The 110,479-nt window shown below is 34.4% G+C and overlaps 10 protein-coding genes, 2 long non-coding RNA genes, 1 other non-coding gene and 1 pseudogene across 21 annotated transcripts; 7 read left to right on the forward strand and 7 right to left on the reverse strand.

The window, feature by feature from the left end:
- Positions 1–901: 901 nt before the first annotated feature.
- Positions 902–5,313, reverse strand: LOC147407715 (inner membrane localized protein). The gene is made up of 5 exons (XM_086436429.1): positions 5,133–5,313; positions 4,128–4,260; positions 1,896–1,995; positions 1,403–1,489; positions 902–1,313 (listed from the first exon to the last, which is right to left on the reverse strand). Exons 1-5 carry the CDS (start codon positions 5,191–5,193, stop codon positions 1,173–1,175), a joined length of 522 nt encoding a protein of 173 aa, XP_086292555.1. The 5' UTR covers positions 5,194–5,313; the 3' UTR covers positions 902–1,172.
- Positions 4,365–5,126, reverse strand: LOC147407716 (uncharacterized). Its single transcript, XR_015176862.1, has 2 exons — positions 4,512–5,126; positions 4,365–4,423 (listed from the first exon to the last, which is right to left on the reverse strand). It is a non-coding gene; the product is annotated as an uncharacterized LOC147407716 (long non-coding RNA).
- A 4,615-nt stretch (positions 5,314–9,928) lies between the features above and the next one.
- LOC147407717 (MLO protein homolog 1-like) lies at positions 9,929–14,318 on the forward strand. Its single transcript, XM_086436431.1, has 14 exons — positions 9,929–10,051; positions 10,163–10,220; positions 11,157–11,404; positions 11,678–11,794; positions 11,880–11,940; positions 12,053–12,138; positions 12,222–12,296; positions 12,584–12,672; positions 12,849–12,898; positions 12,987–13,027; positions 13,121–13,294; positions 13,486–13,521; positions 13,678–13,806; positions 13,901–14,318. Exons 1-14 carry the CDS (start codon positions 9,929–9,931, stop codon positions 14,258–14,260), a joined length of 1,647 nt encoding a protein of 548 aa, XP_086292557.1. The 3' UTR covers positions 14,261–14,318.
- A 1,778-nt stretch (positions 14,319–16,096) lies between these two features.
- LOC147407718 (MLO-like protein 9) lies at positions 16,097–23,018 on the forward strand. The gene is made up of 15 exons (XM_086436430.1): positions 16,097–16,474; positions 17,221–17,278; positions 17,451–17,686; positions 20,093–20,209; positions 20,313–20,373; positions 20,464–20,552; positions 20,768–20,842; positions 20,938–21,026; positions 21,159–21,208; positions 21,308–21,348; positions 21,443–21,616; positions 21,922–21,957; positions 22,097–22,164; positions 22,341–22,401; positions 22,491–23,018. Exons 1-15 carry the CDS (start codon positions 16,346–16,348, stop codon positions 22,872–22,874), a joined length of 1,668 nt encoding a protein of 555 aa, XP_086292556.1. The 5' UTR covers positions 16,097–16,345; the 3' UTR covers positions 22,875–23,018.
- A 5,785-nt stretch (positions 23,019–28,803) lies between these two features.
- Positions 28,804–29,631, forward strand: LOC147407719 (RING-H2 finger protein ATL80 pseudogene; annotated as a pseudogene).
- A 9,371-nt stretch (positions 29,632–39,002) lies between these two features.
- LOC147407720 (RNA demethylase ALKBH9B-like) lies at positions 39,003–41,206 on the forward strand. Its single transcript, XM_086436432.1, has 6 exons — positions 39,003–39,183; positions 39,388–39,612; positions 39,706–39,791; positions 40,033–40,343; positions 40,466–40,537; positions 40,643–41,206. Exons 1-6 carry the CDS (start codon positions 39,096–39,098, stop codon positions 41,070–41,072), a joined length of 1,212 nt encoding a protein of 403 aa, XP_086292558.1. The 5' UTR covers positions 39,003–39,095; the 3' UTR covers positions 41,073–41,206.
- Positions 41,207–42,595: 1,389 nt separating this feature from the next.
- MCD1 (multiple chloroplast division site 1) lies at positions 42,596–47,802 on the forward strand. Of its 2 annotated transcripts, none has more exons than XM_086436441.1 (5): positions 42,596–42,767; positions 42,908–43,114; positions 45,706–45,872; positions 46,077–46,464; positions 47,237–47,802. In XM_086436441.1, the coding sequence occupies exons 1-5, from the start codon at positions 42,690–42,692 to the stop codon at positions 47,438–47,440; spliced, it is 1,044 nt and encodes a 347-aa protein (XP_086292567.1). In that variant the 5' UTR covers positions 42,596–42,689; the 3' UTR covers positions 47,441–47,802. The 2 variants fall into 2 exon arrangements, with proteins under 2 accessions (XP_086292567.1, XP_086292566.1); XM_086436440.1 differs by having other exon boundaries at positions 42,597–42,767; positions 42,863–43,114.
- A 1,213-nt stretch (positions 47,803–49,015) lies between these two features.
- On the reverse strand, positions 49,016–54,448 carry LOC147407722 (GTP binding protein). The gene is made up of 6 exons (XM_086436437.1): positions 54,189–54,448; positions 51,519–51,579; positions 51,293–51,428; positions 50,844–51,171; positions 49,831–49,956; positions 49,016–49,738 (listed from the first exon to the last, which is right to left on the reverse strand). Exons 1-6 carry the CDS (start codon positions 54,292–54,294, stop codon positions 49,257–49,259), a joined length of 1,239 nt encoding a protein of 412 aa, XP_086292563.1. The 5' UTR covers positions 54,295–54,448; the 3' UTR covers positions 49,016–49,256.
- A 1,800-nt stretch (positions 54,449–56,248) lies between these two features.
- LOC147407723 (monosaccharide-sensing protein 2-like) lies at positions 56,249–65,469 on the reverse strand. Of its 4 annotated transcripts, XM_086436434.1 has the most exons (8): positions 65,191–65,469; positions 64,732–64,922; positions 64,482–64,630; positions 64,126–64,246; positions 63,301–63,867; positions 58,619–59,565; positions 58,107–58,294; positions 56,249–57,016 (listed from the first exon to the last, which is right to left on the reverse strand). In XM_086436434.1, exons 4-8 carry the CDS (start codon positions 64,202–64,204, stop codon positions 56,578–56,580), a joined length of 2,220 nt encoding a protein of 739 aa, XP_086292560.1. In that variant the 5' UTR covers positions 64,205–64,246; positions 64,482–64,630; positions 64,732–64,922; positions 65,191–65,469; the 3' UTR covers positions 56,249–56,577. The 4 variants fall into 4 exon arrangements, with proteins under 4 accessions (XP_086292560.1, XP_086292559.1, XP_086292562.1 ...); XM_086436433.1 differs by lacking the exon at positions 65,191–65,469 and having other exon boundaries at positions 64,732–65,184; XM_086436436.1 differs by lacking the exon at positions 65,191–65,469 and having other exon boundaries at positions 64,571–64,630.
- A 9,079-nt stretch (positions 65,470–74,548) lies between these two features.
- LOC147407724 (uncharacterized) lies at positions 74,549–76,862 on the reverse strand. 3 transcript variants are annotated; one of them, XR_015176864.1, is made up of 6 exons: positions 76,262–76,862; positions 76,136–76,184; positions 76,005–76,024; positions 75,508–75,573; positions 74,863–74,939; positions 74,549–74,747 (listed from the first exon to the last, which is right to left on the reverse strand). It is a non-coding gene; the product is annotated as an uncharacterized LOC147407724 (long non-coding RNA). The 3 variants fall into 3 exon arrangements; XR_015176865.1 differs by lacking the exons at positions 76,005–76,024; positions 76,136–76,184; XR_015176863.1 differs by having other exon boundaries at positions 75,817–76,862.
- Positions 76,863–82,393: 5,531 nt separating this feature from the next.
- LOC147407725 (transcription factor DIVARICATA-like) lies at positions 82,394–85,393 on the forward strand. The gene is made up of 2 exons (XM_086432855.1): positions 82,394–82,845; positions 84,514–85,393. Exons 1-2 carry the CDS (start codon positions 82,448–82,450, stop codon positions 85,094–85,096), a joined length of 981 nt encoding a protein of 326 aa, XP_086288981.1. The 5' UTR covers positions 82,394–82,447; the 3' UTR covers positions 85,097–85,393.
- A 5,579-nt stretch (positions 85,394–90,972) lies between these two features.
- Positions 90,973–92,891, forward strand: LOC147407726 (uncharacterized). Its single transcript, XM_086432628.1, has 8 exons — positions 90,973–91,073; positions 91,152–91,383; positions 91,470–91,547; positions 91,642–91,692; positions 91,774–91,872; positions 91,965–92,021; positions 92,618–92,695; positions 92,841–92,891. The coding sequence occupies exons 1-8, from the start codon at positions 91,036–91,038 to the stop codon at positions 92,889–92,891; spliced, it is 684 nt and encodes a 227-aa protein (XP_086288754.1). The 5' UTR covers positions 90,973–91,035.
- A 2,866-nt stretch (positions 92,892–95,757) lies between these two features.
- On the reverse strand, positions 95,758–95,829 carry TRNAM-CAU (transfer RNA methionine (anticodon CAU)). The gene has a single exon. It is a non-coding gene; the product is annotated as a tRNA-Met (tRNA).
- A 1,028-nt stretch (positions 95,830–96,857) lies between these two features.
- LOC147407728 (eukaryotic translation initiation factor 6-2-like) lies at positions 96,858–104,126 on the reverse strand. 3 transcript variants are annotated; one of them, XM_086436443.1, is made up of 8 exons: positions 104,056–104,126; positions 103,405–103,463; positions 103,207–103,303; positions 103,018–103,103; positions 102,891–102,935; positions 99,160–99,290; positions 97,427–97,537; positions 96,858–97,330 (listed from the first exon to the last, which is right to left on the reverse strand). In XM_086436443.1, exons 1-8 carry the CDS (start codon positions 104,115–104,117, stop codon positions 97,073–97,075), a joined length of 849 nt encoding a protein of 282 aa, XP_086292569.1. In that variant the 5' UTR covers positions 104,118–104,126; the 3' UTR covers positions 96,858–97,072. The 3 variants fall into 3 exon arrangements, with proteins under 3 accessions (XP_086292569.1, XP_086292570.1, XP_086292571.1); XM_086436444.1 differs by having other exon boundaries at positions 103,982–104,078; XM_086436445.1 differs by lacking the exon at positions 104,056–104,126 and adding an exon at positions 103,982–104,000 and having other exon boundaries at positions 103,405–103,492.
- Between the last annotated feature and the right edge of the window lie 6,353 nt (positions 104,127–110,479).

A 110,479-nucleotide genomic window follows, 5' to 3' on the forward strand; every position in this document is an offset into this window, starting at 1 on the left:
CCTTCATATCGCACATCGTGACGTGAAAGTGTAAATGTAACTAAGATATGAGGTACAATCTTGGGGTCACTCAAATTAAAGAGAAAATTGTACTGTCCAACGGTGGTGTTGCATGATTGTTATTTCGATCTAAATGTTGGCATCCAAATGATCTTAGTAGAAACGATGTTGAAGATGGGTAATTTTTCTCATTCTCACTCTGCCCACCACAACCACAACCAGAGTTGGATGGGAGCTTAAAGAATGTTCTTTCAGTCCCCATCCACTCTTTTTTCTCAGCCAAACTCGTATGCACTCACCACCTTTGTCCTTTCAAGAAATATATTGATGAGAAATTGTGTTGAAAAGGAGAAATAACACCTCTTCAAGCAGGTGCCAACAAGCTTAGCCGGTAAAGTCTATCAGTGATGATACCACCATAGACATTATTTCGATTCCTGCCAGCACTGAGTTACTGAAGAACCAAAAAACAAAAAAAACCCATTTCTTCAAGAATTGATTATGCCATAATTATTAATTTTAAAAGAATCATCATCATGGAAACCTTTTACCAAAGAATTCAACTTGTAAAGGATTGGGTTGAGGTCGGGTTAATCCAAACCGAGCTCAACCACGGCAAGCCAGGTAGAGTTTGTCTGCTCAAGTTGATCAGATTTTCTGGCAGTTTTTCAGATGGATAAGAGGAGAGCTGCCGTTAAGGGTTAATTTGCACTAAAGATCACACGTAATTGTTACAATTGCCAGGTTTTGGTATCCGGATACATTCATATATTAACAGCATGATCATGTAATCGATACAATTGCCAGGCATTCCCACTGAGGTTCACCATGCAAGAGATTCCATGTTCAATTAAACTATCATCATCATCATCATCTACACCTTATCAAATATAATAGCAGCTAAAGGAAAATATATCACATTAATAAAGAAAAAGCCTTCCAATTAAGGCAACCACTAAAGTTGGGATATCACATTGTATCAAATTGGTTTTCAGGAGGAAAGTATTTCATGCCATCAAATCTCTCTGTGACAACATCAAGGACATGTATACCAAAATCCATACAAGGAACTGCAAAATACTGAAAACAGTTACCAGAACTTCAAACAATTATTTCATAATTTGGTGGCAAAGGAGAACCAACCATATCATATTAGCCAAGTGGGAACCTTTTCATATGGCAGCTTCAATCTCATCAGAGGCAGGGGTTGATGCCGCACCATTTGGAGGATCTTCTGCACGGAGTTGGGAAGAAACATCATCAATGGCTGAGTTCAGCTGTTCAATCTTCTCCGCCAGAATCTTCCGCGTCTTCTGTTGTTAATCACATCATCCATGTTGTGAGTGCAATTATAAATAAATTTGTTTGAAACTAGTGATAAATCTTAAGAGTAGCTTCTCACCTCCAAAGCTTTTTCTTCATCATATATAAATTTTGGAAGCTTCCTCATCAAATCTTTTCTGTCAGTTCCAGTTAGTGCCTTGCTGATCTGTCAGGTCCAGCCAATGCCTCAAGATGTAAGGAGTAAGCCTCACATCCGTGAATTTTTAAATAAATAACATAATACATAAAATAATTGTCATGATCAATAAAAGAATTAGGGTCACTACCACATATTTCCAAATTTCTAGTTCAAATCCATAGAATAAAATTTTAAGTTTTAATTCCATAGTCTAACGGTAATGTAAAATATTACTATCATCTATTTCAACTAGAAAGATATGTTTAATATTTTATTGTGAAGTACAACTAAATATTGTTTTTCAATAACTTTCTCTGAATAATACTAAAAGGACATAAAACCCTCTTTGCGTAGTTTTACCTACCACAGATCCATAAAACAATGCAGCAAGCCTATTTATAACAGATACCAAAAATGGACAAATGGTGCTTACTTGAGGAGCATATACACAACCTAGTGTTCCAACTACGATTCCTCCCAATATAAAGCCACCGACAAAGATACTTGCACTATTAGATCTTCCAGCATCCCCACTGTACTTGCACAAAAAAGCAATTCTAATTGAAAAAACACAGCATAATATCCATATGAGAGAAAGATGAGCTAGTGGATGTTACATTGAGCATTGAAATATATTAGCATTTATACAACCAATAATGTATACGCTCTATAACAACAAACAGGTAATAAGTGACTATATGAAAATCGAGGCAACAGAAGAAATGTTAAATGGATCTTGATATGTACAATAAGTGATCTGCAAATGGTATTGAAACAATAAAGAAATGCCAAAATTAACTAAAACTAAGAAGTTTTTCTCTTAAAGAAGTCCAACAAATTTGGGGAAAAAACAGGACAGAAAAAGAAAAGGTGACACAATTTTGAAGACAGTTCTGAAAATGTATAACATACTAAACAGTTCTAACCTATAACTCTGCCAAAGAAATAGAATTCATTCGCAAGTCTTCAAACAGGGTGAAAAGACTGTTTCACGCTTTCCTCAAAGCCTTATCCCAAAGATTTTGATCAGCTAAACAAATCCTATTCCTCCATTCCACTATGTTCAGAGACATGTTTTCCATTATTGAAATTAGTGCTCGTATCTGCCTTCATTATCTCCATCCATGTCCTTTTAGATCTTCCTTTCGCTCTTTTAGAACCTTCGATTACTGTTGACTTTCTCTTATTTTATCACCTAATAGAACTACTCTTAACATTTTCTTAAATGTGTTCATTTCTAATTTTATTTTTCAGAGTTTTTCCATTTATCCATCTCAACATCTTCTTCTCAACTGTGCTCAATTTATTAACATGATGCATCTTGAATCTTGACCACCCAATATTCAGCTCCTTGAAGCATAGCTGCTCTTATTGCCGTCTTTATTAAAAAATTCTTTTAATTTGATTGTTTTGTATCCGTCACATAACACTCTAGAAGCACACCTCCACTTTAACCATCCAACTCTCAATCTATAGACAACATCTTCAACCTTGTGTAATAGACCCAAGAAAATGGAAGTCGTCGCTTCGGAGGTATTTCTAGACCAACAATTTTTGCTGGACATTCCTCCACCTAGGTGTTAATACTAGATGTACACCCCACATATTAGGTCTTGGTTTTACTTTCTCTAAAGCATTTGAACTCCAACACCTCCCTCCATGATTTTTTTTTCTCTCTCTAGTCTCATCAACTAATACTACATCATCAACAAATAACATTCACCTAGGTACATACTCTTCAATGTAAGTAAATCCTTCATCTATAACTAGAGCAAACAAATACAGATTCAAAATTGATCCTTGATGCAAACCAACTATTTTTTATTTATTTATAGGTAAATGCTTGATTAGTGGTTAGTGACAGGTAATATGGTTAGTGGTTAGCATAAGAAGTATGTGTTCAAGAGGGTTAGAACCTAGGATGTGGGAACAACTCTCCACACATCTTACCACTTAGCTAAGTGACACTTTATTTAATTGGGAACTCATTTGTTTCCTTTCTATTTGCCCCTTACATGAGTCTAGTCCTGCATACATGTCCTCGTATCTATTCAGGAATCCTTTCTTTCCCAATTATTTTATCTTACACATGTCATATGTTTTCTCTAAGTCTAAAAGACTATTTCACTCCTAAGGCTAAAAATAGCATACATTAATCACGTATGGATAATTTCCAATGTATGATTAATATAATAAGCAATAGGAGATGACAATCTTTAAATGAGTACAAGAACGAAGTTTATGAACAATGAAATGAAACCATCACGTGATCACTTAATTGTACAGAAAGCCCTAATATGAAGTTTTAAATTCATGAAAACCAAAATATCAAGAAGCAAAGGTGGCATAGAACTGAATTGAGTGCCTATCAATGTTAAGAAGCAAAGGTGGTAAAGGATCACTGAATTTGTACAGAAAGCCCTAATATGAGGTTCTAAATTCATGAAAATCAAAATATCAAGAAGCAAAGGTGGCATAGAACTGAATTGAGTGCCTACCAATGTTAAACTTGCAAGTGCATATCCCTACATATATATATATATATACATTGCAAGTACATCAGACATAAACTCAAATATATCCTCTGACTGAGCACTTAAGTGAAAAAAAATCAAACAAAGACTGGAAAATTAGAAGAATTACTAAGTAATTAGTAAAATAATACCTATACTCAGCTTGAACTGCCAGTGATCTCTTATAAGTTGGAAGTTTCGCTTTCCTTTGGCGAATAGGACTGAGAGACAAGTTACCGCAGCCAATGTTCACAAGACATCGGTCTATTGGCTTCACAGAGAAACCTTGCGAGAAAAATTTAGAAATGATTAGACAAGCTAATGGACCTACAATGAAAATTCATGACTACAAATAGAGCTACTCACAAACAGTCATAAATGCTTTGGAGGTGCATACAAATTAAGTTAGCTATCCATTCATGAATAAGTGCTCCAAAATCCGATAATTCTAAGCAGAGAAGGATTTTAGTTACGAGTAACGAACGACAGAGCTCTAAAATCGAAATACTAATCAGTAATTACTGGAACTCACTTACATGGTTGAATTGCTTGGGACACAGTTCAAGAACTTCTGCCAAACAGATCGAGCCTTTATCACTCGAATTCATCATAAAACACTACATATACAGTTGGATAACCATTATCCATGTACAATCTTAATTAAGTACATAATATTTTTTACCTCTCTGACAATTTTGACCATGGACGCAATCAAGAAACCATTTTCGATCCAAAACTCTAATCATCCGGTGAAATTTCCACAGCACCGCTCCTAACTTTCATCTTAATAATGCATAAAATTGATTTTTTTAAACAAAACTAATGAATAACTAGACCACATTCACAGATTAACACCATAAACTTGAAATCGGAACCGAAACTAAAAGAATCACGGGTCTATAATTGTTATAACTATAAATTCGAGAGAGATTCATTCGCATATTACTTGATTTTCAAATAATAGAATCTTAAAAAAAAAAAACGACCTAAACTAGAGTAGATTGAATTAGAAAATAGATCAAAACAAGATGGAATCAAATCTAAGAATAAGCATAAATTATACGAAAGCGGAACCAAGAAAACAGATCGCAAAGCAGATTATAGAACCTAACAACAAAAATGAAATTTTTTTTTTTTTTTTAAAAGAGGAAATTTACCAGATAATAATTGGATTTGAGGGTTTCTAGTAGAGACTAACGAATTCGCAAGAGCAGCCATCGTTTAGGGATTTCGGAGAAAGCAAATAGAGTTAGAGAGAAAGAGAGACTGAGGGTTCTGCGTCATCAGATGTGAATCAATGAAGTAGAGATGTTCTCATCGTCGATGATACCAATGCTTCAATCTAGGGGGTGTCAAAAATAAACCGTGGGCTGGCGGTCCGACCCATCCCGGACCGGATAGATTGGGAATACAACCGGTTCAGACCTGGGCCTTGGTATTAGAAGCCTACCCTTGCCCGACCTGATTGAATCCCTAAAACCGGCCAGTAAGTATGGTTTTTAAACTCGTCCGAGATCGAGACGTATTGTCCGAGTTAACTCGATATCAGAACTGAACAAGACCAACTCACAAAGTCATTTTTTGATCGAAATTTGTGAGTCACAAAGCAATTTATTGATTTGTCTCACGAGACGTCTCAAACGTATTGGAAAACTCGTTCGAGACGACTCGGTATCGGAGTTGAACGAGATGAGACGAAATACCAATTTTAAAAATCATGCCAGTAAGGCCATGTTCTATTCATATGCATAACATTTTTGGGGATAAAAAAATCCACATTGGCATTTCTATGAATGTTTTTTTTTTGTTTTGTTTTGAAAATGACTTTTAAAATCAAATTTATTAAAACACGACCAACAAGTCTCTACTTACAAAATATGGACCATTCAATACCTTATTTTTCAAACATTTTTCTTCAAAAGGACGTTTTAAAACTTCTGTCCAATTATTATAAATAAAATATTGAAGATACCTTTTCTAATTAGAATCCAAATCGTGTGCACGTGACATATATTGAGGTGTGATAGGAGGTTTTCATTTTTCCACTCTGGGTGCATAGGATCCAGACTCTTTTAATTAAAATACCTAAACTAGTAGTCCAAAGAGTTATTCTAAACTGATTTCATTACATTGTTTTGATGTGGCAAAAGTGTCCGAGCTTCTCTTTATGACTCAGGGTGCCATATGTCATCCCATTTCTATACAATAGGTACGCTATTTACATGGCATGTGTTTAGTTGGAGTTTGAAACACATTGAGCTCCTAATCAAGCCATTTTTTAGTTGAATGCAATCTAATGTGTTTGCTCTCCAATAAATACATGTCACGTAGATACTGTTGGTTGCTCTAGAAACGGGATACCATTTTGGATAATAAACCTCTTTGTATTGCAACCTTGGATTATGTCTAACCTCCCTTTAAACCTAGTTTTGGTAATGGAGAACAAGGGGGCTAAGAAATCATTCCATCCAAGATGTTGGCTTCATTACTAGAAGGGTCCTTAGGCTTTAATGTATTTATGTTCTTTCCATGAGCATGCTTCACATCATTGAACATCTCGGCAACAGTACCTGTTGCTAAAGAGAGAGATGAAAGAGAACCGTATAAACATTTGAATGATATTTTGAGTAATTTAGTGAATATTTAAGGATAGATTAACTTATTAAGAGTATTTCGAGTATTTTTGGATAATAATTATATATATTGAAAGTTACAAAAAGTCCTTTCATCGATCAAGTTTGAAAAACAAGACCTTGAATGGTCCATATTTTAAAAATGGAGACCAATTGGTTCTTGTGTTTCCAAAATTTGGTTGTAATAGTCATTTTCCCAAAAAGTTTTGCTTAGAGTCTCACAATAATGACATGAGTATGCATGTGTCGAATGGCATCCCCAATTTACAAAATTGGCCTCATTAAGCTTGACACGGCATACAAGGGAGAGAGTCTATGAGCACACTGACAAAAAAAATTGTGAACAAAATTTTTTCTACTTATAAACCACAACATTGAGAGAGTTGAGTATGGTGTACCTGAACATGGCATTTGAACTACTTATATAACGTTCCTCATAGACACACGACTAGAGTTTGCCCTTTGAACCACTTGTACAACATTTCTTATAGACACAACAACAAGGCATGGGCATACTCTATAGGGTTAAGGGGCTAGAAGCAACAAGCAAGTTAAATCTTTAGAGATCCGTATGATAGCACATGAAAAATGAACAGAGAAATGTTTTTTTCCGTGGAAAAAAACACTTTTTAAAAGAATAATTGCATATTTTTGGAATTCATTTCCAAGCTCGGCAATTAATTTTCCCCACCCCTTAACGATATTATCTCATGATCCATACCTCTGTCCCCAAAACTACAAACTAATTCTCTTTTTGACAGTTTCTAAGTTACAAATCAAAGGAGGTCGAGGGGCTTTTTTTTTCTTCGTGAAATTCACTTTTCCATGACCATTTCCTCAACTAATTGACATTCCTTTGAAAACGACTTCTAATTCCCTCCAATATATTTAAAGAGTGAGCCGTGATAATCTGATTCCCCACGTGGCAAACTCAATCAACTACCTGAGTGTGACAAGCTCGGAAACCGTTGATATGTACTCCTCGGTATACACGGTCCTTCAAGGGTCATTTTTTATGGGGAATTGAAATTGTGTATATCGAGGAGCATAGAGCTATGATTCCAAACTCGTCACGTCAGGGTAGCCAATTGAGTTTGCAACGTGGGTAGTCAGCTTATCACGATTCTTAAAGGGTAGGACATTCTTATGGTCTCCTTAGATAGAGACCAATTTCAAAATTCTTATCGAAACCCAAATGCACAAACTAGACTTTTGAAATAAATTAAGGATCAAGTCAAGGCAATAAGAGAACATTTACAATGTTCGCCATGAGAGTTAGTAATGAAGACAAGAGATCCCCCGATTTTGTCGATGTGTGACCAATCTCGTCACAAGAAGACATAAAGTAAGTAGCACCCATGCGAGAGCAATGCTGATATACGTTACTATGATGTAATAGCCACAGTACTATTATATTAAACATCTACATGGGCCCACAGTGGTTAGATCAGTTTTCTTGATGACATACAGTATGCCATTCATCAAGATCCCATTATAAGATTGGTGATGTGGCATGCTGAATCCATGAATGTTTGGATTTAAGTTTTTTCAACTCAAACTGCTTGAATCACCAATCTGAATTATTTTGCATGGAGACTTCAACAAGGGAGTTCTACCTTTGCCTCTTCGAGTCCAAGCCTAATAAGAATACTAGACATCTCACAACAATAACTTATGCCATTGGATTTAAGCAATTTTATATGGGCATTAATAAAAGACAATTGATGGGATATACGGTTCAAAACCTAGTATTATTTCAAGTAGTCGGCGAATGTTTCGTCATTTCATGGGCCAGTAGGCCTGAAGGAGTGCCCATATCGACATTTTGTTAAAAAATAATATTTATTAGAGATACCCCCTGTTTTTTTTTTCAAATTTATAACATGCCCCTTAACTTGACTCCTCAAATGATCTAAATGCTATCATCTTCAATCTTGTTTTCAACCTTAGAATTCAACCTTTAAACCTCAAGAACAAGAGAAATTTTTTGGAGAATTGGAAGAATGGATTTTTGGATAGGAAAATTAAGGGTTTCTGCAAGACATTATTGAAGTTGGATTGAAGAAGTGGTTTAATAGGTTAAAAATAACTCACCCTAGAAGTTAACAACTTGATGATGCCTAATTATTAGGGTAAACTAATCTTTAATCCTTAATCCTAAGATTCTCTCTCCTTCAACTTTCAAATCACTAGAATAATATAAACTTTATGGAGAAGGTTTTTATCGGACACGTTGAATATGATGGATTGAATGAGTCAAAATAGTTTACCTAAAAATTAACGACTTCAAAATAACAGATTTTCTATTAGAAAAATCAAGGGGTTTAAGCTATAGGTTAAAGACAAGGCCTTTTAGGTCATCATGCGTCAGGAGGGCATGTCATCATTATGAAAACATAGGAGATATCTCAAATATTGATCAAAATTGGACGCTCATATCTAAATCACCCTTAATTTAATTAAATGATTCTCTCATTTGTCCCGAGTTGTTTGTTTGGTACAACCCCTCCTTGACCTCATTTTTTTTTCTATTAGCTCCTAACATAGTTTGAATACTTAGTCAATCCTAGTTTAATTCATCCGAATCATAATTATAAAACCCATTTTATATTTGATCCAAAAATAAGATTTTGTAATTATATATAACATCTACTAATCTAGCATGTAATTAACAGAAAAATAAACTTAATTATTTGTAAAATCTAGAGAAATTTACGTAAACATGCACAACTTAAGATAAAATTTCGGTTCTAGTACATTGTTCACTTTAATTCCCAAAACATGTTTTCCAGTAAGATCGTTACTTTTATAATCAACGATCTCGTTGTTAAATTATCAACGGGATCACAAGTAATTTTTAAGTCGATTGCTGTTAATTTATTGGCAAGATTGCTGATTAAAAAAAAAAAATGGAATCAGAATTTCGCCGTATTCCAAGGAAATAGTAATTTACCCATAAATTTATACTAAAAACATCTCAAATCGGTTCAAGAGGGGTTGACTCAGCTGGTTTAAACACATATCAAACAATGGGTCTTACAGCCGGCCAAATACTTAATAAAATTTTGTCTTGAAATTGTTTGAGAATAAAGGAGAATAGTTTCTACGTAGCCGACCCATTATTGTTCTGTTAGAGCAGATACAAACACTACACTTGTGACAATTTAATGGCGTGTGATGGTCCCAATAACGCGTAATATCTAGCCTTTTTTAAGTAGCATTTTTTGCATGAAAGCTTTGTTCATCATCTCAATCCCAATTTCTTTAATTCTTGAAGAGTAGAGTGTTTGATTGATGTTATTAGAGATTTGATACTGAAGATGGCGCCTACAGCAGGAGATAGAACCTTGAAGGAGACTCCAACATGGGCTGTGGCTCTTGTTTGTGCTGTATTTGTCATCATATCTGTCATTATAGAACATGGGATTCATTCTCTTGCAAAGGTAACTAATACACACCACACTATATATTTATTTATTAGTCTCATAAATGGTACATAATGTATCTTCTTTTCTACATCTAAATTATTATTATTATTTTTTCTCAATTTGCAGTGGTTCCAAAAACGCAATAAGAAGGCCATGAGTGAAGCTCTCGAGAAAATTAAAGCAGGTACTAATTCCATTTACAATCTGTGTAAAAACTTGGAAGCGAGTAGCCCACTTCAAAGAATTGATGCAACTGTCTCCTTTGTACGACACATGGCTCCTCAATGGTCAATATTTGAGATACCCATTATTTTAAAACTTATATGGTCTTGCTGATGATTGATCTAAAAATATTTGATTTTTCTTTCCAATTAAAATCAATCATCTTTGACCTCGTGAATAAGATGATGACGACCACTTTGATGATGGCACTAAGATCACTTTCATTATTCTGTAAGAGAAGACCGAGGTCAAGGTGCATATCTTAGACCTCAATGTCCTTGGGAAGACTTTTATACAATGACCTAAATACCCTTGTCTTCAACCACTTGGGTAGTCAACCTCTTCTTGATCAATTCCCCATCTTCAACTTTGTCAGTAAAATCCTACCTTGTGAATGTTAGAAGTTAATTTGAAGGATATATATAATCTTAAGGTTGAAAATAAGGGTAAAAAATTGTACCTTAAAACTTGAAGATGATGGATTTGGGAAGAGAATGAATGATCAAGGGACTTTCACTAGAGTTTGAAGATGAGGGTGTTTAATTAATCTTTTAGAGTAGACTAAGGTCACCAGTACCCTTGATCAAAATTGCTTTGGAACCTCCGGTAGGATATGATTTATCGATGAATGCTATGTTAATAAGCAACTAAATAGTGTTTTTCTTTTAAAAAAATAATTAAATAGAATTGACTAATTTTTATGAGGATCAGCTTTCTGTTTCCAAGCCGTGGGCCCAGGCCAGATCATGGACTGGCCCATTTGCAACTATATTCATGAACCATGTATGAATGAATAAATGAATAAATGAAAAATTGATCTTCCAAATTTTGTTATTTATTATTTATCAAAAAAAAATGTTGTTTATTTTTTAATTTTCCATTTTATTTTGATATGCAGAGTTAATGTTACTAGGCTTCATATCACTACTACTCACTGTTGGTACAAAACCCATATCTAAGATATGTGTACCTGTTAAAGTTGGAGACACCATGCTTCCATGTAAAAAGGAAGCTTATGATGAAGATAGCAAAAAGGGTGGTGGTGATGATGGAGATGACAGAAGAAAATTACTATGGTTGGCCCAAGATATGGTATGGCGTCGATCATTAGCTGCCGCCACTGGAGGGGACTATTGCACCCAACATGTAAGTAATGCCTTGAGTATTCCGAGTTAAGAAACTCGGGTTTGAGTGCCCCATCTCAGAATATAGTGGTTAAGTCATATGGTGCACTCCAATGGATCATATAGATGCCACCCAAATGGCCGCCTAGAAAGTGTGCAGATTGGTGATCGTTAGGGTCCTTATCATTTAGTTTAATTGCATATATGCAACCATATTACAATTTGATTATTATAATCTCATATGTTCTTTTTCTTTTTCTAGCACTAACTTATGATTGTTTATTGTTCGTGTTAGAACAAAGTCCCATTGGTTTCACAGTCAGGGGTGCATCAATTACACATATTTATCTTTGTCCTCGCTGTTTTCCACGTTCTTTACAGTGTCATCACCATAGCTCTTGGACAAGCAAAAGTAAGCAAACCTTCTAACATTTTAACCTATACCCTTATCTCAAATCCATATTTTGTGTGCTAAATCGTTTGGATGTCGTCACCAGATGAAGAAATGGAAGTCATGGGAATTGGAGACTACTTCCTTGGAATATCAATTCACGAATGGTATCTTTCTCATTTGGATTGTAAAATAAAGTACAAATTTCACCAAAATCATGCAATTTTGTTGTTGTTGTTGTTCTAGTGATCTAACTGAGTTCGATCTTTGCCCTTTTAGATCCTGCAAGATTTAGGTTTACTCATCAAACTTCCTTCGTGAGGCGTCACACTGGATTCTCTAGAACACCAGGGCTAAGATGGATTGTAAGATTCATTCTTATTTGTTTTGTTGATCCCATGGAGTGATTTAAGAAAATTCTCAAACTTTTCACTCCCAAAATTGGCAGGTTGCTTTCTTTAGGCAGTTTTTTGGTTCGGTAACAAAGGTGGACTATTTAACAATGCGCCATGGATTTATCAATGTAAGATTCATCTCCGTTGTGTCTAATACACATATGTCGCGTGCATGGCCATGATCAAGATCTGACACTGATTGGTGTGACCACGTTATGGGGCAGGTTTTAGTTGACTATGTGTTGACACGTAGCAACTTTGATTGTTAAAATTTTATTTACGACTAATTGGATTGTAAACTATAAAACTGGATCATTCATGTCCATGTTTTGACAAAATTGTATAGTTTGCTTCCTTTTAACTTTATTATAACCATAGAAATTGCTTGACTTCAAAAAACATATATAAAATGCAGGCTCACTTGGCTCCCAACAGCAAATTTGATTTCCATAAGTACATTAAGAGATCAATGGAAGATGATTTCAAAGTAGTTGTGGGTATCAGGTCTCTCACTCTCCCCTCTCTTTCTTTGTGTGTGTGTGTGTGTGTGTGTGTGTGTAGAAATGGGTCAACTGAGCCAAGAACCTGACATGACAAAAAATGGGGTTTTCTTCTTTCATGTTGACTTATTAGAACCCTGCTTTTGCCAAACATAGCTAACAATGAATGTTCATCAACAGTATTCCGCTCTGGATTTTCGCGGTCATCTTTTTGCTTCTAAATGTCTACAGTAAGAAATCTCTCTTCTTCTTTTTTTTGTTGGAATTTTTGTGAGCAATTCATGATTCCTCTTTCATGGTTCTAATCCAATTGTGCAGAATGGTACACTCTGACGTGGATCTCTTTCGCACCACTCATAGTAAGCCATGCCAACTAAATCATTTTTCATTCGAACAAAAACATTATAAAACTTGATATGGAGCTTAAATATATGGACCTCCTGCTTTTACAGATACTTCTTCTAGTTGGAACGAAGCTCGAACTCATTATAATGGAGATGGCTCATCAAATGCAAGATCGAACCACTGTAGTCAAAGGAGCTCCAGTTGTAGAGCCAAGTAACAAGCTCTTCTGGTTTAATCGACCCGAATGGATTCTCTTCTTGATACAATTCACCTTATTCCAGGTAAACTGCTTCAACTTATTACGATTTTGTCAAATTCTTTGCATTATACCTTTAATGGGTGTTTTCTTATAAAGATTAAGTTGCAGAACTTAAAATTCATTACCAAACACCTCTTATTTTATAAATAGCTTGTTAAAAACCCTCTTAATTATATTTTTTTGAGCTAATGAAAGATGCTTTTGAATGTGCAGAACGCGTTCCAGATGTCATACTTTTTATGGACATGGGTAAATTAAAAAAATCCTAATCATTTGTATCATAATTTTCATAATAAATCAACTTTTATGGATCTCTAAACTCTGCATCTTATTATTTCCTTAATGATTAACATTGTTAGTCCTACGGATGGATTTCGTTGTAACAAATAGAATATTTCAATGCAGTATGAGTTTGGGCTCTCAAATTGCCTTCACGAAAACTTGCCAGCCATTTTGACAAGGGTTATCCTTGGAGTAGCCCTTCAGTTCTTATGTAGCTATATCACATTTCCACTCTACGCCTTAGTAACACAAGTGAGTTTATTCTTCTAAGACAATATGTTTACTACATATAGTAATGGCATAAGTATTATTTACTATATATGTTTGTGTTGTAAATGATCCACAGATGGGATCACATATGAAGAAATCAATATTTGAAGAACATACAACAAAAGCTATTAAAAAATGGCGGAAAGCAGCGATGGATAGAAAGAAATTAAGGAAAGCTGGGGGTGATGTTTCATCTGGAATCATGAGTGGAGAGAACACTCCTAGTGTTGGTTCATCACCCATACATTTACTTCACAAGTACAAATCCAACCCAATAGACATCGAAAGTGTTGTTAGTTCCCCGAGGTATTACCAATCGGAAACAGATCTGTCGGAGACCGAGCTTTCTACTCATGACCATCAATCAAGAAGACAAGATCATCCAAATGGAGATGGAGATGTTCGTAGTGGTGATTTTTCCTTTGTTAAACCTTAATAGGAAATTGGACTTGTTAGTTTCTTATGGCATCTTATAATAGGAGTAAATTAAATGATGTTTGCATAGCAAATAGGTATTTTAAGTATAACATTACTGTGCAGATTTGTTCTATTAATTTGGTAGCCACTATGGGATTGATTAGTTGTCATAGGTGTTTGGGTTTCACTTTGATTGTTTTAATGCTAGACATAAAGGTGGGTTCAGAACGACTAAGCACAAAGGTGATAAAAATAAAAGTCAATACATCTCTTTCACTGGTATGCTCGAGATGTCACTAGGTCCAGGCAATTGAATATTTTTCAATTGAAGTCGAATCAATTTGAACTAGTTTGGGAGGGATTGAATAGGCAGCTCTGATCCAATCCCAAAATTTGACTTTTTAAACCATGCCTAGGACTCTGTTTCCTGTCCATTGACAAACACTGCAAAAAAAATCAGTTTTATTTGTGAAATTTAACGGTTCGAAAAGAGCATATTCATCATGGAGTTCCTCAACAGCACCAAGAATTGATACCAAATGCATGAAGAAGAATGGAGGAATCACAACAAGAACCGATTATTTAATATATTTTTTTTAATCAAAAGAACCATGAAGAACAAAATTTCAAATTCATTAGTATTGTTCTGTTTTATAATTCTTAAATTTTATTTTATCACCAAGGAACATTTAAATGACTAGCTGGTACCAGCTAGTTTAGTTGGTAAAGTCTACGTGTGATGACACCATAGAATTGGGTTCAAAAACAAAAAACATCATACACAACCCAAAACCCAGTTGACTAGGCCAATATTTTCATAATATCGAACAAATCATCTTGGATCTTGGATGAGTTGAAGTGTTGACTGTCTCAACCAATCACCTTCCAGATTTTAAACTACCTTGAGGACAACATGGCACACCTTTTATGGTTTTTGAGGAGAAATGCACGAATTCAATTAGGCGTTATAGCTAGGTCAATCAAATGATGAACCTAAACTTGGATCAATGGGCTCAAAGTCATGCTTCATGGGTACTTATGGGCAATAGATCATTACAAGGATTATCTTGGGCAGTTAGTTAAGTATGATTAGATCATTTAACATGAAATCTACATGGATGACACGAATGGGAATGCACATAGAGAGTAGGTATAACTAAGCTCACGTAATAAACATTTTGGTTAAGGCTGGACATACAGACATACCTGTATTTTATAGGCTTGAGAATTATGAGTCCGAATCTACTCTAAGCGCAAAACTTCAAGGCCCTAGAATACGCTTTTTTAAGGCTACTTTACAAGGTCAGCCTAACCTCAACAATACTCGTTGAAAAACTAATGTAGGGGTTTGCTCCCTCCAGTCATATGTTCAAAATTGAGTGATCTCCTAACTTACTCTACTGCATGCTGGAAACTTCTGCATGGTCGGCTCGGTTCATACAAAACTAGGTAGCCTTCTAACGTACTCTATTGCAACGTTGGAAAATTTTCGTGTGGTTGGGCCATGCAACCGTAGGGCCTGGTCCCATCTCAAAGAGTGCGGGAATTACGTCCAATACTAAAAAATAAAAAATAAAAAGGGATCATTAATTGTGGACTATAAGACAAGGAGATGAAAAGACACCATGATGTGATCTCTCTCTTGCCCTCTATGATACCACTACTCTTTACTAATTGTTCTCCTGCTATTGTTGAATGTTGACCAAATTTAAAACAAAACCCCTATTATTACTCTCATTTGCAAGTTTAACAATGGCAGATTCGAAATTTCATCCCTCAATCAGGGTATTTGGTAAGATACCTCAATTGCTAACTGCCGCTTATTTTTCATGTACCACCTTGGTTTTCAACCGTTACAAAGAAAACCTTCAAACCGTTTTTCAAAAATCACTTTTCCAGAGAAATACTTTGGTTCTTGATGATCCCCTGAAATCACGTCTACCCTTCTAGCCTCTCTCTCTCTCAATTGAAAATCATCAACAAATGCACGTTATTTCGATGATTTCTTGGAGAACCATATTAATAATAGAGAGGACTTGTTGGGAAGATTGTTTTTATTGGGGTTTCTCTGATACAGTTTTGAGGCTGTGTTTGAGGTTTGATAATGGCAGAAGAGGAAAGCTCCCATTCTAGGGAGCTAGACCAGACACCCACATGGGCTGTTTCTATCGTTTGTGCTGTTATTATTATACTTTCTATTCTATTAGAGAAGGTTCTTCATCGGGTTGGAGAGGTAACGATGAACAGATCTATTTTTCATATATATATATATATATTTTTTGAGTGCTGTTGTGTTTTTTCATCTATTTTTGTTTTCTTTGACATTGTTTTGGGGAGAAATTCGATGTCTTTATTTTCATTTAGGTTTAGAATTTTTGACATAAATTTGGTGGGTTGGAAAGAATTTTGTTTACATTTTCATTTTTATTATTTGGTTACTTACTTGGGTTTTGGGGGGTAAATTTGGTTGGTTGAATATATTTTTTTTAATTGTTGGTTTAGGACTTGGTTTTATTGAAGAATGTGAGCGAATGAGATTGGATTTTTTTGAATTTTCTGGATTTTTTTCTCATCTTTTCTTCTTCTTCCTCTTTCTTTATTTATTTATTTATTAATGTTATGGAAAAATAGCTGAGAATTTATTTTTGATTCCCTTTTGGGTCTTAATTTGTTTTGGGGGTAAAGGTGAAGTCGGATTTCTTTTTGGTGGCTGGGTTATTTTAAGGTGGACTAGTTTGGGTTCTCCTTTCGAAATTTATGCATTTCGTGTTTTAGTTTGGGTCTAGTTGACTTGGGTTCGGTGAAAAATGGTCTCATTTTTGTTTGTTTCCATCTCAATTTCATTGAAACAAAAAATGGGTTGAAATTTATTTCTTCAGGATTATATGTTTTCTTTGGGTTCAATAGGCTTTGAGGTGTTGTTTCTTGGTCTGACTGACCTACTTTTGGATTATGGTTCATATGTTGTTTTGATTTCAGTATTTTACCGAAAGACGCAAGAAGGCTCTCTTCGAAGCTCTTGAGAAGATTAAGGGAGGTAACAACACAGCTTGTGATTCTCAATGATAGCATCCATGCATAGAGAGGACAAAAAAAACCCAATAAGATTTTCAACATATTGATTTCTTTCTTCACTTTATTAATTTTTCTTCTTTTGTAGCGTTCGTGGTGTGACAAACTAGTCAGCGTTTTTTCCATTTCTTTTGCAGAGCTGATGATTCTAGGTTTCATTTCCTTACTCCTAACATTTGGACAGAACTATATTGCTAGAATTTGTGTTCCTTTGGAGGTAGCGGATACAATGTTGCCATGCCCTAATAGAGAAAACCATGAGGCAGAGACCACAGACGAGGCAGAACATGGGACCGAGGAACATCATAGGAGGCTATTATGGAATGAGCGTAGATTCTTATCCGCTGATTCAGATTCTCCATCATGCAAGACAGTAAGTGCATCTTGTGTGACATCCGTGTTTAGTTATTAATTTGAGTTGCTTGATTTAGACTACAACTCAATAAGGTTATGATGTGTTGAGTGTATATTTTTCTCTACTCTCGGGTGTGTCATACCTAAGTTAAGCCCCATGATCCTCCTATATTCATGGTTCTCCCCCTCCTAAAGATCTGACTTTTGGAGTAGTTGGTTGGTTAGCATGGCATCAGAGCACTAGGTTTGTATAGGTCATGGGTTCAATTCTTTCCACCCTCATGGGTGAGGGGGAGTGTTGAGTATATATTTTCCTCCAATCTCGGGTGTGTCAAACACCAGTTAAGCCCCGTGACCTCCTATATTCATAGTTCTCCCACTCTCTAAAAGATCGGTCTTTTGGAGTAGTTGGTTGGTTAACATGATGAAGCATATACAAGCACAAATACTTTTGTTTTTTTTGTGCAATGAGAATGAATGTAGAAATACAATGCCAGAAACTGTTTACCTAGTTTTGCAAATCTCAACTTAGGGTTCACCTCAATAACTTTGGATTAAGGGGTAGAAGTATAGCATTATGAAATGAATTTCAACTTGAAATTATTTCAATGTTTCCCATATATTGGGAATAAAGGAAAAACTAGTTTTCACTTAGGGTATGTTTGATTGCACATGGAAAATAGGGTGGAAAATCAATTTCCATGGAAAATGACATTTTTCCAGTGTTTGATTGCACATGGAAATGGAAATTCATTTTCCACCCCATTCAAAAAGTCCACTAAATCATGGATTTCACTTTCCCACCCATATGGGTGGGAAAGTGAAATCCACACATATTTTCCATCCTCAATTCTTCCCTACCACCACCACCATTACACTAACCTCGCCGTCCCCGTCGGCTCCGTCTCCGACCACCTTCTCTCTCTCTTCTTTTTCTTCTTCTCCTTCTCCATCCCTCACCTCCTCCGCCACCACCATCACCATGTTCTCTCCTCCATCTTCCTCACTTACCTCCATTGTCGCCATCGTCGCCGCCTCCACTGTCGTTGTCGCTACCTCCACCGTCACCATAGCCGCCACCGTCACCGTCGCCGCCGCCACCTTCTTCGCCACCGTCGCCACATCCTTCCCCCTCCCTCTTCCTCGCCATCTTCTTCTTCCTCTCCCCCTCCTCTGTTCTTTTTTCTCATATTTTTTCCATGATTTTATCCAAGTGAAATCAAACAATGGAATTTGATTTTCCAACCCTACCTAGTTTCCACAACTAATTTTCCATGGATTTCAAATTCCATGGAAAGTGACTTTCCATGCAATCAAACATACCCTTAAAGTAGTGGAACAAGTGTACAATTGGTTTTAGATCAAGGTGAGGAATGGAAAACCTACTCAAGCTTGAGGCGCAAGTTGTAGATCAAATTTGGGTGCTTGTTGCATTAGAACTCAAGGAGATTAAGTCTTACCATTATCACATCATCATCATTATTATTACTTTTTTATTACTACTTCTACTATTATTATTATTGATTGATACTTCTACGATTATTATTGTTACTATTTATATGAACAAAAATAAAGTTCTTAAAAGTAGAAAGAATAAGAGAATTTATACTGGGAATTGTAAAAGTTAAACTGAAAAAGAGACAGAAATGTATCTGTTAGCGCAGTCAAGTAGTCTCCATAGATAAAACCCCATGTCTCAGTAGAATAAAAGAATCAATTTCCCATGAAAATTTGTGAAACTGTTCTCTAACCAAAAGCAATACCCCCAAACATGCTTGATTTTTAATGGAAACTGAGAAGTAGTGAATGTCCTCTTCATCCATTGTAAGATGGCTAAAAGAATTTGGCATTTCTGTTTTAAACTTTCGGGCCATATTGGGTCTTTTCGGACGTTATGTACATGGTTTCAGTTCTCACAATGGATTTCAATTGGTTTTTGGTGTTCACCACCATATTCTTTGAAATTCCTCTTTGCATGGTCTAATGAAACTGAGTTTCTTTATCTCTTCAAGGCTTAAGATATGCTAAGAGTCTCAACTTGTAAGAAGTTTTAGTTCAAGGAGATTCCTTTAAATTCCATTTGTGCTTTTCCAAATAAAAGGTCTGCATGAAGAATATAACATATTAAATAATCCGGGATTTGGGATCCACCATGAACTTCTGGCTCTCATACGGGCCAAGATTGGCAAATCTTTTGGCACCAAATAGCGTGTTCTTGAAGATGATTTGTATTGTAAAGTGTTTACAAGTTTTGACAATTATGTTGTCTCATGGTTTCCTCCTTAGTTTATTAACCTTTTTAATTACTCTTCTAGTCACCAATTTTGAATAATTTATATCTTACTTTTCATCTACATTGTGGCTTACATACTATACTTCCAATCCAATCTCTCCCAGTTATAACTAATGTGATTCTTCTCAACAGGGGTATGAGCCGCTTATATCTTTACATGGATTACATCAATTGCACATCTTCATATTCTTTTTAGCAGTCTTTCACGTAGTATATAGCGCCATAACAATGATGCTTGGAAGATTAAAGGTTTGTGGAACTAATTGTATTATTTCTATGGTTTTAGCCGTTTTTCACCATAGTCATAACTATGGTGTATTTTACTTTGTTGTTTGTTTACGAAGCACTTCAGATTCGTGGATGGAAGGAGTGGGAGAGGGAGACTTCATCCCATGGCTATGAATTCTCCAATGGTAATCTTTTAGCATGAAAAAAAAAAAAAATCTTACATCACTTGACATTGTAATCTTCAAAAGCTGAACAGGGTTTATCTCCTAATGCAGATCCTTCAAGATTCAGGCTTACTCATGAGACATCCTTTGTGAAATCACACACAAGTTTTTGGACTAGAATTCCTTTCTTCTTTTATATTGTAAGAATAATTTAGTCCGGTCTACCCATTTCATTTTTATTTCTTCTCTTTCATAATTACTGGAATATGTTAACTAGAACGAAAAGAAGTCTTATTATAAATTATCTCTCCCATCGAGAATGAAGAAAATCTTCAAGTTTCCATCTCAAAATTTCCTTAATTTTGAAGATTTTTTATATCGCTGTGGCATTTCTTGAAATATCCATCTTTTGCAGGTTTGCTTCTTTCGGCAATTTTTCAGGTCTGTTCGTAAGTCTGACTACCTGACCATGCGCCATGGATTCATCACTGTGAGTTAGTCCAATTGAAAAATTTTCAGCTTTCCCTTTTTCTATTTTTTATTTGAAGTTGTAAATTGTAATTTGTTGATTGTTTCATTCTATAGGTACATTTAGCCCCGGGAAGTAAGTTTGATTTCCAAAAATATATTAAAAGGTCATTAGAAGATGACTTCAAGGTAGTCGTGGGAATCAGGTATAATAATGTTATTTATAGTTTTCTTTAGACATATTGGTTAAATAGTTTTAAGATTATTCCCGGGCTGAGTGGCTTTATGTGGCCAGTACATTGTTTTCTTCTAATCTGTTTCTTTCATGGTATCGGCAGTCCTGTGTTATGGGCTTCGTTCGTGGTCTTCTTGCTTATAAACGTTGATGGTGAGATAGCTCTCTTAAACATTCCATTCCAGGTAAAAAATATTATGAACTTTTATATAAGATTCAATCTTGCTCACTGTGTAATTTTGTTCATTGTAGGGTGGCAAGCATTGTTTTGGGAATCTATTGTTCCTCTACTTGTAAGCAATAGTTTGTACCAAATCAAGAATTTTTTACTAGTAATTCACTTCAAATAAGAAGAAAAAATACCTGACCATTGAATGGGTTGAACAGGTAATCTTATCGGTTGGGACGAAGCTTCAAACTATTATTACACAAATGGCTCTTGAAATCCAAGAGAGACATGCAGTTGTTCAAGGAATACCTCTTGTGCAAGTCAGCGATAATCATTTTTGGTTTGGGTGGCCTCAGTTAGTTCTTCATCTCATCCATTTCACTTTGTTTCAGGTATTGTCTATTTATCTACTTTTATAGTTGAAAAGATCTAAGATAATCATTGTAAAGAACATTAAGAAAATAAATAAAAAATAAAAAACATTTTGGTCGAGGTGGGTAGAACTTGCATTTAAGTGGGTCCCACCTAGGTCTGGGAGATGTCCGAGGCCTGAAATCATTCCATTTGGGTTTACCTTCTTCACCAATTGTATCATACTTTTAAGTCTTGATGCAACTAACAGCTTCTCTTTGAATAATTTTTCTATATTATACTATGAGATGTCCTTACGAGCCGATTGTCTTAACTTTGTGTGCAGAATGCATTCCAAATAACATATTTCTTGTGGATTTGGGTAAGAAAAAAAATGTTCTTTTTCTCTCATCAAACTTATGTTTTCATGATCATGAAAAAAATGTTGATTGATTATTCCTAGTTTATGAAATTTATATCTCAAGTAAAAGACTAATGCAAATACGCCTCCCCCTCTGCAGTATGAGTTCGGGTTGAGATCTTGCTTCCATCAGAATTTCACTCTTATAATTATAAGAGTCTGTCTAGGGTATGTGTTACTACTTTCCATGAATTTTGTTTCCTAAATGACAGAAACAGCCACTTCAAGTTACATTATCAGTAGAGTTAGGACTCAACGCTTAATTCTTATCGAGATGATTTAATATTTATATTTTGATGGTTTAGTATTCTATTTATTAACTGAATTTTATTTGGGTGGTACAGTGTGCTAGTCCAATTTATGTGTAGCTACATTACACTTCCGCTCTATGCCCTCGTAACTCAGGTATGACAGTATATACTGATACACTTATACAAATAACGGCACTAAAATAATAAAAAAATTTAAGATTGTTGTAATGGTGGGAATCGCAGATGGGATCTACGATGAAGAAAACTATCTTCGACGAACAAACATCAAAGGCCCTTAAGAAATGGCATATGAAGGCCGTGAAGAAGAAGAACGAAGTAACTACTAGGACCCTTGGTGGGAGCCCAGGTTCATCACCAGTGCACTCCCCTGCACACCAAGTCAAAACTAATGGGAATTCAGCACGGTCATCCACCTCAAGTAAGAAATACTCAGACCATGACATGTCGGATGTTGAACTCGATGCACCACCTTCAGCATCAATGGTCACCCTGCTCACTAACATGGAACAAGGAGTGATAGAATCTCGAACAAGAGAGCAAAATGAACACAATGAGGGGCCCAGACATCAATCCGTTAATGAAGATCTGATCTCATTTGGGAACTGATTGAACTATGATGATGGTGGTGATGCTGCTTCTGATTGGTTGTTTCATTTTTTTTTTTTTTTGAATTACAGTATATACACGGCTGACACATGTTTGCTTAAATTTGAGTAGTTTGATAGGACCATCTTCACCTGCCTTTATTCATCCGTTCAATTTTCCTATCTTGATTGGAGAAGATTGCAAACCAAGGATACAAGTGAGCCATTGATACCAAAATTACCCCCAAGACTCCTTTTTTACAGTCTCGATTTTTTATTTTTTGTTGTGTTATGAACTTGAAACAAAAAATAGAAAAAAAACTAATATAATTCAAGACTGATTAGTTGCATATCACCTAGTACCAATTGCACTATATCATCTAAAAATAGAATTCCATCTCATTGATGGAGCTGCATATCCTACTTTTTATGCTCTTGTGAGATCATGATAGATCTGGAGAGCTGTTATTGCCACACCAACTTTTTCCAACACCATTGCAAGTGTGCACTAATTCTTTGGCGATTTACATATGAATTGGGGTGGCATTAGCAAAAGTTGGTGTGATAATTAAATATCCCTAGATCTGGTCTAATAAGTCACTTTTTTCGTAAAATTCAAAAAAAATAGCGGGATGTGACAGTTATGATGGACTTCATAGACAGACGATGATCACCAGCAAACACGATAGGATTTTTGGCCATACATGAACATTTCACACTATATCAACGTCACAGTTCTTTTCTATTATTACTATTATTATTTCTTTTTGATTTCCCGCAGAAGCTAAAATCCAAAAGCTATGACATCTATGATTGTGCTAAGAGAAATTATATTGCTACTCCTACTTTTTATTATAACAATCCAATAGAGCTAAATAATTTTTCTAGGATGACGATAAACCCTTTTCTCTTTTTAATAACTAGACACTAGACATACCCCTAACTCCTCTATGATGAATATTTTTCAAACTAACGATATGACCCATTGACTTAGCTCTTTTCTATTGACTAATGCTAATGACCTAAATACCCTCCTCTTCAACTTCTAGTTATGAAAATCCTCGATTTTTCTTCTCAAAACTAGTCATCTTCAAGTTTTTTAACATCTTGGGTAAATTCATTTTAACATATTCAACCTTATCTTCAATCCATTACTTTGTAACGTATTCACATTTCACACTTGGGTAACTTTTCTCAAAATTATGATCTGTACAGGCAGAATAAAATATTAAAAAAAAGGTCGACGATGAAGATAATTTTTATAAATGTTCAGTGTGCAAACATTAGAATGGGACGGTGGTGGTGAAGAGAGATGGGAGAAAAAGATAATTTTTAAAATGGAAAAATATGGCATATTCTCTTCATTTTGGTAAAATATGAAGAGCACATTGACTTATTAATTAAAATCTAAATAAAAACAGTATATAATAATTAATATTATTAAGGTTAGATTGCAAATATTGCCCCCCACTTCTGAAGATAGTGATGGTGGTAGTGGTGGAAGTCGTAGAGATGTAGAGATGAGGTGGTGGTGGGTTCTACCACTCTGACAAAGTACACAAATCTTGTTAAAAATATTAATGAGGACTAGAAAACCATCTTGTATTATTGTCTGTTTTGGTTCAACAACACATAGTAAACCCAACCCTGAAAAAATTCCTTTAAAATACTCTCCCATGCACATGCCCACCCTTCCTACTTGTTCTTTTCTTATTATCTACTCCCTTGTCTTCTTTGTCCACCACGTGGCACTCTTTGTGGGACCCACTGATCTCTATCTCCCTCTCTCTCTCTCTCTATCACTCTCTTGGCATATATGTTCACTACACCCATCAGCCTGATTGTGATCTCTAGCCATCCATTGATCGACCAGTGTGGAATTTTGTCCCCACCTCACGTGATGCATGAGTACCACTATTATCAGTTACTACTTATAAAGAATGTCACACCAAACTTCCCTTCCTTGACAAACTTGATTCTCTCTTACATGCTTTCTCTCCATTTCTCTTTGCTTAAACTTAGTTGGAGCCAAATTTACTAGATACCTAATAAACACAAAAAGTTTCATATTTGTTCTCTTTCAAATTATTTTAGAGCCCACTAATCCAATAGGCTGGATTTTCTAGTGGACAACATCCAATTTGAATTTTTCTTTTTTCAAATAGAAAATTATATTGTCACACCAACTTTTACTAACAACACACCAATCCTTTAAGGTCGTTACTTATGGATTGGTGTGTTACTAGCCACTCTCATTTTTATTCCCTTAAATTAAATAAATTTTCTTCTTTGTTGATTTTTAATTATGGATTTGATGTGCGATAAGTGGGAATGCATCAAGACCATCATATGAAAGTCTTAGGGATTTGAGCCCTAGCATGTTGTGGGAACATCCATGGTCCCAACCAGGGGCAAAAATTGGAGGGAGGTGAGGGTGTAAGGGCAAATGGAGAGAGAGGTGAGGGCGTGGGGACAAATGGAGCATGTAATTAGTTAAAATTATAGGGGTGTCTCAAAGTTATGTGGGGGCAATTACCCCCACAAGCTCCTTACTAGTTCCGCCCCTGGTCCCAACAAAGGTAATATTTCCAAAAACTGATTAGCGATGTTGAAAAACCGAGAATATAATTATGATAAGAGAAGTGGGCATCTACCTGAATGATGAAAAAAAGTTAGGAGTACTTATCTACCATCGGAGCCTTTCCTTTTATGTACAATTGGAATCAAAATATCAATTGAGGAAAACGTTGGAATCATGTGTGTTATTGACGGAAAGGATAATAGAAACAATTGTCATGATCTAAGAAAATTTAGAAGCAAGATAATGATCAAATAATTACATTAATAATGTGAAAAGTAATAAAAATAAATACCATAAACTTATAAATATAATCATTTTGTCTTTCATTAGATTTTTATGCGACGTCAATATAATTTAAATTTGGCATCAATGTTTCTTTGACAAATTACGGTGTTCTGAACAATTTATATAGAATTTTAATATGATTGGCACTAATGTGCCAAATTAATACAAACAAACATTTTCAGATGAGATCATCAATGTTTTATATTTATGAAAAAATGCAAAATCATAGCTCCAACCCTAATAATGTCTTAATTACTTTTTTTTTTTTTTTTTTTTGAACAGAGTCCATGTGATCACAAAACTTCAGAATCTTAGGTCATGTCACTGTCCCATATTCATGCCTAAGGTAACCTAACCAACAATTAATGTAAGAATAGGGGTTATGTTACTTACTATCAACCTCCATAGGTCATGCCCTCATCATCGATTGTGACCTACACTTTATCTTAAACCTTCGTGTATCTTTGGAGTCAACTTTCTTCCCTCTATAAATGCTAACCTAACAAACAATTAATGTAGGTAGATACGTTTCATAGTTATCAAGCAAAGAATTAAGGGAAAATCACTTAAAAGGACCTTCATGGAGGGACTTCTTTCTAAATAATCTTTAAATTTTGAAAAGTCACTTAATAGTTTATTTAGTAAATTTCTTTTCTTAGCAGTTCTTTTGGACCTCATCTCATATACTTCTCACAACTGAATGTCCTAACTGTTTGAACTTATTATTTTCATAAATAAAAAGTTAATTGAGTCTCAAAGATTTCATATTGTCAGAAAAGATTTAAAAAAAAAGAAGAAGTCATTTTTAAGGAGTTTTTCGAAAATTTTGAAAATCTATGTAAAAAATCAAGATTTTTTCACTTTTTTTTTCTTAGTTTTTGAATGAAAATCAATCAAGAATGATTCTTTTGGGTTGAAATCATCTAAACAAATTGTTACCTCAAAGTTTTAGTCTATCTTTCCATGTATTTTAGTTGAACAAAACTCAAAAATTGAAAATGGGTGGGTTTTACATTGTTGAGTTCATTACTTTTTTAAAGAAAATGTGATGAACACGACCATAAATAGTGGTGAGTTCGATACTAAAAACTATGAACTCGATAGTAAATAAAAAGTGTTGAGTTCGACAATATTTAAAAGTGATGAACTCAACAATAAATAAAAAAGTGGTGAGTTCGCCAATAATGAGGGACCATTTATAAAAGAAAAGTTTACTAAATGTCCCGCCAAGCTACCATTGAAAATTTAGGGATTATTTAGAAGGAAGTTCCTTCGCGAGGGTCCTTTAAGTAATTTCCCCAAGAATTAATATCTTATGAACTCAAATAATAAAAAAGTATGTAAGACATGAAAATAAGAGATATCTTACTATTCAAGAATCTCAGATTCATTTGAAAAATTAGCATTACAAAATCAATAGAAAAAAAAATGACTAAAATTTTAAGAGAGATTAATAGAAAACATGCGTGAGGGATTATCTCATCAATCAGATCTTTTGTTGTTGAGTACTTATGTGGTACCTAACAAAGTTATTACTATACTTAAATTAGATTCACAATAATCTACTTAACTGAATTTACAAAAAAATAAAAATAAAAAATTATTCTATTTTTCGTTTATTTGTTACTCTCTGCTTCCCTTATGTTACCCACACATCTTTCTTTTTTCCTTGATTTCTGGTGATCGTGATAATTTTTTTTTACAATTCACGCCCATCAATTATGTGTGCATGATATTCTTAATTTATCACCTTTGGATCCTACTTTATTTTTTTTAAATAATTGAGTATCCCTGTAGACAAGGGACCAGGCATGTATCTAGGCTTTGCCTAGTCCATGGTCATGGTATTATCCAAGGACTAGTCTTGGGATACATGCAACACTTGCACATCACACACATTTGGTAAGTAAGGCTGTGCCCTCGTAAGTGGTCTCTGAGGAGTTAATGCTCATATTAGGTATTGAACTCACAACCTATAGACATTAACGATTATCGGTCCAAAATTATCATTGAGTCAACACTTAGGGGTTATCTTTAGATTGACAACCTGATCCTTATATAAAGACAAATATTAATATAGTCTCATATATCCTTGGAGATTGATACTTATTCCCCCTTACGTAATTGAAAGCTTGACTTAGGATTGAAGACATTTTCATTCTTTAAGATAGGTTAATGAAGATGAGGAGACAAGAGGATGGTCCATTGGACACCAATTTGGAGCTCACATCTCCCCAAGTGTGGAAATAATTTTCGTTTTCAAAATAGAGATGTGAATATGTAATTGAATCAAGGGTCATGACTCACGATGGTGCTAGTTCAAAGAGTCGTGATAATCTAACTACCCCACATGGCAAATCAATCGACTATTTAACATGACAAGTTTGGAATAGTAGATATGTGCCTTTTAAGATATATGATTCCCTCGAGATACACTTTTTTTTAATGAAAAAGTACAATCATGTATCTTGAAGAGTGCAGATCTGCTGTTCTTGAACTTGTCACGACATGATAGTCGATTAAGTTTGCCACGTGGGATACTCTGAATATCACGATTATAGCTAAAATTGTTAGGTATGTCTAGGCACAAATAAAAGACACGTTTAATTGTGGGGGTCCCACAACCTCCCTCACATGTTGGTTGGTTGGTTCTAATAAATATATATGGGTAAATCAGACTCAAAATCATGAACATTTTGAAAAGTAGGTTTAAAAAAATAAAATTACTTTGAGTGTACGGCCATCTTAGAGTCATTAAAAGATTAAATACAAAGCTTATGGGTACTTTGGTCCAAAATTAAAGAAATTGTCTATTGATTTTGCGCTTTTTAGCCTCTCCGTAAATAGTAAATCTTTTTAACTTTTAATTATAATAATTGAAAACCAAAGTCTAAACAAAGTAATTGTCCATCTACAACGTATCACGAGAAACTGTGAAATCAATTAAAGCTAAGGATAACATACGCCTTGGCTGACAGCATCTTTTTCCAATCCCACCCGAACCCCAAACATTTGATAATTCTCGAGATTCAAACGTAGAAATCCTTAAGGACCATCAACGGTGTGGACCTTAATCTGTTTTCTGTATAAACTATAAAATGGTCTGCTAAGTGAGTCAAGTTGTCTGCAAAAACGTAAAAATTCGCAAAGAAAAAAGCCCCAATATCTCTCTCATGAGTTCTCCATCAAGATTCCTAGGCGGCGTGAACTCTTCGGCGGCTGAGCCACCTGAATCCATCAGTGTCGACTCCGATTACGTTGTCATCCTTGCCGCCCTCTTATGTGCCGTAATTTGTGTAATCGGGCTTATAGCCGTAGCTCGTTGCGCTTGGCTCCGCCGTAGCAGCCGTTCTCCTCAAGCTCCGGCTAATAAAGGCCTGAAAAAGAATGTTCTCCGATCGCTTCCGAAATACACATATAACGGCGCCGTGAACGGAAAGCTAGCAGATTGCGCTATCTGCTTAACGGAATTTAACGAAGGAGATGAAATCAGAGTCTTGCCTCAGTGTGGACACGGGTTTCATGTCGGATGCATCGACATGTGGTTCGGATCTCACTCGTCTTGCCCTTCTTGTCGTCAGATTCTGGTCGTTGCCAGATGTAAAAAGTGTGGTGGGTTTCCGGCGATGTCTGACACAGTTGATTTGGAAGTTGGAATCAAATCTAGAGAAGATGATGTTAATAGGTTTCTGGCTTAATTTCTCTTTCTATTTTCTAATTTTCTCTCTGTATAATTAATTTCTTTATTAGGGTTTTTCAGGGTCTTTAATTTTTATTTTTAGTTTTAGTTGTAAAATGAGATTGGTAAGTTAGTGTAGTTGTGTGTATTTTGACCCTTTTAAGTATGAAAATTTACTGTTTTACTTGTGATTTTTAATTGAACTTTATGTCTCTATTTGAGATCTTGCCCTCATTTATTAGTAACTTTCTTGCAAATTCTCGAATCTTAATTTAAAAGACATAATTACCCCTCATTTTACTTCTTATTGCAACGAGTTCATTTTCAATGGAAAATGAATTCCAGTGAAAAATGGTCATGAGCAACTAAAATTTGTAAGAAAATTAGTTTTGTTTATTGATTTGCTCCTTGCAGTAGGGAAAATGTAAAATGTACATCGTTGCTCACATCGCTGATGTGGATATGTATGTACAAACCATGGATGCTTTTCACCCGTTATGTGTGCACCTCCACATCGGCAATGTGAGAATCGATGTATATTTCAATATTACTCCAACACGACTCTATTAACATTGGGAGGTAAGGAAAATAGCTTTTTGGTGATACATTGGATAAACATTTTCCCCTTTATAGGATGAAAAATCACTTCAATAGGTGAAAAAGAATGAATTCTGACGAAATGCGCATTTATTCACTTAGAAAATGCTTTTTTTTCTAGAAAAAAATATTTTCTTTCCCATTTTTTGTGGACTCATACGAACCTGCAAGTAAAATGAATGGGAGAGCAGATGCCAACTAGTTTAATTGATAAAGTATTTGAGTGTTGATACCAAAGACCGTCGAGTCAAATACTTTATTTGTTAATTGGTGTATATATCGTAAGTAATGTTAAATCTCATAATCTCATTATTTGTTAAAATCTAAGTAGTTCAAAATGATCAAAATAGTCTCAATTCTCGTATATAATAAAAAAATTACATTCCTCTTTCCAACACAATTAGATCTTTTCTTTCAATTCTATTTGGGTAAATGTTTCTACGTCTTTATTTTTTGGAATCCCGAATTATTCAACTTTGATTAAAAATATATTATAAATAGGGAGATTAAATCTGGATCACTATTGGATCCAGACAAGAACTACACTCTTATCCATATCATCAAGTGGTATCATATAACATTAGATGTATGACCTAGGATCTAGAATCGTGTCTTGTTCCTATAATAAAGATAAGGTATCTAAATGGCACGTTTTTGTTTGACTTTAAAATACCTAGGATTGTTAACCCAGTCATGCATGTAATCCGACGTGTTTGAACTCCAATGAAAATGTGCCATGTAGACACCTAACATTATAGGAATGGGACATTGTTCTGAATCGCGACTAGATGTATTAGTAAAGTAATGAGCATTTACTTTAAGTGAATAAGACTGGAACCGGAATCAAAATGAGTATTTTATGAAGTTTAGGGGAGAATATATAAACAATGCTTAGGTTTAGGGTCTAAGTGTAAGACTTATTATTAAAGTTGGAATGATCTTTAATAATAACTTGCACTGGGAAGGCCTAAGAATTACTTCTCACGGAAGTAGAAGCTGAAAATAGGATAGAGGCGAGAGAAGCGGCTTCTAGCTTTTTGCATTTGTTGGAAGCATTTTGTTTGTTGAAATTCTTAATTTGTACAGTATTTCTATGAAAAATATAAAAATTACTCCTTTTTTCCAGTCATTCTTACATATCAATCTCTTCCCTTTAGTCCTTTTTTTTTTTTGTTGGGAAAATGTTGAAATTCTCTCCTCAATCATAGTTATTTTCATCTCTCTCTCTCACATAATAACCTCATCTTCCCTCAATCATTGGGATACATGGATATAAGGACCACTTATCTATATGGACTGTGTGTCCACGTGACAGTTGACACCTAAAACATGGGTGCCCCCACCAGAACGTGGAGCACAAAATTCTAAGAACTTTAAATATAATTAGTATAAAGTATAAATTCATTAAACATAGTTATTAAACAACCACTTGCGCAAGTGTGATTCCAAAGGAAGTGCTTCTATATATATAGAAATTAGAAATATTTCCACCCTACTTATCACCCCCCTAATGAGGCTGTAATAACCATGAATCGACAATTAAGATTAGAATAAATTATTGGCTACCAAAAAACTTTAAAAAAAAAATTGGTTTTATATATTTATACAATCTTTTGCTTCTTTATGAAAATTGTACACTTATAATTAGAAAAATAAAATATATGTTATTTAGATTAACTTATTTTGAATCAATGATACAGGAAAAGCACACATAGAGACAGATGAAGAGAATTTTTTTTTTTTTTAAGATTTCACACAGTCCTGACTCCCAAGTGAAAATGAAAATGATTCAACTGCTAAGAGGATCCAATGCCAGTTTGATTTTACCAATTTTTTCGGGGAATCAGCTCGAATTGATTCCATCTTGGACTCAACAGTTTGGCAATCAACAGGTTTTCAATTGAACACATTGAGAAAATTCGAAGTAACTAACGTATGTTCGACGCATTAGTCCAAAAACACCAATGGAGGTAATATAAGACAACAGACCGCCTAATTGACACCAAGACCAATCTCATCTGCTCTAAATATGAGATTTGATGACATGTTAGGTCCTCTAATCTTAATCGACATTGACCTAAGAGCAACTCCAACCATGGGCTTCAAAATGAAAAATATGAGATTTGATGACATGTTAGGTCCTCTAATCTTAATCGACATTGACCTAAGAGCAACTCCAACCATGGGCTTCAAAATGGCATCTTCTTCATTTTGAAGCCTCCAAACCATACATATTTGAACTCCAACCAGCCCAAGCTTCAAATTGCTATTCATGTTCTGTTCTTATTCTATGTTCTTACAATAAAGAAGATAGAATAAAGAACTAAATCCAAATAACTTGAGAGACTAGTTTCCAACTTGGCAGCTTGAGAGACTCAAAAAATGACCTAATATGCCTTCATCTTTAATCTTTAGCCAAATACCTTGATTTTTATATATTTTCAAAATCAGTCATATTCAACCTCTAGGGTAGAACTTTGTACCCTTCTCTTTAGCCTTAGATTTATCTCTTTTTCAACTTTCATATCTCATGAATATAATCACTAAATTTTCTGAATTTTTCCAAAAAATTTATAAAATTCTCTTAATCAAGACCATAGGATTAAATTGGCAAATCAGTGTTTTATCAATGAGTTACTGTCGGGGGCAAATTTTATTTTGGTCAACATTCAAATCCTAAGAGCAAGATAGGGTTTTTAAGGATGTTGATGTTTTTGGATTTGTGTGATATCCAATATTTTTAGGTTTTCTAAACTTATCTCTGAATTAATCAAATTGAACCTGTGCAAAATAATTGATGGACTTTGGATAAAACTTCAAGATATTTTTTTACGAAATTGAAGTTGATTGGTTGAATAGGTTAAAGAGTTTGAGGACGATGGATTTTTTAGGGAAATATCAAGGGTTTTGGAAGTAGAGCTTCATGATTGACTCAAAAAAATTGATGAGTCAACTCAGTAAGTTAGTTCCACTAAGTTTTGTGGCTGAATCACCTCAAAATCCAACTCAGTTGAGTTAATTTTGATGAGTTGACCCAACGAGTTTTAAAGTTATGATTAGATATTGATGATTGAATATTCACACACAAAACTTCCAACATTACAGTACACTCTTTGGCACAATGATCCAATGACCATGTTTAGCTCACCAAATATTTACCTAGAGTCCTAGAGAATAGAAATCAGCCCGATTGGTGATTTCTAACAGCTGGATTTCACTGCACAATAGACGATCCAAATCACATATGAGAGTGTTGAAACCGAATGATCATAAATCACCAATTAGATTCATTTTTGGTAGGGTGGCAATTCTAGCACGACCCCAACATAATTCGAAAACAGCATGAAGTTAAGTGGTTTTCGATTTAGCCTAAATGTGTGTTAGGCTCATAATCGTGTTGACCCATCCAACTCATTTGTTAAACGAGTCAAGTTTGGGTTGGGGACATCAATCCATTTTAACACATTTAATTGTCGTGTGACTAAGGTTTTTGGTTGACCTACATACAATCCTACCCATATAAACCATTTAATGATTTTGGTATACATTTTTTTTGTTGTTGATGGAACTCTATTACTTTATGTTAAGAATAAATTATCAAAACGGTAGACTTTTTGAAATTATTTACTAATACGGTACACTGTACAAAATATTTCCAAAAACGGTAAAATTACCATTTTTGGAAATAAAATTTTTGGAAAATATTTACCAAAATGGTAAAAACAGTAAAAACATTAAATTGTGTACCGAAAATGCCCTTTTTTGTTTTAAGTGTGAATTTACACTTATAACCCTCACAACAACATAAAATCCAAAAAAGTTTTTGAAAAAAAGTTGAACTTCATCTTCTTCACCTCTAAAATCCAAAAAAATTGTAAAAATACGTAGGAACCTTAACGTCGTTCATGAAGCTATGGCCGTTGTTTGTCCCATATGAGTATGGTTTCAGGGTCATACTGTTCACCTTCTGTTTGATTATAGTCTCTGGTTATCGAGTGGGGAATCCGGTGAGAACTGCCATGGATCGGTTATACTCAATTGCCATGGGAGGGTTTGTAGCTGTTCTAGTGAACATTCTTATTTATCCTATATGGGTTGGGGAACAGCTTCACAAGAAACTAGTTAACAACTTTAACTCAGTAGCTGATGCTCTTGAAGGTTAGCCATCTATGAGTATTGTTTCACCATTTATGTGAAGATCCTATATTCTTGGAGTTGAGTTGCAATCCTACTCCCAGCCTCCCTTGGGCCAGTGGATTCAAGTAAGTGGGCCCGCAAGGATTTGCCACATGGCACCAAAGCAGAATAATGAAAGAGGACAAGAGGGCTGAATCATAATTTCAGTTAAAATTCAAAAAGGGTATTTTCGGAAATTGAATTTTTTTTTTTACTGTTTTTACCGATTTGGTAAAAAAAATTATTTCCGAAAACGGTAAATTTACCGTTTTCGAAATTAATTGCTACAGTGTACCGTTTTGATAAATAATCGAAAAGTTGTGTATGTTTTGGTAAATCTGCCTTATGTTAATGGTAGGTTGGTAGATACAAGTTATAATCATGTTCGGATTGAAATGGCTTATATGTTTGTGTTCGGGTTGTAAGTTGTGTTCATGCTTGAGTCATTATCATGTCATGTTCACGGATTATACGTGCCGATCTAAACATGACATAAACCAACATATATGTTTACTGATTGGGTTACACAGATCATGTCGTGTTATTTATTTAATAAACAGGTAAGGTTCAGGTTGGGTAAATTTTCATAATACCCTTACCTCAACACGAACCATTGCCACCCATAATTTTTTGTGCTAAGGTCCACAGAGGAGTTTGCTCCAATGGGGCATTTTTAATGGTGGAGATCAATCTTTGTTTCCAGCTTTTGGACTATTATATATTATAATTTATACTGGGATGTTAGCAAGTTAAAATTAAAAATTAAAAATTCAAGGACATGAGAGGTATTTATGGTTTTTCTTCTTCTGATTGAACATGGGGCTCAGCATGCAAAAAACAATCCTAAGATAACTTCAACGTATGTGAGCAGATGACGGGACCAGATCCTCTGTAGTACTCCATTCCTGTAGTTTCGTGTAGTCTTGTTAAACGGTTGAGAGAGCGGAATTTGTCAAACACATCAAAATTCTTTTGTTGAAACTTTGAAAGTTCGGTGATAATTTATTTTCAAAGCCATGGATCAGGTTTTAAAAAAAAGTATTTTCTTTTCAAATATAATCCAAATCATGATTAATACATGAATAATGTATTAATTTCTATTTTTCTACATGGTTTATCTACTGATGGAAGAGTACTACACGAAACTGCAGGAACGAAACACTATAGTGATTCCACTCCCACAGATGAAAGATGTGATATAACAAGCGTGCAATTCAACCAGAGATTTCAAATGACTATATATAAGGATCTCTTGTAAAAGAAAGTACAAAATCTTGGTTTCTCTAAGCCTAGCTAATAATCTCTTTTAAAATTTCACCTAACTTGATTTCTAAGTACTTTTAAGGAAGGCAATTAGACAACCTTAAGATTGGGCAATGTGGATGAATATGTATTAGGTATTTTAATAATAAAACCTACTATCTTTTTCACCATATGTCCAATGCATGTGACTTGCATATTTAATTTAAAATGGAGATAGTGGGGGAATGAAAATATTTGACTTTGCATTGGATAGCAGCCTCTCCTTTTGTTCCACACCTGTGGGAGAAGTGCCGTCATGGGTTGGACTTGGACCCCAAGAGCGCACTAAACCGGGCCAGATCAGGTTGGGTGGGTGAGATGTGGGCAGGTGGTACTCTAGAGTCTAGAATATTTTCTTTCATATTAAAGTGTTCTTTTAATTAAGTGGACCATTGCATCAGTTCACTTTCTCTCATTCATTTTTTTATTGCATTTTGAAGTGAACCATCATTTTCGTATCAAAGAGGAAATACGATTCCAAGGGTAGACCGAAGAAATTGGTTCCTCCACCAAGGTCAATTTGACTTGACGTTTCAAAAAATAAAAAGAAATGACCGGCTCTTGAATTTTCATTCATTCTCTTTGAAGTTTCGCATCAACGACTAAATAAAAAAAAATTTGTCCAATTAGTAGTTAAATTTGATCCAATTGATTTGCATAAATAAAAGAATTTAAAAGAGTCCTGATAACCTGACTTAAGCACGTGACATATTCAATTGACACCTTTGATATGATAAGTTCGGGAATCGTAGATCTATTTTTCTCGGGATACAAAACTTTGATTCTCCATTAAAAGGTGCAGTTTTGTATCCCAAGAAGACTTGATCTATGATTCCTGAGCCTGTCACGTTGAGATTATTGATTGAGTATGCCATGTGCCTAAGTCAAATTATCAAGACTCAATTTAATACGAGAGTAGCTCGTTTGTAATCCGCTTTTCCTATAGCTAATGACTCAAAACAACATATTCGATTTTTACTCGGTTGATGTGGCAAGTACATAGAACCGTAGATGTTTTCTCCTTGTGTGCTTAAGAGAAAAAGATCTTTGGTTCTATGCACTTGCCATATCAATTGAGTAAAGATCGAGTATGGTTTTTTGTGTTCGATTATCACGAGTTATAACTAATATCAACAGTTGAGAGTTTGCCACATCATCAAGATGATTACATCCAATCATTAAATTTTAGGAATTCAATGACTATCTTTTTCAAACACTTGATCTAAGTAAAAAAAATTATAAATGAATACAAGATGATTGAATTATATTATTATTTTAATGCAATGTTATGTGGACTGTACAACAAGAGCTACAAGAAAAGTGGGTTACGAAGGATCCGTTCTCATTTAAACAAGTGTGTAGTTTACCTTAAAAAACGATTAAACCTCCGATGATGTGGACCATCTATTTATCACATTGAGATTAGAGTTGTGATAATCTAACGCTCTTTTTTTAAACACCCCAATCACAGAACTGTACATCCTTTGCTTTGGGATACACAAAAAAGGATTGATAGTTTTGTAACTGCACTATCAAGGAGCGTAAGAGTATCAAATTATCATTGCACTTGAGATTAAGGTTCATCTTGCTTAAGCTATTTTCTTTGAGTCGTGCTGGGGTGACACAGGATTTATTGTGATTCTCACTATTCTGACGTGGACATGCATACATAATCGTAAATAGTTTTTATTCGTATTGTGAGGAAACACATCTGTGGTTATGTACACATCCCACGTCAGACTTGTGAGAATCTCAGTAAATACCCTGTGTCATTCCAGCATTTTCCATCTTTTTTTATTTTCATGGAAGGATGATATTTAATATCCATTAATTAAATATTAGATTATTAACTAAAACTTTAATTATAGAAGTTAAAATATCTTCCTCAAACCCAAGAGAGAGCTTTTCAAAATTAGCTAACAAAAAGGGACACCTCTTCTTCAAATTGATGCCATAGCCCTCCACATTTTATAAATGTTAAGTGACCCTTTTTTTTTTTTTTATTTTAAATCAAATGATTTATACCCCCTCATGTTCAACTTGTATCTGGATACCCTTACCATTAGTCATGGTAAAATTACTTGCCAGGTGGCATACTCAATTGAGTCACTAACATGACAAGTTCAAAGTCATAGATCTTTTGTCTTGAGATACACGATTGCACTTCCGTATAAAAAGTGTATCCCAGGTGAAAAGATCTACGTTTTCCAAACTTATCCACATCAGTGAGTCGATTGAGTATGGCACCTGACATGTCATTTTATCAGGAGTCTTTTTATTATTAGAGAGTTACTATTGCACACCAACTTTTACTAACGTCGCACCAACTGTGTACAATTTTTGTGATTTACATAAGAATTTGTGTGGCATTAGTAAAAGTTGGTGTGGCAATAATTGATCTTTATTATTATTATTATTGTTATTGTTGTTGTTGTTATGTCCCTTAAAATCATTCATATTCTATTTTTAATTTTTCATCTTCAAAATCAGTAATTTCAAATATAAGATACTCTCTACTTCATCTTCAAACACTAAGGTAAGATAGACTTATATATGCTTACCCCTATGATCTAAGTTCATTCTAGAACTACGAACCATGAACCTAAATCCAAACTAAGTTATCTAGCCATGCAACACAGGTTTTAACAAATGTTTTAGTTGAAAGAAATTTGAAACACAAACATCTTGAAGCTCTATTACATGTTAGGGTGTTCAATGGATTTTGCCACTTTGAATGTCAAATACATGCCATGTTCAAGTTTGAATTTGTTGTTAATATATATATATATATATATATATACCCAATGATTAGTCAGCTTAGGATAATTATTTCTTAACAACAAATCTTTATCCATCTACACGAAATGAAATTTATAAAATTTGTGAGAAGTTACTAAAATAGTTATATATTTTTTTCAAAATTACTGAATCAATTATATTAATTATTAATATTTATGAAAAACTATTACATATCCAATTTTTTAAATATAATTCTGTAATATATTTCCTATTTACTTATTTACTTTTTTGTATGAATATGTATTTTCAATCATTTTCATAAATTTTAAAAATGACTGACCCAGAAATTTTCGCTAAATACCTAATTTTTATACATTGTTTAATTTAAAAACAATAATACAGGCAAGTAGGTAACACGTGCCAATGGATATACACACTAGGTCTAGCCTTACTAACTTAGTAAAATTTCAAATCTTACTATGGGTGTTGAGCTGACCATGTCGCATAAAAAAACATGATCTGATGCCACAACAATGTAGACAAAAAAAAAAAAAAATTACCTGACTTTTTCAATAAAATCTAATAGGATATGGTGATGGATTTTCAATTTAGTAACCCAAATGAATTTAAAATTGATTTAGAAATCTTACCAAATTAGTAAGAAAAGTGTTTCTCATCGAACACGGTATCTACTATCTAAGTACAGTCTGCGTAAAAAACATGAGTCGTGCTGCACACGGTTTTTATTTAAAGGCCTCTTGTTTTCGTTTACTTTCCATTCCAAAATTATTCACCGCTTACGTCATCATCTTCTGTCTAATTTCTTAATCTTTCAAGGGTTTCAAGCAACAACAGTTCAACAAGAGATTAATAGAGATCTAGAGATGAGCCATCAAAACCAATTTTCTTCAAGGGACGACACGGCCCGACACTTGGAGACACGTCTTCGAAGTCTCAATCTTGCCTCTAATGGTAATTTTTAAAGCTCTTCTTCTTTTTGTTCTGTTTAGGGTTATAGTTTTGGTCCTCTTTTGTAAAATCTATATGTTTATAGGGTTAGGGTTTCGGTTATTTTATTACCTAGATCCCTTAAATAGGCACGCATCAGAGCCAGAAATCAAATTCTCATATATATTTTTTTGTTATTTGTTTTTTTTTGGAATAATTTGATTATAGGAAAATTAGAGGGACAAGATGAAATTACCCAAAACGAGCAGACAAGATTTTCTCAAGTTGGCAGAAAAAAAGATTTTGTACACATTGAGAGGATTGGGGGGAAACCAATTAATGTGGTACAAGGACTTGAACTCCACACACGAGTTTTCAACGTTGAGGAGCAGAAAAAGATTGTCGATTACATTTATACTACGCAGAGTATGGGACAAGCAGGAAAGCTAAGAGGTATAATCTTTATACATTAAATTATATTTCTTAATAAATTAAATTTCTCAAATCAGTTTTTGGAATTTTAATGCCTATTTAAATAATTTACAGCACGAACTTATTCAGAACCAAGAAAGTGGATGCGTGGGAAAGGACGAGTTACTATCCAATTTGGTTGCTGTTATAATTACGCAGTGGTATGATTTTGAATTCAATTGCTATTTATTTAAATTTTTTTTTTCTTTATTTTTTAATTAATTGTAAATTCTACTTGAGATAATTTCCAAAATATGCGCAACTTTTGGTCTAATTCCCATTCTAGTACATTGTTCATTTTAATTCCCAAATCATGCAAAACGAGTATTAAGTTTTTTTTTTTTCTTAAAAAGCATTATAATGAAATTACAATTTTAATTAATTGTGAATTCTACTTTGCAGGACAAAAATGGGAACCCACCAGGTATAATTAGAGATGAGGAAGTTGATCCAATTCCCGCTTTGTTAAAATCGATTATCAGGAGGTTGGTTAGGTGGCACGTGCTTCCTCCAACCTGTATTCCGAATAGTTGCATAGTGAACATTTACGATGAAGGAGATTGCATCCCTCCTCATATCGACCACCACGATTTTCTTCGACCATTCTGTACGGTCTCATTATTGACAGAATCCAATATTTTATTTGGTTCGAATTTGAAAATCGTTGGCCCGGGAGAATTCTCTGGTCCTGTTGCAATACCTCTACCTGTAGGGTATGTATATGATTTCTCTTGCACATCACATTTTCCGTATTTAATTGTATCAACAAATACACACTTATAATAGTTTTCTAGTTATAGAATCGTTCCTAATTGTTCTTTTGTTTGTCTTGCAGATCGGTGCTCATATTGAAAGGAAATGGAGCTGACGTAGCAAAGCATTGCGTGCCTGCTGTTCCTGGGAAGAGGTATTGTTTAATGTTTCATATTAGATTACAAGAGTTAGAAGTTGTAGTATTAATCACTCTCTTGTTTGAGTTTGATAATCGTCTTTAACCACATTTTCATTGCAGGATCTCAATCACTTTTAGAAAGATGGACGATAGCAAATTACCGTACAACTTTTCTCCTGATCCCGAGTTGCAGGGACTTAAGCCTATTGTTCTTTCGCCGCTAACTAAGTCACCCGGGTATCCTCAACAAACACATCGGCCCAATCAACTCCTCGTGGATGGATCTGAAGCTGTCCAGCACCCACAGACAAAGTCACTCGGGCATCCACAACAAAGACATCGACACAATCAACTATTTGTAGGTGAATCTGAAGAGGTCCAGCGCCCAAAACATGTCGATCATCACAATCAACGCCCTGTACATGAATCCGAAGTGATCGGGAAGACAAGCAGCGATTCCTTTTTTCTTAGCAGCCAATCTGATTTCCCCCCTCTTGGGGGCGGACCCACTACACCAAATAGCAGACCAAGGATGTCTAAGCGTAACTAGGCAAAGCAATGGGGATCAATTTTCAGTTTTGTTCTCATACAACACAAAGGATCCACAAAATTGAAGTGTAGATTTGAGTTTTGGGTTGTCAGTTTTTCTGGTTAAGGATGATACATTTTATTTATTTATTATTACGTCGTGAAAGTTTTTGAACTTAAATATGGGATTTCTATTGAAAAGAAGTGTATTTTTGATGATTTAATTAAAAATAAGGACTTGGACTTGAAAGACATATGTGTGGTTACTACATTTGGGGCTGTTGTGGGAATGGATTGAACCTGAAACCCAATCCAATAACTTATCAGATTGGTTCTGATCAATTGTGTTTGGATCCATCAGGGATAAATTCGTTAAGATATTGTCAAGTGGATTATTTAGTAGTTTTTTTTTTGTTTAAGGAGGGGATTTTGGTGCTTAGAAGTTATAAAATTACAGCAAACACATGAAATGTTATGGTATTGCTTTAAGATTTATGGGTATTAACAGGACTTATTACAATTGTTCTGGACATAGTTCATAGATCAAATTATTGCCAATTTATCAAACTTTTAGGGCACTAATGGATCTTTAGATTAAGTAAAAAAGATTTTGAGAAAATGTACTTCAAATCATATTGAAGTTTGAACTTCAAATGAAATGGTTGTATAAATTTAAACTTTTAATTAATGGATTGGTAATGAAATATGTACTGATTCCCAACATATCTGTATTTCTTAGCTATTGGTGTCGTTGGGTAGCCATCTTACGGATTTATTTTTATTTTATTGGATTGTTAAGTCTGTTTTTAATGAGTTCAGTAGCTTGATGCTGGTGGGATTTGAACTCAAGTCGCCAAAGATTTTACCAAGTAAGCTAGTTGATCCCTGCTACCATCTTAGGGATTTATTAATAGAATGGATTTGTTTGACTTGTGACTTATTTTTTAATGGTAGTTAATATATTTTTTAGCTAAAATTTGAACATAAAGATTTTTTTTTTTTGTAGGCTTTCTTCTCAAAAAGCTTTGATTTGGTCGAGGAATTTATTATGGTTATCAATTATCAATTGAGGAATTAAAGCTTAGCTATTTTTCTTTTTCATTAAAAATTAATTGTTATTCTTTTTGGGTACCCAATGAGAATTTGCAACGTTGGTTTTGATAGTAAGTGTTTCGAACTCAAAACCAATGTTCTATTTTTTTGTTTTTAAGTGTTTGTTTTGGGTGTTAAAAGATCGCAACTTAGGAGGGGTTGGAAGGTAGATGGGACTCAATTCAAGTGGTGAAATCCTCAATCCGAGCTTAACTCAATCTGATCATCAAATCTAAACTCATTAATCCAGCTTAACTCGAGCTTGACCATCTAACTTAGATTAGCCCGAAATAGATAGTTTTGAACATATTGAGTTGTTCGAGAAGCTTAATTTTATAAAATTATAAGACATAAACCAACAAATAGATTTTAGCCCAGAAAAATTCAAACCACGTGGGAGACACGTGACATTTTTCTTAATCGATTGGTAATGTACGCATCGTGCGCGTTATAACAACTATGGTCTTGTAGGAGAAGTGAGAGACTCAGAGAATGTGAGATGGGGAGACCGACTTCCACACCGAAACTCTATCCCTAATGAACACAGATGAGAATATTTGTAGCCTCAATGGCGTCGATCTCAACCTCTGTTTCTCTTCTGCAATCTCAATCTTTTTCATTTCAGGTAAAAAACCACATCTTTCTCCCTTTCATTTCTTCAAATTTCATCTCTTTTTTTATATTTATTTATCAAATTTCATTATAAATCTTCTTTTGTAGCCTCCAATCTACTTTTCGAATCATCGGATCTCTGCTACCGCGCAGGGATTTAGAGCAAAATTTCACTTTAATTCTAGTTATTTAAACTGGAATTCTCGAAAACCGGAGAAGAAATCTCTGGTGGTAGTGTGTTGTAGTTCGGAAGATTCGAACAATAACGAGGTCAAGATGGAGAGAGATGTCTTGGAATCTGGAAATCAGTTTAGCAGGTTGCGAGAAACAATCGGCGCTCTCCCACCTGTTCTTTATTTGGTATGATTTTCTATCGTTTTTTAATTTTTTTTTGTTCTTTTAAAGATTCACTGTTCTTTTTTTGTGTGCTAGTAATGAGTAGTTTATGATTGAGAGAAACAAATGCTGAAGAAAATTATTGATATTTCTTCTTTGATTTTTTCTATCTTACTAGTAGAGATTAGGATGATCAGATTGATGAGTGTAAGAACGATAAAATTAGTTAGGCGTGTTTGTGAAAAAGTAAGATTAGGCCCATTAGTTGATAAATAATGGAAAGGTCGATTGAGATGGTTCTTTCATGTGCAAAGGTCGATTGAGAATATTTGAAGATTCTGAAAGAGTAAGAGAAACACCAAAAAATTGCCATGGATCGAGGAAGTGAGAGCATATATGTATACATTTAGATTAACTAAATAGTTTTGGACAAATTTAACTTGACCTAAAGTATTTGGAAAAAAATATTTCTCTGAACATATGCAATGAACTATACAGATGCATCGACTAATCGAGTTATTGGAAAATAGAGGAGTCCTTAGTGATTATTTTAGGAAAGTATGAAAGCTATAACTAGCATAAGAACAAGTGGTAATGAGAAAATATGAGTTCTTGATAACAATCAGTTTACACCATGGATTGTCTTTGAGTCCATACGTGTTTGCTTAAGTTACAAATGAATTAACTGTGATTCCATTCAAATGAATTAATTATGGATATTCAGGAACATGTTACTTGGCTTATATTTCTTGCAAACAGAGTGTTAATTGATCAGTAAAGAGAGAGTCAGCGCAAAACCAGAACTTTGAAAAGGTACTTTAGAGCCTAGTGATTTAGAATAAGTAGAACCAAGGCATAGTATGTAGAGTGCAATTTCAGTACCAATCCTTGTAGAGAGCAAGTGCTAGTAAATATTGGTGGTTAGGAAATACTCTAAATCAACCATTTTGTTACCTTGATCCTATTATCCCTAAGGATGGAGATATTGTGGAGGATGTTACCCACTAAATTAGAGCTGATTGGTTAAAGTAGATGTGTGCTTCTAGATGCTATGTGACCGACACGTCATGATCAAATTAAAAGGAAACTTATAAGATGGCAATAAAGTGGATTATGCTTTATGGAGATGAATGTTGGGAAATCAAACAACAACTTATTCATAGATTTAGTGTAGTAAATGAAGATATTGATGTAGACAAGTGGAAAGACTAGGAATGAGTAAAGTAGAATCCAAACATGGAATCGTAATAGTAGCCCCAATATTTGTTAAACTAGGGGAAAGCCAATTGAGATGGTTTGGTCATGTGCAGAAGACCAATTATAGCTCCAGTGATGAGAAATGGGAAAATCTAAGGTTTTACAAGAGCGAGAGAAAGACAAGAAAGAATGTGAATTGAGGTAGTGAGAGCGAATTTGAAGACACTTGAATTAATGTAAGACATGGCTTTACATACAAAAATGGAGAAACAAAAATCATTCAACTGACCCAAATTTTTTGGTTTTAAGGGTTTGACGATGATAATGAATATATCTTACAAATTTTTTGTGTGTCAGGCACTAACTTGTCTTTGCATAGGATTTTTTTCAAACATATATATAAGGGAGCGTTTGGAAGCCCTACAGAGAGCCAAACTTTGTGCCAAAACTTTTTCCATAGAGATCATCCTCACAAAAAAAAACTTGTCTTTGCATAGGATTTTTTTTCAAACATATATATAAGGGAGCATTTGGAAGCCCTACAGAGAGCCAAACTTTGTGCAAAACTTTTTCCATAGAGATCATCCTCACAAAAAATCACCCCATTCTGAAACTTCTAACCCTTTTAAAAGAGATCATCCTCGTAAAAAAAATCTGCCCATTCCGAAACTTCTAAGCCATATTTTGAAAATTGTTTGGCTTTCTTTTGGGCCTCCGAACGCTTCCCATAATATAAAGGAAGGGGAAAATGTCCATATCCTGTTGGGCTGAAACTTAATTTATGGGAGGAGAGTGAGGTATCAAAACAGTGGACCCTTTTGGGCTTGCAACCATAGCTGCCACATAAGAAAACCTCCTTGCTACTTTGAAAGGGATTGGTATGACGCTTCAGAAGCCCCATACCACTTATAACTGGCAGCTAATTTTAGGTTCTACTTGAAACACATTTCTTTTAAAATGTTTTTTTTTTAAAAGCATAATATATTGAAAAAGCGGGGGGGGGGGGGGAGACAAAAAACACGGAGACCGAGAAAGCCTCACAAAGAACAACAAAGAAAAGAAAAATGCAACATCAGTGATTACATAAAGAGTTCCATCTAAAAACAAAATCATCAAAAGTAATCTCCCAGAAATCTATATTCTGCTTGGACCAAAGATATAACAGGCCCAAGATCTCCAAGAAACTCGCGTGAGAACTTCTGGACTTACTGTTGAACACCCTGTTATTTCTCTCGTTCCAAACCCCCCAAGCAATAGCCGTTGTAAAATGTTAAACTCACTATCATTTTCTTATCACATTGCTGCAATGATGCAGACTCCTCTGAATTTCCTTAGTGTTGTAGCTTTTAAGTTTGTAACGTTCAGATATTAAACGTATGCTCAGTTGCTCACATTACTAGACTTTGTTTGCACCTCAGGTAAAAGGTCAGGTTGGCACAAATTTTGCAGTCGGGTTATGTATTGCAATTCCACTTTTAATAATTGCTGTAAGAGAGTATGTGACTAGGAAGTCAAGGTACAACCACCATGGTTCGGTTGCTGATCTTGTTAAGCGAGGCCAGCTGAGATCTGATAGGAGAGGCATGTACGTCCTTCAAGCCATAGTCTTCACTTTTTTTTCTTTTTTCCTGGTTGTTCTATATAGGTAACTTCTGCTTGGAATGCAGTTTTAACTTTCTTGATGTATAACTGGCATTTCCAATATTTTAGATTTTTAATAATTCCATGCTCGGTTTTAAATTAATATTTACTATTTACAATATTGTGATATTTAAGTTCTTGTCCACAGCTCAACACCTCTCAAGTATGATGATCCTTTCGATAACCCATTGGTGAAGGTCAGTAAGAGCAATTCAACCGTTGAAATGTGTGGAAAAGTTTATCGGCTTGCCCCAGTGACTCTTACAGAAGAGGAACAATCACACCATCAGAAGAGGCGGTCGCGAGCATACCAGTGGAAGAGACCAACAATGTTTATCAAGGAAGGGGATTCGATACCCCCAGATGTCGACCCTGATACAGTCAGGTGGATTCCAGCAAACCATCCCTTTGCTACTACTGCTAGTGACATTGACGAAGACATGGCTCAAAACAATGTGTATCAAAAGAATGGTGTTCCTTTCCGTATTCAGGCCGAACATGAAGCATTGCAGAGGAAACTAGAGGCTTTACAGAATGTAAGTATTGGTAAACCCTTTGCCTTGTTTTGTGGAGCAAATAGTATATCTTAGTTAGATAACAGACAGTATTTGCAGTATTTAATGGAATATCAGATGTGCAAACATGCAAGAGATTATAACCCTAAATCCAAAGGGTCTAACCTAGGGGATCTCCTAAATCCAAAAACCAAATCCTATTCAATGATCAGAACCAGCTGATCTGTTTTATTCTTTAGATGGTCAAAACAAAAAGGTCTGTCTGCTTGTGCACCAAATGCCATGATATTTACAGTGATCACCATCCATCTGAGTTCAAAATGTTGTGTTGATTGAATGTTTTGGTTAATAAAAAAAAACGATATGGTATCAGCTGTTTCATTTAATACAAATCGTTATATTTCAATAGAGACTTCTATCACCTCACACATTCGACAGTGCAATTCCATTTTACATGTCATAGAAAATTACACCTGCTTATGTCAAATTGTGAGTGTATATATAGATTCATAACCTATGTTTCCCAAGGCTTATCATCATCAAAACCTTGGCCCAAAATTTTGGGGACAGCTGAATGAATCCTATTTCTCCATTCAATTCTAAGGTCATGTCATATTTCAGTTCAAGTGTGTGGTCATGTTAACAATAGTGGATTAGTGGATAGGAACCCACCTTCTTTTATAGGTACAAATGGAAATTTGGACTTATCTCACTGTTGTAAAACTTGGGTCATAATTGGTAGAATAAAGACCCATACTCTGGCCTCTTTTTTATTGTTATGTTGTGCTTTCAGGAGCAAAAACTGGATAAATTGGTGATCGACCCTAGTAATGCAAGGGATTTTGCTAGACCGTTCAACTCATTGTCCAAGTCTCATGAGCACACAGAACAGAGGCCCCCTTTGAATCAAGGTAGTAATTCAAGCTCGGCCAAATCTGATAGGCCCCCCAATTCCTTTGAAAACAATACATCTTCGGAGGAACTGCAGAAACCATAATGTGCATTATTTGATCTCCTCTCTTTAGTGATGTGCTGTGTCCCGATTAATCAGCTTCTTTAAGAAGCACAAATTTTTGAGGACCATTCAAGCCACAGCACAGGCCCCAAATGAAAATTGCTGAGGATGATTTGTAAATATGTAGTTGTTTAGTCAGTGTTCTTCAATACTAGTCCTGTTGAAGTATTTGTGCCGACCAAGTCGTTTGCCACCAATTTAATAGGTGATAGCTACAGGTTGTAGAATTTATTCCAGGTGTTGGCTGCACACTTTTTCCTATTCTACCCCCTCCCCACTGCGTTGTGTAAAAACATCTTTGCCATTGAACGGATTTAACCCCGAAAATTGGGAAATATTTTTCATTGAAAGGGGTTGATTTTCTGTTTTGTGTCAATCTGCAGGGTTGAATGTAGTGATGCATTTAACTGCTAGTAATTCTCCTTGTATATATATATGTAATTATAGTTTTGGGAAACTACCTGTTATGGCTTTTGATGGCTCCACGACATTGGAGGTTCATTGTTACTGTATTTACATTTAAAATCGTCAGTCATAGATCCTTTACACCTTATCCTTACTATTGGGTTCAACGACATTTATCCTATTTTATCATTTTGAAGGGCCATATTTTTAATCAAATTCACTTCTTTTGATCTTTTCTTAGTGGTCTATCCTTGTTATTTTTGTTCTTCATGTTGTCATTATAGAATCTTGGATTTTATTTGCATCAAAGTACTTTTTAGTGACGTTCTTATTGATAGTGATTTGGTTTGGAAAGGATGAAAATATTTTAACCTATTCAATCTATGCCTTCAATGTATTGTTGAACCCATGATTTTACTTCTCCAAAATCCTTTTTTTTTTCATGAAATTTGAAGGGAGAGAATCATAAGGTTGAAGATGGGGTAAAAAACTTTCATCTTCAAACTGTTCATTTTTAGGATAAACTATTTATATCCTAATCATTCCATCGTCTTCAATGTTTTGTAGAAACCCTTGATTTTCCTACCTAAAATTCCATCTAGACTGATACTTCCACAAAAATCCCATCTTGTGCTTGATGGTCGAAGATTGAATCTCAAGCTTGAAGGAGAGAAAATATTTAAACCTAGGGTTGAAAATGACAGCTTCGGGGGAGAAGGCTAGGTGTTGAAGATGAGAGCATATCTCAAAGTAGACATGGGTAAAGGAGCATGTCATCAGTTTGAAGACACATGGTCTCTCTAATGTCCACCATAACGCAAACACCCACCCCCGCCCGGGTGGGGGTGCATATGGCTAAATCACCCACTTATATCTCCGAAATCCAATATGGCCCAACATCACTTTCCAAGGTACCTTACGACTTCCACACCGAATGGGGGTTCAACTAGCCAATACTTAATGAGTCGTGCTGGAGTGACATTAAGATCCACACTTTGCTCACGCGGAGGTGCACATGGAATCATAGATGCCTTTCACTTGTATCTCGATGAAAAGCATCTATGGTTCTGTACATACATCCGCATCAGCAGCAAAGTGTGAATCATATGAATTTTAAAGTCATACCAGTATTATTCTTAATTAATCCCTGTATTACCTGTGGAAGTGGTGCCGTATGCGAGCACTGATCTTGACCATTCAAATTAAAAACTAGCTTCTGCAGCTTAAGTGACAACTATGATAATAATACATCCTTGCATTTTTTTGGAAAGCTCACCTGTTTGACCAGTCACATATGAATAGGGCGATAACATAAACTCTCCTACCGCATGCATAATTGGATGTTGAGCTGCAGAACTTATCATGGAACTTCAGTTACCATAAAAATCCTGACTTAAGACTCAAATCCCTCTTTGTCACTGCTGCCATCCTCAAACATTGTAGCCATTTTCATGGCAAGCTTCGCAGCCATTTCCCTCCTCTGGAAGTCAGGCATCAACCTTAGGTTGTCACGCACGTTCCCAATTTCATTCATCAACTGTTCCAAATCCTCGAACCCCAAATGGGTATTATCCCCATTCTGTTCCGTGCTTTTGTCTGCTTCATTGTCTTTGGAAACTACTTCCATTTCAGACTTTTCCTGTACTCCAGCAGATTCAGAGGTTGATGGTTGCATATTGTCTGTGTTGCTGTTCATTTCTTGTTCTCCATTTTGATCCTTCACTGTGGCGTTCTCTGTAACTGATCTTCTTGTATCAGTCGACGTTGTTGCATCATTTGCAGAAACCCACACTTCTGTCTCTTCCCATGGATCAGCAGAACCCGCAGATAAAACTTCATATTCAATCTCATAATCAGATTCTTCTTCAGACAACTCTATAACAGGGGATGATAAAACCATTTAGAAAAAAAAAATCCGAGTAATTAGCAAAAGGTTTTGAAATCAATCAAGGGAGTGGGGGTGAAACCTTGCTCAGGTGGGAATGGTGAAGCCAACTTATTTCCAGATTTAAGGACCATCCCAGGCCACATATGAGCAGAAAGAGCTCCATAGAGTCGTTCCATTCCTTGTGAATCCCCATCAACGGACAAACCTGCCAAAAGCACCCTTCTAATCATATTCCATGAGAAAAACATTGTAACAAAAATGCTATTTATAAGAAACAACTCCAAAAGAACAGTACCATTGTAGAAAATGCCTTTGAAACTTCTACATAAATATAAGCTCCCAAAAATGAAACAGGAAAAGAAAAAACAGAACGCATAAATTGAATCCAATTTAAATATTCCCCCCACAGTATCACTGTACAACACCTACACTTACACTGCATATGTCAAGGTGTCGACAAGTCTGTGGCATGCCAACTTCTGAAAATTTGAATGTCATTAAGGCCGTACAAAAACATTAATTATTAAATATAAAAGTCAGATGAATACAACCCAAAATCTAATTTGCCAGCATGTGTTGACACAAACTATTAAAAAAAAATGCGTAGAAGTTACGTTCACTGGAACATAACGTATGTATACAAGTATTGACATGTATTTAAACATGTATGATGTATGGATGTACTATGTCTATGAGCATATAGAAAGAGGCTTTGATTTAAGGTTTCAATTTCAAACAGGAAAGAATATGATTGATCAGATCATTAAGATAATTCAAATGGGTTGATTATAGAAAATGAACGTCCTAGGTAGTGCTCATCAAATGTTGATACTGACACCCCTTGTTGGCAAACCTAGGGTAGTCTACTCGGCTTATCACTTTGATTTCTTTCAAAGGTGAACAAAAAATTGAAAATCTTTGAAGACAATGCATACAAAATATTCTACCATCAAGTAAGTAAATCATATTTCCCCTATTTTGTAAAAACTTCATGTTTAGGAACCAAAAAAACTGAGAAAAATATGATGCTGAAGTGCAATTGAAAAGTGACTGCTTATAATTCAATGCTAATCTTGTACAAGTGGGCCTTACATTTGTCAAAGTCGGCATTAGATGCGCAAGCTTCAATGTATTCAATTTTGTGTTGACTGCACCATTCCAAACACGATCTCCTAAGCTCCCAAGATGGTTCTTCATCCCCCAACAAACTACTTCCTTCAGTTTCCAGAATTCCATAATCTAAGAATGCTGGATGAGAATCATTCAAGGACTCTCCACACCTCTGCAGGCGTCTTCTATATTCGGCATGAGCAAAATGACCAGGCAAAAGATCTGCTTTGTTCCCAATGCACAATAATATGTCAAACTTCTGAGTATTAGTTCGAGAAACCCAATCCCGGAGAGTGGCAAATGATGATAGCTGCCAATAAAGCATAAGAAAGATAAAACCATCAGTTTGTTTCCAATTTCAGATTCTCACACATTGAAATTAAATCCCAAAGATAAAGGAAAGAAAAGAAGATGGGAGTTATGATGCTAACATCACTCATGTCGAAAACCATCACCAAGGCCTCCAACTTATTAGACATTGGCAGTGTCCCAATAGAAAACTCATCATCAAGATGAGCCATCCATATAGAAACATCAGCTGTATAATACTTGGTATCAATAGTCCACCTATTCAATGAAAACATAAAACACGCCATAAATACAAACTTGGTTCATTTTAAACAGAAGTATGATGGCTATTATTCATAATTTATGTACCCATAGCAAAGTACTTCAGATGATGAATCAGAGGCCTCTTCAAAATCCACAGATAGCAACCCTGTCAGCACATAAGATCACAAGATGAGATTTCTGGGATTCATTTAGCAAGTCAAATGAGTAACCACAATCGCATGGGTCAGACCAAAGTTCCCGTAGGACGAAGGACAAGGTCCTAGTGATCCAATCTATTATTCTTTTGGACAACATAAAAGTATATGGCAGATGGTTAAGGTCTAGAAAAATAACAATAGTTGATTCTCTTGTACAACTGTAAATCCCACGAGACAACCAGAAGAGACGATTCTCTCACCCTATCTGTGTGTGTAGAGGGAAATAAAACTACCGTTCGAAAGGGGCGGGGGAGACAACAGTGCGTGTCAATCTTGACAGAAAAGATCACCTTGCTGGAAATAGTCCTTCCCACAGTGAGTTCTAACAAACCTGTAAGGATGTTCACAATACATTACACTCAGGGATGATGGCTTCTTCACATCCTCCTGAAGGAAGTTTCTCTCTCTCTCTGTTCGGCAGCCAATGTTAGGGAGCCAATGCTTTGTCCTATATGGATTAGAAGTTTCGAAATGGACTGATTTTTTGTGAGGAGGAGAGCATCCTCACAAAAATTCAGCCCATTCCGAAACTTTTAACCCACATAGGACAAAATGTTGGCTGTTGAACGCTACCCATATACATATATACACACAATGTCTGGCACAAAATTTAGCTGACAGTTTCTTTTTTGTATATTTCAATAGAAATTACTATTCATTTCACGAAATATTCTGGTGAATAGTGAGTTCCGACCAAAATAATCAAATTTTAGGCATAAAAATGCAAGATTTCGGGGGAAATATTTCAGTGAAGGGTAAACTTCGATTGAAATATGTTATTTTGAAAAGAACTAATTCAAAAAATATCGATAAAAACTTGTGAATATGTTAATAATTATAAATTGATTATAGGAAGGACTTGTAAATTACACATAATATTGGTTAATTAGTATAAATGGATTATGATTATTCAAATATCTATATCATCTTATTTTGATGTATTTTAAGGATATTAGTATGTTCACATAAGCATGCACACAATTATCCATGTTTTAATTAGTTAAATATATTATTAATTTATTCATTATTCAAAAAATAAAAATACATCAACACGTGAATGCAATACTTAATAGTTCTCCATTAAAGTAAGTCTTCTACAAAGTATGTAATTATTTTCATTTCCCTGTAGAGTACAATTATTTTTCCCTGTCGTGATACTTGCACGTGTATATAGTAGAATGTTGTTGATCTTCATTTCCACAGTCCATATGATTTTTATTGTATTTTGATGACTTAATGAGTGTGTTTTAACGTCAATGATTGGTTTAAATATCATTTTAATTTTAAAAGTAAAAAACATGAAGACAATCATATAAATGCTAAAGAGAAGGATCTTAAGACATCAAACCAGAAGCACAAAACTAATGAAGGACAAATCTTTGCATTACCAAAAGGATATGGAAGATTAATTCCACGTTCTAAGTAGCTATATTATACATGACTGGCATTTCAAATAAAACTCTAACCCCTTATACAAAAAAAGGAAGATCTCCAAACACAAACCTAGCTATAGATACAGAGACATTAACTTACAAGTCATCATCTATTGACATAAAAAAGTAAACTGATCGTGTATGATTTTCATTTTTAACCCTACTCAAACACAATGTCTCTGCAAGTATTACATATTTAGATGGCCAAGAAATAATAAGTGAAGGTCACTTTTGCTTTCTTCGACAACACCCTTTCCTTTAATTCAACCAGAACAAACAAAAGTATGTCAAGTCTCTAGCTTCACTAATAAATTTCATACTAAAACTCCATTACTTTCTCTTGACAATCACAACTCAAGTTTTGACTTTCAAGTTTCACCATAAACACAAGCGCAAAGTGGCAGGAGTAATCAAGTAATGGAACAATGAAAAACATAAATTCCCCAAATTCAATCAATTCTATGGTTTTAAGTTAGCAATCCATAATCAAAAGCTGGACATTTAAAGCTAAAATCTTCACAGGAATGTAAACCCCCTATATATATCAACCTAAGATTGCTCAATAAATAACTGAATTTCAGAATTATTGCACCAGAAAACCCAACACATCTAACATTTCATGTACTGACCTAACAACAACTACAATCGCATTGGATCATAGATAAATCGAATGGAGATACAAATCAAACAACAAGAAACTGAATCGAATCAAATTGAATTACAATAATGGAACAATGAAAAACATAAATTCCCCAAATTTGATCAATTCTATGGTTTTAACAATCCATAATCAAAGGCTGGACATTAATAGCTAAAATCTCCACCAAAATGTAAAGCACCCTAAAAATTACAAATTTATTAATTCTATCAACCGAATTTCAGAAAACCCTAAACATCAAACATTTCATTTACTCGCCTAATAGCAACTACAATCTTACTGGATCATAGATAAATCAATGGAGATGCAAATCAAACATTAAAGAAACCGAATTACAGAAAATTCAACAGATAATATTCAAAGACACAAAAATATCTGAAATTTTAAAGCTTGTTGATCGATCAATCAATTTGATTGATCTCGATCCACTGATTGAAGAAGAAGAAGAATAGAACAAAGAGATTACTGGAAAGAAGAGTTCGTTTGCCAACGTTGGGGGATCCAACCATAAAGATCCCAGGCCTGTTCTCCAGATTCACACTATCGAGTTGCAGAGCCATTTCTCTTCCCATAGACACTTTGAATTTGGGAATTTCAAAACCCTGGATCCTTGTGTTTTCTAACTCGTGTCAACTTCTTCAGAGTTGAGAGTGTGGAGGTGTCAAGTCATAATGGGTCGGTCCCTATCCGGGTACTCGGACCGGTTCTCAATCCTATAACGGTGATCCTAGCCGGGGAAAAAAAAAAGGAAAATGTTGGAATGACACAAAGGCGACAAAAAAATGATGTGATGGCGCACATAACCGTAGATGCTTTTTACTTGTATCTCACCATGAGTTTTTGTCACCCTTGTATCTTCCTTTGTGTCACCCCAGCACGACTCAAACAAAAAAATGGTCCTCCCTTTTATGATAAATGTCTTGATATAGGGAGTTTTTTTTTCAATAATTTATTATTTTGTGTAACAAGAGATTCATTATAGTCATGCAGTGGAATGTCTTTCCAAACTCCTAGATATAAGTATATTTGTCGAATCATATAAAAAACCCTCATATGATTTGTGTTAGGATCTCGATGTAGAGCAGATTTCTGCATTTATATATATTGTGAGGATGATCTACTCATCATAGAGATCAGCCTCATAAAAAATAAGTCATTTCCAAAACTTTTTGCCCATATAAGACAAAACATATTGTTTACAAACCGACTCTATATATATATATATATATATATATATATATATACAAAAAGTGTATTAGTAGATGTACCAAATCTCTTTTTTTATATATATAATATTTAAATCATCGAAAATTGAATATTTTACATGAAATCCAATTAAGTTGTTCTAAACTTAGACTAAGATTTTCAAAATATAATGTAAATATCTTGGATCTTGGATGATTCAAGTAACGTCTAGAAGGTGCATCAAACTTGTAAACAAGGTTTAAAAAAATCCTCAAATTACCTTTAGTAGTGTAATAGATAATAGAGATTAGTCCAGAATTGGGATAATCGGTTTGACTATAAATTAGGATAATTACGCTGGTACGGTGGTACCCAATGCCCTATGAAAAACGAAACTTGGTCATTAAGTTGGTTTTTGGCTCATAACCAAAAATTACATGGCTCTCTGAAACTGAAACAGTCTACCCACATGAAGTCAATCTTGGGCCAGACCTGGACTTGGGAAATTAGAACAAATCCCAGCATAGAACCAACTTTGGACCTTAATCTCAGATTCTAGCAATGATCCCAAGTTGGTTTAGCTGGACTGGACTAACAAGTTTTGAGCCACTCCAATGACAAAGGTGGTGGTGGTGCAGGTGGAAAAATATGTTCCAAAAGAACAGTACACTTGAGCCATTGAGAGTCCGATCCCATGAGCTTGTTTCAGAAGGCTGTATTACCCATCCTTCTATAGAGCCATTGCAGTACTCCGGCCTTGAATCACAGGGGCCAGTGTCTAGTCTTGACCAACAAAAATAATCATTGGCTCACAGGTATTGATAATATGCTCATTTGGATCAGGGGAATCAAAAAATGGAGTTCCACTAGAATGCCAAGGATTACGCACAAACACCTTCTATACCAATCAATCTTATACCCAATCTTTGTGCAAAACATGCTTCTCCACAGAATTTTATTTTTAGAGCTTCTATTGCCACACCAACTTTTCCTGACACCACCCCAAGATGTGTGCTAATTTTTTTGGCAATTTACATATGAATTAGTGAGACATTAGCAAAAGTTGGTGTGGCAATAGAATCTCTTTTTTCCCTTTTTTTTTTTTTTTTTTTTTTTTTTTTGGGGGGAGGGTGGGGGTGGGGGTGTGAAAGAAATTGAATTTTGTAGGTCTAGGTATTGTCCCCACACAAGTTGAGCTTGTTCAATCCATGAAAATTTCAACAGTGATTTCTTACCTAAGAACTCACCTGGTTGATATGCACTAGAACATTGGCATCGGATGTGGGGAGGCTACCACCACTTGGCCCCCTGCTTATCCACCACTGACACTGTACTATGAAATTGATAAAATATAACTCTATTATCAAACAACAGTGAAAATTTTGGAACGCCAGTTGAAGGAAACAATAAAGTTTCGAGCATTCAAACACCTCAGATACACGAAGAAAAAAAAACACACAACACACCAATAAATATTAATAAATATCCCAATTCATGTCTTCAGAGCTCACCTCTTGTTTCTTCCAAGTATAACCACAACCCTATATTATCTTCTACTCCAACCTCCCCATGAATCATCCTTGACCAGAAGAGCTCCATAAGATCTTCAGTAGTTCAAAGTGCCAGAAAACTGACATTAAAATTGAAATTCCAATTTGTAGAAAATTAGGTTAGTTGTTCTTGGCAGCTTGCTTTGCACCGACGGCGAAAAACTCAATGATGACTTCGAGGGGCATGCCCTTAGTTTCTGGAACCTTCAAGAAAACGAACACCCAGGAAATAAGGCACACGACGGCATAGATACCAAAGACACCGGCAAGGCCAATGGAGCTCAGCATCACAGGTAGTGTGTAGGTGACGATGATGTCCCCAATCCAAAAGACAAGGGCACAGATTGCAATGCAGAGACCGCGAACACGGGTAGGGAATATTTCCGAGCAGAGAATGTTGGGAATGGGCCCAAATGCCATGACGAAGAAGCAGAAGTACAGTACAACACTGGTGGTTGAGATTGCGGCGTGAATGACAGAGCCCATGCTCACAACATTGCTAAGAACTAGAACGACAAGAGCCACAATCAGGACAGGGATTGTGGTGAGCAGCAGCTTCCTGCAGTTGGGGAAAATAGTAAATAGGGTTAAAATAATGAATGATAGCAATTAAAGGAATTTACCATCTGAGTAGAGAACTTTGGTAACTATAATCTCTCATTCCATATATAAATGTCAAAATGATTCAATCACCAGAATACTTGTATCTCACATTTTGGGAGCTCTAAGATTTTGCTTCTGGGGGAAGTTGATTTACGGAAACTAGTATTCACCAGTCTGACCCCAACTGATAACATCAAATGCCCCAATGATCTTTTGGCACTTAATTAAAAATAAGCTTGTTCGATTGGGAAAATGAGGCCGTGAAGCTTGGATAATACTACTGACCATTTTAAAAGAAGTATCAATGAAGTTGTCAACCTATTTGGGAGGCACTTATTTTGTTCTCTTACCTGGATGAGTACCATATCAGCATTAATATAATTTTTGTGTAAATGCCATATCCGTTCAGTGTTGGGGCTGTATCCTTCACATATCTGGACATCATACTATTGCTGTGTTCCTTTTATGATTTAATATTCTTCTCTAATTTTATATTGGCATGAATTATTATTATTTATTTATTTTGTTTTTTTTTCTGCTCATTTAGAGAAGGAAGAATGAAACTGGTTTCCATCATTTCCAGGTCTCCTCCACCAGTCTACTGAAAACCATTATCAGTTGAGTCAAGCCATAGGAAGAACACCAAGAGAGGAAGGATCTTAAAACAAGGGCAAAACACCAGTCAAGAATACGATTATAACGTCCAGATGTTAAAGATTAATCAGTGAAATTGGTAAAATTTAGCAAGAAATCATTGCCACATTTAAAATAAAATTCTCTTATGACTCGGGAGTTTCCTTTGACTTCTATCAGCTTCATTGAAACCAAGACAACTCATTCAAAAATAAAAATAAAACATTATCATATCTACAGGTGAAAAGATAACACGTGTCTGTTGCTCGTTCTGACCATAAGAGACCAATAATGGAGAAGAAAGTGAAAAAGAAGTCCTTCAGCAAAAGTACCCAACTATAGCATAAAGATATCAAGATTAACCAACAATCTAAAAACACTTTGGACATTTAAAAAATGAATTAGGAAATTACCTTCTCCCTGAAATATCCACAAGCCTCATGGAAACACCTATACAAGGAAGCATCAACAAGGTAGTGACAGCACTAATAAGGAAAGATGCAGAATCAGAACTGATGCCCATGTTTGAAAGAAGAACTCCAACACCTGCCTGCTCGAGAATCTGAGGGGTGTAGTAGAGAACCCCATTTATGCCAGAAAACTGTATAACCAAGAAACATACATATGAGAAGCACATTGGAAAACAAAACAAAACAAAACAAAAAAGATACATATATATAATTTTTTAAAAAAAAGCAAAGTTTATGCAACCTTCCTACTTATAAATGAAGTGACAGTAACTAAATTTCTTGCTTAACTATCGAATATGGGAAAGAAGACTCCAAAAAGAATAAAGCAATTCAAACTCATTGCTGGGCTTTTCAACTCTTCAAGGAAAGAGAACTCTGACCTAGACCTAACCATGCAAGCAAATGCCCTCTAAACAAGAGAAATGGGAACTTTTCCAATTGATTTTTTTTCTTACCTGCTGAAGAATTTGAATCCCAATTCCAACGAACAATGCATGTTTGACTCCTGGCTCGAGAAGATCATTCCACCTTGGCCCTTTTGAAGCTTGTTCAGATGGGTGAACCATAGCAGGTCCAACTGGATGATGGTGCATAAGCTCCTTGGAATAAAGAGCAGGCTGGCTCACTAAAGCAGAAGCCTGTATGAACTCACCTTCTGCAGGGATATCACCGCCAGGAAGTGAAACAAGAGAACCTCGTCGAGAACTAGGGACACCATCCTCACGCAAATAAATTCTCTTGAATCCCCCTTGCTTTCCATCTTCACCTTCTCTCTCAGACCATTTCCATGCCAGCTGCCAACCACCACCAATACCCATACTACTGACTGTCTCTCCAGCATTTCCTTGCATGAGACTGCTGCGGCGTCTCATGCTTAAAATGCTACCAAGGGAACCGGGTGGGACAATGTCCTTTTCCATGCTCGTTGTCTGACGTGAGAGTAATGGGCTCTGCAAATTGTCGTCAGAATCATTCCCAGCGGCATCAGATGTGTAATCCTCACCATCCCTCTGGAGGCTCTCCTCATCCCATTCTTCATTTTTACTGTGATGCTCTGCGGTGCTGAACATGCTGCCAAAGTTGGGAAAAAGCATGCTACGCATGCTTCCTTGCTCAGGAAGCTTTTCATGGATGCTACCAAAGAGTGTGACTAAAGGGTCCATTAGGGGCATACTTTGGTTCACCATGCTTCCATGACGAGACACAAGACCTATAGAACTCTGCCCAGTAACAGGTCTGGCAATCCAGGAGAGGCCTTCTTCGGGCCCGTATAGTTTGATTTGGTCCTTGTCAGCAGTTGTGTCTTGGTCATCAGTGAGATCATTGGCTTGGCCGATAATGTACTCTTCTATTGATGTTTCGCCGCCAACTCCAAGTCCTTCAACCAGCAAGGCCATCTCACCTATAGAACAAAGGAGCTCAGGAGTTAGAAAAATTATGAATAAACATATTCATTTATTCCTCAAAAGTGTAAAAAAAAAATACTATTACTTCCTGGAAAAGATCACCAAACAATGTTAACTTCAACTTCAAAGGCCAACCAATATGATGGATTCTATTACTTGAAAGAATTATGATCACTTGATGGTAGAAGGAAGATTGTGCTGATCATTTTCTTTCGTTGTAAAGTGAGATGAATCACTCAACCATTCTTCTTGATTTTCAGTTTATTTAATGTCCAGTGGGTGAAAATATAATGGAGTAATTCAATGTTAGAGAGTTGAGGCTTTCAACGAAAGTCACCGCTTGGGTTCACTATTCTTAAATAATGGAAATGAATCAGCTTTATCTTTTTGGGATGGGAGTTGATAACTCATGGTAAAAATATTTTTTCAATAACTCATGGGATGATTTTTAGATAAAATTGTACACTTCTTCAATGTATGCGTGTGGGAGGCAAGCCCATTAGCTTTTAGGTGACGAGGGGTTTCCTTCTATGGCCAATACCAAGTATATAAGCAACGATTTCAAATCCAGAAGTTAATTGTACTCTAGCAACTTTATGTGAGGAAGACTTTGGTTTTTTGAAGGTGATAGTGGAAAAGTAGACAGATAAGTCACCCTTACTGTCACTCTCTACACAAACAAAAAACTGAAGATCTACTTTTGTATCTTTATTTATACATGGATCCTTTACTAATACTCATTTAATTGGAAGTCTTGATCCAACTCAAACACACACACACACAATTATGCTTCGTGATTCCATAATCCAATTTCTACTTGACCCTTGGATACAATTAGACAGCTCAACAGTCAATTATTTTGGTGTCCCATCTTAATCTACCCTCTCTAAATGAATAAGATTTCCCGTGAATCTAGCCCATTTTTGTTCTCGGGTTAACCAGAAGGATGAAGCATAATTGAATTACATTTACATGAGTTTCAAAGTTGAATTTTGATTCAAAATTAGTTTTTATCTTTTCTCCCACCTTTAGAAGGATGAAGAATAGGTATCTCTCGCTATAGAATTTTCTGAAAGATAACCATCTCGGTTTTCCATTCATTTAATATCCCTTTGGTGTCATTGACATGAGAGATGTCGTTTTTGGCATATCTATTTCTATTTTTATATATGAACAGTTAAGAAATCATCATATAATAACCGAATATTAACATCAAAACACCAAAGGCAACAAAGCTATCTCAGCTACAACAAGCAAGCATCAGTAAAGAACATAGTATCGTTTGTGATTAAAGGTGCAAAATGAAACGTTTGCCATCCCCAATATATTCCCTTTTGATTGTAGCCATAGATACCACCCTATTTGCCATTCTAATGAAAACTTCTTCAATATTCCTATCATTTTCTTTAAAAATTGAACTAATTTCTATACTAAGAAAATATTTCCATGTTGATCAAAATAAACATTGATAACGAAACTTAATACACTGGCGACCACGTAGTTGTCAAAGAAGAGAAAAAGTAGGAAGTACCTCATGATTGGTTTTTCAATTAAATTACATCTATATAACAAAACAAATTGGTGGACTCCTCTCTCTTTATACCCCACAAATGTGTAGCTGCTAAAATTCTATGGAGTATAAAGATTGAGACAAATGAGTGAGGTCCACACAAACTCACTTTATTGCCTTTCTTCTTCTCCCCCCTTCAACTTCATTGTCTTTTCTCGCCTCCCCCCTTTTTCAATTGTACCCATCTAACTTTACTATCTTTCCTCATTTACCCCTTTAACCCCAAATTTAACCTTACATATAGTTATATTCTATGTTTTCATAAATAAATTTATATCAGTGTTTTAAAAACCGGACCGGACTAACGGTTCAACTGGGTCTGACCGGATTTCTTAACATTTCAGTCCGGTTCATTAAGAACTGATATTTACTTTTGAACCATTGGTTTTAATAATTTAATGGTTCAACCGTCCGAACCAACCAGTCTATGAACCATGGTTTTTAATTCTGGAAAAAAGTAAAAATAGTAAAAAAATCTCACCTACATCATTTTGCCTTTTTTTGAGATTTAAACTTTCTTAAATTGTGTGTTAGTTTCCAAAACATGCACTACCCTGCACTCTTTTTAAAGCATCATTTAGTAATTAAAGGGAGATCATTAAGATGCATTAAACACGCCACCCAAATTAATTTTACTATCTAAAATGCCCCCAATTATTTCTCTTCTACTAAAAATATCTTCAAATGCATATTTCAAATTTATTTTAAATGCAACAGCTATTAAAGACTTGAGTGACTCAAAATGCCATGTTCTCTTTCTTGGGTGATGTTATTATTTTTAGTCAAATTACCATTTATTAAAGAATACATCATTTAAACAAATTTAATTGCTTAAATCTTATATTATTTATTTATCATATATTAAGTTTTTAAGTTTTGTTTGGAAGATAACATCTAATGGTCTAATGATTATAAATTTTTCATATGTATTATTAGAAATCAGTCCGATCAAATTGAACCCCGATTGGACCCCTGTCCGACCTATTAACCAAAATTTCAGTTTGATTATCGGTCCGGTTTTTAAAACATTGATTTTATATTTATCCTTCAAAAGGGAGTATAAAATCAAGAACAAAAAAGAACAGGCTTCAAAAACCAAAAACCAGAAGGAGGGTCCCTCAACTTTTCCCAATGAGGAAAGGAGTGCTATTATAATCAATAAAATGCCAAGAGCAAAACTTTTGTTTGACAACTTTCAGCATCATAGATGTCAACACTGATTTCACCTATCGATTATTTTGTCGTTGTCTTCTTTCAAGACAATTTTTCCTCTGGAAAATTAAAAATGTCCAATCAAATGGTATAAGGAGGATCATGAATTCTTTATAATCAAAACCATATCAGATATGATGGGGTGTGACCTTGGTGAGGTGGTAAAGTCTGTGTGTGGTAATATCACAGACCTTGGATCAAAACCCCATCTTCATACTGTCTATGAAAAAAAATTTGGATCTAATCCGGGTTTGAGAATCTAGTCTCAGACCCTGATTTGACATAAAGCTGTGTTGGGTGATACCAAAAAAAAAGGATTGGATAGGTTAAATACCAGTTTGACTCGATCGATAAGCTCGAGCAACAATAAAGGTGGGCCGAGTTAGTATGAATTATGATTCTAAATTGGATTTTGAAATGTTTCAACAAAAAACCGAAAAACATAATCAAGTTAATATAGTTTTGTTCGAGACTTAATAACATGAGTCACCAAAGTGGTACAAGAAACTCAAAATGTATACATATTTTAGATAATGAATGCTGCGAGAACCAAATAGGATTGAACAATTCATAATGTTAATAATTTTCCCAAAAAGTAAACAAAATACGATAGAAATTATACATACGTATATATATTCGCAAGTCCCAACCAAATCATAACTCATCATGTAATGACAAGATTTGTACAACCTAAAATCCTGATAAGCACAATCGGAAAACTATTCTAAACCTGATAATCACTATAGGATTTTAATCTAAAGAATCCATGCATAAGATTCAAATCATCTGGATTAAGATCTGATTAGACCATAGAAATCAAATTGCAAATCTTACATAACATCTTGGTTGAAGCTCCCATGCATACATTCAAGCTACCACGCAATCAAACTTACACAGCCAAACAAAGGCATTAACTGATTATACTCAAAAGCAGCGTCAAAGAACGAACCTGAGACATCTTCCCTGCCACGTAGTCTCTGCAAAACTTGTTTAGCCTCAAGCATCTTCCCTTTACTCACAAGCCACCGCGGAGATTCAGGCATGAAAAAAACTGTTAAGGCAAAATAAATAAGAGAGGGAATAGAAAGAACCCCAAGCATCAACCTCCAACTTGGTGAATCCAGCAACGACATTCCGAAAACCATACAATACGACAGAAACATTCCACCAGAACCAGTGAACTGCGGAAGGGTGTTCAATAATCCCCTTATTTCTGGTGGAGCTGTCTCAGATATATAAACCGGAACAAGGGTAACTGAAAGACCAATTCCAAATCCATCTAGAAGCCTTGCTAAGAGGAGTACATAAACATTGGGAGACCATAACATTACGAGGCCACTAAGAAAATATAGAACTGATGAGATTATCAGCATCGGACGCCGACCAAGCCAATCTGATATAGGTCCAGAGCATGTTGTAATAACTGTGGCTCCAATGAGTGACATGGCTACAATTAGCCCTTCTAAAGTAGGCGCACTTTCTAATTCAAATTCCTTCTTTATGTAAAGAACAGAACCTGCAGCGAATCAGAACTACTTTTTCAACAACAAGAAGCATCAAAAGGTTTTTTTCCAAGGCAAATTCAGTTACAAGAGTAAATAAATTAGTATTGAATCGATCTCTTAAAGCACATGAGTGACCCAAACTATGGATCTGCGCAAATAGTTTTCCTTGATGTACTACAAATCATGTTTACTTTGAAATATAAGAAAATGGTGAAAAACAGAAGTTCCTGCTTCATAACAAACCCTAGACAAATGACAGAATTAGTTACCTGCAATTGTTGCATTATCCCATCCTTGCAAAAAGTTGCCGATTGCAGCCACAATAGCTACAAGCACAGCTCCACTCATCTTTCCTGAAATTACTTGCACTCTGAATCCCTAAAAAACCACCTGGAAAGATAAAAACATATCAAGATTTGAAATCAAATAGTACACGTGTGCCCATCAATCCGTTGAAGTTCTAACAGAATTATCACTCTTTTGACTACCGTGTAGAGACTCCTCATTCATGGGTGTTCAAAACCAGCATATTCAAGGAAATAAAAGAAAATATAATAATAAAAAGATTTTAAAAAACAATCATATACAGTGGATGACACATATTCAATGAAACAAGATCAGGTACCAAGGTTAAGAAACAGAACCCCAATCCAAATCAAGATTGTAGCCTCAACGCCCTGCAATCCTTAAGTTGATACACAGAGAAATCGATACCCGAAGTTGTCTTTGAGAAGATCTTCGTGTGTAGGCAAAGCTTCAATTGGAAGAGCAATCCTAATTCCAAAAGGGAAAGTATATAAAAAGCCCCCAAAATATTAAAAGAAGTAGAAGGAAAACAGAGAGCTTTTCCTATAATTGATCACTTTGCGACACACCTCTCTCGCAGCACTGACATCAGCTTTGTCTGATTCTCAGGTCCAGTCAAGGATTGCAGTTAAAGTTCATCTGCAGAGCTTGAGATTAACAAGGAAAGGTTGTTTCACTCTAACTCAGCTTGATTGGATCAAAAGACATCCAATTCATAAATACCAACTGCTTAGCCTCCCAAGTAGAAAACCATAGAGATCTGTACATCAAGTTTTAACCTCAAAAACCAATTACAGATCTCAACTTTCAGCAATTTTCAACTAGAAATTATGGAAAATTACTCTAGAATTGCAAAAAATTATAAATTTTCAACTAAAAAAGACTCAAAAATCGCTTAAAATCTGGAATTCCCACTAGTCGAGATGGAAAAACTTTTGCCGACCCAAAAGTTTTCTCACCCAATAATCAATCACAGATCTTAAAGAGAATATCTACAGTAAAAGCCTACAATTCCAACCGGGCCAAACCTGTCCAAAACCACTGAAACCTCGGATTTTTCTACTCCAAGCAGATGAACGTGTATTTTTCTAGAATTTCACAATTTCTACTATTCATAATCGACAAAACCTCTTACTTCCACCTCAAACAAAAGCCAAAGGTCGGTAAATAGTCCGCTTTCTCCAATCTCGAAAACCTAAAATTTCTTGACTCTTAGAGTTTCTATAATTCTGTCCTTCTGTATCTCCAAACAACAACAAAAGAAACCTCCTTTATCCAAATTCCACTCGAAATAGTTAAAAATTTGTAAAATCTCCGCTTAAATCGTCCCAAAAACAGTAAAATTTCTCTTTATTTTCAACTGGAGACTATTGCAGATCCGTAAAAAATCGAAGAAAAATACTTAACTTAAATGTAATTCTTGGAGTTTCCTAAATCGAGATATTTACAAACCCTAATTGTTATTTTTTTTTTTTTGGCTCTTAGTGAGTGATCCAATGTAGCTGTCAAAGGCACAGAGAGAGAGAGAGAGATGGACAGAATTGTCTTACCGTTTACAATAAAAAACCGTAAGCTTCGGGTGTTGAACGTGCTCTCGCGATCTCTTCTTAACCTTTTAGATAGTCCAATATTCATCAATTAAATAAATAAAACAAAGAAGAATCTGTTTAATTTTTAGATCTCTCCTTTGGGCTTTGGATTTGGCATAACTGTACTAAAGGCCTGCTTCTTCTTTTTTCGAAAAAGTCTAAAATTATAGAAAAATAAATAAATATATATCTCTTTCTTGGACCTTATTAAAGATTTACTTTAATGGAAAATGATTGGGCTTTCTCGCACTTTTTATTTTTTGCCACGTAGCCATTAACTTGTATTATTTTCAAAGATTTTTTTAAGATCCGACGTTTTATTACTCAATTATTGACATGTGGCAATAGAAGAGTTGCTGGGGTGACGTTAGATTTACTGCTGTTTTTACATTGCTGACGTGGAGGTGCGCACATAACCGTAGATATGTGCTTAGTTGTATTGATTTCACCACCATCGAGTGTTGCCAACTGACTGCATAGGACACGTCGTCATCAAAGACATAATTTGCTATATGTCTTTTGCAATAATTGAATGTGATTCCATGAAATTTGATGGACCCATAACTCCTTCCACAGATATTCAAGTGGATTGGTGAATTATAAGTTTTAGAGTGGATGATATTTTATGATAGATTCTTAATTATTAATTTAATCAATTTTTGAAATTCGATTTTTACATCTATATATCACTAATAAAATTATAATTGTTTTATTTGAACCTCCATCTTGTTATTGTGGTATAGGAAGGGCAAAATATGACACATATGAAAAGTTGATTTGTGCTAACCTGACACTCCTTGGTGTGATAGTGCATAAAATCATAGATTTTTTCTTTGAGATACACAAGAAAAAAATATTTATGGTTATATGCATTGCCATGTCAACGAGCATATAAAGAGCATTGGATTTTAGATAGTCAATTTATCATTAATAAAATAAATTGGAGTCGCTCAGGTTGACGGTGTTGGTGACACATGTAGGAGGGATCACCTTCTATCTAATGTCGTCAACTAGCGCACGTGAACTTGAATTGGTATTCCCTACTATAGCGGGACATGTCATTAAAGGTGTTAATTTGTTGTATATCTTATAATAATTAGATTTAACTCTATAGAATTTTATGGACCCATAATTCTCTACACAAATATTCAAGTTGATTAGAAAATTGTGATTACTAGAATTGATGATATTTTGTGATTGATTCTTAATTATTAATTAAATCATCTTATATTCACTTTTAACATTTAACATATATGCCTTACTAATCAAACTATAAAATGCTAGTAAGTGGCATGTGCAAATTAAGCGCACTTATTAGAAAATTAGGATTTATGCATAATTAAATTTTCGTATAAGTACTTTACAAAATTATTTCAAAAATTTTCAAATAGATAATTATATTTTTATTATTTAATATATTATGAATATTATTTGTAATTTAAAATACCAAGTAGGATATTTTGAAGATAACATCATAAAAAGGATTTTATTTTTAATTAAAAACAACCTAGAATGATTAAGGGGAGTTGTAGGATTGTAAGTTTATTCATTTTCACATAAATGACTGAAACAATAGTAAGGTTAAATGTAAATTAGGAACATTTTTTATCTTCTAAATTTTACTGTCAACAAACACATTCGACCTTCTCTCATCATTATACCGGTAAAGACAACAAGAGATGGTTTGGATATCATAATTAGTAGGTCCGATTGAAAGTACACCATAAGGAAGGGTCAAATGTCAATGTAGATTAGGGTCAAATTGGCATTGACCCCATAAGAAATTTAACAAATAGAAATCTAATTGAATCTATCATTTTTAATCATAGTGCGTGTGATGTGCAAGCGTTGCACGTGCCTGGGGGAGGAACCCATAGGCCTTGGCTCTTCCGGTCCCCCTTGTCGGCCATAAGTTCAGACACCTTGTCATCAATATATATACACTAAGATGGTGGATCAAGAACCAATCCGATAAGTTAGTGGATTGGGTCTTTATTCAATTGGACATCGAACCCAAGTCCTTGATCTGTACTCGATCTATCAACTATCCTACCTCAAGGCATTTTCATGGGAGGACATCAAACTTTGTATTACTAAAATACACTAAATTTGCGCCTCAAGAGACGTGAAATCTTAATAAAACCCAATGTATGACTTTGTCCTTGTTTTGTAAATCCGAATAAATTTTCAAGAAAGAAATCATGAGAAATAGACCTAAAACACAAGAGCCACAACAAAAGCCATGATGTGGGCTTCAAGTTTAGTGATTAGTTCCGTAACAACCATGTAAGAGGCTATAGAAGTGTACAGATAGCATAAAGTGGGTCCCTTCCACATGTTTAAAACCATTATTCTAATCATTGCCTTATGTTATAATGGTTCTCCGGAATTATTCCAAGAAAATGAGAACCTTGTACGAAAAAATAAGAGTCAAAATATGATAAAATAAATAAATAATTTATGATATAATCTTCAATTTTTTTTAATTTTTATTATATAATAAAATAAATAAATAATTATTTAATTTTAATTTTAATTATTGATTTGAAAATATTTTATAATAAATCTTTAAATTTTTTATTTAAAATTCTATCGTTTTCTACTTTCAAAAATCTTTTATTACCTTGAGATTTGAAAGTTAAAGTAGATAGATTATTAAAATTAAAGTTAATTAATTTTAATAATAATAATAATAATAATAATAAGATAGATTTGGTCAAGTGTTCAAAATCCCACAAAGCTATGAATTCTTTAGGAGTACCTTTTAGGATCCGCTTAACTCTCGACTTAACTAGTTGGACGTAGGACATTTCGACGGGATGATGCATGTGACCGTGGGATTAGTCTCTCGAAGACTATTTTATATTAATCTTTAAAAGAACATTTGAGTTGGAGAGGGACGTGTCTTTAATTTGAAAACATAGGGATATCTCAAATATTATCCAAAAGATGGAGGGGGTACCTCTAAGAAAAGAACTGTTCTGCTACCGTTTTGTCCTCAAACGGGTCCAATAGGAATCCAAAACCTGGAGAACAGATCTCAATTCATATCTAATATTCGGTTGCTTATATAATGGAGAAAGTGGAAAGATGTCTAGATCCCAAATTCCCATTAAATAATGTGAAGGAAAATATCTTTCAAATATACATACACCACACGAGTGGTGGGAACCCATCATTGTCTAATTTTTTATTTCAACATCTATAGTGTCAATTTAAATTGGATTTGAATACTTTTATTTCTTTTAGCAATCTCGATGTTTAAGTGGCCCTAGATGCATTGATGGTCAACTTTTTTTGAAGGAAAATTTTCATCGGGATTTGTGTGGTGTAAATTTTCCCCTCAGTAAGTTAGCCGCCTCATTGGAGTGGTTTTCATAGATATGGTTAGGTGATGACCCCCACGATGGCACATTTACATTGACGATTGGGAAGGGAAGTTGGTTTTGGTATGATGTTGCAAAAGTATCGTTATCACACAATCCTACACGCAAGTGTATCCCTGAAGGCCATGTCATACCATATAAAACATCTTATATAGATCTAAGCCATGCTAACAACTCCTTTAACTCCTCAGAAAAAATAATAATAATAAACTGCAAAAATGTCTCAATTTTATATATAATATTTTCAGGGCTACTTGATGCTTTTAAGTATTTCTTTCTTAAATTAAGAATTATTCTATTGAAATAGTTTAGACAATGTTTAATGAAGGTTAAAATAAATATTCATGCTGAATTTTCTTAAAGAACAAGGAAGATTTAAATAAACGTTTTATGAAATAATCACTTTTTAATGAAAAGTTAAAATCATTAAATTTTTATTTTTAAATTTGGTTTTTTTTTTGTTTTTAATTTTACTATTTTTTTCCTAAAATTCAAATAATATACTTAGCACTTCTCTTCCACTATAGTTTATTCAGGACTAATCAGCACAATTTAGCATGTGCTTTGGTATGCTTCATGAATACTTGTATTGTTGAAGTATGGTTCAAAATCAATTAGGCTCGATCCAAATGTATGTATTTTTGGATCGGTCCAAGGTAATTTGGGTTGGGTTTGTAACTTACGTAAGTAGCTCACTTATATGATGTTTCTTAAAATGTGTTTTATTTTCTTTTGTTATACGAAGTTTAAGTTTTTTCTAGAGAAGAGAGTAAAGAAAGAAAGAAATCCAAGAAGTGTGTTTTTTTGTATCAATTTGTCCCATTTTCTTCTTCATAGAAGTATGATTATTTATCTTTACATTTATTACTATTAGATGAATTTGTCCTTCATTGTCATTATCAAACAAAGTCTTGGAAGGTATAATATATACGATGTTTAGTTAGGTACCTTATAGGTGTTTGATTAAATTACTAAGTGAGCTTCACAGAGGTGTTCACATACACAACACACATGTGCATGAGGTATTTTGGGATTAGTCTTAATAGTGTAGTTTGATCTTGTCAACAATAAACACATTTTTTCATTATTATGGGGCCTGCACCATGTGATTCAAGATCAGGAGGTTGGGATGTGGAGTTGGCGTGTCCATCACAATGTTAATAGTGGACCTAGCCCTTTGATTTGATACGGCCCGTTAAAAATTCAGACTCTAATTTTTGCCCAGATCAAATATTTAGCATTAGGGCGACGTCGGCAAGGTCGTGTCATCAAATCAGATCCTTATTGGATCCGGTCATTATCGGAATTTTAATCTGTAATCCAGACCCATAGTTATTGGATTGGAACGGTTCATTGACAGCCCTACTTAGACGAAATTGGGATGGACCTTCAAGCCCATCAAACTTGTCCACCTGGTTACCAGTTCAATATCTAGAAGAATAATGCTGAAGTAACCTCAGGCTGGAACCTCATATCGCACTTCTTGAGGTGAAACTGAATGGCAATCATAGATGTTTCATCGAGATACGAGTAAAAAAGCATTTATGGTTCTTATCCACTTTCATGTCAAGAAGTGCGATATGAGGTTCCAACATGACTTTATATCAAGAAATGAGTTATGAGAAACTAACCAAATGTGATTGAAGAAACTAAAGAATTTATTCGCGATGGTAAAGAAGTGGGTTGGTCGTGACTATGAGTCTCTTCACGCCCCTCGAATAAAAAAAGTAGTGTGTCCTGTGTGGGTCAGTGCACAGAACCTTGGATCTGTCCTGTTAGATATGTTCTGTATCAGAAGAACGGGTTGGGCAAAGCCTGGTCATGGTCTGGCCCGTTATCTACGAGATACTTAGATATACACTTTGACCCCTATAGTTTGGCATAATTCCATTTTGACCCCCTAATGTTTTGATAATTGAACTTACCTCCTTTATAGTTATCTAAGTGGTTCAGTTACCCCCTTTTGTCAAATTGCTGTCAACCTAATAGTTAAATTCCTTTTATAAAAGTCATTTTGCCTTTTTTATAATATATTTTCCTTTTATAAAGACCATTTTGCCTTTTTAATTTTTTATAAACAAAAATATGCCTGTGAAAAATGGGTTCAATGAATGCTTAGACTAGGACATTTTAATTATTGTTTTAAAATCTATTTTTTAAACTAAAAATAATATGATAAAATTATAAAAAAAACATTTGGATTTTAACACTGTCAGTGAAAGGCGAGGTAAATGCAATTATCAAAATATTAGGGGGTCACAATGAAATTATGCCAAATTATAAGGGGTCAAAGTGTAATTTACTTAAAAATTTATTAAGGACTTTTGTATTCCATTAGATAGCCCTAATGTTTCACAAGGCAAAAACATTATTTTACCAGTCTATTTCATAAAAATTAGAGCCTTTAAAAGGGCTAACCCCCAAGCCTACTATTTACATTTTATTTCGAGAGTCGAGGAAACTCTCTCCAAAACTTTAACTTTTCATTTGATCATAGATTTTGTAACTGAGATGTCTAGGTCTCCTAGAGCACTTGACTAATAGCCCCCCCACCCCACCCCACCCCACCCCACCCCACCCCACACCAAGTAATTATGAGATGAATCCCCGAGGGTAGGTTGTAAGGAGAGATTCAAACTCAAGACCTCCTCTTCCTGAGGCGTGGTCCTGGTCATCAGTCCAAGCCTTTTGGGTTATAGATTCTATTTTGGTATAGGATCTACATAATCATTTGTTCTTAAATAACCAAAATACTTTTTATTTGTGAGCGATTAAATGAAAAGAATAGGCTCTCCGCTTGTTTGTTGTAAATAATTGAAGTAACCCCTATTTGCATCAGATTGAAAAGAACACCTCCTCTCTATTTCATTGATGTTGAATGGTCTCACAAATATTTTGAAAGATCATTATGTAATCTAATGATGTTAGATACAAAACATTCCACTAGACACACAATGGGGGAAAAAAAAAAAAAACTTTAGACATCGGGTTTAACTATCATCTAAAATAAAAGACAACGGCTAAGCCCCCATGTCTACGGCCACTGATGTCTCAAGTCTGTAAATTTAGACATCGGTATTAAACACCAATGTGTAAAAAGTGAACAGAACCAATCGCTAAAGTTACATTACAGTGTTTTTTACTTTACACATCTGTCTTTGTAAAAACGATGTCTAAAGTTTTGTTGTTTTTATTAAAAAATAAAATTCGTTTTTCTTCAACCGTCACCAATGTCTGAAAATAGACCAGTTTTACATTTTAGCGTAAAATAATTTTCTGTTTTCCCCCACCCACCACTTTATTAGAATAGATCTTCCAATCTATTCATACCAAACAAATTATATGAATGAAAAAACTCCAGAAATGGGGAATCACCCCCAAAATTTCTAATATATCATCATATAAAACATCATACCTTGCATATTTAGACTGCCCATCTCTTGTGTTCACCCTTTCAATGATCCTAACCAGAAATGTTATCTGTTTGTATCCGCTAACAATGCAAGGGTCTTATATTGTAAAGGAAACAAATTTTTAATGAAGATGTTAACAAAGAAAAACATAAACATAAGAACCATAAACAACTGACATGAAGCAAAACCAGGGAATATTACTAAAAAATCGGTAAGATTCAGAAAAGCAAAAATTCACAATAAGTTCCTCTTGATCATGCATTACTACCAACAACACAAGAGCACTAATGATGATATTGATAAGTGAAACATTGCGGCTTGCTTATGAAAATACAAATGTTTAACTGCACATGGTAAGTGAGATTGTTGTGCTGCTAAGCTGATCATGTCGTATATGAATAATCATGCATTGATTACTACAATCATGGATAAGATGTCTAAGATATTCCTTGTTCCATTGGTTTAGATGATTAACAAGAACCTTAATACTAAAATTCCATAAATTTATATTATTTTCTTTTTTTAAAAATTACTTGGCCACATAAGTTTGGCTTTTTTCCATAGAACTACAAAAAAAAAATCTCAACAAATCGCACCTAAAAAATTATAACAAAAACAATCTAATCAAACACACATCAGATATACTATTTAAAACACAATTTAATCTAACAAAAACAAAATCAAGTCAAACTCAAAATGTTCTAACCTTTTGGATGATTATCAGTAGGATGAGCTTCTCGTGAACTATACAACATAGAGTGATGAGATGGAAACAAAGTTCCCTGGTCATAGTGCTTCAAACACAAATTACTCAACAATTTGTAAATGACTAATAAGCTTTGAGTCCATTCCCTCAATGTCAGGTATACTATGGTTCTTAGATGAAAGGGAGACAAAATGTGAATGAGAATAGGAGCAGGTGCATGAACAGATTTGGTAGACATGCATACAATAGAAAGAAAATAATCATCTAATTTATGAACCAAGGGATCTAAGAGTCATAAAATCTTAGGTCCATAAACTATTATACAGTGACCATTCAAACCAAGAAACATGTAATTTAATGCTCACCAAATATCCTTGAAGAGCTCATCATGGTCATCTGTGTGTTCTAAGGATATGGGTGACCCATGAGTGATGCTACATTAGTCCTTGAGTTCATGATGAGCAATTTCCAAATAGGCCTTAGGATTAGTGTAGAGCAAATTAATGTCATATCCACAATATAGTAGCCAATACAGGGTGCACCCTTTGCTTGGAAGTTCATGTATTATTGTAGTGGATTGGGCTAATGGGTTCCTTAGTCACCTCCCATGTTAATTAAATAAATTTTATATGAATTGACTCCCTAAAGTTAGAAATTCAAAGTCAAGAGTAAATGCAGGCAAATCTGCTTTAATAAACGTAGGGAAGGAATCAGATTGCCTAGTTGTAAAAGCTGTATTTTACTATAGTTTTAGTATATATATATATATATATATATATATATATATATAGAGAGAGAGAGAGAGAGAGAGAGATATTCTAACTCGAAAATTCTCACTCGGACTGTACTCAGTTGACGTGGCAAGTGCATAGAACCATAGATCTTTTTCTTCGGGATACATAGGAAAAAGATCTACGGTAATGTGCACTTGACACGTTGACCGAGTACAAAGAGAGTGAAATTTTTTTAGTCAGATTACCATTGGTGACTGGAAACCAACGTACTTGCAATACTGCATAAACTTTATGAGAAATAGATAACGATGCCAATTGTGATAAAACTATGAAATTTTGCACCCGAAGCAGTGAAAAGCAAAGTATGATTTTTCTACAATTGGAGGAGATATAGCGAAAGGGTGAGATCATTCTCTCCTTCCCAAGGTATGTTGTCAAAGCTAATGTTACAGCTAAGCACGAGGAATTATGCCGAAGCTCCTTGGGAAGGTTCGACATCATTGTCAAAACCTTATACGAAAAAATTAGGGTCAGCTGAACAAATCACATTCCTTATGATCGAGTAAGAAATGTATAATTTCATGTTTGAGGAAGGTTATGGTTTGAATAATGATAAAACTCCACATAATAATGTTCACATCTTCATACCTACTCCATGAGAATAACGATATTGAATTTGTTTCTTCAATAAAATGGCTGTAGCCACAGGAAGCCCAACAGCAAGTCCATATCTATCAGCCAGGGATGCTGCCTCTCCCTACAACAAAAGAAGAACAAAGCTTCAAACATTCAGATGGGAGCGTTCAGGAAACAAGAATCTGAAATTTCCTAACGAGAAAACTCAAAAAATGCCAACATCTCCTAAGTCCTACCTGCAGTGTCACACAGTGGCCACCTCTCTTCAGAAGGTTGATACCTGCTCTTTCTGTTTCTGCTACACCTATAGTATCTAAAACAGTATCAAATTGTCCTTTAATTGCTAATTCAATATCCTGTAAACCAAATAACTTCTTAGTTCAGTATTATTCCAGGTTTCTATCCAAGAAGCAAGCGAAAGGCAAATAAATCAAACCCATAAGGTGATCCCAATACCTCTGCAGTATAATCAATAGCCTGCTCAGCACCAGCTGCGAGAGTGCAATCTATACTTTAATTTATTTCTACTCCACTTTTCGTGTTTTCAAATATATTTAGAGTTGAAGGAAAATACTTTATCAAAGGCCATTAAAGTCTTTTGGAGTACTATGTGACCGATACATGCCATCAAACTAAAAGAAAAACTATATAAGAAAGACCAATTATGATTTGAATTTTCAAGTTCAAGGTGCATGCTACAAGAACAAGAGGAAATAAATGAAGGGGTGTGAAATAAATTAAGAATGCCACATGTCTTGTAACAAGGAGGGTTCCTTCAAAGTCGGACTCGTAAAATTAGACATAAACTCATTCTCAAAGTTCGAAGACTTGGCTTTGAACAAATTGGAATGAAAGAAAATAATTCATTTAGCTGACTCTAGCTATTTGGGATGAGCCTTTGTAGTTGATGTTGCAATCATTTCCTAGAGCTCCCATTTTATCTTAGCCTGAAGGAATACAACATATAAAAGTAACTTTTATATAATACCTTTCTTTAGCAAAATATGCCAAAACATATTCATAGTTTGCAATTCAATTATTAATGGAAAAAACTTCAGCATTAGTAGTTCCTCTCCTTCAGAAATGAACTGTAGTCTTCTCCTTAAGAAAGTATTAATTATAAAGATGTCAAAGATTTTTCCCAATTGACTTACTAGTTATAAGTTAAATCCCTTCAACAATGCATTTACCTTCAGAAATTAAAACTCAAATTCATTACTTCATTCATGTGGTATATGTCACAACTCTGGGATGCCTGAGTGGTTAAAGCAAGATATCTTCGATTTAAATAGGAAAAGAAGAATTTTTGTGTGGAAAAAACCAGGAAACTTCAGTCCTAAAAAGTCTTCAATTGCTCTGGAAAATTCTTCATTCTAACCTGAAATTAATCTCTGAAACCGTTCGTGACCTAATCTTCTCTTTGGAGACTGTAATCGAAGAATCTGGAGCTCTTTTGATGTTTCAGTCTTGGCAATCTGGAGTGTCTGAGGTTCAAGATGGAGTCTTTCTCGTTATGAAGCTCAAGCTTAGGGTTTTCGAGGATTTTGATTCGTTTATGCTAAAATGAGAAGACAGAAAAAGTTGAGATATTATTCAAATCCAGAGTAAAAAAAAAAAAAAAAGAGAGAGCGAAACCAGATGCAGAGAGCCTCATTTGCGCAGATTGAAAAACAAATTCGCCCAAAAATTACACGAAGAGCAAACACCAGAACAGAATCTGCAGCTAATCTCAACAATCGAACAAAACATCAGGAAGAAGAGGCACCAACCAGAGACCAACCACTCCCTTCTGAACAAAAACTACCATAATTTCACTTTTCCCTCTCTTTTTTAACCTCAAAAACCCATCGAATTTGTAAAAATTCATTCAGAGATTCAACCAAAACCGATTCCGCTAAAGGAGATGATAGCTTTCTGCCTCATCAGGTCCAGATCATCTTCAACCAAGCCCTAATTTTCAAACACCGACTAAAGAGAACCTCCACATTCCAGTTCTTCGATTCTACAACACTTAAGGTTTCAAAATACTCAAAATCTTAAACCAAAGCATAAATCAAAATCTAGAGCTCAAAAGACCCACAAAACATCCAGATCTCAGCCAAAAGTTTCTCCCAACGATCTTCAAGAGCTTCATAACGAGGACTCCATCTTGAACCTCAGATACTCCAGATCGCCAAACATCAAAAGAGCTTCAGATTCTTCGATTACAGTCTCCAAAGAGAAGATTAGGTCACGAATTCTGTTTCAGATTAATTTTTGTCTTTTATATTATTTTACATTTATACTATTGGCACCTCAACTTTTAATTATAAGAAACCATAATTTTCATTCAAATCCGATGTCTATAACAAAACCTAATGACACTCAAAAATTTAGATATCTATGTTTATAAAAAAAGATGTCTATTTAAAAAAGTAGAATATTATCTAAAGTGTTTTTTGAAGTAGTGTTCCATTAGACTTTAACAGAAATAGTTCATCATCAATTTTTTTTTTCGAAAGATAATAACAATGTCGAACAATGTAAAATGTCCAATAACACCATTAATCGACGAAAAGAAATGGTACTAATTATAAAATATTTTAAAATGATAATTATAGTATTTGGCACAAGAAATCCAAAACTTTTAAATATTAAATTGAAATACCTTCATAAATTTTGGTTTATTAAAAATTAATGAAAGATTATTTATTCTTTACAATATTAATTGATGGTTTGAGATTTGTAACTTGAAATGAGAGTGAAGAAAATAAGATGCAAATAAATGGATTTAGAATTTGTTCAAAAGAGGAAGAAAGAACATGAAGGAAAAGATTTAGGGGACATTGGACACAAGTCAAGATAAAGATTGTTCACTTGACTCAACCAATTGCTAATGGGGTTGTTTCGATCATTTAAGAATAAATAGTATTAAACCCAAGGGGTTGCCCAAGTGACAACCCGAGCCTTGATAAGTTCTTTAGGAAGGGTAGGTCAAGTGTTTGCATGAGTTCCTAGAGGATCCGATTGATCCTCGACTCAACCAGTTGCACGTAGGACTTTTCGAGGGGGTGGTGCGTGTGACTGTGGGTTTAGTCTCACCCGAAGTGTAGGGATACCCCTGACAAGGAAACAAAAAAGAATAAATAGTATTGTGGAGCTTACATCATCAAGGAAGAATCTGTATCCAAATTGAAAAATAAATAAAGTTTAAAGAGAGAGTACTTTTATAACTTTTGGGGAGAGAAAGTAAAATCTTGCCTGAGATTGGTATCTCTTCACTAAAATAATCTAAAATTTAAAGACTTTTTGAAAACAAAACAATTGTAATGAAATTGGTGCTTATTACAACTAGAAGATTACAATAACGTCATAGTAACAATTAAAATACTATTATATATTAAAATAGATTTACTTTCTTAAAAGTTTTTAGTTTTAAATTATAGAATAATTGTTCTTTTTTTGTAATGAGGTGATCCTTTTGGTAGCATGCCAACCTTTGGTCCATTGGGCCAAAAACCAACCTTATCCAATAGGACTAATCCCTGGACTACATGCACCATCCCACCCTTTCTTGTGAAGCCATTAAGTAGCCACCTTTTGGTAGAGGGCATATAGAGATTCGAAATCACAACTTGGGGAGCACACCCAGTCACTTCTTACCATCTTATGATATATAAACACGTTATACTAAATGGTGACAAAGTAGGAAAAATAAAAGGAAATAGATGACACTCAAAAAAATGCTCTGCACCCTAATGTAATTTTGAAGTGTACCAGAACTAATAGTAAAAGGCTAAAACTCAAAAATGACTTTAAAAACCTATTGAATTCTAAAGAAGAAGAAAAAAAGAAAAAAAGATCCTCACCTTGTACTAGCACTTGTTCTAGACTACGACTAGCAACGGATCGGTTCGAAACCAGATCAATACCACTCCAATATCGATTTGATTTTTAAAAAAAATATGTACCTGATTCGAATAGAACAATGAATATGTGAACCAAATCCGATTTGTTTCATTTCATCCGTAATTCGAAATCGATCTGATCCAAACACATGCCTTATTTACAAATGATCAATGTTCAAAAAAATTTAGAAAATTTAAAATTTAAAAAATCTACTTTCCTGCTATAAATATAGAGGGCAATAAAATAAAATAAAAACTAAAATGTTTTATCAATATGTATTTATATGAAATTAAGAATAAAAAAAATTATTATTAAAATAAGTTTGGATCAAATTTTTTTCGGAACAGATTGGGGTAGACCTAAAAATCTTATTTTTCATGTTTTTGGGATGGGACGGGATGGGATCGATTCAATCATCGAGTATATTTCGGGTCATTGCCAACCCAGCTCTAGACTAAGGTTAAACGTTAAATTTTGGGCATGTGAATAAATCTCAATTTTGGCAAAGAAGGCCCTTGTGAAATCTTAGATATTGCAGCTAACTACAAATAGCCTAAAGTCATGTAATCCCCTGATTGTCAGATTAGATCTTACAAAATGAAAATAAACAAAAGAAAGCATCACCTGATTGTGGCACATAAGGATACCAACCATCTTCACAAGGTTAATTCAATATTGCAACATCAAATTGACTATACAAAGAGCCAAGGAAAAGAGAAAATCTTTATAATTCAAATCAATAGTGTATAAAAAAAAAATGACACAAACGTCAAAGTGCAATCGATGGGCACCCTATCAAAATGAAGAATGTGATCATAAAAGATCAGAAAGACCTTATATCTCATAATACTTGTTATGAGGAGTTTTAATGATATTTATTCCTACAACCATTCAAGCCCTATCTAGTGCTATCAATGGGTATGTTCGGTGGAGCTTGGATGAGCCTTAATCCAATCTTGAAGTAGCCCTAACTAAAGTGTCGTCAAGCCTGACACTAATGAGCTATAAAATATTAAATTTATGCATCTTTCGAATTTGTTCAAAGTCATTTGATGTTATTTTTCATCAAAATAACAATCCACTCTCTATTCTAACTGAAAAACACTTATTAACAAGAGTAAACTTGGTATTTTACAAGATATTTTGATTATTCTTTGGTCGAGCTAGGTTAGACCTTGTTAGGCATTCGTCCAATCCAAATGTAATAGGTTAAATTTTTTTATTTTTATTTTTGAATCTGATTGATTCTACCTTTGTGGGCTCAAGATCAAGGCCCTAATTTTATCTTTTAGGTAGGACCTTGTCCTAACCTATCAAAATTTGTTTGACCCTGCATATAAATTTATTTTGACCCAATTTATATATAATAAATTAGGCTATTAGTGTTTTGAAGGATGAATTGGAGGGCTTTCTGTATAACATGATTGGTTGGGTCCATTTAGTAATTTTACCCATTGTCAGTGAGAGTACAACTGCAAATAAAGATCGAGTTGAAATCAATGCAACTAGATTCGTGTTTCGTGCCACAAAGGTCGTTAGCATCTGTCACTAACGGACTTTCCTCGAATTCACAAATCTAGTTAAATCGTCATTTTCCATGTGATTCTTGTGTTGTCGCTATTTTCAATATAAAAAAATAATTTACTCTCTCCAAAATATTAATTTACCTTTTCTAACTTATACTTTGTGCCAATAAAACCCCTATCCAAATGACCAATAACTCCTTCACAATTTGGAAAATATTGAGATTCCTAAATAGAAGATTTAAAGAGAATAAAAAAGGGATTAGAAGTTAGATAAATACATGTAAGTAAATTTATGTTTAGGTACAATTATAATTTTTTATTCTAGCCTTGACATTTAATTGAGTTACTAATTACAAAAGTATGATGTTTTAATTAGTTAGAATGTGGATGATAGATGCCCTTGCTATTGTTGTATTAACTATTGCTAAATTTCAGAATGAGTTGAGAATTGATTTTCCCAACTTAAAAGCTCATGTGATGGTATGGTTGTTTTCGTAACTTGACAATGTCTTTCCTATGTGACTTCATAATTGGTTAATATAATATAAGATTAAATATTGGCTAGTAGATCATTATCATGTCCAAACAACTGGAGTGTCGAGGACAACATCTTTAGAGTGGAAGAAGACGATTTGAATAGTAGATTTCCTTAGAGTTTTCAATGTTGTTAATTCATTTTTATAGTTTTTAGGAATGCATTTAGATAGCATTTTCCATGCTTCTTGTATTAGGTAGTATTTCCTAATTCCTAATTTTTTATTTCTTCTAATATTCTAGCTTCCACTTCTAACTTCTCGCAAAAGCTGAAAGTCACATTCGAGAAGCAACTCAAACAAGCTTTCAACTTTTAGCATTTGTGAAAAATAATTTATCAGTCAAATGTGTGTTCAAATTTTACCATTTTGCAGTCATTTGTCTTTAGGGCTTCTGCTTCTCGTCTTTCCTAATAGGATTTCAACTTGGGTAGGCCAGTTTGAGTTCAACTCGAATATCGATCAACGAGCATGGGTCGAATTATGTAGAACATTAGTTAACCCTGGGTTAGAATAACTCAACCTAATCTTAATTTGGGTTGAGGATTCGGGCAACCCAGGTCGAATTATATATATTATTTTTAATTATTTCTTATTAAAGATGTAAGTTTTTGTTTATGTTAATGTATTTCTTGTTTAAGATGTAAATTTTCTTTGTTAATCAATACAAAATTAAATTTGTTTGACAAGCCCAACCCAACCAAAACTAAGCATAAATCGAGCTAAGGAGCCCAACCTGAGTTTAGAAGCTCATGGGTTCATGAACTCAAGCTCAATGCTCGGGTTTGGTTAAGCTTGGGTTGACGGCTCTGCCATTAGAGTCGAGCCTATATCTACCCTCCAACCCGCCCAATTAGCCTAAGTTGAAACCCTAGATCCAAAAAAAAAAAGTAAATACCTATTTGAAATTGTCCTTTGTCCTTTGTTTTTCAATTGACGTTGTTTCTTACATGTAATATGCTACACGATAAATTATATATTTAATTTCCCCATAATTTGTTGCCTTTAATAACGAGATACTAAATCTTTTGTCAAGATTTTTCGATAACTTACAGATATTGTGTGTCAGACTATTTTTACATTTTCATTATTCAAATTACCAAACTAACCATATATGACCATAGAACCCCTACAACAAGATTAGAACTTACACTATGTGAAAATTGAAATTTTTGATAGGAAAATTCGATGAGCCAAGGCCCATGAATTTTAGAAATCGAATTTCGACAGCCCATGGCTGAAAATTTTTATGTTCCCTAATTTGATGGCTTAGAACCCATCGAATTTCTCTCATCCTCCATTAATTTGATAGTTTTAGCCCGTCAAAAAAAAAAAATCGACAATGAAAATTTTGATGCCTTGGGCCGTCGAATATGGCCTTTTTTTCATGTTGTGTTACTCAACTTTTTCCCTGAATAATCCCAATGGTTATGGTGAAGGTGCTTCCTAATTTCTAAGGGACTCAAGTTTGATTCTTATTGACCCAACTACTTGTATTTTGTCAACTTATTAATACTCAAAACTTATTAAGTGAACAATATATTAGAGTCCAAACTCTTCCAATGTTTGTGACATCTTATTACTTGATTGATCATCATGTTTAAAAGAGGGTTATTTTGGTCATTTTAAATATCCATAATGGTAACTTCAAAATAACACCAACTTTCTTCAAATCTATTTAACTTCAACAAAAATGGAAAAAAAATCTCTTGGCTGATTTTATATTATCAAGGGTTATATTGGTAATTTGAACAATTTTCTTTTAAATACCCCATCTCAGTAACATCCAGTCTCAGTTAACATTCTCTTCTCTCTCTCATATAGTTTTTATTTGTTTTTTATCACTCACTGCCTTTGTCCCTACTTCATAAGCAATGGAACCCTTACCTTCTCCTCTTCCCCCTCCTCCTTCAGTTGTTCTTCCTCCTACATCTTCTTGCTTACCTTCTCAACTCAGTGAGTGGACTTGGCAAGAAAACAAGCTATTTGAGAATGTTATAGCAGAGTTCAATCTTGAGGGACTAGACTTGTTTGAAAAAATCGCGTCAAGAGTGCCTGGAAAAACCATTGAAGAAATTGCAAAACACTACAAAGCTCTAGTTGATGACATTGCAAATATCAACTCAGGCAATTATCCGATACTCGAGTACGTTGATGACAAGAAGCTCAACGAGAACTCGGAGGAGCTGACCATGAAGTGGTCTACATTAGAGAAAAGCTCGACGATGCCTTCTCAGAAAAAGGGGGTTTTCTGGACTGAAGAAGAACACAGGTTTGGTTTTAGGGTTTTATTGTGATCCTTTATTTCTCTTTGATTTTTCTATATATTTTTTTCCTTCATAGTAAGGTTGTTATTGAGGCTTAGTATCATATATATATGAACCCTACTATTTACCCTATGTGTTTTGTCCTACATGGGTTAGAAGTTTTGGAATTGGCTGATTTTTGGTGAGGATGATCTCCACCCTCACCAAAAATCAGCCTATTCTGAAACTTCTAACCCCATCAAAAATGATTTACAAAAAATGGACGGTCCACGATTCTTCAACTTGTAAACATGGGATTAGAAGTTTCGGAATGAGCTGATTTTTGGTGAGGATGATCTTCTCACCATAGAGATCATCCTCACCAAAAATCTGCCCATTCCAAAACTTCTAACCCATGTAGGACAAAACACGTAGGGCAAAACGTGGGGCAAATAGTAGGGTGCCGAACATTTTCCATATATATAGGGTGGCATTCTTTTGACAAAATCCTAGACAACAGTCTAGACAAAGCATTTTGTCTTATATGGGATAAAAATTTCAGAATGGGCTGATTTTTGTGAGGATGATCTCTATGATGAGAAAATCATCCTCACAAAAATTTAGTCAATTTTGAAATTTCTAACCCTAGTTTATAAGATGAAGAATTGTGAACCATCAATCTTTACTGTTAGTTTGTAATCACTTTTCATGTGGTTAAAAGTTTCAGAATTGGTTGATTTTTTGTGAGGATGATCTACTGACTATAGAGATCATCTTCGCAAAAAATCAGTCTATTCTGAAATTTTTAGTCCATATAAGACAAAACTTTGTCTAGAATATTGTCTAGGATTTTGTTAAAAGGCCTCTACCCATATATATATATATATATATATATATATATATATGGGTTTGCATGTTTTGGAGATTCTAGGGTCTTTTATATAAAAAAAAATTATTTTCTTTTTTTTATTAGGTCTTTGACGTCTATGATCAAGACTTCCTCTCTTTCTTTTTTCTTTTTTCATTTTGGATGGGAAAAAGCTCATTTCTATTTCTATTTTGGTTGATTTACAATTCTCTATTCGATGATAGTTGAGTTATTATTCGTTTTATCTTTTTTTATGTATAAAATCTATGTTTTTTTTATGGAAAGTGAAGAGTACTAGACTTATTATTTTAATGGATTCTGATCTTCATTTTCTTCCTCCTTTCTTTGTTTTCCTGCCAACACACCTTTGATAAACATTTATCCCTCTTAATTAATCTCAAATACTGTTATTTTGTGATTTTGCATACATTTTTCTATAAATAAAAATTCTAATGGATCCAATTCAATCGGCTCCCTTGAGTCTCACTACACAAAAATCAATCTCCCTCTCTCTCTCTCTCTCTCTCTCTCTCTAGGTTCAAGTGTGAAGGTGGAGTTTGATTTCTTGCGGAGAAATTGATTCAAACATGTAATATCGTACTCTTTGTTTTCTTTCATTTCTCTTCAAATATTTATCTTATTCTTTAAGAATGCTTGTTATTGCTCTCAAAGTTCTCTCTTTTGGAATACAAGCTCCATTTTAGACAATTTTTAATTAGGTCTGTTTATGAAATCAATCTTAGTGTTGGATTTTTGTACATCATCATTGTTAGATCTTATTTATTTCATTTTATATTAGATCCATTTTAAAAAAAAATCTTCGTAGGTTGTTTCTTATGGGATTGGAAAAGTATGGAAAGGGTGATTGGAGGAGCATTGCAAGGTACTTTGTCAAAACTAGGAGCTCAACCCAAGTTGCAAGTCATGCACAAAAGTACTTCAACCGTCTCAAAAATCAAGGACCGAGGGGCAAGCATCAATCTAGCGTACTTGATATTCAAACTGTCAACCCTAAGACGAAACCAACAACGCCTACAAGCACCAATCCCAAACCTATTATCCCTAAGGTGAAATTCGTGATGCCTACAAGCACCAAATACAAACCTATTGCGCCCTCTCCCTTTCCCCCTTCTCCCCCTATTGCTCCACCGCCCGTGGATTACTACCCCATGGAAGGATCTATGGTTCATAGCAAGTTTGGCTCATCAACTATGCCTTCAACTACAAGCTCTACAACAGTTGATGCCCCTTCCTTAAGTCAACCTGCCTTGTATGATTTGGATGAAGCATGCATGAACGATCTACTAAACAGTTTGAATAGTGACTTTCCATTGGACGACTTGATGAGTGACCCGCATCCTGATTCTTACACCCTATACCCTCCCGACCTTGCAAGGGATTCACCTTAAAGTGGGGAGATAGAGATATAGATGAAGAAGAGGTCTTGGATTTCTTTGTTCCTTTTGTCTTCAGCTCAAATAATGTTCTTCATCTATCTGTTGCTTTCGTTGTGTTGTCTGTTTTTTTTTTGGGTGTCCTTGTGTTGTCTTGTATTAGGGTTATGTTTTATGTATCTGTTTTAGAGGAATAGAGGGCATGTCATAATGCAATATGTACAAGTGAGATGCCTTACACCATATCTATATGTAAAACCTAGTTTGCATACAAATTAAATGATCAAATGTTGAAAATGGTGATACATAAAACAACAATTAGATTTTGTCTTAGAAGGAAAATAAAAAAATGTGTTATGTTGTTATAAATGAGATGCTAAACTTTTTTTGTTTGTCCAAAATTATTCCATCAAGTTTAATGGTGCCTTTGATATTTCATAAATTAATTAATTACTTTGTATTTCCATTGATATTGGTACTGGCATCAAAATCAAACCAACAGATTGACCACATTATTTGACTTCAACTAAGCTCAAATTAACTAAAGAAAAAGATTATTTTAGAGCCCCAACCATAAATTGATCAAATTTCTTAATTTCAAATGTCCACTATGTGAATAAGGGCATATGGTGTATGCAAATGTATTACCCAACTGTAAATATGGTTGAAAGAACTCACATCCACTTGAACCAAGCTACAGACTACATAGATATTTAAAAATAATTTCCTAAGAAATAAAATTCACACGTATCATGGGAAAATAGTTTACCTTAAGAAAATGATTTTCCCATCTTGACATGAAAGTATTCTCTAAACTAACACCCGAAGAAAATAACTTGGGTGGGAATATCCTAATGCTATTCTCTCACGATTTTAGAATGACTCTTATTTATTCTTTTTGGTAAATAATTAGAAAATCAACTCTTTTCAAACATATGTTCATATGCATATACAAGTCTTTTTAGAGAGGAGTGAGAATATGTGACTACTTGAAAATATCATCGACAAAGCGATTATATGCGATATTAATACAAGATGTCCTTACATAGGATATGTGGTGTAGATGTGTCACATAGTTGCAAATGCCAATTATTAGTCTCTATTTGTTGAGCACTTGATCTCAACCAAACATTAACACAAATATAGGTAATCTGCAATATGAATCAAACCCTTGCCACAAGGCACAATTTACCTAAATAGGTGGCTTCCAACTAAGGGGGGTTTAGAAGATGGAAGGCCTATATGGCATGAGAAGCTAACCAGTTGGCATTGTCACTTCACTTTGATAACATTTAAGGTGGCAGCGCTACATTGTCAAGATAGGTAGAAAGGGTGAATTAGTCACCACTAACACCTAAAGCACGTAGCATTGACATGTAACATGCACTGATTATCAAAGCCTACTAAGGTACTTATCGAGACATAGTTTGTATATATTTTCATCTTTTTCTACCTAAGTATGAGTTCATAAAAGAAAAATTAGTGATAAATGGGTACCCATTGACACCCCTACGGTATATCTCCACACTCCAGGCCCAGTTTGTTGGGTTTAAAAGGTAAAAAAATAAAATTATTTAATTATGGCAAAAAATAAGAGTCGTGATAATCTGACTACCTCATGTGACAAACTCAATCAATTACTTGACGTGACAAGTTTGGAACCGTAGATCTGTGCTCCTCGGGATACACTTTTTATGAGGAAATGCAGCCATGTATCCTGAGGAGCACAGATCTACGGTTCCCAAATTTGTCACGCTAGGGTAGTCAGATTATCATGATTCAAAAAATAATAATCAATTTTATTAAAGCCAGGTTTCAAAAGATTAAAATACAAACAAACTGTGGAAATCTTTAATTTTACCTTTTCTCTCTCTGAACTTCTATTCATATTTCATATTTTTATACAATTTCAATGACAAATAAATGGTTTCATGCTATAATTTTCTATGATTTTATTCTGAAAAGTTTGGTTTACTTGAAGATTTTATCGTTGATCTTAATTTTCAATTGATGAATTGCAAGTACATTGTTACATTTATAAATAATTGTCAATTTTATTAGATATTCGTATTTTTTTTCTCATTCAAGAAAACATTATCAATCTTAATGGTTATCCAACAGGTACTCGATGGGTATTGGGTATTTGTAAGGTCGGTTCTGGGTCCAAGGATCTCATCCTCGGAAGCAAAATAAATAAGAACTGGAACCAAGACTTTATTTAAATTCCGGTTCTGGATATATGTGGAACCGACCCATTGACACACCTAGTTCAGATAGGTTGTCCATGTACTGGGTTCAGATCAAATTGGTAATAAATTGCCACTGACCAGTCATTTTAAGTTCTAGACCTGATACGAGATATTGTTTATTGTTCTTGATGAGATTCCATCCGATCTAAAAAATTAATATTTTGGATCGTCCTAATTCAATCTGTTTCATTTTCTAAAAGTTTATGTAAAATATAATATGCATTATATATTTAAAGGACCGTGATAATATGACGCTCTCCTCTGACAAACACCCCCATCACAGAACCTTAGATCATTTGCCTTGGGATACACAAGAAAAAGATTTATGATTCTGCATATCCCAAGGCAAATGATCAACGGTTCTGTGATGGGTGTCATATTATCACGATTCATATTTAAATAAGATATAATGTATAATATAAACATATGTCATTTATATATTCTTAAACAGAATATGAGATTGGGTCATGGTTGATCCAAAAATCGATTTGATTTGTTATCAAATTGGATCCTTACTGGAACCCAAATCCTTGGTCTGGAGCAAGAATTATGAGATCTGGTTTTGGATCCGATCCGATCCATTGACAACACCACTTGTTGAGAATTGAGATGGGAGTATGGGACTTAGAAGGAGAAATTCAGGTCTTATAGGGATCAGTTTAGATTTCATAGGGATGCGTTTTACATGTAAATTCATCAGAAAACACTCCTATATCTTAGCCGTATGTTGTGCATCAGATATAATTTGAGACAATAGTTACGAATCCACATGCATCAAATATCTCTAGCTACGTATTGGGCCCACAGATGAGATCAGTGGCTAGAAATAATAGCTACATATGTTGTGCATCAGATATAGTTTGTTATTTTATTTTTAATTAATTGTTTTAAGGAAAGTTTCCTACGATCTGCTCAATAACCTAGGAAATATCTTCACATCGCAGCCGTTCGCTGGACAGTTAGTTATCCAAGGACGTTTGACCAAAAGTTTCTATTAATTAGAGAAATACTCGAACTGCAATTAATCTATAATTCTATTTCTAATTCTAATTCTAATGGGACCGTTCCAACGACCTCAGACTCCTATTTATATCTCAACCTTGAATTTCTAATTAATTAAGAAATTAATCATCTCTAATTTTTGCTAAAAATCTCGGTCTCCATCTCTACTAACCTTAATTTTGTCTCAGTTTCTCAGTAAAGTAATGGGAAAATCAATGGAAACATGTCTCGACGAATTGTTCCTAAAAAAGTATTTCTCTTTTACTTTACTTTTTTTTTTTTTTTTTAAATATTAAATTTCAAATTGATAATTAATTTTGATGTTTTATTCATCTAAATATGATTTATTTTTTAGAGTTTAAATTTTTATATCATTGTTATTTACCATATTGTTCATCCAGATGCCAGAGTAGTGGTAATATTTCAACCCAAAAATAATTCCTTTTCAATGGTAATGGGTAGGGCTTCAATATGGGTGGGCCAACCTGAACCTGATGGGTTCATCCCAACCTTGAGTCAGGTTTAGGCACAGTTAGCCAGGGTTTGGAGCCGGATTTGGGCAAAAAAAAATTTGACCGAACCAAATAGGATTGGGGTCGGGGCATAGACCTTGGGTTGCCCGATTTGTCCGAACCCAAACTTAATATAATTATAATTTTAAAATATTTTTAGACATCTTTGTTTCTTTCTCATTTGCAATTCATGTTTTAGACTTTAGTTATCATCTTTTTCTTAACATTTACTTATAATTTCATGTACGTGAACTTTGAAATATAGGCTATAGGCCAGATCATCATAAATTTAATACCTTTTTTTAGATACCAGTTATTTTTATGTAAGTCATTATTAATGCTAAATTATCTAATATTAATGAGGAATGAGCCAACCCGAGCAATCCGACTTGGGTTGAGCGTTTCATGCCCGAGCATGGGTACGGGTTGGTGTTTGTCAAGTGTGGGATGGGCGTGGGTCGATCCCAACCAGCCCGAGTTGCAGCCCTAGAAATGGTTTCAAATCTTGCCTGGATGATCAGTCCAAGTCATCTTGCTATCATTCAAGAACGAGCGAGATATTCAAGCATTATAACTGATTAGAATCTCATATCTTGGAATCGAATCGATTGAGAACCAATATTGAAAGGAACCACACAAAAAAAAATAAATAAATAAAAATTCCAAGAACTGAACCATTTTAAAGAGAATTTTTTTTATGGTTCCATTGATTGGAGAATCAGGACGAAACTGAAAACAACTAGAACTAAGAAAAATTAACGATTCTGGATCTAATTCCTATATAACCTACCTATTGACACCCCAAGAAGCTTCTTCTAATCCACTTTATTTTATAAAAAAATATTATTATTATTATTATTATAATTATTTGTACATAAATGTAGATTAATAAATAATTGTAAACCGATAATAAACTCAGTAAATATTTCCCCATTTTCCCAATACAGATTTCGTAAATTTCTTATCTATGTGTAATCTCTTAAAACATTCATGTGTGTTTGTTTTGGGATTTTTTTTTTAATAATTTGACTATTTTATAATTTAGCTATTTAACTTTATGTTGACTATATTTGTTTTGATTTTCTAATCAAAAGGGGATCGAAAAGAGAGAATGCTCTAATGTTACTTGAAGAAGGCTTTAGGAATGAAATACATCATCCATTCTTGAAGGACAAGTAAGTATTTATATTTGTATTTGTATTCTAAAATTTTCACGTTTGTGGGCTCAAATCCAACTTATCGAACACATTTCATGCCTTAAACCTATGGAAAATGCTGGAATGACACAAACGGAGACACAAGGGTGACACAAATGATGTGGTGGCATGCACATAACCGTAGAAGCTTTTTACTCGCATCACGCAGAAAAACATCTACTGTAATGTGCACGACACCACGTCAATGTGTCACCCGTGTCTCCCTTTGTGTCAACCCAGAACGGCTCTAATTTTATAGTTAGCTATATGTGTCATACATGTGACCCTATGTAAAATGACATAATTTAACGGCTTTTATGATGATTCCTACAGTTGCATCACCTTACTAGATCGTTGCCTCAACTGCATCAAAAGAGGATCTAGCAAAGAAATACACTTAGCTACTCAAACAATAGGTTACTCTCTAATCCCTTTAAACTTCAAATTTGTATTCCCTCATTTTTAATTTGCATAATTGAATCTTTAATTTGGTGTCTCTGTTTACAGGATTGTTGTCTATTATCATTGGCAATGGGACCGATGTGTCGCACGAAATATTAGAAGAATCTATTACCCCACTTTCTGAAGTTCTTAAGTCAGGATCTGAAAAATTGAAGACATCATCTGTATGTTTGCTATTACCAAGTTAAGAAATCTTTAATTTCAATCAATATTTCTGATTTTGTTTTCTTGGTAATTAATGTGGATTTGGCATTGTAGTTGCTTGACTGTATGGCTATTGTCACTATTGTGGGAAGTCAAAATTCCCTGGAGACGGAAAGATCGATGCAAGTCATATGGGAATTTATCCAATCCAAATCAAGTCCTAATGTATGTGTAAGTGTGCCCTTTGCCCCATTTTTAGTATAGTAATTGTTTCTTCGATTAAGGAATTACTTATTTTTTACTTCTCTTTTATTTCTTAGGTTCCAAGTAAAACTACTCTGCAAGTATTAAAAAGCGCAATATCTGCGTGGACATTTCTTCTTGCAAGCATGAATAAATGGAATATTAGTGGAAAATTTTGGAAAGGGTGAGTGCATTTTAGTGTTAATTCTATACATTTTCTTGTTTTGTGTATCCTAAGTTGACATAGTGTAAATCAATGCAGGGCACTTTCTCACTTGTCATATCTACTGAACAACGATAATGAACAATCCATTCAAATGGCAGCCGGTGAAGCATTAATTCTTATATTTGAGTTAGGAACTCTAGAGAAGTTCTCTAATGAAACTAAGGATTCAATAAATGGGTTGAAGGGAACGATCCTAAATAAAGTGAAGAACCTTTCCATGGAAATGGGTGGTGAAGTTTCAAATAAGAAAGTTTTGGGATTTCTTGAGGTATTGTTTTTTCTCCGTTCGAATTAATATTTATTTTAATAGTTATGCATTTGAGCCAATATAATGGTGTGTAATATGAATATTAGGATGGCGATTGGGTCGAAACATCAATAAAGATTGGTCAAGATGTACTAGATATATCAACTTGGTCTCAATTGATACAGGTATTTTTCTTTTTCTTCCAAATATTATTTCTTGGGCTCTTAAGGCTATCTACATTTTGTTTGGCTCTCTTCAATTATTATTTTTCTTGACTAGGTGAACTTTCTAAAGAACTTTCTAGGAGTTGGATTTGTGAAGCACATGCAGGTATGTTATTTGGCAAAGAGTTCATAAATCTGCATTTTAATTCAACTTAGTTTATGAATGAATATTGTCTTCTTTAAACAGGAAAATGAATTGTTTCACAATTTTTTCGGATTCGAACAAAAGAGGAAACAACTTTCATGCGACGAACAACAACTACAAGATTTATTAGGCGATGAAAAGGTTAGTTTATTTTTTTGTGTCTTATTTCACTAGGCCTTAAGATGTCTATAATATAAAGGAACATTTTCTGATGTGCCATAACTATTGTGTAGGAGGCTATACATTATGTCTATCTACCTGAACTAGTGAGATCAAAGCCTATTCTCCAGGTATGTGTTAAAAGTTCCTGAACCTTAACATATATATAGATAAAAAGTTATGGATTTTGACAAGTTTCATGGTTCATGTTGTTTCAATGCCTTGGTATCTTATTTGAAAATCATGATCATCAATAACCCATTTTTAATCGAGAAACACAGAACTCAGTTTAGGCAGATATGTTCACTTGTACGCACGACGCTTAGCACCATATTTTCCAAGCACATTTAACATTGCCTAGTGCCTTTGTGTAAATAATGTACATAATCCTAACTTTGTCACTTAATTAAAATCGAATGGGTTCAGCCCAACTCTCTGACACATGATCTCACAATTAGAGAATTGGAAACCTCTTCTCCAATTCCAAAAAAATTTGGAAAAAAAAAATGTTAGATACGATATCTACATTTCATCCGATACAATTATGAAACCCATTTTGAAGTATCTAGCAAATGCAATATTGGTCCATTTCTTTTGTTGGATTATCAGTGTTTATTTTAGTTATATTAAATAATTGTTGTTATGAGATTATTATAAATGTGGTCTCTCTCTATTTTTCATTCTGTATATAATGGTAATTATCTTTGACTTTTCACTTTCTTTATAGAGGATGTTCAAGTCGCCGAATTCCTTCCTCAACAAGGAAAGAACTAAAATGATTAACAAGCAACGCATGCTATCTCAGGTAATTTCTTCTCTATATAAATATTCTACATTGATTTACTAGCTCTTATTGGTATATAAATTCATTATATTGTAGTTTTGAATGCTTCATTGTTTTCATATATAAAGACTAATCAATGCTTCTTCCATGATGAACTTGTTTGTAGGCTAGCAATCTTGGATATTATGGAGTTAATTCGGCAGAAGAGGATCGCTGAAGGCTTGGAGCTTTTTTTTCATCTTGTTTTGCATTTATTCATTGTAAATACATTGTTTTTCTTTGATTTTATTTATAAACAAGAATTTGGTTTTCTTGTTAGTCTCTGATCTAATGCCCGCTAAGTGCCTAATGACAATGATCCATATGTCATATGTCACCATTCTCTTCTTAGTCTTGTTTTTGTGAGGCGAGGTTTCAAGAGTTTGGCAACCATTCTCATGTCACAAATGCATTGCAAAGCCAATAGCGACCTCGTGATAACTATCTAATAAATAGTAATTATATTTTTTTTATTAATCAAGTAATGGGTATATTAAAGAAAAAACGAGACGATGTTTTAAGAGAGATTTTTTTGCTAATGCATTTTCATAGACTTTATAGGCTCTCTCCATTGTGTGCCACCTCAAACTAAATGAGGGTAATTTTGTAAATTGGGGATGCATTCAATGCACGTGAGCTTATGTGATTGGTTGATCCCAGATCCTGTGAGGAAAAAATTCATGCTTTAGAGGTCAAGGTAAACTTGTTCACCCAGCCATGGCTTTAAAAGTTGTCCGAGACCGAGTCGTGGGTGAGTCAAGTCATCTTTGATTTTATTTAACGTGATTAAGCATCTATTTATCCACTTTATAATATAAAATAATTATTTTTTAAAATATCATATAATATATTTAAAATACATTTTAAACAGGTTGAAATGCTTGGAAAAATACCCTTTCAGATCAAAAGGTGGCACAACTAATTTATTATCTTAGGGTCAATATCATCATGAGAGGAAACAGTTTTCAATCCAAAATGCAATTTTCAGAAATATGATTGTGTTTTCTTGGAAAAATCATTATCCTCCAAAAGCAATTTTCTCCTTGAGTGGAAAAATATTTCTTACCCTACACCGAAAGAAAATTATTTTCCTATCTCTTGATATCATCTTTCAGAATTAAATTCCACCCTCAAAACTAAAATCAAATCACTTTTTCACATTTTTCAAAGACTAATCTAATATTGGAATTCATTTTTCCATGAAATTCTCAAGGAAATGAAATGAAATAAAATAAAATAAAAATTTTTTGTTTTTTGTTTTAAATGAATTTTTTGGTAATTTGGGTTTTTTATTTTTATATATTGTTTATGTGCCAAAGTTAAAAATCTATGGATATCCTACAAAGAAAATAAATAAGTGTCTACATGAGGTAATGTCGGATCTCTTACTTATATACTTTAATTGTTTGTCTTTGTGTGGGTCTATCTATGATGCTTAAATTGAATGGGTTTGATGAAGTATGAGCGATCACGAGGACACTCCAATATATCTTTATGAAATACATATACTATAGTGGCGAAACGGATGTTAATCATTCTCACAAATAATGGAAAAGAGAAAAAGTCTTAGAAATTATGGATTTATCATTCTCCATTTGTCAATCACAGTCGTAACGGATCCCAATAGTTCTTTAAAACTAATAGCTAGGTAAGTTAAAAGAGATGAGGAAAGGAGACATAGTAAGTTATGGAAAAATAATAATGAGGAGTTTTCAAAATAAACAATTGATGTAGGCATTTTTGACCTCAAAAGGAGCTTATTGTGGCAAATGGTCCATTTATGTATTCGTTGGGTTCTAATGACTCATGAGGAACACTTGATCCTAATTGTGCAAATACAAAATCTAATGATCAAGATTTAAATGTATCTATAAACACACTTGTCAAGGATGCTTATTGAGATGATCAATCGTGATCATTAAATTTCTTGTTTACATGGTCAAAGATTATATGTTTCTTTCATGAGTCATTGATCATGAATTATTGGAACCTAGCCCTTTCATAAGTAACAAATACTGTGCAATTTTTTTTTGTAAAATCCTTACATCAATGTGTAATGATTCTCTAATGCCCTCCTCTGACACACACCCCTCTACACCTCCACCCCTTTACGCCTCCATCACAAAATTGTAGATCATTCGTCTCAAGATACATATAATCATAAATCTTTTTCTTATGTATCCCGAGGCAAATGATCTTCGATTCTATGATGTGAGCGTGTGTCAGAGGTGGGGCATCATATTTTTGCAACTCTACATTAGAGGTGTCAATGGGTACTCATTTACCCAGAATCGAACCAGAACCGAAATCAAAAACCCTGGTTCTAATTCCCTTTTTATTGGAACCGATTAGAATCAAGTCTAATATGGAACCGATCCAATAGGAATTGAAACCATTAGGTTCGATCCGACGGGTACCCACGGGTACCTGAAACCGATTTATTTTGTCATTTATTTTTACATTATACACGATTCAAGGTAATCCTATATTTTAAAATTAACATATATAATATAAAATTCTTCAAATTTCATATAAACTAAATATTTGAACTTAAGATGAGTCATTTCTTTTTAAATTTATTACTTGTAAAAGAAATCTATTTTAATATTTGAAAATAAAAATCATTAAATCGTCATTTTAGTAAAACAAATTATTATTAAGTTGATACTTTACAAATAATATGTTATTTTTTTGAAGGAATTTCTTATTATAATGATTTTCAAATAATTTTTCTCATTCGATTCTTGAGAACCGGAGTCGATGGGTACCCATCATTTTTTATGGTTCTGGTTTCACTTATTTTAAAACAGGAATCGGAACCGATAAAATATAAAGGTTATAGTTCCAAATATTATAGGAACCGACCCATTGACACCCCTAATCTCGAGATAGATGTATTTTTTATTAATCTCAAATTGACTTGTACCTAAGCCAATGTGAGTGAATTTTGATGGCCACACCATATAACCTGTTTCCAGCGAGGCCCAGTTTGTTGGGTTTAAAAAATTAAAATTAGTTAATGGTGGCCAAAAATATAATTGTCATATCAGAGCCAGGTTTCGATCCTGGGACCTGTGGGTTATGGGCCCACCACGCTTCCGCTGCGCCACTCTGATTTGTTATATACCTTTGCTAAAATTATATATATAACATTATTCTTTACACAAATCTTACGAAGAATAATTTCTTGGGCTTCACCCTGCTATGATAAAAACATCATTACTTTATGTTAAATAACTTAGACCCAATCACTCCTAATACAAAGAGTGGTCAGCGTGTTTCACCCATGTCACTTAAGGCTGGCAATGCGTTGGACAATATCCGCTTACCCGACTCATCCTATTCGAGTTATTTGGGTATGGGTACAAATTTTTTATTTGATTAAGAATTCAAATAAATTTATCCATAATTAATTTTATCCAAATATTTTAAAGGTTAGATGTGGATATGCCTTCTATCCAACCCGAATATCTGTTTATGAGAATTTAATATAGTAAATTCACAATAAAATATACGTATAATCCAAAATTAAAGATTTTCTGTCATCTTCCCAATGAGGTATATACATGACAAACTTGGATGTCCACTTGAAATTAAGGTATATCTTAAAAAAATAAAGTGGATAAATAGTCAGATATGTATAACCGAATATAGAGTTAGATAAAGATATGGAAATCGCTTTGTCCGACCCATTGCAAGCCCTAATGTCACTCCTACTTCAAAAGCTAGGTCCTTGTAAATGATTAATTTAATTATGAATTGGGATCCATAGACTCGTGAAAATGAATTCATATGTTCACACACAATCTCAACCATGCATATGTAAGATCCAACAGTTCAAACTAATCTTAGAGATCCATAATACATCCTCAAGATACATCTTTTATCCCTAAAAACGATTGTGTGTGAACATATAAATAACCAGTTATGTTTGAACATATGAATTCACTTTTCATGAGTCAATCGGATCCCGACCCTGTAATTATAAGTTCTCTCTTTTATAGTAAAAGAAAAACAATACTGCAAATTTAGAAAGACTTGTAAAATAAAAACTGCACTAAAACATACAAATGTGCATAAATCTTTTGATAGAAAAAACAAGCTTTGTTATCTTCTCTGAACAAATTGGTTGAATTCAGATACAGAAGAAAGCACCATATATAACACAAGATAAAAAAACACTTCTCAATTTCTTTTTAACAGAAATAAGTAAATAAAGCTCACCCATACACAACAAATATATGGTAATGGAACAAAGAGGGCGATAACAATGAACCAAAACTAAACCAGTTTAAGTTTGCCATGCCATTGTGAGAAGAAGTTAATAATTACTAGCTTTCTGGAAGGACAAGTAGGACTTCAAACATAGCTATCAATCAATGATTTCCTCATTTCATCAACAATTGTACTAGGTTGAGCTTCCCTCAACTTGAAGACACTCTCAATGACTGAGAGTTCTGTAGCAGTGGTGTCTGACCCACAGAACGCTGTCCAGTCATTGACAATCATTCCAGCACCAATGACTTCGCTACCTCGGTTTACAGTCCCAGCCACCAAGGGGACTTGGAGGAGTGTGGAAAGTTCATCCAAGTCTTCAATCGATGTATGGGGATGGACCTATTTCACCACATTTAGAGAAGAATAGGTCAGAGTGGTCCGTAGTTTTACATGCGTCTCAAGCCAACAGTAGTAGAAAAGGAAATTATTTCTTACCAATCCACCTCGGTTAGAGATGGCACAGTAACTTCCCACAAGAATGTTTCCAGCAATAGTCTGTCTGAACACTTCCACTCCAAGAACATCAGCAATTAGCTCTTCAGTTTCCTGATAAAAGATGTACAGAAAAGGAAATCCATGGAACTTCAATATGCTATAGACAACTTGAACGACACATGTGGATGAGAAATGGTCCCACCAAAATATCTAATTAAACCAACTAAAATGGCCCTAAATCTTCAGAATGAACAGAAAAATTGTGGTGAAAAACCCAAAGAAATAAAGTCTCCAATCAAAGAAAAATTGTGCCCCCCATAAAGGACATATTTCGGTAATGTAAGTTCACAATATTATACATGCATTCTTATGTGCCAGAAAATTCAGTGATTTATACAAGCTTGTAATATCATGTCAAAGATGACAAAATTTTCAATGCAGTAACAAAACCGAAAATGTTGGGGAGATTTGGTAAAGCTGACTAACATCATGGGGGGGTCTAAAGATCATCATGTAGTTTATATGAATCTCCTACTTGGCACTTAAGATGTTGCTTCAGCTTTAGACACTTAAAACAATTTACTTTTTACTTCCTCTTTAGAATATATTTTCTATTTCTTCAACTTCCCACTCTAGATCTCTTTCCACTTTCTGTCTATGTTGCCTGCATTCTTCTAAAAGATGAAGTGCTCAAGTTGGACACCCACCAATTATGGAGGGACACCTCCATATTTGTTTTTTTCCCTGGTTACTGAAGATACTAATAAAAGTTTATGATAATTTAGCAAAAAAAAATTATGATAAAGAATGTGAAATTCTGATTAAAATTTTCAATGCCAAATATTAAGGGTTTGGCATAGGGGTGGGCTTTTCGGCATTTAAGAGAGAACTTTGGACCATTACCCCCTTTGCCATTTGTTAGGAAATTTGGAGGGAAAGGAATCTTAGGATTTTTGAAGGAAACAAATCCCTGGTCCATAATATTGTTTGTTCTATTTCGGTCTTTTTTGAAGACTTCATAGCCAAATGGGATTGGGTGTGTAGCATCGTTGTGTAGTTTGCTTTAAGTTTCGTCTTCTTTTGTGCTTTCCTTTTCCTCTTTTTTGTACTTTGCTTCTTGGTCTCCTCAACCATGCTATTAATAAAGATCTTTGAATTATCAAAAAAAAATTAAGATTACACATGCAGTTTTGTTTATAGGACATAAATAAATAGCCACCTAAAAAATTACTATTTTGTTTTACACTTTTTATATAACTTGTCACAGGGCAGAGTTGAATGGCGAAATAGGATTCATGTTTGGAACTCCAACACTCCATACCCAGGTTGGAATTAGATACTCATGTGAGTACCACTTCAACATTGTGAATTAACATATCCAAACAATTCAAATATTGATCCTCAATATAAGAACCAAAAAGATATAAATTATTAAAGGACAAACAAAGAGAAACCCTACGGACGTTTAACTGGTTAAGCTTGAAGAGGAAGTGGTCTATCTTTCAAGGCCTCCATTCTACAATGTCTTTGTTGCGGGAGTAATTCATTTCATTCTTCCTTCTAATAATATTTCTTTCTAAAAAAATCCACCGACATGCATAAATGAATCTATAATCCAAATGATTTTTTTTTTATAAGTATAATCCAAATGATTTTTCAATGCATGATAGTTAATTATAAAATTGCAAATAATGACTAATCTTCAAGTTTCAACCGAAAATATGTAACTTTACCCTGTCAAGATCAGTATGTGTAAGAGCAACATGGTCATTGCAAGCTATACAGTTCCCCAAAGCAGATAGTCTCTCCTCAATGCGTTGAACAACAACTTGATCAGGTAAACTGTTCCTCAAGTGTTGAAGCTCTAAAACAGAAATAAAAAAAATTAAACAATTAAGGATGTTAGCTTAGGTGGCTCACATGCATAAACCAAAGGCCATTTGTATACAAGCTGTTAAGAATACGTACAAGCAACCAATATACATTGCAACACAAAGTCCAGTGCAATTGGTTAAACCAAAATAATGATGACAGGTGATAGATAGTCAAACCAAGACAACAACCTAGGGTCCACAACAAGATGTTTGCATCACAGTGATAAAATCGTGAATGGAAAGCTCTTGAACCAAACCAAGCCAGTTTCTCACAGGTCTTAAGAGTCCCAAATGTTCTATTAATATTTTTCCCACTACTGTAGCCAAGTAGGCTTTTCTTTGCCTACAGGTACTTGTCCCCAGTGAGAGTTTTGTTTTACCCTTTTTGATATCGAAGGATATTCCCACACCCAATGGGATGGGACTAATCCCTAAGGTCGCATGCCCCGACACATGGAAGTGACAGTGTTTCCCATGAACAAACATGTGTTGAAACCCAGTCGTATTCAAATGATTAACTAGTCATTTAAACTAAGGAATTAAGCTACTCTCCAAAAATAGTCATCAAAGATGCGTTATCCTTTGTTCGATAAACCTATCAAAAAATAAATAAATAAACCTGAAAGAGAAGTGCATCATGTGACGAGAGGCTTAAAAACTTGAAAGGGTTACTCTTTAGGTCAGATCACTCAACTTATTATAACCCCCACCCCCCAAAAAAAATTTAATAATAATAATAATAATAACTATAACAATTAAAGTACAAGGAACCTGAGAAGATATGTGATTGGATTCTAAACCTCATCTACATTAAGAACTACAATAATATAGTTTTGACCCTTTATATCCTAGAAGATCATTCTCAAAAGCAAGATGGAGAGAATTGCAGTTCCCTCTCACAAGCTAAGTGTATGCTTGCTAAGTTTGAGGACAGACGAGGCAAATCAATCTTGCCTTCCAGGAAGCCCTGAATGGATTAGCATGGCTGTCTCTGGGATCTCAGCCTTGAGCCCATAAATATGACCCTAATACACGACACACCTCATTGTGAGTAACTTTGGAATTACCTACAATTAGCAGACAATTAAAATGAACATGAACCACACTTCAAGATTTATGTCCACATAGTTCAAGTTAGCCACTATCAGAAACATTCCCAACCCTTCTCCAGGTCTCAAGAAAACTTTTAAGAAAGAAAAAAATGATAATAGTTCAACTATGCCACTACAATTATTTTGGATCTCAGAAACCTAGATCAAAGCATAGAAATCCCCTTCCAAAGGGGAGTCTAGTGAAAAAAGATCAAGAACACTTAACTGGATTAAAAACTCAACCATAATCATTCTCCGAAGAATTCTTATAAAAGGCCTCTAGAGATGGGACACCATATCCATCTGACAGAAACTTGGATGAACCAACAAACAGAAAGTGATGTACCAGATAGCAGGACAAGTACCAGATGGCAAGACCCTCTCCCTAAATTTTAATTTATTTACATTCCCCCTTAATATACTGGCCTAGGTAACAGTAAGCCAGGCAGAAATTGAAGTAACACCAATTTATATTGCACAAGTAACGAGATCAACTCTTTTTTTAAAGTATAAATTTATTGCCACTAGGAAAAACTTACAGAAGGTGATCGAGATGACCCAAAAAAATAAAGCCCCCAAAACATTATGCTGTAATTCTTGGCTTGAAGACTTGGCCCCATCAAAGACTCTTCCATTCCTTTCCAACCACAACCCCAAGCAAACTGCGAAAGGGAGAAACCTCCACAGGGTATTCTTCCTCCCAGAGAATAAGGAAGGGTCTCAACTCTGAAAAGATAAAAAAAAGATAACACCGAACTACGAACCACCCAAGACACCTTGAAAAGGGCAAGGAAATGAGTCCACATCCCCATTCACCTTACAAAGGAAACAAAAATTAGGAGACACAAAACCCTGACTGATTAGGAGGTCAAGGGTAGGTAACCTATCAAGAGCTGCCAACCAAGCAAAGAAACATACTTTCGAGGGAGTCTTGGAACCCTAGACAAAAGCGGAAGGAAAGTTAGAAGTGATGGTCAAGGCTGAGGCGAAAGAACCAGTAGAGGTGTGTTGTTAAGTCTACAAGCTCCTAGAACTCCCAATCATTGAAATCCCTCCTGAATCCCAAATCCCAGATGGGTTCTCTCCCCACAAAGTTTAGAAAATCATCACAAGTAAACCTCTTCTTTAAGTAAAGGTTATAAAGCCGAGGAAATTGAGCACAAAGAGAAGAAGCACCACACCACCAATCCTCCCAGAACCTTACCCTATCATCCTTCCCCACTTTGAATCTCCCCCACTTCTTGAACTCTGAACTTACTTTCATTATTCCTTTCCATGCACTACACCCGAAGGGAGGCTTTAACCTCCTCACTCTCCCAATCATATCTTTTTTCCCCATACTTTGCCCAAATCACCCTTTTCAACAGCTTCGTTTTCTCAACACCAAACCTCCACAAGCACTTCCCTAACAACGCTGAATTGGTGACTTTGAAACCATGCATTCTTCTTCGACTCGCTGACCACCTTCCACTTTACTAAATGAAGTTTCCTCACCTCGTTCTTAATGTTCCACAAAAAGTCGTTGACCAACTTGTTCAATCTCTCCTCCACACTCATAGGGATGGTAAACAGAGATAGATGACAAATTGGGATGCTCTTGCCAAAACGCTCTTACCCCCCCCCCCCTCCCCTCTCTCTGATAAGTACCTGGCTTTCCAATAACTCAGTCTCCTCTCATTTGTTCAACCATAGAATCCCAGATAGCCTTACTCCTATACTTTGTACCTAAAGGCAGACCTAAATACGAAGTTGGTAAAGACTCCTTGTGACACCCGAACATCGAAGCCTACCTAAGAACATCTTCATCACCCCCTACCCCAAACAACTTGCTCTTCTTGAATTGATCATCAACCCTGGCACTGCCGAAATAACACGACACCCTCCTCGGATACCTCACTTGATCATCTGAGGAGTCCAAGAAGATTAAAGTATCATCTATAAATTGTAAGTGAGGCACACTAATTGCACCCCTCCCTATCGAGAAACCAAAAATCTCCCATAAACTGTAGGCCTTCTTGAGGAAACGGCCTAACACTTCTGCCACTAAGACAAACAACAAAGGAGATAGAGGATCCTCTTGTCTAAAACCCTGGGAGCTCCTAAAGAAATTTGCAGGGCAATCATTCAGCAAGCTAAAAAATGCATTTCACTATCCACTCTATCCAGTTACTCCTGAAACCCATGCGCTACATCGAGCATCTCAATAACTCCCAATTCACATGATCTAGGCTTTATGTGTACCAATTTTGCAGACTAAACACGCCTTTCCAGAACTAGTGAGATCAACTCTACCCACACTAGAAGCATTAACACTACAAAGGGGAAAAAGAATATTGCCTAACGAAGAGCACAATAACAATAATTAAAGAACGGATCCCTTGGAAAAATAAGTTTATGGTTACCAACGCAAAGCATGGCATACACCCTATGCAACAAAACTGAAGCTTAAGAAAACAATAACTTCATCTGCATAAGATCTTGTATCAGTCTGAAAGGTACCTTGATCAGTGGTATTGTGTGGCAATAGAAGCCCTTTTTTGTTTCCTGCCAAAACCAAAAAATACTAATAAATGCAAAATTGAAATCATCTTCACAAGACCAGCATTAGTGACCTCAGAGTTCTTACCAACACATATCCTTCCAATTATTCTATTGCCCGCTATCGATGTTTTAACCACAGGAATAACATCCGTAAGCTCAGATTCAAACACACTGCATGGAACCCAAGACCTCGTCGGCATCCTCTTCTTCACAAACTAGAACAATAAAAAGCCAAAAAAAAAAAAAAACACTTGAACACCTCAAACGTACTGACCTGTAAAAGTTTTCTGATCCTCCAATTGCAACCAAACAGTATGCATTGGTCAATTTTGAGAACACCCCAATTTCACAGGAGTTCTCAAACTGAAGACCTGCATGGATTCTTAAGTTATAACAAAAGCCCAATTTTTTGCACGGTAAGACTAGATTGTGTTCAGAACTTGAAAGCAATCAGAAAAGTCCGAAAACTTACGGGTTGCCATTACAAGATGTTGAAAGACAAACTCAAACAAAAGCTGCAAATTACAAGACCTGTGACCACCAATTTAAGTACCAAAGATCTGAGTATAAAGTAATAAATTTCAGGCCTCATCCAAGGAAGAAGAAGAAAAAACACAATAAATCAGTGTGAGATGAGATTAAAGCAGAAGCAATGCGTCTCCAATTTAACAGTTCTCGATAATGGGTAGTAAAAACAAATGGTCCATCCGATTTTCTCAAATATAGAATCTTTATAAAACCCTAAACAATTAGAAAACAGAGGGTTTTGAGGGGTGAACCCCCACTCCTTGACAAACTGGGGAAAAAACATTAAGGGCTTCGTTTGGATCACAAACCTTAGGAGCTTTATTTTTACACGATCCAACCAGACTCTTGAACTCTTCTAATTGAGATTGATTTTGATCTATAAACAAGAACTTTGAACCCTAACAGACTAAATCAATCTAGAGAATAATAATTCAACCATGATTCTTAGAATAAGCCTAAATATTCATGCTTTTTTCATCGAAATAGAAAAACCCTAACAAATAATCCAGGAACTACAGCACCTGTGAAGATTTTCGAAACTTTTGTGTGATTCAACTTGAAGTGATAATCACTAATTAGGGTTTTAGAAACAGACCTTCGTGACTCGTGACTCGTGACTCGTGACTCGTGCTGTAAGGCCGACGAGTGATGACCCATACTAAGATTTTTTACTAAATCATCAACACTATGTGTCTTAATTTTATTGGTTATTCAGTATTTAAGTCAACCACCGTGGACTCTAGCGAGTTGTCGGTTGGGAGCGGGTCCTTCGTAGCCCATTCTCCCTGTGGACCTCTGTAGCCCTTGGTCTACTTGCCATACAACATCACTACTCATGGCTTTAGATCAGATTTGAATGGAAATAAAATAAAGAGTTACTATTGCCACACCAACTGTGTGCAATTCTTTGGTTATTTACATAAAAAGTTGTTGTGGCATTAGTAAAAGTTGGTGTGGAAATAGCAGATCTAAAAACTCCAATTTGCTTCTTCTTCTTTTTTTCCTGATTTAATCAAGTATTTTAAAATAGATGGTAACTTCTAAATTTAAGTGATTGGATTTAACTGTCTTGATGATGTGGCACACCTTCAATCGTTGATAATAATTACAGAAAAATCAGGCTTGTGGGCTTGCGCCTGTTAATTATTTTATTTGTCAAAATAAAAATACTCTTCATTTTGCATTATTATAAATTAATTGCTTCAAATGTATTTAACAAATTTATTTAAGAATATTTTTGTTATTTAAAAATTTATTTAATGTGGATTTCAATTTACAATATGCACCATTTTGTTGTTTTACTAACTAGTAGGTGGCATCGATAAATGCATATGTATTACAAAAATTAAGATTTAAGTATAATTAAAAAAAAAATTATTAAAAAGTTATTTTAATTAAATAATCCTTAAGGGTGTCTCGTAAGGGGTTTCAAACTCAAGACCTCTAAGAATATTGAGTTAGTCTTTGTTAAGATATAATTGCAAAATAGATACCCAAATCAAAAGTTACGATATAATTATAAAAGAAAATTGAACTTCAATTTCATTCTTCATTTTTTTATAACAAAAAAATACATCTGAATGTTCAAAATTAAGTGTACATCATTCTCCATTCGCCATTCACGATAAACAATCATAAAAAATGATTGCAATCATCATTGAAAATCTAATTATCTGAATAAGATGAAAAAAATTATTGTTTAGATATTTCAAAAATATTATGACGAGAGATGAAGTTCCTGATGTTAAGAAAAAGAAAAATTCACCAAATGGACTATTAAGATATTGTCCAAAAGTTAGGGATTATTTAGAAAGAAAGAAAAAATCCCTCCACCAGAGTCCTTTAAGTAATTTTTCTATAATAATTTTCAAGTCAAAATATCACAAAATTGTTCATTAAATCAAATGAAGATGTTAATTTTATTTGAAGTCCAACTCTATCTCAAGTAGAATTTAAGGGATTGACCTATTGAAGTTGGACTGCTTAATTTAACTTGGGCCTACCTCTGGCAAATTAAATGTTGGAAATTTGATTTTGCCCTGTCTTTGTATAAGGGCCATCTAGACCTCTAGTTTTTTTCTCTTTCAATAAAATTTTATACTACGGTGTTTTACGACAAAGTAAGCTAAAAAATGTGGAGAAAATAATTTGCCTTTCGCATTAGGTTTGCCCTCTCAAGCAATAAATCTTTTCTCTCCCTCTGCCCTAGGAAAATGATTTGCCACACTAGGGTTAATTAAAATAAATATTTCGGTTAATTAAAAAATACAGGAAAAAAAAAAGATCTACCTAAATCACAATCCTCTTTGCGTTTGATATTCACCTGACTCCACCTCCGTAGATTGTTTTTTGAGTCCAACTAACCTTACTAAGGGTCTTTGGGCTCCCCTTGTGGCATAAAATACATGATCCAATGCTTCAAGATTGGGTGGATAGAATTCTATGAACATTGAAAAAAGCAATTTACAAAAACAAAAACAAAAAGTTAGTTTTCACAGTTGAATTTTAATTTTAAGTTTGGGAGTTAGGTGGAACTTCCGAAGCCGTCCATTTTCAAAGTCTTGAATCAAGCTCTCTCTCTCTCTCGTGTTAAAATGCTGATGCAGTAATCCAATTCAACAAAACAAACCTTAGTAAGGCTTCAAATTTTACTATGCCAATGAGAGGAGTGTTTTTAGATCATTGTTGTAGGATGTTGATATGGTAAGGTTGTTGAGCTTACCGTGTGACATCCAAAAACATGATCTGATGCCACAAGAACAAAGTGAACAAAATTCTATGATTTTTAGAAGAAGAAAAAAAAACATAAAATTGTTATTTTTCACTATTAAAATTTGAGAGTTAGGTGGGAATTTAGCAACCATCCATTTTAAAAACCTCGGATCAAGATCAAATTTATTTTATTTTATTTTTTTGGATCTGAGTTTTTCCATGACATATAGAAGGATGAGGTGTTGGATTTCCAATTTTGTAATCCTTTTGAGATCTAGGACCCTTAGCAAGATTTGAAATCTTACTAAGTTGGTAAGGAAAGTGTTTCTCTTTCTTGATTAAAAAATATTTTTCTTACTAACTTAAGTTTTGCTAAGGATCATTTAGGTCAAATTGACTACCACATTGGCAATCTAACATCCAAGTCTTATAGATTTCATGGAAAACCTCTTACGAGTAGGAGGATTTTCTGTTACAGTTCTAGCCATAGAACTTTTTAATAAATTATCCGAGGGTGTAGTAATGTGCCATTTTTTATTTCTCTGGCGGCGATAAGCACCATTAGAGTCAAAAGTGTCCACCATGCATGGACCTTCCCATTTAGGAAAAAAATGCTCCTTAGATTTACGGGAAACAATTATAGGGTATCTCAGATCTAAAATTGTTTCTTCCATAAAATAATTTATTGTGGGCTTGATCCAAGGTTTCGAAAATGGATGGCTATCGAACTACTAAATTTAAAATTATTTTCAGTGAAAATTTTCATGATGTGCTCAAATAGTGGAAAATGATTTGCCTGATTGCCAAGCAAATGATTTGTCTGACAATATTTCCCATGCAATCAAACATGCCCTTAAAAAAATTGATTTTAACATGACGAGAAGGTATGGAAGCAGAATGAAGAATTTGATAGAGAAAAATATAATTTAAACTTCAATAAAAACTTGTGAGTGCATAAAGGGGTTCTAATAAAATATTTTGGGGATATAATGAAATTGAGGGTGTGTTTGATTGCACATGAAAAATAGGGTGGAAAGTCATTTTCCATGTATTTGATTGGTTTTTGTCATAGAAAATTGTTAACATCTGTGATGTTAGACTACAGACAATAAACAAAAAAGATTGTAAAATAAAATAATAAAGTAAATTTGAAATACCATAAATGACTATTTTAATATTGAAATAAACGATACTTGAATTTGACACAATAGTCTTAAAATAGATTTCGTTCATGTGATGTACTAATAGTCTTTGGACATCTGTTTCTCAGGATACAACGCTTTACACGTGTACAAGACAGTACTCCTAGTGTACACGTACAATTGAACTTGTACTATGATATGTATTCTCAAGGATACACGGAAAAAATCTCTTGAAAATAAAAAGGCATTATACAAGTAATTACTCAAAAATTGAATGAATGTGAAAAAGGGAACACATGAGAATTTATAGAATTAGTGACTATTTGAACAGACACACATGTCTATTGAGACACTATTTGTGTCTCTTAAAAAAGTCATGAGTTGACTCTACTAATCACTTATGCACCCCCATGTACTAAGGTTTTTCGGACCAATGGGTCCAATTCACGTGCGCATAGGCTTGACCCATATCTTTCTCACACTTACTACACTATGTGAGAGTTTCTATATAAAAGTTACACTCTTTAATTATTTCTAATCGATGTGGGACTAAAATTTTACACTATAACTTACAAACAAACTACTTAACTATTATTTTAACTTTTTTACTTTAACTTTTGCTTTTACTTTTCTTCCACTTCCATTTAAACATTAGGATAAATCCTACATTAATCCAACAATAATTTTCCACGCTCTTCCAAAAATCCAACAAAAATATAGATTTTATTTTCTCACTTTTATTTATGAGAAAATGAAATTCACTCCCAATTCCATCCTCAAATCTTCTCTATTTTTATTCCCTACCACAACCACCATATTTGACTATCACTCTCAAAGTTGTTATCGTCAACCACCTTTCTATCTCTCTTCTTTTTCTTCTTCTTCAGATTTTTCTCCTTGATTTTATTTAGATGCAGTCAAACAATAGAATTTGATTTTTCAACCCTATCTACTCTTAATCATTATTTTTCTATGGATTTCAAAATCCATAAATACATTGAAAGTGACTTTCCATGCAATCAAATAGACCATTTTGGATCTTTGTTACCACTTTCAAATTCTGCACAATTTTATAGTGATTTGAATCATCCTTAATAGAATCATAGATAATGTTTAATTGGTTTAAGAAAATCGAAACATGAACTTAATTTTCTCTGTACAGTTTTAGTTGTATGGTAACATGTGCATCAACTCACAAGAAATGCTCTTGAAGTTATAAGTTATATGTGCACCCTTTGAGAGTACTTTCATGCTTGTTTGGTTGGATTGGTGCAAAAAAGATGTAATCTCATATGCATTTCATCCAATTATGCAATGGTCGATTGAATCCAAAACATTACTCGTGCTCATGTCCAAAACATAATTGGCCAAATGACTTGACAACCACTTTAAATTTAGAATCGTGATAATCTAACTACCCCACGTGCCAAACTCAATCGACTACCCTAACGTGACAAGTCTGAGAACCGTAGATCTGCACCCATCGGGATACACGACTGTACTTCCCTATTAAAGAGTGAATCTCAAGGGAATCATGTATCCCAAGGAGCACAGATCTATAATTCCCAAACTTGTCACGTGGGGTAGTCAGCTTATCACAACTCTTAAATTTAACTCAAGCCACATTGAGAATCTCTCAACTTGAATCATATTGATTCAAATTGCCACCATTGGACCTCTCCAACATTGGAAAATAGAAAAGTGAGATGGCTTACAATTACTCAAGATTGTCATTGCTTACTATTTCCAAATTTTAACCATTTAATCACAAACGTAAGGAAGAAGATGGTGGTATACTAATTTTTGTGACATGATTCAAAGACAAAAAGTGAAGGAGAAAAATTATATAAATCTTTATTATTATAATGAGAGAAAGCCGAGTAGAAGCAGTTGGACACCAAAATTTAGATTCTCAAAAATGCCCCCACTTTTACCTTTAAATTTAATATAATCAGAGTCATTTTTGTTAAAAAGCAAGAAAACGACAATCCCACCTTCTAAAATCATGTTGGATGGTTTCAAAATTACAAACATACCCTTTTTAATGTAATCTTCAAAATTAAACTTTAATTCATATTTTAAATTACAAATTACAATCAACCCTTTTTGTACATGTATATTTGCACATGAGACCTTCTAGTAAATCATGATTTTATCAATTGGCGTTAGAATGCGAAAGTCAAAGGTAAAAATTGTGTTGATGTAATTTTTTTTTTTTTAGTCCTTCTAAACTAACTTCAACACAACATTGACATGTAGGATGCAAAGGATCATAGTTTTTTTTTTTCTCAAGATACAAGGAAAAAAATCCAAGATTCTTTGAACACTTCCACATCATCACGATATTGAACATAGTGTCAAAGGAAGATTCAACATTTCCCCTTTTTTCATGAAAAATTACTTAAAGAACCCTAACAAAGGAATTTTTTTCCAAATAGTCCCTAAGTTTTGGGTGATTTCTGAATAGTCCATTTAGTACAACCTTTTTTTTCCCCTTAATGGTCCCTCAACCTTATCTCAGGTTTAATGTTTTTGAAATACTCAAACTACTCCTTTTACATCTTCTTAATATACTTAGGTTTTCCAACAATTATTCCAATCATTTTCAACAATTTTTTATTGTGAATGGTGAACGAAAATGATGTATTTCTAATTTTGAACATTTAAATGTATTTTTATTTATTTATTTCGACGATTTATAACAAAAAATGAATAACAAAGTTAGATTCGAAATTTTTTACTCACAACTTTTTATTTGTCAAGTTCTTCACTTTTTATTGTTGAACTCACCAATTTTTATTATTGTCGAACTCACCAATTTTATTTATTGTCAAGCTCACAAATTTTTATTATTGAATTCGACAGTTTTTTTTTTTTTTTTTTAAATATTGAATTCAAAAATAAAAAGTGATGAGCTTGACGCTAGTAAAATTTTCGTTTATTGAGTTTTTCCAACTAAAATACTTGGAAAGATTGACTAAAAACTTGACATATCGACCTGTGTAGATGATTTTAAATCAAAAAAACCATCTTTGATCGATTTTCATCCAAAAACGAAGTAAAAGAATTGAAAAAAATTCTAACTTTTTTACATACATCTTCAAAATACTTGAAAATATCTTTTTATTCCTTTTCAAATCATTTTCATCGGAATGGAATCTCTGA

Source organism: Akebia trifoliata, chromosome 3, assembly GCF_017979445.1.
Source record: "Akebia trifoliata isolate Shusen 1 chromosome 3, ASM1797944v1, whole genome shotgun sequence".
NCBI lineage: Eukaryota > Viridiplantae > Streptophyta > Magnoliopsida > Ranunculales > Lardizabalaceae > Akebia > Akebia trifoliata.

Excerpts from the sequence above, each read along its gene's own strand:
- LOC147407725 (XM_086432855.1), top strand. The coding sequence starts at position 82,448 with ATGGAACCCTTACCTTCTCCTCTTCCCCCTCCTCCTTCAGTTGTTCTT. Across the intron at positions 82,846-84,513 it reads TGGACTGAAGAAGAACACAG|GTTGTTTCTTATGGGATTGG; the intron begins GTTTGGTTTTAG and ends AAATCTTCGTAG.
- LOC147407715 (XM_086436429.1), bottom strand. The coding sequence starts at position 5,193 with ATGGCTGCTCTTGCGAATTCGTTAGTCTCTACTAGAAACCCTCAAATC. Across the intron at positions 1,996-4,127 it reads GCAGTTCAAGCTGAGTATAG|TGGGGATGCTGGAAGATCTA; the intron begins GTATTATTTTAC and ends GTGCAAGTACAG. Across the intron at positions 1,314-1,402 it reads ATGAAGAAAAAGCTTTGGAG|AAGACGCGGAAGATTCTGGC; the intron begins GTGAGAAGCTAC and ends GATTAACAACAG.
- LOC147407726 (XM_086432628.1), top strand. The coding sequence starts at position 91,036 with ATGAATAAATGGAATATTAGTGGAAAATTTTGGAAAGG. Across the intron at positions 91,384-91,469 it reads AAGTTTTGGGATTTCTTGAG|GATGGCGATTGGGTCGAAAC; the intron begins GTATTGTTTTTT and ends TATGAATATTAG. Across the intron at positions 92,696-92,840 it reads AGCAACGCATGCTATCTCAG|GCTAGCAATCTTGGATATTA; the intron begins GTAATTTCTTCT and ends ACTTGTTTGTAG.
- LOC147407720 (XM_086436432.1), top strand. The coding sequence starts at position 39,096 with ATGAGCCATCAAAACCAATTTTCTTCAAGGGACGACACGGCCCGACAC. Across the intron at positions 40,344-40,465 it reads GCAATACCTCTACCTGTAGG|ATCGGTGCTCATATTGAAAG; the intron begins GTATGTATATGA and ends TTTGTCTTGCAG. Across the intron at positions 40,538-40,642 it reads CCTGCTGTTCCTGGGAAGAG|GATCTCAATCACTTTTAGAA; the intron begins GTATTGTTTAAT and ends TTTTCATTGCAG.
- LOC147407722 (XM_086436437.1), bottom strand. The coding sequence starts at position 54,294 with ATGGGAAGAGAAATGGCTCTGCAACTCGATAGTGTGAATCTGGAGAAC. Across the intron at positions 49,957-50,843 it reads TAATGCCGACTTTGACAAAT|GTTTGTCCGTTGATGGGGAT; the intron begins GTAAGGCCCACT and ends TGCTTTTGGCAG. Across the intron at positions 49,739-49,830 it reads ACCATTCCCACCTGAGCAAG|AGTTGTCTGAAGAAGAATCT; the intron begins GTTTCACCCCCA and ends CCCCTGTTATAG.
- LOC147407718 (XM_086436430.1), top strand. The coding sequence starts at position 16,346 with ATGGCAGAAGAGGAAAGCTCCCATTCTAGGGAGCTAGACCAGACACCC. Across the intron at positions 21,209-21,307 it reads CTTGCTTATAAACGTTGATG|GGTGGCAAGCATTGTTTTGG; the intron begins GTGAGATAGCTC and ends TGTTCATTGTAG. Across the intron at positions 21,958-22,096 it reads CATATTTCTTGTGGATTTGG|TATGAGTTCGGGTTGAGATC; the intron begins GTAAGAAAAAAA and ends CCCCCTCTGCAG.
- MCD1 (XM_086436440.1), top strand. The coding sequence starts at position 42,690 with ATGAGAATATTTGTAGCCTCAATGGCGTCGATCTCAACCTCTGTTTCT. Across the intron at positions 42,768-42,862 it reads CTCAATCTTTTTCATTTCAG|CCTCCAATCTACTTTTCGAA; the intron begins GTAAAAAACCAC and ends CTTCTTTTGTAG. Across the intron at positions 45,873-46,076 it reads AGATCTGATAGGAGAGGCAT|CTCAACACCTCTCAAGTATG; the intron begins GTACGTCCTTCA and ends TCTTGTCCACAG.
- LOC147407723 (XM_086436434.1), bottom strand. The coding sequence starts at position 64,204 with ATGAGTGGAGCTGTGCTTGTAGCTATTGTGGCTGCAATCGGCAACTTT. Across the intron at positions 59,566-63,300 it reads TGGCAGGGAAGATGTCTCAG|GTGAGATGGCCTTGCTGGTT; the intron begins GTTCGTTCTTTG and ends TTTGTTCTATAG. Across the intron at positions 57,017-58,106 it reads GTGGATATTTCAGGGAGAAG|GAAGCTGCTGCTCACCACAA; the intron begins GTAATTTCCTAA and ends CCCCAACTGCAG.
- LOC147407728 (XM_086436443.1), bottom strand. The coding sequence starts at position 104,117 with ATGGGTCATCACTCGTCGGCCTTACAGCACGAGTCACGAGTCACGAGT. Across the intron at positions 103,104-103,206 it reads GGATCAGAAAACTTTTACAG|TGTGTTTGAATCTGAGCTTA; the intron begins GTCAGTACGTTT and ends GGTTCCATGCAG. Across the intron at positions 97,538-99,159 it reads CACATACTGATCTTGACAGG|GAAACTGAAGAGCTAATTGC; the intron begins GTAAAGTTACAT and ends ATCTTTTATCAG.
- LOC147407717 (XM_086436431.1), top strand. The coding sequence starts at position 9,929 with ATGGCGCCTACAGCAGGAGATAGAACCTTGAAGGAGACTCCAACATGG. Across the intron at positions 11,795-11,879 it reads TAGCTCTTGGACAAGCAAAA|ATGAAGAAATGGAAGTCATG; the intron begins GTAAGCAAACCT and ends TGTCGTCACCAG. Across the intron at positions 12,899-12,986 it reads TTTGCTTCTAAATGTCTACA|AATGGTACACTCTGACGTGG; the intron begins GTAAGAAATCTC and ends CCAATTGTGCAG.